Source organism: Triplophysa dalaica, chromosome 2, assembly GCF_015846415.1.
Source record: "Triplophysa dalaica isolate WHDGS20190420 chromosome 2, ASM1584641v1, whole genome shotgun sequence".
NCBI classification, from domain to species: Eukaryota; Metazoa; Chordata; class Actinopteri; order Cypriniformes; family Nemacheilidae; genus Triplophysa; species Triplophysa dalaica.
The window spans coordinates 24,725,349-24,869,527 of NC_079543.1; the positions used below are offsets into that span (position 1 = coordinate 24,725,349).

Below are 144,179 nucleotides of genomic sequence, written 5' to 3' on the forward strand. Positions count from 1 at the left end.
AGAGGCATAATAGGAGACCTATATTTTAAATTTGTCAGTTTTGTGTATAGATTTATAAACCGTAATGCATCCTGATCGTGTACAGAAGAACTCAATTCCATAAGTTAAACAAACGTTTGGATTAAATAATTATATTGTCTCTGCATTTTATATATCATGCAGTAGTCTTCTCCTGTAGACTTTAATTGAGTAAAAGCTCTCAGGAATTGCCAGATTGCTTCAGTGAATGTTTGAAACCTAATTCTGAATGTAGAGAAACACTTTCAGGTTGAGAGAGAGATACAACTTGTACCAGCGCCATAGTATTTATTGGAAAAACATATTTTTGCAGTTAAGTTTTGATATTTTGCTGCGTCGTTTGTTTTTAGTCATATCTTGCAATTGTGATTGTGCCACTTAATAATACATTTGATTTACAAAAACTTGGAACGAGCTTCGTTTCTCTGTATATTTTCCTGGGTTATGTTACCCATAAAACAAATTAAATGTTATTTTCATTGAATATAATACAGTCGTGCTCAAATTTGTTGGGATCCCTCCACAAAAAACGAAGAATGCACAATTTTCTCTGAAATAACTTGAAACTGACAAAAGCAATTGGCATCCACCATTGTTTATTCCATAGTTAATAAAATCAGACTTTGCTTTAGATTTTTTATTCAACATAATATTGTAATCAATAAAACAAATGAAAATGTCATGGACAAAAATGATGCGACCCCTAACCTAATATTTTGTTGCACAACCTTTAGAGGCAAATCACTGCAAGCACACGTTTTCTGTAGCTCTCAATGAGACTTCTGCACCTGTTGACAGGTAGTTTGACCCGGTCTTTCTGAGTAAACTGCACCAGCTGTCTCAGGTTTGATGGGTGCCTTCTCCAGACTGAAAGTTTCAGCTCTTCCAGAGATGTTCCATAGGATTCAGATCAGGACTCATACACTTCAGAATTTTGGGGTGATTTTGCTGTGTGTTTTGGGTCATTATCCCGTTAGAAGACCCATGACCTGCGACAGCTTTCTGACACTGGTAAGTATGTTTCGCTCCAGAGTGCCTTGATAGTCTTGAGATTTCATTGTGACCTGCAAAGATTCAAGGCACCTGGTGCCAGATGCAGCAAAGCAGCCCCATGTTTCACTTTAGATATGGTGTTCACTTCTTTGAAAGCTTGATTTTTCCGTCCATGAACATAGAGCTTATGTGACTTGCCAGTTTTGACACATCAGTCCAAAGGACATTATCCCAGAAGGATTGTGGCTCCTTGATATGAACTTTAGCAAATTCCAGTCTGGCTTTTTAGTTTTTCATTCAAAAGTGGAGTCCTCCTGGGTCTTCTTGCTCAAAAAGCGATGGATGGTGCGATCAGAAACTGACGTACCTTCACCTTGGAGTTCAGCTTGTATCTCTTTGACAGTTATCCTTTGTTCTTTTTCTACCATTCACACTATCATTCTGTTCAATCTGGGGTGGATTTTGCTCTTGCGGGCGCGCCGAGGGAGGTTGGCTACAATTCCATGAACCTTAATCTTCTAAATAATATTTGCAACTGTTGTCACAGGAACATCAAGGTGCTTGGAGATGGTCTTGTAGCCTTTACCATGCTTGTCTACTATTGTCTTTCTGAGCTTCTCAGACAACTCTATTCTTTGCTTTCTCTGGTCCATGTTCAGTGTGGTGCACACAATGATACCAAACAGCACTGTGACTACTTTTCTCCGTTTGAATGACTGAGGACAAGATTGGAGACATGTGTGATACTATTTAAAGAAACTAATTAGTTTGAAATAGCACTAAATTCCAATGATGTTTTATCTTTTCTAAGGGGTACCAAAAAAAGTGTCTAGGCCATTTCAGAATATCTTCGTAGAATAAACAATAATGAATCTCTTTGCACAGCTTCTTTGCTTTATTTTAGAACATACCAAAGGCATGCAAGTATACATGATACAATAGCTTTTAATTTCATCACTCTTAAGGAGGAATAAAGCATTATTTCATTGAGCTGTAAGGGTACCAACAAATTTGAGCATGTCTGTATATCATGCTTTTACTGTAATAAAATGAATTATTTATTCCTTCATTTGTTATTCGTTTATTTATTTAAATGACATTGTGTTTTCTAAGCAAATACAGTTTGTTATGTGTTCCACCCTGTTAATGTGTCAATTGAGGTATTTTTCTCCATTATACTTGTTCATTATTTATTCATTCATTCATTATGCATTTATTTATTTTGAATGTGTTATGTGTTTTCTAAGCAAATGCAGTTCGTAATCTGTTCAACCCTGTTACTGTGGCATTTTCCCATTATATTTGTTTAAACTTTCAGATTTTATATTTAAGGATACAACATGATTTTTGATTTTATGGTTCAAACAAACAAAAAACAGATGTGTGTTTAGTGTTTTTCTTCAACTCGTTTATGAGGGGAAAATAAAAGGTATACATTTTTTAAAGGGAATAAAACATTCCTCTTGGCACACAGCACAATGTACGTTATATTGCTTGGTGGTGCCACAATATTTGCCATCTTAAGATGTTTGAGTTATAAAGAATGGTGTAAATCAAATGTACTTATTCAGATTATAAGTAGTTATCTTAATAATATACAGGCAGCAGGTTGTTATCGCAAAAATAAGCCCCAGTGCGATCAGGACCCGATCAGGACCCTGGTTCTTTTCCTCTGCAGTAACCTTTTAGAACGAAATACTCAATTTGTCTTGTTTGATTTTTGGCACAAAAGGGTTCGTTTCTTGAGAACGACCCAGCAGTATGACAAAATATCTGTGCACACCACAAAAGTGAGTTCTAGCTTTTAAGCTTTTCTTCCTTTGCCTTTTTTCATTGCACACATGCACTCTGTGATTTGGAAAGAGGTTGTGACCCAGATTAACCTCCAGCAAATGAAAACTTGACTAATTAACCTGACTGTCCCTCTTTCTACCAAACTGTCTCTGTGTTTGTGTAAATGTGTCTAAGAGGGAAAGATTTACTGTTTTTGTATCTGTGTAATTCTGTCATGGTATTTCAGGCAGACAGGTTAGTTCCCCTCGTTCCTTATTGACAGAGTCCATCTGCAAGACTTGAACCGAGCTATTCTCATAATTGACTCATAACTCTCATTAGCTCAGAGACACTTAGACAGAGCAAGTGTAGTACAAATGTTAAATGGACTACATTTCACCAGATATATTATTGAGAATAAAGTAATTTATATTTTATAACTTTCTTTCAGAACAATAAGAAAGCATATATTAATTGGGGCCTAAACGCAGGGTTTTGATTTAAACCTGCAGCTCTAAGTTCAGTTTTGAGTTACCCTCCCTGACATTCTTTGCGCCCCCCTTAACTCTATACGTGGTCATGACCAGAAACTTCCTCACGGTTCACGCGGGTGATTAGATGATGTTACAAGACCTATTTTGGTGTATGTTCACTTTGTTCTCCCACAAAGCTGTTTTATGGCTTTAGTACTTTTATCCTGTTTGGCGTTGGACAGCACTGTTTTGGGAATAAAGTCATTCTGGTGCGGAACAACGTGATTGTGAGTTAAATATTTAACATTAAATTGCAATTCTATCAACTGTCTGTACTGTGGCCTTTAACAACGCTGCTCTGAACTGAGTACATGGGATACACAGCCGGTCCAGTCTGAGATATTGAAAAACATATTTATAAATGAATAAAGAAAAATTGTTAAGATTCTACACACTTTATAACACCCAATTAAGTGAATTTGTTACGTTGTTAACGACTTAAGTAGAAAATATTGGACTTCTTTATTGAATTACAAGATATCAACCAATGTCAAAGTGACATATTGTAGATGCAAGTAATCCCGTTTTTTTATTAAACTTCTCCCTTAAATTTTGTTAATGTTATAATTTCTAATGGAGAAAAATTAGCTCAATGGATAATAAACACATTTTAACTGCTGTTCTCATATTCTATCGCACAGTATTTGCGACACGACACACATCTCAACTTGAGACACATTATGTTTAATGATATTTTTCGCTCTCTATCATTTTGGAAATGGGCGAACATCATATGTTCTCTCCAGTGACCTGGAAAACTACTGGAAGTAAATATGAGGCGGGGAAAGTTGTTGCTAATGGTGAGCGAAGGCATCGAAAGACTATAAATAGAAGGTGATTACCGGTTTGAATCTCAGTCAACCCCATGATGTGAACTCCCACTGTAGCTAGTAATGAGTGACAAAAGGTCACTCTCTCTCATAGCATATTGTTGAAAAGTGGATGCTTTGTTTGTGTAGTTTTGTTTCTAAGATGTGTATATTTGTATATGCATTAAAATCTGTATAAATGGCTTTGTTCTGATGAACACAGAGAAACATATTTGGGAGAATGCTTGTTACCAAACAGTTCTTGGCCCCCAGTGACTGCCATGGTAGGAAAAATTATAATGGTTGTCTAAAAGTGTCCCAGAACTGTTTGCTTTCCTACATTCTTCAAAATATCTTCTTACAAAACATATACATTCACAAAACAAATTTCCTGGTCAGAAATTGTTGTTTATACTATTTAATTTGCTGTCAGCAGTGGAGTACAGTAAATTACAAATGGGACATTTGATGGATATGTGTAATCATATTTGCATGAAGATTGTATAGGCCATTGTAATTTGCTTGCAGTGCAACTTTTCTGACTAACTTTTCTTTTCAAATTCAAACATTTTGGTGAAAAGCGATGCCAGATTTGTCTCATGACATCATGTAAATCAGTGATTTAGAATGGCAATATCAATATTACACAAATGTATGTATTTTTTAATGCACGCTCTTCACAAGGATCTATATTTCACTTATATGCGCTTTTATAGTTTTGCATTGTCTTTCAACAGAATTTATCATTAAATGAATTTCGTTCTATAGGAAATTGCAGCTTTTTGGGGATTTAATTGGTTTTAATAATTGAAAATTATTTTAAAAACGTGTCCCTGAAATGCACATTTTAGCTCTAGTATTATGTCTTATGATTTTTTTGTGGTATTACATTTTTATATGCATCTTATCCCGGTACTGGCCCTTTCATCATCTGTTAGAAGACCAGAAAATTGGTCAGCTCGCTTCTGTACACAAATGTTGGGTTGTTTTAACCCATCATTGAGTAAAAAATGGACAACACAATTGTTGGGTTAAAATAACCCACAAAATGTTTATATTTGACCTAACAATAGGTTAAAACAACCCAACATTTTGAGTTAAAACAACACAGCATAAACAGTGCGTCTATAACCCAACGGATGGGTTTGTCCATTTTTTACCCAACCTGGGTTGAAATAACCCACATTTTTGTCACAGAGGCATAACAGGAGACCTACCTTAAGTTTTGTAGATGAACGTCTTTAAAAGCTTCACAGCCTGAGTCACAAAATGTCTTTAAGAGTATTTATTTTTAGGAAATAAAACCATTTTATTGTGCTCTTTGACATTTCCACCAGACATGAAAGCCCTTTTGAGATCCATTCTTTTCTTGTTACAAGCAGCCCCACACCGTACATGAAGCTGTTTTCTTGCCTCTCACATTCACAGAGTCATTTCGAACTTTCTTTCATTGTCCATGGAAATCAGGGGTGCTACAGTTTGCAATTTAAGAGATGACAATTCAACTGAACAAACCTGTTGATGAGATACAGTGCATGACAGTTTAACCTTGAAAAGTACAGCTGTACACAGGGGACATTTTTATAAAGATTTGATTATACTAATATTTTAAATTTGTCAGTTTTGTTTATAGATTTATAAACCGTAATGCATCCTGATCGTGTACAGAAGAATTTGATTCCATTACTTATACAAACGTTTGGATTAAATAATTATATTGTCTCTGCATTTTATATATCATGCAGTAGTCTTCTCCTGTAGACTTTAATTGAGTAAAAGCTCTCAGGAATTGCCAGATTGCTTCAGTGAATGTTTGAAACCTAATTCTGAATGTAAAGAAACACTTTCATGTTGGCAAAGAGTTACAAAAATAACCCCATGTTCAAGACTGGGTTGCAGTACAGACACTTTTCAGAACAAAGATTCAATATATTTTCATTGATAAGCATTAAAAACAAGTTGGATGAACTAAATATCTAGATACAAAATATCACTTTAGTATATTATGTATTAGATGCAAATCATGACTTGACAGCATTCTTAACATAGGTATGTTGTACATGAGTGCATGGTGTTTGAAAGCAAAACTGTGTACACTATATGTCTTAAAGGAACAGTACACCCAAAAATGAACTTTTTGTCATTGTCACATTATTCCAAATAGGCATTTTCACATGACGTCACGCATCTTCCATTCTGCTTCGAAGCAGTGTAGCGTTACTTCCGCTAGCGCCTCAGAATGGAGTTTACCAAATCCCTTGCACAGCTGCCACAAATACGGCTAGATGATGTACAACTTCATGCGGACAAATTTTCGCTTACAACAAGATCAATGTGACACACTGCTTTACGAATAGGCAGAAGTTAAGTAACGTCATTGTGAAAAGGGCGTATGGTCGATTTTTTCGCAAATATCAAGCAATATGGACATGAAAACACCAAAGACATTTCATTGTGTGTTTTATTCAAAGTCTTCTGGATCCACAGATCAACGTGAATACAATTTGTCATTACATTGGAAGTTATCTGGGTTAATAAATGACAACATAAATTTTCAATAAGAGTGAACTGTTCCTTTAATATTTGACTGACACCTTTTACCTGTCAAGCATTTTGATTCAGATAACATTTGTAAGAACTGGTTTCACAGTACTGGTCTTAAATGATACTGTTCCCTCAAAATTTTGAAGCCAATTCTATTGCTCGAATCAGTGGAAACCTAAATTGTCGATCAGCATTAATGGCGATTAGGAAAAATAGTGCTATTAGGAGAACATCTGTTGAATTTCTATCAGTTAAAAACAAGCTGCAGGATTGATTTAGCTTGAAGTTCACAGTGGTTTAGAATTGGCATGTAGTAGCAAAACATTTGATAGACTGACACCTAAACAAGTCAAGCAAACAAGAATAGAATTGGATTTAAACTGACTATAAACCGATGTCAGAGAAAAATAAATTAAACACAGATTACATTCTCTATTATGCATGACATGTGACAGAGTTTGTTGGGGTCTCAGTACCGCAATTTAAGATTGAAGATTGTTGATGAAATAAAACAATAGCCGGTTCTACAAAACCTGCACAAAAAGTGTGTCGGGTTTCAACCACATGTTGCAGGTTTGAGTTTTAAGGACTTGAAACATTCATTGTATCTTTGAAAATGTAAACTTTACAAAAAAGAGTGAAGAAAGCATTAACAGAAGCTTTTCCCCCTCCCCCCAAAAAGTCATTGTTTTAAAATCCAGTAGACTGTGCTTCAGCAGTTGTTCTTTGAACAGTCACTAAAGAAAAAGCTTTCAAAGTCTTTATAAAATCTAAGGTTGTGGAGAACAGTGTTCGGCAGACATTTTGAATTGTATGTTCTTTTCTCCAAGTACACAACAGTCAATATACTGTCACAGGACACGGCCATGCGATAACCAAAGATTCATTGTAATAAGAAGAAGAATCCATCAATCTTAACAGTAATACTACTGATCAATGATGATGATGAGAATGATTACATAATAGTAGTTTATTGTTATTTCCAGTATATAAAAATCAAATGTCGAGTTGAGGTTAATACTGTTAAACGTTTTCTATTCTTACCACTTGGCACATACACTCACTGCGAGATCTACTGTATCTTGTATTTTGTTGTCATTCTCAAACAGAATGATTCAAAAAAAGCTATTCAGCAATACTTCTAAGCTATTCCTCTAAAAGTGAGTGCTGACTTCTCTTTAATACTTTCTGGTTTGGTCCAGAGATATTTCAATTGGATTCGCTATAAAAACAGCAATCATGATTTCTGTTGAGCGGACACTCCCTTCCAGTAGTCCAGAATGTCATGTAGGTCCTCATCTTTGGCGAACTGTACTTTCCTCCTTAACGCGTGACCTGCTGCTATATACTCATCCTCATCCCTATGGCGCTTGCGGTGGAGTTTAAAACGTTCCCACAGGTTAAGCGATGGCCTGCAGCTGTACTCTGGGCTGGAATAGCCGCTCATGTTATGGTACTGCGGTGAGAGCTGAGAATAAGACAACTCGCGAGGCCTTGAGCGCGTTAGGGGCTCCAAAATAGAAGACTTCCGGCTCCCTGACTCCTCTATTGACTCCTCCATATGGTGGGGTCCCGGGTAAGAGTGCCTGTGCTCGCTGTACTGCCGAATTCGCTCCGCTTCTGCTCTAAGGATTGCCGCGGCTGGAGTGACCGTTATGATACCTGACTCGTCCAGTGGGGAGGACTTCTCAATATACTTGGACTCAGTCCTGTATGTCCCTTCGGAACGGAAAGAGCGGGGGCTGCGCTGTGAACCACTTGACGATGTGCTCGGACGCTTTTGTGGAGCTTCCATACTGTGATGACGCTGTATGGGATGATGGTACCCACCTTTGTACACTGGAGAAAGAAAATCAGACTTGCCAGGTGGGTGTTCTGATATGAGGACTAACTGCGGCTCTGCTGTCGACACGGCACCAGATTTTGCAGCCTGGAATGATGTTGAATCTGATTTGAGTGCGTCAATGCAGTTGTTGATGATTTGGTTTACTTTGTCCACTTCTTTCGCTATGGTGGATATCTCTGCGACAGATCCCTGGCTAGACTCCGAAGGAGCAACACTGCATTCTCTAGCGCTGCGGTCTGGTTGCTCTGATCTTACTTCCATGTAATTCCCTTTTGCTGTCTTGGGCGTGCCAGAGATCTCTTGCATCTTGTATTGATCTGCATCACTAGCGGTTGGCAAGTATGGGATCCTTTGCACTGTTTCACCAGTGGACATAATTTGCTTTTGTGACAGCTGTGATATGGTGCCTTGTTCCAGCTCAGTCCCATATTTCATCTCAATCAAATTTCTTTTCATCTTTTCAAGCTTTTTGCTTTTAGGTTCATCTTGCTGCTTGCGCTTTCTCACACAGTAAAAGGCCAGGCCCAAGACTATGAGCATTCCAAAGAGGCAACCAAGTATGGTCATAATGTAGTGAGTAGCAGTCGATTCACTTGCCCCTCGTTCTTGCAAAGTTCTTGGACCAGTGGAGATGGTCAGACAGGTGTGATTGAATCTCAGCGAGTTACGTATGGATGCAACACAGTATGTGTAGTTAGTGTGAGATTTTAAGTTTTGCAACTCAATCTCTTCTGTCTGACTCTTTAGGTTTTGGATGTCTGTGAAGAAGCTGTTATTGTACAGGACGAGTATGTACATTTTGCGAAACGGATGGGGAATCTGCACCTTGATGATTGCACTTGTGTGAGTCACTTCTTTTAGTTTCATTATAGGACGGGCATCTGGATCAAAAAATGTGGGGCTGATGCTTATAGTTTCCTCTGGAATGGTCCCTGAAGAGCAGTCGTCCAATCCACAAGGGCTTGAATCAGGGAACATCGTGGGGGTGCTCCCATCTGAAGAGCTGTAAGGATAAGGTGTCAAATTGTCATCGTTGCAAACGGACAAAAGTTTATGGAATGCATTCTGAAATCTAGGCATCCTGGGGTTCAAAAGATTGAAGCCTGAATATCCAGCCGGCGTGTCACATACCATCCTCTCGCTCGTCCGATTTGGAAACGCTGCAAGCCAGCGCAGAAATCCCAGTAGTTCACATGAGCAGCTAAATGGGTTTGCATAGAGCTCACATGTTGTCAACTTTGACAGACCACGAAATGTAGCACCATCAAGTTGCTGAATCCTGTTCATAGAGAGGTCAATGTTTTCAATAGCAGGACACTCCCAAAAGGCGTTGGCCGTTACAGTCTCTATCAGGTTAGCTTGTAAATAGAGGTACTGTAAGCGTCCCAGGCCTCTCAGCATTCCCTCGGTTAAGTTCCTCATCTTGTTAAAACCAATCTGTAACACTTGCAGATTAAATTGAGCAGAGAATGCCCCATCTTCTATGTAAGAGATGTCGTTCTTAGTCAAATTAAGGTAGGTGAGATTGCCAAAGCGACTCAGTGAAGAAAAGTGGATGCTTCGAATCTTGTTCTCGTTGAGTCTTAAGTCAACGATTGTGCTGTTGATGTGCAATGGAATATTTTCGAATGGGGGCTGGTTTTGGCTGCAGATCGCTAACCATACAAATCCCTTTTCGCCCTCGATCAGCCAGCAATCGCCCTGAACAACAGGCACGCTTGTCAGTGAGAGAAACACAAGGGCCATAGCCCAGCAAAATAAGGCACTGGTCACCATACCACCCCCATGTCCACTGGATCCAGACGTCATCTGTGCTTGAGTCATGGTTCCACGAGGTGCTTTTCTGTATCTGACCTATACTGTATTCCACATAAAAATTGGACAAAGCTAGAATTATAATTGGATGTAATGTGGAAATGACATGGACCTTTGTTTAGGTTCAGTGAACTTGGGAGAGCGGCTTATTGTTCTCTTTTTCCGAGTACGCTTGGTTTCTTATCACACTGGAAAGTGAGCTTCAGTTATGACCAGAGTCTTGCTTGTGTGCAATAGCTTTTCAGATTGCGTATCTGAGTAATCCCACACATAGTCTCCCACAGGGCAGGAAGTGCTTATGTCTTCCGAATACTGCATATCTCATTAGACACCGGCTCATGACCAGATTTTCATATTGCGTCCTGCAAAAATAAGAAGAGAGATCATGTTATTTATATTTGCAAAAGCAAGGTCAGGGGGATAAAGTACAAGGACCCATATACAGTGAAAATTACATATATGTGAATATTTGGGAGGGCTTATTATGAAATAAACAAGTGACTCCAAGTTAATGTCAAGGTGCTTTATAAATAAACTACAATTAACACCCAGCACTTCTGCTGTACCTTGTTTTCAGCAATAAGGAGTGATACCAAGAGCACAATACTGTCTAATGACATTTTAAAAGCTATTTTTAACAAGTCCAATTTTGTTCAGCTGACACCGTTTTTTAAATACATAATCATTATGGTTGCTCACCAGGTGAGAGCTAAAGTTAGCATAGATCAATCACTCACATTCTCTCAAAGGCCAATTACCTTCTAACAGCTTAGCTCATCCTGACAACCCACACGACACACAACGCATCTATTTTACCATATTAGCTTATAGATACACACGACTCAACTAATGAGGAACCCACCATAGAGTAAACATTGCACTGTTTGTACTTTTTGGACAGATGTTGTACTTATGAATTTTCACAGAGGAGGATATCTAGGAAATACATGTAGAATGGTAAAAACGTATTTGGTCGACATAAATGGATGTTAATCCGTAGATATTACTTTACATGTTGTCAGACATTCAAGCAAATGAAACTTTGAGATTCTTAAAGGGATAGCTCACCAACTTCTTTCATCGTTTACTAACCTTCTTGTCATTTCAAATTTGTATGACTTTCTTTATTCTGCGGAACATAAAAGAAAATATTTAGAAGAACATTGTTAACTGAACAACACCGGCACCTGTTCACTTCTATAGTATGGACACAAAACCATTACACGTCAATTGGTTACCAACATTCTTTTAAAAATACTAATACGCAACTAGTTAGTAGTGAGAATTGGTCCCTATACTAAAGTGTTACAAAAATTCTTCTGTTGAGTTCTGCGGAAGAAAGAAAGTCATACAGGTTTGAGGGAATTAATGACAAAATTTTCATTTTTGGGTGAACCGCCCCTTTAAGTCTCTTCCAGAAGACAATAATGTAACCTTTTGTCAATCGAGTCAATTTTCTGAAAGACTGTTTTTGTCTGCTGGGTCGTTGTTTTCCAGTCTAGATTTATGGATGTATTAAGCTTTATTAAAATGGTAATGAAATAAATAATAGAAAGAAACTAACACTGAAATTAATAACACTTATTAGAATGAAGTATATATTTGAACCTTTTTTAAAGGGCCTCCTGGGGCACTACACATGCAACTTGATATAGGAACACTACTGCATTAAAGGATTCTAATATTTCCTGGAGTCTGACATACAAATCCATCAAAATGTTTTAGAGAAGTTCTGTGCAAAGTGTCTGTGCGTGTGTTCAGACCTGTTTCATGCAGATGAGCTTTACAAAACGAATAATGTTAGTTTTTGACAGCTCTAAGTGCTTTTATCTTAGAGAGCTTTGTAGACGGTAGGAGTGGCAGGGAGAAGTTGAAACGGGGTGAAAAAAGGCTCTATTGTCTCAATCTTTCATGCATCTTTCATATTGTCTAACACACTTTCGATTCAGTGTCACAAAGTACATCATGCACAGAACAAATAGCTGCTCCCATAAGTACCCTTCTCATCACTGCAGGCATTTAAAATATTGATCCGTTTATTGTGTTCATAAACTCTCAGCGGTAAACCGTGTAATTCTCACACAATGTGCTTTGCGTTGCTGAATGGTATTGGGTGTGTACAAACATGCTCGCATCAACAAAGTCTATTCCAACCCTGCTTTACTTTTTAGAATGCTTATTTTTTTTTAATAAGATGAGAAATATCTTCTCTACAACAGCTCCAAAAATTGCTTAAGCCGGACTTAAATTGTATGTTGTTTTATTATACCGTGTAACATAAAAACATTTCTCAGAACTCATTTTCTTTGCCAGAGCCCTTTTTGCAGTTTTTAGCCAAATAGTCTCAAGCTATTAAACTCAAAGAAATATCGCTGCAGTCCATCTGAAACCTTGTGTCTGCAAATTTTATCATTTTGTATTTTTTGCCATAAATTATTATTCAAAAAGGGAGTGTTAATTATCAACACACTGTTTGTGTGATGCTTTTTAACACATTGTGTGCCATTTTAACATTTTATATTGTGTTAAATAAAACAAAAGGATCACACAAGTTGAGTTAAATGTAACATAAATTCTGTTGTCCCTGAAAAAACAGTGTTCAGTTACACTTTTAGTGTGTTGTCTTTAACTGAACACAATTGTTTTTAGTGTGTAGCAGAGCCATTGAAAGAGAGATTTCTGCCAATGGAAGTCCAAAATGCGGCGTCATGTAATTCATGGAGCCTTCCGATAATTCCAGGAAGTTATGTTTTCTCTTTAAAAGCTTTATTTCTTTCATTTTTTATTCTGTAAATGGCTTTCGTCTTTAATTGGGTTAAAAGTTTACCTCAGTAGGTCTTATTTAGTTTCAGCTCCATGCATAACTAGTAACTTCCGGGAACTATTGAGAGCCTCCATGAACCGCCATTGCTGTGAAAAAAACTGTTCCATTGGAGTCAACAGAGTTGACACGACTCTCTCTTTCAATGGCTCTGGTGTGTTGGCAGCCTTCACTGTATGTTCATTACTGGGTTTTGCAAATATCTAACCAATAAAAAATATAAGTATAAGTAAATAAGTATTAGGTATAAATTAGTATAAAAAATCAATTTGATAGCACAGTATTTAATCATTTAAAAAGTTGAGTGTTTTTTCCTCTTCCTAAAAAACTGTTTTGGAAGGACATCGACAATATGAAATTGCTTTCAAGTCGGGAAACCACAGTTACTACAGCTCATCCCTGTCAATATATGTCTTGTTTATAAATCTTTAATCATTTAAAAACTAACTTCTGTATGGAAAAACATTTTGGGGCTTTTTGGTCATAGTTACCTCGAAAACAATCCATCTTTGAATCTATGAATAGAAATAAGAATTTGGGTTAAAATGACTGTTCAACTGTCAGAAAGATCTGTCATTTTTAATGCACGCTGAAGTATTAAACTATGTGAAACATTTATTATAAATCTTTCAGACTTAAATGATATGGGTTCATTTCTATCTGTCAAACCATGTTTGTATCACAACGGACACATTTAACAGTGCAGCAGTCATGAGCATACGCTTTAGGCTGTACGCCTCCATCATTTGGTCCAACACACTTAACCTGCTTGTCAAACCATTCAGAAACTTCAAAGAAAATGGCTTATTGTGTTAGCGCTCATGAACCAGCTTCGATACACTGCTGCACGGCTAGTGCTGCTCCAGATGTCGTATCTCATACCCGTCTGTCTGCATGAATCAAAGACTAGATGTGTGTGTGTTGGGACACACATAACTTGCCTGGACCTGTAGCGTTGTTGCCCGTGGCTTAAAATAACACGGTGCCTTTTTTATGGTCAATAAACAGCTGTGTGACTTTGTGACATTAGATTAAGCCACTAGCTCTGGGCAACATAACAGATGCAGTTATCCCCATATACTCCCTTTATCTCTCTCTCATTCTCTTCCAGGCACATATCCCAACACCTCGGGTTTCTGGGAGCAATTTGCGATATTGGATACATTAGTCCTCCAAAGTAAACAGACTGTAAACATGTCAAGATGGATTTAAGTGATGTGACGTGATTAATGTAACATGACAATTCATTTACACGCTAATACAGTGCTGCATTAGTGGAAATATGAGTCGAGTAGAAAGAGGACAGTGCATCGATTTATAAATTGAAATATACTGTATTATATACTGTGGTCACTCAAAAAGCTTTAAATGTTGTTTGCTTCTTGATTTATCTGTGTTAGACATGAATGATATAGATGATAGATTTGCTTATTGAAAAGAGGTGTGCTATTATTTTTCTATGCAATTCGCTGAACAGTTTCCACCCGTACTGTTGGTTTGCTTTAAATGATGCAACCAAGCCATATCTGTAGACAATAATATCCTCTAAGGGCTAGAAAGCAGAGGTGAACGGTAGTGAAGTGTTTTTACTTTGAAAGGGTACAGATAAAAAACTTGAATAGAGTGTTTTTAGCTTGAAAAAAACATACATTTTAAAGCATAATATTGAGTTTTTACTTCAGTACGTTTCTATACTTTTTGACTTTTTTACCGTTTAATAATTAAGTGCATTAATAAATATTGTACTTTCTTTTACTTAAGTAAAATACAAAATACTAAGCAAAAGCAAGTACTATGTTTTTTTATGTAAAATGCATGTATTTATGAAACTGATTTGAGTAGTTGAGTAAAAAGTATAATGCAATGGAGTAAAAACACTCTGATAAAGTACATATTAAGTGGTGACAATATTCCAGTACCGCCAACGACCGCGATATTAAACACAATAGGTAACGATATTGTGTTAATTCTAGACACAGGGCCGGCCCGTGGCTGTGGCATAGGCCATCTAGGCGGTTAACTAGGGCGCAAAATGACCAGAGGGGCGAGAGCACAGAACGCAACATGGTAACAGCTCCTTGCATCATGACGTGATAATGATGAATTATTATTGAATTAATCTTAACACATTAATTATGCATGTGTAACGGAGACCAGCAAGTGTGGCCTGTGCAAGGAAACTTCACTCAACAATTTTGAGAAATGCCTCTTTTACTTATGTAAGACTGTGGCCTTGTGGTTAAAGTGCTAGCTTCTCATTCTGGACTCATTGCCTGTTTTAAGTTCTACTCGAAGCAGCTTGCTTATTTAGAACCGTTGTACTGGTAACACTGACACTGCGTGCTGTTTTTGACTGTTTTCATCTAGTGAACTGCAAAAAGTGTTTACTGGCACAGTGACTAGGTCATGCCATTTATTTAAGAAAATCCAAAACAATACAATAAGCTTTTATTTGTGTCCCTACTACAGAATCTGCGCAGAGCTTTACAAAATGTAAAAAAAACTTTCTTGTTGACCTTTATCTAAATAATAATATTAATCAAGTTTTTGTTTTTTATGAGCTCTATTTTTCAACTACAGTATTTTTGAGAAAGTTTTATTTTATTTTCAGTGTAATTTTCAAACAATGAGTAGATAATTGGAAACATTTTTATTACAAATATTTTTAGTTGTGATTTATTTTCTTCCTATGTATGTTGATCACAATTCATGCTATATTAAAATAAATATGAATTGATTTACTTATTTTGTATAGAAGGATGCAGTCTAAAATCTTGGCTAGCACACCAACAGAGGCTGGGCCTGCCCTGTCTAGACATATTGTCATATCGTAAACTATTCGTCACACTTTTAAAACTCTCTCTCTGTCTCCATACACTTGTGTTTTGAGTGCGATTCGATTCAGTGGTCAAATAATGACAAAACACAAAGATGAATTGTCCTGATGACATCATATATTTCTTTTATTTTAAATCTATAAATATTACATTAATATGGCCACGATAACCGTGTATTTTAAGATCTTATATCATGACAGCCCTATTACAGATCAGTAAAAATACTTCACTACTTTCAAGCTGTGCTGGTAAGCAATGACCCATTACACCCTTGCAACCGTTTAGCAATGCTGCCCTAGCAACCACCCCGAATTCCACAGAGACTGCTCAGCAACGCTCTCTCGATGTGGTGAAGACTCACACACTACTCACATTTTCTACAGAAAATAAAGTCTTGTAAAATATTCGGGGCAAGATTTTAACCACAACCTGTTTCTCCAGAGAACGAGATAAAGGATAGGAGCAAACAGCATTTATACAATTGCTTACACAAACACTTGGGAAATTATGATACCGTACAAATGAAGCTATTTCCTCTGTAGATCTAAAACCATTTGCAGAATGCGGAAAAATGGGCTGTTGATACTGTAGTTTGTGAATTTGTATAAGCGTATTGGATTGTGTTTGTTAAGAAACAAAAGTTGTGTGAAGGCTATTGTTCCATGACAAATAATTGAACAGGGTTCACTAGCACAACAAACACACACAGCGTACATCTGCTGAGCTCTTTAAACGCCCAGGGGGAAGTCTGTTCTTGTGTGTCAATCTATCGAAGTCTTTCCTTATCTGATTAAGAAAGAAGAGAGTGAGCCTTATACTGTTTCATTGAATCTGAGAAAAGCTTTAGGAAAGAAAAGAAATGGTATAGAGGCCTACTTGTCCATTGGGATTGTTGCCATGGTTACACTGCTTCTGGTGACAGGCAGTGCTACCCATAGGGCTGCGATTTACACAGTTATGATTAGAGTGAAACTACAGATGGCATGGAGAAACCTACCTAGAGTATGCCACAGCTGGCGTCTCTGACAGGATGTAAACTAGATATGGTGGAACATATACACACGATTGGGCATCATGTTGTAGGTAATTGAAGTTTGGGGAGAGCGAGGTGATGAGGAAATTATATATTGGACTGATGCGGCATGGCAAGACTTCATGCTCGGCTCTGACAATCTATGTGAATAATGTTGCCGATAAAATAACAGATTATTGCCGCAAGCAAAAAAACAGGACATGTTCACAAAAAATGTGGCAGTAGTGATGGCAAATTAAAACAGTGACTCATTTGGTCTTGGAACAAAAGAAAAGTGATGTTTTATCATCCTCGTCATCGTGTCATTTTATGAGAAATCGGATTGGGTGAGATTAATTTCAAAACTGGCAGCATGTTTATGCTAACACTTTACAATAAGGTTGTACCTGTTAACGTCTTAGCTAACATGAACTACCAATGAACAATACAGTACAACTATACAATACATCTTAGTTTATGTTAGTTTCAACTATTCTTAATACAATTTTTAAAATCAAATGTTGCATCTGTTAACATTAGTTAATGCACCATGAACTAACAAGAACAATCAGAAACTTGTATTGACGTCAATTTACATTAACAAGGATTAATACATTAACTTTACTGATCATTGCCAGTTCATGTTAGCTTATGTTATCTTTTGTTTCTTGCCTCTGGCATCTGATAGAGCATTTTGCGTTTTCTTTCATTTGCATGCATATCCAACAGAAAACAAACATTCAGTGAATCATTACAACAGCCGAGTAAGCCGTTAGCTCAGGATGGGCAAATCCACAGGATTTTACTGAAGCACTTGCGTTTCTTTTTCTTTTAGAAGCAGTATTTTGAAGTTTAAGAGACGGAAGTCTCAGGGTGGTTTCCCACGATTCTTTCTAAATACAGATATGCTGCATTATATAAGGAAGCATTCATTTTTTTAACGGAGACAATTGAACTGCATGCTGTAACACCAGGTTGTGTTGCAAAAAGCAGTTGTTTATAATAAAAAAATACCCCTGTAATGTAAAAAAGTGCATGTCAGCTGACTATGGGAATAGACAGTGTATTAAAATATGCCACAGTACTACGCAAATTAAACCAACAATTATCAAAATATTTTCCATAAAAAGTAAATATATTGATAAATATATAGATCATTGTGATATATAGACATTTTAGTTATAATACTTGCTACTGTACGGCCCATTCATTTCATTCATTTACATGCTTAAGATTAAGATCTCTGTCATCTTGTGCCATGTCAGAACATTTGCTTCGTTCCATAGTTCATTACATTAAAAAAGGACCATTAGATTTGACCAAACATGCTGAATATGTCTCTGTATAAATGTAATTCGTTATGTGCCAAAGCTTTCAAGCGTGCAATTACTTGTGAGAATCTCATTCATTACCTGGGCGTGAATGTGTTTCATCTGTATGATGTGTGTATGCGCTCATGCTAGAAGATTAGACTGCGTATTGGCTCCGAGAAAGTGTCACGCCTCTTCACTGCCAACTTCAAGAAAGCCGCATAAATTTGCACGTCTTTTCACAGTGTGGAGCTATTTTTGAACTTGGCAACCATTTATATGTAGTTTACCCTGGAACAAAACTAAAGAAAAGCAATGACACAAAAGGGCAGATTGTTCAAGAGGAGACAGATATTCCCTTATGTGACCATCAAAGACTTCCCCTGCTTCCCACTGTAGGGCCAAAACATCCTGGCCTAACATTGAAAGGAAGCTATCCTAACCATAACATTTCCTAAACTCAAGGAAACTCAATATTATTTAGTAAATCCCTCAATGATTTTTAAACAATAAAGTGTGTCCCTACATCTCCACAGTCTCACTAAAAGAACACAATTTCTTCAATATATACTATACTGTACAATAAACATATAATGGCCATCGGCATTTATGAGAAATCCTTAGCACTTTATCACAAAAGAGCTCATTATAAAAAAGTATGTAAGAACAAAAATAAGACGACCGCAATTACGGAGCGATCAAAAATATTGGCGATGTAATAAAGTGAAAGCAGGATAGATTTTATCATGTGGCAGACTTGATAATATGTGGGAATGCAGCCAGACGCTCGTCCCTGCACATCATTCAGAAGTATATCAAAATTTAGTTTTTGTAAACAATGGGAAGTTTAAAATTGGCAAAATACCACAGAATACAACACTTACTGGTGTAAAAAAAATCTAAAGGAACACAAATAAATTATAATAAAAATTGCATGATATGATATATGTGATATTTATTTGTTGCTCTGTTGCATCCAAACCTAAATTCAAAGAAACGTGTCTCTGTGCATCACATCAGTTTTGTATAAATTTGTATTGATCTGCACACAAGATTTATTACACTCACAAGCACATTTTTACAACACACATGATGTCAGGTTAAAATGTGGTCTGGTTTGTTTACATGTAAGCAGATTTATGCATGTCAGTCAGACTGTGTTTGCATGTACTGCGTGTGCTTCAGCTTGTGAAATCGGCCCCGGGAAACTGTGATGCCTAATAAAATTCCTTCACACTTCAGGAATCTGTTTAGTTGCTGCTGCATAAATAAAACCTGATTTACATATCCTGAATGTTGGCAAAAACTGATACCGCAAACGATTACATTTCACAAACATCCGAATACGATTTGTAAACTTACCACTGTAAATGGGAAACTAACTTGCTGGAGGTGTTAACTTGCACATATATACTTCTAATAGGGTTTGGTAGGATAGCCTGGTACGTATTTTGTTTGTGGTACATCATGGTACCTGTTTGAAGAAGATGCAAATAATTTTCCAAGTGATTTTGTCCAATGTGATTCTACAGTGATATGGGTGTTTGCCAGTGTGTTGCTATGCAGCTCCAATAGACTAAATGCACGTACTTAAGGTCAAATCTCAGCCAGCTAAGCCACTTTTGCTCTTATAGCGCTGACAAAAAAATTTCACCAAACGCTTAAAATTTGTTAAAAAAATGTTTGTTCCCTTTTTGGTTGTTGATGTATGACGTGGTGTTTAGATATTATTACTCACATCGTTGACCATAATCCTATCTTGAAGCGACCGAGTGAGAAACGCCATGCAGCGGATGTAAAAAAAGCCAGCTGACTGTTGAATTTGGACGAGAGTATGCATATAGTATATTAATATTGTTTTTTTGTAATGCATGGTTGTGTAAAACCTGTAATGTCAAGTTTCTTTGTAGGGCTGCACGGTAACAGGTAAAATGATTATCACGATTACTTTGCTCAGAATTTTTATTACTATTTTTTGCAATTTTTGTAATCATTATTAATAATCATGATTAATTTGTACAAATTTTTTGTCAGGTTTAATAATCATGAATGTTTGTCGGAGCCGATGGTCAAGTGGTTCGTGCTCCGACATGCCGGTGCGTCCCGGGCGACCCGAATTCAAATCCCGGCCCGTGGTCCTTTCCCCGACTCCACCCCCTCTCTCTCATCCACTTCGCTTCCTGTCCTCTCTAAAATCACTTTCTATCCAATAAAGGAAGAACGCCAAAAATAAAATCTTAAAATAATCATGATTGTTTTGTCAGTTTTTAACATTTAATTCACAATGAATAATGACAAATATTTTTCTCAGTTTTATCATTAAAAAAATAACATTTTAATCATTATTATTAATTACGATTATTATGTCAGGTTTTAACATTTTGCTTATTTCACTTTAGAATATTTACTTCACTTCACAAAACATGTTGGAATGGGCAAATCTTAAACTTGCAACATCGTATTTCTAAGTGTGCTATCGTCCGTAAACTCCACTTTAAAATGAACAATTTCATCAATTAACAAATTGTGGGAGACAAAAATCATCACAATTAATAAAGCAGTAAGCCCCACGAATCAGTGGGTAACAATGCATTTTATAACAGCTAAGGGCATTGTGGCACGACGTGAAGCGGGGTATTCTGTAACGGCTTAGAACCAGCCAATCAGAATCAAGGACCAGAACTAACTTATAAATACTTTTAATCGTTCAGCTCGATTTTTTTTTTGCCTGCTGTTGTTTTGAGATTCCCTTTTGACCACCGTTTAAGTGTTTGGCAGGATAGTTTGATACATATTTGGACGAACATGAAACATAATGCCATATTTGTGGCCATACAAAAGCTTTTGACACGATGCAACAGTGGTTGCCAGGGTGTTGCTATGCAGTCGCTTTGAGGTTCTACATGGGTTGTGGTGGCATTTCTGTTGTACACCGGCTTCAAATGTGTCTCATCAAAACTTTACATTTTATAATTCACAGTTGTGTAAAGCCACAAGCGTAAAGTTTCTTTGTATGCCGATGTTGTTTAGATTCCCTACTGACTACCTCTCAGCTGGACCTCACAATGATGATGGCAGCTCCCCTCACCAGCTTCTAATTAAAGCAGAATACATTACTCCTAATGAGTGCGCGGGCTAGCGTGTGTGCGCGGGTTCTGCCGGGAAACCCAAGGAGACTTTAGGTTGCGGGAGTATAGATTAAAAGTTTGTGTGGGTTTGACTTATAGACGTCTTTAAAGGATGCTGTCGTGGAGAACAGTCGTGACTGCGTATCAGTGTTTGAAAAGGATAACCCACAGGGAATACTTAAATAGAGGCACAGAGCAAAATTGTGTTAGCATGCAGGGAAGAGGACTAGCACAGCTTACTGCTGGATGTTTTGGCGGCGTGTGCATATTTACTGATGGATATGAGAGCTTGCTGTAATTTGGCTTTTGTGTAAACCTCAAACGTTGTTACGCGCTGACTGTTTTTGTCTGTTTTATTAGCTGTCGGTCTGGTATATGTTCGACAGGGCCAGATGCGTCGGGAGTTTTTTATCTCTACTCGTACTCAGATGGTAAAACGTGACAATAAAAGTAAACCAGAGCTACTGCGAGTGCACACGTTTTTGTTCTCTCCCTTGATAAATAAAGTTGAACAGCCTTTCAAAGTGTCTCTAACACCTTTAATGTCACTACTCTTTTAATGCCCTGCCGACCACGCTTGCATCGGCGTGTTTTGCACACGTAAGCGTCACTCAAATTTTCTTTAGAAGATGCGAAAGGTTCTCAATTTAGCAGCTATAGTGACAAATGTTCACTGACGGAAAAACATCCAGAGCATTAAAACGAAGAAAAAAGCCATCTACTAAGTTTGGCATCCTGAACTCAACCTCATTCATCAGTGTTTTGTGTGCTGCGAGATATCCGCTCTGTGAAGCCACTGTGAAATCGTGCCATTAGGATCAAACATGGATTAAATGGAAAATGTCAAGACTTCAAGGTTTAAGAACTACTCTAACAGCTTCTCTTCACATTAATGCTTGACTGTTTTACACAAACACCTTTTTCTAAAGCATATTAAAAAACTGTATCTATTCAGAGCTTTTCATAGGTGTAGCACAATAAAGGACCTGAACGCTTTTTCTCAACACACGGTCAGTGAATGGAAGTGCGTAACCTTCGAGAAAACTCTAGAGGTCCAACTAACTATTCTTTATTATTGCTGTTCATGTTTTCATGCTTTGGATGTTATATAGGGTTTGCGGTTTTGTGGCCAATTTTTTTGTGATAGCAACAAGTGTTCAACATCAAACAGTATATAATATAAAAATACATTTGAGTGGGATGTGAATTTATGCAAACTAAGCTATCGTGGTTTGGGACTTAATGTTAAGAAATCTTCATTTAATAATTCATAGCAAATATGAGAATGTTTTATGTAATGTGTGAATTCAGAAACAGACCTTTATCCTATTTTAATTGTATCGCTTGTTAACAAAAGTGATGGAAATACACAATGCCATAAAACCTGCAAACCCAGAAAGTTTGAGAAACTTTTTTGTTTGCTGAACAGCAGCTCAAAACACAGATGGTGCCTTCTCCCTTTTTTATCAAGGGCCTGCTGGACTCTCGACACCTGTGCATCATGGTCTCCATTAAGCTGTTCAGCATCACAAGCCAGATAAGGGATGAGAGTAACTCAAGATGAAAGGTTGTGCAAAGGGAAAAAGAATAGATGAGGGTTCTGTAAAACTCTCTCTCTCTCTCTATCTCTCTCTCCGTATGGTCCTTCACTCCTTCATTTTGTTTCATTGGTCTTAATAAACATTAAGGGACATTTAAGAAACTAAGTGTCAATTATGTCATGTGTTCATATTTGTCAATTCATTATAAATATCACACAGACTTTCTTATCATTTTATAATGATGTTGTTTTAAGGTTAAGTTATATTTGTGTGTTAGAATCTGAATTTAAAAGTTAAACAGGTTTGAAATGACAAGAGGGTAAGTAAACAATGACATCATTTTCATTTTGGGTTGAACTCTCACTGTTGAATTTGCAGTTTGTTGTGTTGTGTTTATTGATATTGAACATGGTTGTCCAATCATACTGTATCATAATACCAGTCTTTAAATGGTTTATACAGTAAAACAATTATAATTTATTATAATTTACAATTATATATTTTGTAAGAGTTGTTCTTGTCTTCTCTTTACTCGTATTTCTTTTTAAGCTCACCTTGATCTTCCCAAACCGACGTGATCCTTAACATTTATTGTTATAGTGCTCCAGTCAGGGCAGAGACCTCAAGTGTTTAACCTCAGTATTAGTCTCAGAGCGATACTTGCCATCCTAATGCTTCCGTATAAGCCACAGTCACAACCAAACTACTCTTGAGATGTGCTGGGAAGAGTAAAAGCCTTTTAACACCGTGAGGACATGATTACAACAAACAGAAGCGAAATGAGTTAAATGAATCAGGAAAGATACAGTCGGCTGGGCAGTGCTCAAGACAACCACATAGCACTACGTGACCGGAAAGCTACCAAGCAAGAAATAAGCTCGGTTTGCTATTTGTTTCTCCTCCCACACCCAGTCTCTTGTCTTTGACCCTGCCTTCAGGTTTCAGACTACGTCTCTCACAAACCATCATCTCTAAAGAAAGTCTGAATATCTGTCAAAGTAATTCATATGCTGTATATCTGGTGAATACTAAACGGGCGGCTGTACAGAAAAGTCAAGAGATAAGAATGCGAGCATGAGAAGTCTAAGAGTTGTGCACAAGGCACCGTTTCGTTATAGTGTGAAAGACAAGTCAAGTACAACCGTGGGTGTAATAGATAGAGTATTAAATTAAATTAATCTTAAAATGAAATGTTTGTCATTATTTATTTATCCTCATGTCATTCAAAACCTGAATATGACTCTTTCTGTTGTGGAACACAAAAGAACCGTAAAAACACTGTAAAAGCAGACTTAAGCACAATTGCACTCTTCTGCTGACAATTTTTTTCTCCAGAAAGAAGATATTTTGAGAAATGTCTCAGTGGTTTTGTCTCCATACAATGGAAGTCAATGGAGGTCAATGTAGTTTAGATACCGATATTCTTCAAAAGGTCATATAGGTTTGGAATGACATGAGGGTGAATAAATGCTCAAAGAGTTTTCCTTTTTGTTCAAACTATCCCTTTAAGGTTGTAGCCTTGCTTGACCAGATCTTTGACCACATGTGGAGGAGACAATCGGACCTCAAGTTAACTTTTCTTTTACATCCCATTTAGAGGAGTGTTGAACTAAAGTACCACAAATGTACATACGTAGAAAAAAGTGATACGTGCAGACTATTTTACAGACGTTATTGCAAAAGGAAGTTTAAATAAAACTTTGATATAATTTTGTTTGTTTGTCCTTGAACCTGGAAGAGTTTTTCAGAATGTGACTGGTCTGATTGTCCAGATTGGAGATATTTCCTGATCTGAAGTAAATTTACTTTGTGTGATGAGATAGAAAAGATGTAAGATATCAACTTGGATATATTGACGTATGAGAGTATTTATTGCTTTGTTACTTATTGGATTCTAAAACAGTGACTGTACAGTATCACGAACAGTCAGTAGGCTACTACCATAGTATTTTGGACATTAACCATAGTACATACCTACTGTATAGTCTTGGTTTTTTGTCAATGTCCTAAAAACAAAGGTATACTGTGGTACACGTCCAAAAAAACCAAGACACTCAAAAGCTATTTTGTAGAAACATCTCAGGGTACAAAAATACCATGGTATGCATATTTCATTGCATCGGGGGTACCAATTGATGTCGATTTTACTATTTGATGTCCTCACCGTAGTATAAAAACCTTGCAGTATACTTTTGTGTAAGTGTAGCCACAGATCTGACGGCTGATGGTGCTTTGAGGTGCCTGACAGCCATAGCTCACTGTATGCTTTCAGTATATGAAAAAGTCACAGAATATATCAAAAATATAACCAATTGCGGTCGAAAAGTATCTCCGTGAGCAAATAAAAAAAATCGAATAGGTTTTGAATGACATGGCGATGACTAAACGACGACAGAATTATCATTTCCTAAGGAAGTGTCCCCTTAAACTCTATCTGGCTGGCATTCATAAAAGCATTAGATGTGATGGATGTGTTTTCCCCTGGATCTGGTTTATGTTGAGACAAAGCCAAGGCAGACCTTCAACCATCTATCACCACCTGTTCTCCCTCACGGCGGATCTGTATCCATACAGACGGCCATCAATTTCACTGCACTGTTGCGTAACCACAACAAACTTGAAGAAACCTGCAGCCGTTGTTCAAGACCTTTTGTATCCAGCGCTGACGATTTTCCCCGTGTGACGTCAATGTAAAGGAAGAGCGTGTTTACTTTTTAATGGAGAAGACTGACAGGCATACTGTACGCTGCTAGGTATCTATTAGCTGTGCTACGGAGGGATTATGTTGTCTTGAGGGAGTCAAAGCTTTTGTAAATGAATGAATTCCAAACCTCTAAATCCTATTAGCCGCATGCGGAGGTGAGAGAACGCAGAGCCATGGCTTAACCTTAAGACTGACAGACGCACAATTCAGTTTTATTGCATCTCTTTTTTTCCACGCTACACAAACACTCCTGAATACCTGTAATCCCATTTTAATAATATAGATGGTCAGGAGATGGAGTCTCTATGAACTGCCTGTATTTTTGTTTTGGTGCCTAAGTAAATTTCCGTCTCTTAATGTTATGAATGTGCTTTGTTTGGTTTTTAGAGATTGGATTTATAAATAAAATCCTTTTGGGATCCAAAAGTAGAAGACCACTAGTGAAATTTCTTATTACATTTTACAGATTTTATTGTCTTGGCCTGGACTTCAGGTTTGCGCAAAACCTGATCTTTCATGTTGTCCAGGAATTATTGCATTTTTTTACAATGAGCATCTGTTGTCCTTAAAAGGATAGTTCACCCCAAAATGAAAACTCTGCCATCATCTACATTTTTATTTTCGGATGAACTGGCCCTTTAAATTATATGAAGAAAATCTGCATTTTCGTTTACATGGTTGATGTCACAAGTTATTTGAACAGTGAAGATTGTAGAATCGCACACATTTCTTATTCAGTTCACATGTTCCTTGTTTTCAAGCTTTACATTCTCGAAGCCTTTCAAAGATTTTCAGTCTCAGATTGTCACTGGGGTCTTTTCGGACCCGTCGCACATCTTGCATGCATATGCATGAGCTTTCCTTTGCGTTTATTCAAGAAAACAGAATAACGCTGAAAAGTAATGAGCTTTCCCGCTTCGTTCCTCTTTCTGTCCATTTGTCTTTCCCGACCACAAAATGAATCTGCTGCTCTGTCAGAAAAAATAAAACCAAATCAACTCAGAGCTTCGGAGAAAGAGAACGAGGTTGGTTGGAGGGGAACAGGAGAGAGAAATGGATGAAGATGTACATTAGTCAGAGGCCGGGAGTGTGGCAGAAGGCCCATGAATCTCAATCTAACTTTATTCAGCTGGGACCAGGAAGGTCGTGCGAAATCGAGTGACGCAGCAATTACACGCGCCTGCCAGGACGATTGCGATTGGCTGTCTTGCTTTTGATCCAATAACTCCAGTCTGGCAGGGCGGTTGCGATTGGTCATTTTGTTTTTAAAGGGGTCCTATTTTGCCTATTTTTATGTTTCTTAAAAAGTCTTTGTTATGTTTATGGTCAAGCTGAGCCAGTCTTTTGTGATTGGTCTATCACTAAGTGTGTGTTGAGATATCCGTGTCCCAGGGGCAGGGAAAATGTAAATTTGGGATTCATGATGTAACTAACCCAGGGAAATGTTTGTGGTCACAAAGTGTGTTCATTGCAGTCTTTAAAACGTGATTTCTGTTAAAGAAAATATCTTTCTTTACTGTGACCTTTATAGAATTTGAATTAAGATTAATTTCATCAGACTTTGCATTTAAAGAGATGTCTAGAAATGTATTTGACGTGTAATGATCTGTTTGTTTTTAACTACTCTTAATGGATATTTTAAATAATAGTTTTATGAATAGAGTTCATATGATTTTTTCTTGTGTACATGTCAACGTTCAGTGTGTGTCAGCTGAGCAATTTGTGAGATTTTTATGGCTTCATTTGATCTGAAAAATGTATAAATACTATTTTATTTTCTTCACAAGACCACTTTTTAAAAAACAAAGCTTCTCAATCCACTCGAAATGTATAAGATTTAAAGAAACCTCAAATTTGCACTACAATGGTAAAGGCAGCGAATTATTCACATTTACAGTTAACATTCTATGTTCGACTCAAAAATGTTCATTTTGTGAGAATTTGAGTCATTTATCTTTTCTCATTCTGTTGGCAAGAGAAATGTACCAGATTTTAAAACCTATCCCGTGTTTTTCGCTGTATCCCAAACCAAATGTTCCTTGCACTTGTTGGTTTTCTAAAGCTGAATAAACTGAGCTTCAGGTCACTTTTCAGATGCCTTTTCAAACTCTGGAGGTGAGCAATTTAGCTGTGGAAGACAATCCATCACTGTGGCGTGTTTGAACAAGCTTCTGCCTGGACTGTGTGGTAAACGTTGTTGTGTTTGAACATTCTGTACAGATTCAGAGCTTAAAGTTAAAGATCCAGTTCAGAGGCCTAGAGAGAAAATACTTATACTTGCATTTAATAGAAGTTGAGTAATGACAAAAGCATAATTATATGTTTATTTACTGTATAGTTAAGAAAGAACAGCATTTAAAATACTAAATTGTTTCACTCAAGCGTTTATTTCCTTTTACGATCATCTTTACGTGTGTTTGTTCATGAACAAGAATGGACGCCCTACCTTAGTGCCTGCAGCGATCTGAAAGGTGCTCCTTGGTTCTCAAGTGTCCGGGTATTCAAGGGTATTTTTGTAGAACCTGCAAACAGAAAGGTACAAGAACCAAGATAAGATTTTGAGATATTAAAACACTTTCATTGTATAACACCCCTTTTAAGACTACATGAAGCATCAATTTCTGAACAGCTACTGGAGTAAGAGACAGGACACGTGTGAGAGAGATAGAGAGAGAGAGCCTCTTGTCCAATCTGATTTGAGGATCAAAGTAGAATTGTATTATTAGTGGTATTATTTTATTACAAGCAAAGTTTGGCAAATAACACTATATTATAAACTACTGTACATAGCTTATGTTATAGAAATGAAGTTAACCCTGTTATTGTGTGACTTATCGAGGAAAGCAAAAAATTTAATTGGCATTGAAGGAGGATCCCGATATCATGTTATCGGTTGGCTAGTGGCTAATAATACAACTATTTATATTTATATTAATTTATTAATTTATTTATAATTTATTAATATTTTATTCTATAACAATTTGACAAGCAAATATACAACCGTTGTGTAATAATGACAAATACACAGCGTTAGCAGAAATGTCTTACACAAAATGAAACAGAATACAGTCATCTCTATAATCTTCAGGTTTACACACTGCTGAACTTTTTCCAGGAAGTTCATGTGGGTCAGGAAACATGGGACGCATTCCATGTTTAAGAACTACTATACTAGTCTAGTATCCTGTTACATACAGTTAGGAATGTAAGCAGGGTTCTTCTGCGTTGAAGCACTTTCTTTAAATGCCATATCGTCTGGTAAAGATTGACTGGTCTGTAGCACAGCACTTTCTGAAAATAAAAATTGTGATTGGCCCTATTTCATGAATTCATTACTGGATGAAAAGGAAAAAACGCGATTGCCACCATGCCCTCATCTATCTGGACCGCATACTGAACCTGCTGTTCCTGAAATCTGCTTTATTAAGTCACACTGACCCAGGATTGAGAGCCCTCCAAGGAAAATTTATTTTTCTGAACAGATCCTGACACCTTCATATCACACACAGTACATGCACACTCAATATAAGCAGTTTTATTAGACATCAGAAATGCGTCATGGCAACCATAAGATGAAATGCAATTGACTGCTTTCTTTCTTTTAAAAATTTGTTGTACATATGTACAATGACTATTCATTTCTAGAATAATATTATACCTTTATCCATCCATATATCCCTACTTCTCTTTCCTATACCTTTCTTTCTCCCTCCCTTCCTCTTTCTATCCCTCCTTCCTTTATCCCTCCCCATTTTCTTTATTTTTTCTTCATTCCTACCTTCCTTAATTCTTTATTTCTTTCTCCCCTCCTTTATCCAGCCATGTATCCCTACATCTCTTTTCCATACCTTTCTTTCTTTCTTTCTTTCTTACTAGCTTTCTTTCTTTCTTTCATTCTTTCTTACTAGCTTTCTAACTATTCTTTCTCTCTCTCTCTCTCTCTCTTTCTTTCTTTATTTCTTTCTTCGTTGTTATGCTTAACTGACAGGGTTGCATTATAGATGGTTCTTTACTGCCCCAAGTCAAAAAAGCCCATCTCCACAGTCCATATGATATTCTAGCCTCTATAGCATTGGACTCTCTTGCAATGTCAGTGTATAGATATTTAAAAAAGTACATGTACCATAATATCATGTACCAGATTGCTTTGAAAAAGTGACTTTCTTGAAAGCTTGTAAAGACCATAGAGCCCCCACAGTAGAAATAATAAGTGCAAATAAATGAATATAAAAATGAAATACAACACAGATGTGCTTACTCTGAATCTAAATCACTTCCTAGATAGTACACAAGCACAAGATGCTTTCACGAGACATCCTACAGTGGATCCTTCATCAATAGGACACACAATTTGAGGTATCAATCATGTGTATACTGGAGCACAAAAACGGGACACGTCCTAAAGTTTACTGTAATGTCTGCGGTAGTCATTAAACACACTCTACGTCAGTCCAGGCACTCATCCATCCATCTAAAACTAAAGAGGTTATTGATGTGTCAGATTTATATCACTATAAACAGTATAGCGCTATGATTGCAAGTCTCTCTCGCTCTCCCTCATGTCACGCTATTCAATAACTGTGTTCCTCTGTCCTTTTAACTGGTGTTAATTAAATGAACGCAGTAATCATGGAGAGGTGTCTTTCAATGCAATTAGCTTGACATACTGTGGGACATTAGTGCCATCTTTGCCGTGACCTCATATAAAGTAGATAAAGTTTTTTCAAATTAATTGGCAGGTTAATGAGTTCACAGTGGGTTGTGCCTCTCACCCAAAGGTTTTCCAGAGCGCAGAAGGCTAGCGTATGTGCGTTTCGCTACAAAGGTTTTACCCTCTTGTTCACATTCTTTACACATAAGGACAGATCACAAGCCAATTAAACTCAAGCTAATAAGCAGATTTAATATTCCTTGTGATGTTTGGAGGCAGGGAAAGGGGAGGAGAGAATATGAAATAAAATGTGTGAATGCACCGTATTCTTGCTATTACAGTTTCCGCACACAAACTCATATGTATTCGCCTCGCGGCCATTCTATTGCAGTGACCCAGAAAAGCAGAAAATTGCACCGGGCGAGTCAGAAATCATCAAACCCGGTTTCAATGACCTAGCAGCAACCACGAAAGCACACATTTGGTCGAACAGGTGCTGTAATTGTGCCAAAAGTGTGCAAATGTTTGTGTCCAAAGGCGTCCGTGTTTGTTTGCACGCAGCGTCGTACAATATCTTTCAAGCACCACTTGGTTGCATCACCTGTTTCAGAAATCAATGGGTGAGCAACCTGATGTTTATGTATTTATATTTGCATTTGTATTCCAGACACGGCCGTGTGAAGTACATATTCAGCACAGTGAGCTTCGGCCTGCAGGGAGAGGAAATACAACAGAAAGACGGGAAGTACACAATGCGGTGTGTATAAAGTAGACAAACCCTTAATGTAAGTATTCATGTTGCACAAGTGCTTTTATGCGACTTGTATAACATACTTATAGGCACAGTGAGATCCTGACTTCTAATTCTCATTTCCTAATTCTCTTTTATTCTAAGGTAAGCTGCAAGAAAACGCATCAATGCTAAAATTTCTGCTGGCACAAAAGAGCATTTTATGATGACACGGTGCTCTGGTAAATAGCACATGCAGATGCATTAGATCTGTGGCGTGCACAAATAAAGCATCAACCACCCGCCTCCTACCAATTTTACGCCATTTGGACCCTCCACACAGCAGCAGAATTTTAATCAACAGGGGTTACCTCAGATCATGCTGTTTAATTGATAGCTAGGGATGCCAGCTGAATTTCAGGCTTTGCAGGTGATAGTATCACATAACCAGAAATGGGTGATACTTCATTATTTCAAGATATTAGTTAGAGACAGAAGAATGGAAATGAGATCATTATGAAACGTAAAATTAATGACAGCTTGCAATGGGCTCTCCCAAAGTGAGTTATGAATAATACGAACACGGCAAAAACAATTTTACTGAATCATCTTTTTGATGCTTAAAATTAGAATCCAAATACCTTTACTTTTTTATTGTATGCTATTTCTCTTTCTTTCTCACATTTTTTATACTGTGCGTTTTTGCTCATCAAGTAAAGATACAAAAGTTTATTGTCATTTGACTCAAATGTCTTCCAAGATCTATGCATGTGTCAGAACTTCTGAAATGAGATGTGAAGAGAAATATAACATATTCATTTCTTACATTAAAAAACTTGAGAAAATGTGGATGAAATGATTTGGACCAAATAAAAAAGGCAGACATTAGGACAAATTAGAATAGAAGTGAACTATTTTTATATGATTTAAAAAGCATATAGAGTGACACTTCAAGAAGCTTGGTGATAAAATGCATTTTACAAATTCTAGTCAAAGGGTGGCTACTTTAAAGATGCTAAAACTGTATTATGAAAGAATTGTGAAGTTTGTTTTTTGTTATTCCCACATGTGTGTTATTCCATAGTTTTTCCCTATTATTCTTAAATGTGGAACAATATAAATAAAATAAATAAAGCATGAGTAAGTGCCCATAGACTTCATTTAAAAGCTGAACACTGCTAAAAAAAGACGATCATTTAACTTAGACTGCTGTCTTTACATTACAAGCATATCTCGTAAAGCTGTCATATTATTAAAGTCCAACAGGGGGTGTGCCGCGGGCAGTTTTCTAAGAGTTAAAACTCATGGACTTGAGGAACGTAACATAAGAACAATCACGCCGCTCGCGCATGCTGTGACGAAACTTTACACCTCGAATTCGGACATGCGTATGTTTTACCTCATATTATTTACATTACTTATGTGAAATTTGGCTCGACATACTCCCTGTTGGAAGCTTTCTTGAGGATATTTCTCCCCCGGTGAGTATAAGACATGTGGCAATGGCGATACACAGTAACTTAATTGTGCTTTAACAAATAACTTAGTAACTAAAGAAAAGTTTCGTACGGCTGCAGGGTGTAACGTTGCCCAGCTGACGTCATTGCAGCAGATGATATTCTGTATAGGCGTTGCAATAACCTTATAATATTTCAGCTTTTGTGCACTGTGTTGTTACAATAAAACACCCTTTTTAAGTGATTGTAATATAACAATATAGACTAACATTCTTTAGAGTGTTTTTCTCAGCATGAAGTTTAGTATGAAAACGTTTTGTACAGTATGTTCTTGCGTTAGTAAACGATGACGTCAGTAAGTTAGTTTCCCTATAGGCACAGGTTCTGCTACACTTTCGAAACTTTAACTTTTACTGATATATATTGTTTAAACGTAGCGTTTATTGTGGAAGCGGAAGGACAGTCCAAAAGAGGATGCAGTGCCTATCACATGGGTGTACGTGCAGTTAACATGTTTTGCAAAAACAAAAGGATACTGTTTTGTATTGAATAGACAAAACTGCTCACTGGCCCATGTCTCAAATATAACCATGAATCCTCCTTATTTACATCTCTGTTTTTCTCACTGAAGATTGTTGTTGACAACTTGTAGTTTTTTTCTCTAATGGCATAGAAGTCATTCAGAATATCGGAGCAACTAAAATTCAAGAAGGTAATGCTGTTTGCGCCTATTTACAACCCCCTCTTCAAATGACCCAGGAGTGCATTGCTTTTACCTCGAAATATTATTAAAAGGTCCTTTATGAACCCTTTTTACTATGATAACCTGCATAGGCTCATTTATTTGGGATCTTGTCCACCACACAGGTTACGTATACAGTAAGCACACTGTCACACTCTTAAATCCTTCTCCTTATTCACCCCGATAAAAGTAATAAATAAACAGCATAAAGAATGTAGATTAACTAGTCAACAAAGCTAATTTTTATTAGTTATAAAGTGGATAACTAGTTCACCATGCTGAGCAATCCTTAGTCCTGACCATAAATTCATTCCCGTCCGATCAAAATAGAAATGCAACTATCAGATGTTTATGCCGCAAAATGTATAAGAAAAATAAGTGGAATTTGTTTTAGACACGTTGTCTATGGCCTGGAATTACTATCGCATTTACCCTGTTTACATCTGTCAGACGATAATCTGTGAGAAATCCAAAATGCATCTCCTGTGACCACAACTGATCAGATTTTACTCAGCCGAGGGCCTCTGATTTCATTCATCAATTTACATTAAAGCAAAGTTTAAAACCGTTTTGCCGTAATAATTACGTTATGTGAGTAGGCGGTCCTTGTCAGGGTGCATTTGCATTTAGTCTACCAATGTAATCTGGTTATATGCCTTTCTGACCACCTTCAGACGTGGTTTAAGTAATCGGATCGCTGTGCATCATCAACTCAAATTGGAGCCTTTTTACAGAGTATTATAGCCGTCATCTGTGACTGGATCTGTAAATTGGCCCTCTCTGTGTTTCAGCAAATGTGAAAGGGATTCTATCAATTTTCCATTTTTTGCTATAGTCGTGTTGTCTGCCTGGCGGGAAATTGTGAATTTGAGAGTATATTTTGTATTTTATGTCGCCGATTTGTCAGTTAACTGAAATGAGATGGGCCATACCCACACCTATTTCCAGGTAATGGCCAGATCAGTCACTTTTACGTCAATTCATTTTGCAGACATTTTTATCCCCTCTTATTTTACTTACAAATGAGGAACGCTGTCATTTCAACTGTTTTTTAGAAACCAGAATGAGAACGCAAAGTTCCCTTTCTGTCGGTCTCTCGACGTTGTGTCGAGAACGACAGATGGGGTTCGCCCTTGAGAACCAATCAACTCTGACTACTATAGAAAAGGCCAATGAAATTTGGCGAATGCAATTTGCATGCCGGGCTCCACCCCCGGAAATCCGGTATAAAAGGAGGCCGGCGTGCAGCATTCACTTACCTTTTGTTCTTCAGAGCCATCGCTCATGAGTACAACTCAGGATTCAATCCTCTACAACTACACGCTGGTGCTACGACGTGTTACAGCGGATCGTCCCTTCCTGCAGCGACCTTCCCCTGGGCGTCTCGGCGGTTCCGGAGGTGTTAGAGATTTTTTCTAAAAGTCCTTTTCAGGACTGACTGAGCATTCTCCAGCGCGGCATGTCCCGCTGTTCTCTTGGGTGCGGCACCCTCATCGAGGAGGGGGATGGACACGATCGCTGCATTAGGTGTCTGGGCGTCCAGCACACTGAAGCAGCGTTCGTTGACACATCTGCCTGCACTGCGGGCAGATTGTCATTCAGAAGTTGCGGTCACGGGTGGCTGTCTTCCTACGGGAACCAGCCACCATTTCGTCTGCTACCCGGGCTGTGACATCTGTGGCTACGGCCCCGATGACCACCCACGTTAGCAGCGTTAGTGATACGGGGAACTCTGCGAACGTAAACCCGCCAGCCAAGTGCTCACGGGCCGATCGCACCCCGATTCGCTCTTCTGAACGTTCCCCAACCGGCGGTGGCATACCGTCCGGATCCTCACGCACACACTCGGAAACGATGTGTGACGTAGATGAGATGTCGCTCGCAGCATCGGAGGGAGACTGGCATCCGACTCTGCCGAATCCAAACTCCACCCCCAGCGGTCGAGTTCAGGAGGAAGCAGAAGTGATGTCATCCGTGCTAACCCGGGGATGCGTGGTTCCCGAGGTCGGTGCGCGGTGCAAACCGCGCCCACCCCGGGTGCCATGTTTTTCCCGGAGGTGCATGAGGAGCTGTGTAAAACTTGGAACGCTCCACTCACGGACCGTTCCAGTGAAACCAGCTCCGGCTCCCTTACTTCCCTCGATGGTGAGGCAGCCAAGGACTGCGTCGAGATCCCCCGGGTGGAACGTCCGCCTGCGGTGCACCTGTGCCGCGGACGGCTACCACCTGGGGGGGGATCGACCACTCCTACCGTCCAAAGCACGTAAGACTTCGGCATCACTGGTGTCGAAAGCTTGCGATGTTGCGGGCCAGGCTGCCTCCTCTCTCTATGCCTTGGCCATCCTGCAGGTCCGCCAGGCCAGGGCGTTGAGAGGGCTCCACGAGGGTAAGGCCGACCCGGGTATAATGCAGGATCTCCGTGCCACCGCTGACAGCGCTCTACGGGCGACTAAGGCGGCGGCACGGGCCCTGGGTCGGACGATGTCCACGGTAGTGGTCCAGGAGAGACACCCCCGGCTATACCTTGTGCAGAAGAGTGACAGCAAGGAAGTCCGCTTTCTTGATGCACTCATCTCGCAGGGTGGGTTGTTGGTAACACCGTCGAGGACTGCGCTCAGCAGTTTTTTGACGGCGAAGCAGACAGTGGCAATTAACCACATTTTTTTCACGCCGCGACTCGGCCGCCTACAGGCCTCCGAGATCTCACGTGACGTCTGCTTCCCTGCAACCCAGGACCCTTTCGACATCGGCTCCGGTTCCTGTGCCCCCACAGGCGGCACCCCGGAAGCAGAGGTCGAGGGGGAAACCTCCACCCCGTCAGCAACCTCCTCGCGAGAAGGGACACTGACGGGAAGACCCCAGGGAGAACAACATCGGGCCCGAACCTTCACAGCCACGGCTCTGATCGGTCGGTACGGGACGACTCCTGCCTCGTCACCAAAGCCGGGCCCTTGTTAGGGCTTGGCGCCCACTTACTCACTGAGTTTTCTGTTCTCCCCGGGTTTACTTGCAGCCGATCGCACACTCCACTGGACTGTGCTCGGCGAACCGACCTCACACCCTGGCGAGGCGTGAGGTCGTACACATACGACAGCCGTCACCACTCTCAAACCGACAGTGCGTGCCGTTGTCCCGCCAGGCAGGTAAGCAGGCGGAGCAAAAACCTTCCCTCCGGGGACTCCCCGCGACATGGTTAGCTCCGCCAGCCGACGAACCACCCCCCGTGGGAATGATGAAGCAGACCGTCCCCTTGGTCACCCTGTCACAGTCCCTGGGAGCTCGAGAGCTGCCCACACTGTCTCGCTGGCTAATGAGGGCGGTCCGTCTTGGTTACTCGATCCAGTTCGCCAGAGACTCACCCAAGTTTCGGGGCATCATCTCTCCCTCTGTCAGAGGCAGGGACGCCTCCGTACTTCGGGTAGAGGTCACCACCCTTCTGGCAAAACAGGCATCGAGTTCGTCCCTCAAAACCAAGATGTTCAGTGGGTCACCACCCGCACTTCATCGTTCCCAAGAAAGACGGCGGGTTGCCCCCAAAGGCTGCGTACCCTGAACAGAGCACCTTCACAAGCTGCCATTCAGGGTGCTCACACAGAGGCGCGTCCTGACATCTATGAGGTGTCAGGATTGGTTCGTGGCAATCGACCTGAAGGACGCTTACTTTCATGTCTCGATCCTCCTCGACACCGGCCGTTCCCACGGTTCGCGTGCGAGAGGCGGGCATATCAGTACAGAGTCCTCCCTTTCGGTCTGTCCCTGACCGCCCTTTCTCCCTGAGAGGAGGAAGGCGAGCGGGTACTAAACTATCTCAGCGACTGGCCTATCTTGGCACACTCGCGAGATCTGTTATGTACACAAAGGGACCTGGTGCTCCGGCACCTAGGTCGATTGGGACTCCAGGTCAACCAAGAGAGGGGCAAGCTCTCCCCAGTGCAGAGCATCCTCTTTCTCGGTATGGAACTCAGCTCTGTCACCATGTCGGCACACCTGTCCGCAGTTGTGCCCAACCAGTGTTGAACTGTCTGAAATGAACATTTTAGGCAGACAGCGGTCCCCCTGAAACAATTCAGAGGCTCCTGGGACACATGGCGTCCTCGCGGGTTAATACCCCTCGAGTTGATGCACATGACACCGCTCCAACACTGGTTTCAGAGTCGAGTTCCGAGGAGAGCGTGGCACACCGGCAGCAGGCGCATGGTGATGCCGCCCTGCTGCCGACGCACCATAACCCCTAGTCTTTATGACTTTTTCGACGGACTCAGGTCCCTTTGAGCAGGTTATGAGGCAGGTCGTGGTGACGACTGAAGTCTCCCTGCAGGGGTGCGGTGTAGTGTGCAACGGGCACGCAGGTGGGGTCTTGGACGAACCCCCGCCTGCGCTGGCATATCAATTGCCAAGAGTTGTGGGCTATGCTACTTGCACTGAGCAGGCTACGGCCTCTCGTGCGAGACATGCACGTGCTGTTCCGAGGACAGCACTATAGCTGTAGCGAATACAGATCGTCAGGGTGGCGTTCGCACACAGCAGCTAAACACAACTTGCTCGACGCCTCCTCCGGTGGAGTCAACAGGTGACTCGTTCCCTGCAGGCCACACACCCCGGGCAAACTGAACTAGACAGCCGACGTGCTTTCTCGCCAGTTTATGCCTCGTGGAGAGTGGCGACTCCACCCCCGTGCAGTCCAGCTCATTTGGAGGCTGTTCGGGTAGGCCCAGGTAAAACCTGTTCACCTCCCGTAACACCACCATTTGCCCGCTTGATAGTCCCTGCCCTCGGCACGGATATCCTTGCGCACAGCTGGCCGCGGGATGGGCGGAAGCACACCTTCCCCCCCCCAGGAGCCTTCTTGTACAGACTCTGTGCAAGGTCAGGGAGCAGGAGCACCAAGTGTTCTTGGTTACACCACACCGGTCTAACCGCACTTGGCCTCAGAGCCGATGCTCTGGACAGCGACTCCCCCTGAACCATTCCCCTGAGAGAGGACCTGCTCTCTCAGGGGAAGGACACGTTCTGGCATCCCAGATCAGACCTCTGGAACACCCATGTCTGGTCTCTAGACGGGACGAGAAGATCCTAAGATGGCTACTCCCCCTATACGGCTGAGACCATCACCCAGGCTAGGGCCCCATCTACTAGGCGGTTACACGCCTCTAGACGGTGCCTCTTCTCGTCCTGGTGTCTTTCTCAACGAGAAAGACCCACTGAGGTGCTTGATCAGGATTGTGTTCCCCTCCTCACGAGACTGGAGACTAACATCTCCCTTCCACACTGAAAGTGTATGTAGTCGCTATTGCCACTCATCACGACTCAGTCGGTGGAAAGTTTCTAGGGCAACACGACCTGGTCACCAGGTTCCTAAGCAGCGAGAGGGCGGAATCCGCCTCATCTCCGCTCCATACCCTCTTGGGACCCTAAGTGGTCCTGGGGAGCCTCAGGGCCCCCCAAAGAGCCCCTCGGAGGTTCCGATCTTCCTCATAGAGTAAGACGGCCCTCCTGACGGCGCTCACTTCCTTCAAGAGGGTAGGGGACCACCGAGCATCCTCCGTGTCCCTGGATTGCCTTAAACTCGGCCCTGGAAACTCTCACGTTATCTTGAGACCCAGGCCCGGATGCGTGCCCAAGAAGTTCCCACTACTCCCTCCGGGGCCAAGTGTTGAACTTGCAGGCGCTCCCCATAGGGGAGGAAGACCCAACCCGATTAGTGTTGTGTCCAGTACGTACTGGACCGCACGCAGAGCTCTGAAGCTCTGACCAGCTCCGTGTCTGTTGGAGGACAGCAGAAGGGGAGCAGCCTTCCCCCTTAGGCCGGGATACCATGTGAGCTATCACAGATAGCTCTAACCGGACTAGTGCTACCGGACGTCTGTAACACCCCCTCCGTGGGCTGTTCCGTCTGATGTATCCTCATGAGAATGGTTCCCACTCCTGGTAACCCATGAGCTTCCCCAGGTGGGCCTCCACCTCGCGGTTAACTACTCAGTCCGCACGTTCCATGCGTTCTCCTCCAAGGACGAGACCATACCTATATCCACCATATTCCTCCCCACGGGTAGGAGGTGGCCTCTGTAGCGCTTCTCTGATTAAGAGTCGCGCTTACCCGGTGTAAACTGATCTGGACGGCCTCTCGCCTATAGAGAGCTAAGGCCCCGTCCGTGAAAGTTACCGGTCAGGGCTGTACCCATCTTTCTCCAAGAAAGCTCTGGAACCCCCCGACCACCACACTGGAAGGTTACAGTCTCACGAAAGCTTCGAGATGACACGCCCAGGCTTGTTACCGTCGCTTCGCTAGAGATTGTGACGCGATACAGCGTTGTGGCGTTTTCCATAGGCAACCCCATCTGTCGTTCTCGACACAACGTCGAGAGACCGACAGAAAGGGAACGTCTTGGTTACGTATGTAACCTCAGTTCCCTGATGGAGGGAACGAGACGTTGTGTCCCTTATGCCACGAACACGTATCGTATTCTGCTGCAGTTTGAGAGGTCTCAGGCTCTTCAGAACAAAGGTAAGTGAATGCTGCACGCCGGCCTCCTTTTATACCGGATTTCCGGGGGCGGAGCCCGGCATGCAAATTGCATTCGCCAAATTTCATTGGCCTTTTCTATAGTAGTCAGAGTTGATTGGTTCTCAAGGGCGAACCCCATCTGTCGTTCTCGACACAACGTCTCGTTCCCTCCATCAGGGAACTGAGGTTACATACGTAACCAAGACGTTTTATAGCCTTTGGAATGTTTCCGATGTGATTTGTTTGTGGATATGACTGTTAAAACCGGTTTCGGTGTTTCAGTGTCATTTAATAGTGTTTCTTTGCACATTCCTTATTTATTGATTTTCCTACTGTAAAAATTAATTTGGTCAATTGGGTTGCACATGAAGCTTGTCTTTTAGTTTCTGTCAACTGTGTTTGCGTTTGGTTAGCAGAATTTATTGCATAATATAATGAACCTGTGCTTCTAGCTACTGCATTGTACTTGGCACTGTGTTTGATATCACAGTGAAGGAGTTTTGCAATTTTTCTTCATACATTACATTAAGTACAAATATTTCAATTCATTTCTTCATATGATATTGTATTGTTTAGCTTAAGTGTTGAAGCATAGCTTATTGGCATGCCTTCTCCTTTGTACCTTTAAGGATTGTTAAGTGAACTTTCCCTCATATAAAATAGTATATGTTTCGTCATGCATGTTGAGGGGAAAAAAAAGTAAACTGTGTCAACTGTGCTTGTACTTCGTCAACTGTGCTCACGTTCTACAAATACTTACCTGGGTAAGACTATGATTTTTTGGTATAAATGCCAGAGACAGAAAAAAACAAAAACGCTAGCTTACTGTTACACATTTGGCTGTCAGTTTTCTGACTGCAAAATCTTTCTTTCGTACGTTAACAATGAAAAAGAATGAACAAACTGTATTCTTGAAGAAAACACAGGAGAAATGATGTTTAAAGAATAATGCTACAGTTGCATAACATTTTAACATTTTGTTTCAGAAAAGAATGTAGATGTTTTGCAGGCTTGTTCGAAAAAAGGACAAAATATGGGTCTGATCACAAATCACTTTTAACAATGTCTTTTTATTATTATTAACAAGACTAGCCTTCCCTCAAAGTTTGAAAATTTCATGCAAATGTCAACCTTAAGATGAAAAAAATCAATTTACTAATGTCAAAATTTGGAAGAATCCATAACGCATGAATTTTCTCTCTTAAAATAGAAAACTCGAGCATAGATAGACTGATATTTTCCTTATATCTGGACTCTATCATCAGGGGTTTAGTAAAAAACAAGCAGATGATTCAAGATATTGGTAATAAATACATTATCTGAGAATTTAAATATTTCAAGTTTTGACTGAAAATGTCACATCCATAATGCTGGAATTGCCGAATTGTAACATTTATTCATTTATTCATAGTTTTGGAGCTAGATGTAAAGAAACAACATTGAGTGTTGTAAATTATTAACTTGTTTCACTTTTTTGAAAATGGGTGGATATGAAAAAGGCATGTGTTTAGTTCATTTTACTGTTTTATTTAAAAAAACATAAACCATTTGGATGTTCATATCTTGTCTGAACGACAGCTACAATTTTGCTGCTTGTAGGAAATGTACATTTATTTACATGTATGCTTTTATCCAAAGCGACTTACATTGCATTATACTATAGATTTGTTTCTAATTATGTGCAATCCCTGGGATCGAACCCATGAGATTCCCTTGTTAGTGCCATGCTCTAACCAGTGAGCTACAGGAAAGCTAATGATTAACTTATGATTCACATGCTCAATTGATTTTGAAAAGTCATTCAGTTTATCACTCTCACTACCTTGCTTTACCACAGGTGCCATGAAGGGACAGATCTTTCACGTGTGCTGCCAAGTCATCATAACCCTTTTGGTGTTGACTGCCCCGGTCGTTCAGAGTGGGAAAGTTCTTGTCTTTGCAGTGGATGGCAGTCACTGGGTCAACATGAACATCTTGGTGGAGGCCCTTCACGCCAAAGGTCATAACATCACAGTTATCCGAATGTCAGACAGCTGGTACATCAAAGAATTCTCACCTCACTACACATCCATCACTGTGAATTCTCCTGGAGGGTTTGATGAAGAGTCCTTCGAGATGTTTGCATCCAGACTTATGGCAATTCAAAGGGACGGCTCTACCTGGGCTCGACTGAGTGTGGAGATCGAGATGTGGCAAACTACTTTTGAGATCACCGAAACTGAAAGCAACATGATAAAACATATGATGGAAGACGAGGGTCTAATGCAGTCTTTCAAAGAGACCAAGTATGATTTAATGCTTACAGATCCATTAATGTTTGGAGGTATCCTGTTGGGGCACTACCTGAAATTACCCATCGTCTTCAATGTCCGTTGGACGATGTATAATGAAGGTCATTTTGCGATAGCCCCTTCACCGCTATCTTACGTCCCCTCGCCAATGCTGGAGTTATCAGATCGAATGACCTTCTTTGAAAGAGTGAAAAATGTTTTAATGTACTTTGTATATGAAACACAGGGCGCTGTCCTGTTTGGTCCATATTATAATGCACTTTGCGAACAGTTTATTGGACCCGGAGTATCCTTCCTCAGCTTAATTCAAAGCGCTGATCTGTGGCTCCATAGGGTTGATTTTATTTTTGAGTTTCCACGGCCCACTATGCCAAACGTTGTCTACATTGGTGGCTTTCAGTGCAAGCCATCGAAGCCTCTTCCACAGGATCTGGAGGACTTTGTGCAGAGCTCTGGAGATCATGGTGTCATCGTCATGTCTTTGGGAACTCTAGTTGGTCAGCTTCCTGATGATGTGGCCGAGGCCGTTGCTGAAGCTTTTGCAGAACTTCCACAGAAGGTCATCTGGAGATATAAAGGAAGGAGACCATCTGCACTGGGAAACAACACCTTAGTAATGGACTGGATACCTCAGAATGATCTTCTGGGTCATCCTAAAACCAGAGCTTTTGTAGCTCATGGTGGAACAAACGGTGTTCAAGAAGCCATCTATCATGGGGTACCAATCGTTGGATTTGGGCTGATCTTTGACCAGCCTGATAATCTTTCAAAGATGAGAGTCAAGGGTGTAGCCAAGACCGTAGACTTTGGCACAGTGGACAAGAACTCTTTCCTTGAAACTGTCAAAGAGGTTCTTTATGAACCCAGTTATCGGGAGAACATGCAGAGACTGTCAAGACTTCACAGAGATGTTCCAGTCAAACCTCTGGACAACGCCATCTTCTGGATTGAGTTTGTCATGAGGCACAAAGGTGCCGCTCATTTACGCACAGAGTCGTACAAAATGCCCTGGTACTCGTATCATTCTGTTGATGTCATACTGTTCTTGCTGTCTGCTGTGATGCTCATAACCCTGACCACATATGCATTTATCAGATATTTATGCTGCAGAATATGTTTGAGAAAAACAAAAAACAAACTAGAATGATTTTTTAACAGAAACGTTTTTTTTACTGATGTTGACTGCAATGCACAATTTCTCAATTTACACAATTTCTTTTAAAACTTTTCTGAACCTTTACTTACATCCTATGATATTATTACAACACACAAGCTTGTAGTTTTTTAAACTTTTGTTACACCTAACAAAGGCTGACCTCAGTATAAATATAATTTTATGTTATAGAAAAATGAAAAGATAAAAAGGCATTAATGTCAATGCAACTATGTTCAGAAGTCTTAACATTTGACTGTTAAAACATTTATGTTTGTACTCCTTGGTGTTGGAATCACTGATTCACTCAAGTCTTTCCAGAAATCACTATGTGGCATTTCATGTTTTATTTTGTTTTGCTGAAATATGTAATTTGCAGTACTGTTGTAGTTTTTCCCTACATTTTAATTTACAAGACATGAAGTTTAAATAACATAAACATGCTATCTGGTTTAATTATTATTTTAAATAATGTTGTATATGTTCATAACTTGACATGTTTATATTAAATATATGTAATATTAAACTGCACCGGTCAAGATGACTTAGTACCTGGATGACCCTGTGATATTAGTTTTAAGTGTTTGTTATAATGGGAATAACAGACCTTGGAATGTCAGGACTAGCCAATCAGAATCAAGTAATCCAGAATACAGAGTAAGAAGTTTGGGTAGCACTTTACTAATAGCCTTTATGTATAATGCATTATAAAGTGTTATTAAAGGTGATGATGCGTTATAATTGTTCATAATGTGTGTTGTAATACATTTAATGTTGTTGTAAAGAATTATAACCAAATAAAAAATGCAAAGTGTAACCATGAATTGATAAGTTTTATAGTGTATTAACTGCAGTTACAATTATTCAAAATATATAACATTAGATTATAAGGTGCATTACAAGGAATAATTAATACATTAAAACTACTTTTATAATGCATTTGACATATATGCTTAAAGTAAAGTTTTACCTGTAGACTATATCAAATAAATGTCACCTGTGGGTTTCTGTGAAGCTTTTTGAAGCCTAAAGTGGGCGGAGCCCGCCAGTACCATTTTAGTAGCAACACGATGCATCACTCCCGTATAACTGAAAATGGGCAGAAAGGTGGGACATGATTGGATTTGAGGTGCAAGGTCCTGAAACCACCTGTCACTCAAGTGGCCACGCCCTTAATTATGCAGACTTTTTTTAGGATTAATATAATTTAAACGGATGAGTTATAAAAAAATTGTTGGACAAAGCAGCCAGTCGATGAATTGCAGTTTAGTTCACTTCCGTGTTGGTTTCACAAGAGGGAATGGAAGGTTGCCGCTTGACGTTTATAAGTGTTATTAGCTGTGTTGGATGTTAATGTGGTTTACACAGCTACCTTAATGTAAAGCTTCATTGAATTTGTCCCATACATTTTTTTTACTGTAAATTCCGTTATACAGTATGTAGTTTAATAGTTTTCTTTATTTTTCAGTTTTTACTTAGTCACACACACTATATTGTATGGTAGCTTATCAACTATATCTGCAGGTAAATGCCCTTTGTCCCTTTAAAGAGTGTTGAATGAACTTTCACTTGGTTGATATCGTATAATTATATCAGTATGCACAGAATGCCAGTGGAGACAAAGTTGTGATTGTAGTTTTGTGGTGTAGACTTTACTCAAAAAAGGCTTACAGTACAATTATAATGATTTTGCATGCTTCCAATTTAGAGGTAAGAGTATACATTTTTAAATGCTCAATGTACAAAATATTGCAAGATGCAATAAATCATAATGTTACATATTTGTTGTGCTTTTTACTTGATAACGAGTGAACGTGTCAAAACGGAGTTGACTTTTTACATTCATGTACATAAAAAAAGCCAAAAATGAAGAGTCATGCACTTAGTTATTTTGTAAGATTTTTCCTGGCTAAAGCAGATGTCTGCATTGGGTCAGAACATTAGGGATTCAGGCTTTTAACATGTCAACTGTGTTCGTATGGTTGATTTTTCTCCGTTTTGCAGATTTAAGTGCTGTCGACTTTGGCAAACACGAGGCAGGTCGATACGAATAAAACTATGCTAAGTATTGTGTTGGGTCAAAATTTTGTGTATTTATTTATTTGGCATCCATTCTTAATAATCTGGGGTGTTTATTTATTTATTATGTGGCATTGGATCTTAAATCCACTTTGCCTCTATAACGCCATCTCTGTTTGAAGCATAAAATTGCAGGTTACGTAGTTAGTATCAAATTACTTCAAACTTGCATTTCGCCCAAAACCCAAAAAAGTCCAACAGTTAACGTATCATTTAAAAGTATTTTACAACATTTCTCAGTTCACTCACACTCTTGCTTTCCCAAAGGTACTATGAACAGACAAACTTTTCAGGCATTTGGCCAAATCCTCTTAACCCTCCTGGTGACACCAGTCCCGGTTGTTCTCACCGGGAAGGTTCTTGTCTTTCCTGTGGATGGCAGTCACTGGGTCAACATGAACATCTTGGTGGAGGCCCTACACGCCAAAGGTCACAACATCACAGTCATTCGAACGTCAGACAGCTGGTACATCAAAGAATTCTCACCTCACTACACATCCCTTACTCTGGATTCCCCTGGAGGGTTTGATGAAGAGTTTATCAAGGAATTTGCATCAAGATTGCTGAACATTTTAAGGGGGGGTTCCATGTGGGCTCGTATGAAACTAGAGATGGAGATGTGGGAAAATATTTCACAAATGTTTAAAGTGGAAAGTGAGATGGTTGTGAGCTTGTTTGAAGACCAGAAGCTTCTGCAGTCCCTAAAGGAATCCAACTACGATTTGATGCTCACAGATCCAGTCAAGTTTGGAGGTGTAATACTGGGGCATTATCTTAAACTGCCTATCGTCTACAATGTCCGTTGGACTTTGTACAATGAGGCTCATTTTTCAATAGCTCCTTCACCGCTGTCTTATGTACCTCTGCCAATGCTGGAGTTATCAGACCGCATGCATTTTTCTGAAAGAGTGAAGAATGTGTTAATGTACGTCGTAGCTCAAACACAGGTCGCTCTCATGATCGCTCCAACGTATAATGCACTGTGTCACCGATTCCTTGGCCCAGGGGAATCATTTGAAAATGTAATTCAAAACGCTGATCTGTGGCTCCATAGGGTTGATTTTATTTTTGAGTTTCCAAGGCCCACTATGCCAAACATTGTCTACATTGGTGGCTTTCAGTGCAAGCCATCAAAGCCTCTTCCACAGGATCTCAAGGACTTTGTGCAGAGCTCTGGAGATCATGGTGTCATCGTCATGTCTTTGGGAACTCTAGTTGGTCAGCTTCCTGATGATGTGGCCGAGGCCGTTGCTGAAGCTTTTGCAGAACTTCCACAGAAGGTCATCTGGAGATATAAAGGAAGGAGACCATCTGCACTGGGAAACAACACCTTAGTAATGGAGTGGATACCTCAGAATGATCTTCTGGGTCATCCTAAAACCAGAGCTTTTGTAGCTCATGGCGGAACAAATGGTGTTCAAGAAGCCATCTATCATGGTGTACCAATCATTGGATTTGGGCTGATCTTTGACCAGCCTGATAATCTTTCAAAGATGAGAGTCAAGGGTGTAGCCAAGACCGTAGACTTTGGCACAGTGGACAAGAACTCTTTCCTTGAAACTGTCAAAGAGGTTCTTTATGAACCCAGTTATCGGGAGAACATGCAGAGACTGTCAAGACTTCACAGAGATGTTCCAGTCAAACCTCTGGACAACGCCATCTTCTGGATTGAGTTTGTAATGAGGCACAAAGGTGCCGCTCATTTACGCACAGAGTCGTACAAAATGCCCTGGTACTCGTATCATTCTGTTGATGTCATACTGTTCTTGCTGTTTGCTGTGATGCTCATAACCCTGACCACATATGCATTTATCAGATATTTATGCTGCAGAATATTAAAAAAAAAAAAAAAACTAGAATGATTTTAATGACAAATTTACTGCTGACTTTTTTTTCTGTGATGTGCTAAAATTACCATAGACATGCTATAGCAATTACAAAATGTCTCTATACACTGTAGAGCACAGACTCTTTAAATTTTAAGTATAATTTACATGTCATACAAAGTTGTCCTTTGTCACTGATACAGAGTTCTTTTGAGGGTATCAGTGTTTTGCTGATATTTTTATGCATATGAAGTCAGATATATACAGTAATATATTTAAAGTTCCCTGTTTAATTGTCATTAGATGTGAAGGTTGTACAGTATATACAGCCATTACAAAGACCATTTTAAGTTTTTCTGAATTTATTTATATGAACGTGTTTAGGTAAAATGATCATGTTTGTTATATTCTGTGAACTGCTAACAATATTTCTCCCAAATTCAAATAAAAATATTGTTTCTATTTGCATTTATTTGCAGAAAATAAAAACTGGAGAAACAGGTAAAAACCTGTTAAAAAACAAGTTAATTTTTCTGCAGCTGTATATAAATAAATACTTGCCACTCGACTCGAGGGCTATAATTTAAAATCATCATGAAAGGTGTCTAATCTGCATCCTGTAATTTTTTTCCTTTACTGTCGTTACCTGTTTCTAGAAGCTGATGTACTTTATCAAAAAGAGACTTCTTATTTTATATCTCAGTGTTGAAATGGTTAACAGTACAGTCGTTTATTAACTATGTCCCAAGGGAAATACCCTTTGCCCCTTTACAGATAGTAGAATGAACTTTCACTCCTATATGAATGTAAATTCATGCATGGTAATGCTGAGAGACCTGAACCTGTGCTTGCACCTTAATTCTGTCACTTACTGTATACTGGTGTCAATACTGTATATGTTTCGCTGGTATTGATTTTGCATGCTGAATAATCATGGGTATGACATTTTTATACAATTTGAAACAGATGATAACCTTTAATGTTAAAATACAGGTTTTAAAAATCATGCAAAAGTAGATCATTTTATTTATCCTAGAAAATCTTATAGTAATGTGCACTGTGATACAAGCTGGGATTTAGAACTGTTTTATATTTTGGCAATTATAAGGTTCTATCTGCGTTCTGAGCCGTTTTGAAAAAATGAGCTTCAAAGTTGTTGCATTCCATTTGACTTTTTAGATAAATTGTCACAGAATAAAAATATGCAAATAACAGAATTGTGACAAAAATGTCAGATAGAACTTTATAATGCAAGGTGACGATTTGCCTTTCACAGGGTTTGTATAGAATCAGGATTAATTCAGTAGTTTGATCATGTTCACAGAAGAAAAGCAAGCCATTTTGTTCTAGATAATCAACAGGATGTTTTAGCACTGTCTGCAAATTTACAATTAATTTTATTATATTTATGATTAGATTTTGATGTGAACTACATTTTATTCTGCAAAAATGTTTCTGAAAGTTATAAAAAGCTCTAAATAGTTTACATAAATAAAGTGATTTTTAGATGCTGTCTTCATGTTTTCATAAAATAGTAATATACATCAGTTAAAATGGAGAAACTAAATACTTGATAGGCAGTAACATAATTTCCTTAAGGATAAGACAATTCTGAACAAGGACCATTCCTCATTTTTGTCCACATTTGGGGTGAAATTGAACAGACTGAAATTTAGACTGGAATTTTTTTCTTTAAATTCAGAGCAAAAACTTTAGAAATAAACTGTTCTTGACCTTCATCGGTTCTCTGATGTAAATCTATTGTAGACTTCATGATATACAGATTTTCATGAGTTCATAAGTAGATCATTTCTGTTCGTTTGCTTTGTAACAGGTGCTTTGAGCGGACCGGTTTATCTGATGCTTGGTCCAATCTTCTTAACCCTCCTGGTGACAAGAGTCCCGGTTGTTCAGAGTGGAAACATTCTTGTCTTTCCTGTAGACGGCAGTCACTGGCTGAACATGAACATCTTGGTGAAGGCCCTACACGCCAAAGGTCACAACATCACAGTCATCCGGATGTCAGACAGCTGGTACATCAAAGAATTCTCACCTCACTACACATCCATCACTCTTGAGTCTACAGGAGGGTTTGATGAAGAATTCTTCAAGGTGTTTGCGACCAAACTGCTGAACATTTTGAGGGATGGTTCCGTTTGGGCTCGACTGAATCTGGAGATCAAGATGTGGCAAAGTTTTATGGAGATGATCGAAGCAGAACATGATCTTATAACCAACATGTTTGAAAACCAGCAGCTTCTTCAGTCCCTAAAAGAAACCAAATATGATTTGATGCTCACAGATCCAGCCATGTATGGCGGTACTATATTGGCTCATTATCTTAAACTGCCTCTTGTTTACAATGTCCGTTGGACGATTTATAGTGAAGGTCACTTTGCCATAGCTCCTTCACCGCTATCTTACGTTCCTTCTCCAATGATGGAGTTATCAGACCGCATGAGCTTTTTAGAAAGAGTGAAGAATATTGTGATGTACATCATAACTGAAACACAGGTTGCGCTCATGATTGCTCCATATTATAATGCACTATGTGAACGCTATATCGGTCCAGGAACGTCCTACTTTACCTTAATTCAAAGCGCTGATTTGTGGCTCCATAGGGTTGATTTTATTTTTGAGTTTCCACGGCCCACTATGCCAAACATTGTCTACATGGGTGGCTTTCAGTGCAAGCCATCAAAGCCTCTTCCGCAGGATCTCGAGGACTTTGTGCAGAGCTCTGGAGATCATGGTGTCATCGTCATGTCTTTGGGAACTCTCATTGGTCAGCTTCCTGATGATGTGGCCGAGGCCGTTGCTGAAGCTTTTGCAGAACTTCCACAGAAGGTCATCTGGAGATATAAAGGAAGGAGACCATCTGCACTGGGGAACAACACCTTAATAATGGACTGGATACCTCAGAATGATCTTCTGGGTCATCCTAAAACCAGAGCTTTTGTAGCTCATGGTGGAACAAACGGTGTTCAAGAAGCCATCTATCATGGGGTACCAATCATTGGATTTGGGCTGATCTTTGACCAGCCTGATAATCTTTCAAAGATGAGAGTCAAGGGTGTAGCCAAGACCGTAGACTTTGGCACAGTGGACAAGAACTCTTTCCTTGAAACTGTCAAAGAGGTTCTTTATGAACCCAGTTATCGGGAGAACATGCAGAGACTGTCAAGACTTCACAGAGATGTTCCAGTCAAACCTCTGGACAACGCCATCTTCTGGATTGAGTTTGTCATGAGGCACAAAGGTGCCGCTCATTTACGCACAGAGTCGTACAAAATGCCCTGGTACTCGTATCATTCTGTTGATGTCATACTGTTCTTGCTGTCTGCTGTGATGCTCATAACCCTGACCACATATGCATTTATCAGATATTTATGCTGCAGAATATGTTTGAGAAAAACAAAAACAAGCTAGAATGATTTTAAAACAAATGTACACTTTGTGTTTTTTGCTTTGATATGATAAAATTAGCAAAGAGACGCTATAGCAATTACAAACTGTATGTATACACTGTAGAGCACAGAGACTGTTGACTGTATATCATTGCTGTCCTTCTGAAACCTTGTATTTACATATTTCGGGTTTGAATTTTATTACTATTAGACATCCTTTGAAGACTGTCACTGGGTTTTGCAAATATCTAGCCAATAGAAAGTATTAAATCATTAGTGTTAGTATTTAATCGTTTAAAAAGTACCATGATTTTTTTTCATTTACAAATAAAATAGCATCAACAGACATGCATGGTTCCAGAAGAATGATATACAAGGACATCTGAGGTTTCAGAAGAACAGCAATGATACAAGGACGGAGGCAAAAATGAGGGTTATATTTGCATTTTTGCATTCGTCCATTTTGGAATTTTAGCTACAAGATGAGCCTCACATTTTTCCCTTTCAACCTTATTTCACTATCACTTTTTCAAACACCAGCCAGCCAAGCGCATACTTTATAAGGACCTGCGCATGTGAAAAGTGAATTTGATATGACGGTGAATTATATTAGTCAGGAACATTTTCCAATATTTCTTGTTATTTTGTAATCAACCACCTATATGAATTGTCAACCAATGATGTAAGGCCAGCTCCCATTTCCTCCAGCCAATCAATGGCCACCTCTTTCCGCGGGCCCTGGGGCCTTACCTAGCTTTTATGTCAATCTGCCCTGGCCTCAGAAGTAAACTGAAACAGATTTAAAGCAAAAAAAATATGATAATAAATAAAAATAAATTAATCTCATATAGCAACATGAAAAATAATACAATGACAAAAGCACATTCCATTCCATTCCATTTTCTACCACTTATCCAAAGACCTCGGGTCACGGGGAGCCTGCGCCTATCTCAGGAGTCATTGGGCATCAAGGCAGGATACACCCTGGATGGAGTGCCAACCCATCGCAGGGCACACACACTCACTCATTCACTCACTCACTCACACCCTACGGACAATTTTTTCCAGAGATGCCAATCAACCTACCATGCATGTCTTTGGACCAGGGGAGGAAACCGGAGTACCCGGAGGAAACCCCCGAGGCACGGGGAGAACATGCAAACTCCACACACACAAGTCGGGAGCGGGAATTGAACCCCCAACCCTGGAGGTGTGAGGCGAACGTGCTAACCACTAAGCCACCGACAAAAGCACATAAAAGGGCTAAAAAATCAACTAAAATAAACTTAAATTAATTCAACTAAATAAGTTAAATTAAAACCTAAAAATAAAAGCTTATTTAAAATGTTAATAAAACAACAATAAAACTAAAAACAAAATGTATAATCCTGATATGAACACATCAAATTACCATTATTATTATTTTCAACTAGACTTGAAAAAATACACTGACCATGACGTCAGTAAGCATAGTCATGTATTAAAGTTTCCCATTCATAAAAGAAAACAAGGATATGAGGTCCCCTTAATGATTTTGCTCAAAACACTGTGATTTTTCTGGCAATTGTTTTAGTTTTAATACAGTGGTTCTAGTAAATGACGGCTGATGGGTCATTACCCAAAATTGCATCACAGGTCAGTTCAGACACCGTCGTAGACAGACGGGAATAACAATGGTGATTGCTAATATTAAAGTCCAACCAACCATATAATTGTGTCGACTTAGAAGAGCTAAATAAACAGCTTCTTATATTTGTTTTTGACATCATATCATTTTGGCTTACGTTTTTTTGTCAATTGGTAGAATTGCCGAATTGAGCAGATCATTCAATTATTATTATTATTCAAAATATTATAAATGTGAAGTAAAATAAAAGGTAAACTATTCCTGTTCGATGGATTGGTGCATATGTGACTCACAAACACACAGGTTGTTTACCAATGCTGTTTTATAGTCAACCTTACTCATCATACAAACAACTGGACTGCATCTATGCATTTCTGCTGCAAGATATTGGCACTCTCACTCTCTTTGTCTCACTCTCTCTTTCATACACACATGTTTTGTGCATACACACACTGGAACACACATAATCTTGCAGCTGTTTGAAAATTTCCTGACGACGTTATGCTTTACAAAACACAGCACAACTTTTTGCTGCTTTTGTACTTTCATACGCCGCCAAGTTGCTAAAAATACAGCCGTAATTGAAAGCTTTTATCCCTGCAGATATAAAAAGCATTTCTTCTGCGTATTTTTCTTTATTTTGACATCATTATATGGATAACTGGGGACTTGAGAATATTAATCTCTGTCTACATAACGTTGATGTATGTCTGAGCATTTTTTTGCTTTTATTTCTTGTTTTACGTTTTAGACTGTTTTGCGACATTCAGATTATCCTACACCTAGACAACATGTAGGCTATTTTTGGAGTTACATCACAGAGGAAAGATCATTGTCTGAAAATCAGCAGTCTCAGCAGGTGCAGTATATAGGTTTAGACATCATGATGCTGTTGTTCACACATTTGGCATCTCCTGACATTACCCACAGTCTGCTACAATATAAATAAATAAAACCATGTTAATATTGAATACAATTGAAATTATATGTTAAGATAATTTGTTATTTTTGCTCCCGGCCCTGTTATACTAATTATTGCCACTTTTGACAGAGCAATGTGATGAAAAGACTACTGTATAATTTTTTTTACCAAATAAGAAATGTAACATCATAATAGTGGTGTAAAATATATCATGATATATGCAAAAAACTAAACTATATAATGTATGTATATATTGTAAGGTTATGGAGTTTTTTGTGCATCAACATATATATTGTTATATATTTTTTTTATTAATTTATGCATGTACTGCTTTAAGAAACTTTTTTTAAGAATATTTCATGATCAATTTTATGATAAAATGCAATGTTTTTCAGAAATCTTGAATGTTACTAGTTCAAACCAAACCATTAAAAGCATTTTTAATGACAATTAATGTATTGAGATTAGCAGGCAAGTTCCATTCTTTTTTTCAAAATGTTGTGATACTATCATATTGTAAACTGGGTATTGGGTATTGTTAGACGTTTATATTCATTTATACCATGAATCTGAGACACTACTTTTGTCCAAAAAGCGGTCATCATTACATGCAAACAAGCATGCTAATTTAATGTTAATACGACCAAAACACACAAAACCACTCAAGAGCACACTGAAGATAACGGAAGCCTTTTCATCATTTATCCAGGTTACCATGACAGCCTGAGGGGAGAAGCTCCTTCAGTACATGCATGTGCGTATTGTGTGGAAATCTCAATGTCCTTTAAAGGGTGCTCTGTCCGACTTTAAAGGACGAACTTGCATTCTCCCTCTCTTTTTCTCCTTGAGGGCCATCGCTTTCAACTCATTACTCATTCTAAAAAATGAGGATGCTAGATCTGGGAAAACTAGGTTAAAAATCTGGACATATTAAATTTTCTCCTGCTCCAATGTGGGTATTTTTACGAGAGTGTGAAATACTGCCCCCCAAAGGATAGCAGGGATTTGTGCATATTCAGTCCCATAGCTATTATGTGTGTGCGTATGTTGAAGTTAAGTGTGCCTTTGAATTATAGTGTCTTTTTGAGTGTACAAACACAATACGGCAGGGTCTGCGATGAATGTTGTTAAAGTGTTGGACCAGGTAATGACAAATGATCCCCATCCCTCTTGGATTTTAACCGTGACACACACACACTTCTGCAGAATCCTGTGAATGTCCTTCAGGCGTTCGACATGCTTTTTAAAGTGAAACTGATAAGGGGGACAAGTGACCACCACATGAGTAAACATGCGAAATGAGATACAACGCCAAGTTTAAGGGCACACTGTAAAACGTTGCTGTAGTTTTGAGGAGGTTTTCCAGTAATTTACTGGAGATATAATTAATGAATTTTTCATTTAAGATCATAAATTACAAAACATTCACATAACAAGAAAAGTGACACATAACTAAATACGAAGATATTTAGTCTTATTTTATGAAAGAAAATATAAGAAATAGGTAAGTTTATGTTAAAAACAAAATTGTAAATGTATTCTACAGTAAATTACTGGCAAACCTGCTGCAAATTTCTACAGCAAAGTTTTACACCCAAAAATGAAAAATTCGTTCATCATTTATCCACCCTAATGTCATTCTAATTTTTGGTTTTGTTAAAGCAATTTCATTTTCTAATGAATTATTTTATAATTCTCAGCTCCCTGACTACACTACACATTTATGTTTATGTGGTGATTTTAAAAGCGTTTGGGGACAAATGTGTGTGAGTGACCACAAAGTTCCTTTAAAGTCCCCGTGAACCAGAGGTTGCGATCATTTTTACATCCATATTCTGACACATTGCCTAGTGAAAAGGCATTTCAAAGAGAAAGAATGGTGGGCGTGTCTTGCATTTCTCACTGCGAATTGATTGGATGTGTAAAAACAGCTGTTGCATTGATTTTGTAACGAAACTGCCAGCAGACTTTGAAGGGGAGGAGTTAACGGACGCTCCGGCCAATCCGTCTAATATACATAATTTCAGATGGATATTCAGGGCTGAAATGCATTTTCAGATTTTAACTGAAGATTACGAGGGTACATTGATTTTAAAAAGAAAATGACTAGAAGCTATTTACTATAAAGGCTGCAATATTTCATGAAAAAAATTTTCACTGAATTTCACTGGGACTTTAAAGACAGTCTTCCCACTTGGCAGCCATATATTACTTCACTCATAAAACAATCAAGTCCTATGAACTTGAATGAGGAAAGACGAATATCTCTAAAATTGTTGGCTAATTCACAACAGAACATATTTTTCACACCAGCTGTCAAACCTGACATCAACAACCATAAATTCTGTTTCCAGGTCGCCCGAGCTTCTGTCCATACACATGCGCGGAAGAGAATCATCAGTGTTTAACAACCAAGCGTTACACTTTTCTTCATTCATACGAAACACAACTGCACAGTCTTGTTAATATCTCTTGTCCTTGCTGACAGATAACACTTCAGATGTCTCTTGATCTCTTGATCTTTTTGTTTGTTCCTGAACTCGAGAGAATTGGATTACTTTGCATGGCTCGCTGGTTTACAACATCTGCACACATCTATATAATACTCATCTCACTGGCCCACAATCCACTTGAGTTACATTTGCATCTCATTAATTATGCAGAGAAGCTTCATAAGTATGCAAACACCGTTCTTACTCCAACTCATTTGCTTTATGCCATCTGGCCATTAAGCAACTTCTAAACAGTTAATTTGGAAAACTATCCATCCAGACAAAAGGCAGACAGGTAACTTCCTCCATTGAACAACACATTTAAATACAGGAACACAGCCACACACAGACCTGCTGATTAATCTGAGGAGATAACCAAGGTCAAGGTGTCTCTATCTTCCTCTTTATGCTATCTCTCTTTCTCTTACTCTGTTTCTCTGTCTTGTTATCTTTACTTTAATCTTCTCTCTTATATGCATGCAAAAAGTATGTCAGTCTCTTCCCCTCTGTTAACTTTCCTCTGGCTGTGTTGGAATACTGTATCATACTACCATGCTATTTGAGTATTTCTGCAGTGTGCAGTAGCCTATGTGTACTGTGTAGTTTGCAAATCTTTAGTATAGAGAACGTGAAGCTGACGTCACGCCCTATGTTGCATGTCCCAGTGACGCCGCCATCTTGGGAGGATAATACTCCACTGCTATTATTGTTTTGCTGTGTACCGTTACTTGGTTTCTTTGATGTATGGAAAAATCGAAAGTGAAAGAACCATGGGCTTTTCCTGAACGACTCTGCGTAATGCTATTGCAGTTGAGCTACCATAGTTACATTTCCTTATCAAACAAGAAAAACAAAACACTGCATTGAACGCACTAGCAGCCATCCTCCCAAGATGGCGCAACATTCAATCGATTAACAAGCTGGAACATTTTGATTAAGCTTATAGAAGCACACACTGTACAATAAGCTGTATATAAATTAGTATTAGTGTATATTGTAGCAGACCACAGCATACTGTATCCCACAATGCAACTCACACTTTCGTTCCTTTAAAATTGTCTAATTTCATATTCAATTAAATTCCAAAGCATTTAAGCATTATTACTTTATTATTAATGCCAAAGCAAACACTCAAAACAAAGAATACTTCATTTTTTAGTGACTGGTTACTGTTCTATAAATAGTAAGTAATAGAAGAGACTGTTCATAACTGGTATAAAATGTCATCATTTGCAATTGAATCAATTGAAGTTAAAAAAAAGTGCCGCTAACAATGTAAAAATTTTCAGTAAATTATGTTTTTTCCTCAACATAATTAAGAGATCCGTTGCGTATTATTAAAAGTGAATTGTAAAATGTTTTGATACATTTTATTGGTCACCGGCTGTTTATTTGTTGATACATCAATTCCTAACTATTTTGTGAGGTGGTTAATTTGTTTGAAGTCTTACAATGTGAATCATAAAAAATTTATGATTAATAGAAAACGAAATGTTGAGGCTCCTCCCATAAATATAACGTCACTGGTGCGAAAGCAAACTGTACTGAAACGTATGAATACGATTTCAGTCATATGATTTCATGCGAATTAGCCATCTCTACAATAAAAACTACAATTTTAGCATCTATTCAACATAAACAGGTAATATGGCAACAAAAAGCTACTAACTACTAACCACTGTATAATGCATTCTGTTTCACATACTGTTTTAAAAAATATATAATCGGTTTCTTTCTTGCAGTCTCTGCTCTGTTGGTCTAAGTGTAGACAGCCAATCACAGTTTCGTGAGTCATTCATTTTGCAGTTTCTCAGTTACGTCCCCTCATATTCACACCACACTTCAGAAGTACACTATGAGCTCAAGGGTGACAACAGAGACGCTGTCTCCCTGTAAATTTCATCTGCTGGTGTTCTTGGTTGCTGTCACATGACAAACACGAGTGCTTCACCCATCTGATTTCATATTTTACAATATTCGTTTTTTCCGTCCACATCTGTGATTACAGTCAAACAAATATTTCAAATGTACATTCTGAAGATGGATCAAAGCAAATTGAAATTTTGATTATGGATGGTAAATACTGGAGCAATACACAATCACGCATATTTATAGGAAACAATTGTAGTCAATATACAATAAGAGGGTACAAAAGGTCACGTGTGTATGCTTGTGTGAATGTGTCTTTGAACGATAGACAAACTATTTTAGTTATTTTAAAGACAATTTTAACAACACTTTTTAGAAGGTGCGGATAATGTTGGTGAGTTTTGCGTTCTTGGGGTGTACACATGTGCATTTGCTAGGGTGTTCTAAATGGTTGCTTAGCGGGTGTCTAGATACGACTCGGGTGGTCTCGCACACACCCACATAGCGGCCACAACCACTTTACATGTTGGACATCAATCTAAAACTCAATTTCTCAGTCTGGTAAACTCTAATCTGATTGGCTGATATACGCAGCTATCTATAAATGATTGAGTTATTTGTTAATATTGTGGTATATTCTATTCTATTTTAGGTAAACTAGCTCCTAAACTGTGCCAGTTCTACTTACCATGTGAAGGGAATATCACACACAGCTTCTGCAAAGCCTGGGGTTTGTACACAGTGTCCAACATGCCCTCTCTCTACCTGAACACCTGTCCATTTACCACTTGTCAACTTCTCCCTCTCTCTCTCTCTCTCTCTCTCTCTCTCAGCTAAACACACATTTTTGAGGCCTCCACAGGTGAAGCACACACACATGCACCTGTTCTCCATCTGCTGTGTCCGTGCTGAAGGCACTGGTCTTATTGGCAGGCGTAGAGCTGGCTAAGGGTCGCATGATGCTGCAGTTTAATTACATATCTCATCCCATAATGATCCAATTAAAATCTGAATGGGAAGCGTTTGTGCGTGTGAAGTGAACAGACTGTACATAACACATTCTGAACGTGATGTTCCCAACACACCAGGTTGCCTTAAGAGACATGACAATGTTTCAAAAATGTTTTGTTAGGTTTAATAAAATTGAAATGTTTTTTTTTACGGTTTTTGATGTTGTGGGCGGTTGACATGGGTGGCTGTGTGGTTGCTAAGGTGTCTCTGTGTTTACCTGGGAGGTTGCTAGGGGCTTTGGTCGAAACCTAGGTCCAAACTCTTGACGATATTCTGACACCTAGATGCCTTCCTATTAAAATTAAAGGTCCAGTGTGTGATTTTGGGTAGATCTATTTTTCATAAATGCAATATAATATGTCTTCAGGGGTGTATAAAGACCTTAAATAATAAAGCGATATGTTTTATTACCTTAGACTGAGCCATCTACAAGTACATATATTGTGGGTCCCATTGCATGGAATTCGCCACATTGTTTCTACAGTAGCCCTTGATGGCCAAACTGCTCTACAGATCTCCTTCGGCAGAAAAGTCAAATCGTGTCGAAACCATGATTTTCTATCAGCCACCGTAGTGCTAAGAAAGGGGTGAGTGGAATGAGCCATGGGTTGTATTTCACAACCTCACCGCTAGAGGTTGCTAAATTTCATATACTGGGACTTTTAAAAAGTCAAAAATAAGATCCCAATAATATCTAAGTTGTTTCTCATTGTTTCTCATTTTTCATAGTTTCTAAATGTTTCTCCTTTTGTATATATAGAGAAAAGACCTCCAATCAGAAGCAAGTTCTCCTTTGTTTCAGGTGTCAACATACATCGTAAAACGTACATCGACTTGTACGAGGCCAAAATTGTCCAAAATCAGCAGGTGAAGTCCAATCACTCAGAAAAGTAATAGCAAACCTCTCCTTCACATGCCACACAAGCGGTACAGGACGATACCCACTAAAATGTTATAGTTTATGTTTACACCCTTCAGGGAAATCGGGGTACAGATGGTGTACTTGTAGTTGTCTGCACATCAAGCTGGGATACAAGAAAATAACACGGCACCGACACATTTACACGAAGCAGCTTTACAATCAATCCTCATTGGAAAGCAGCACTTTTGCAAGCGTCATGTTGTGAAATGGAAAAACTTTAAACGTTACCAATGCAATGCAGGTAAATCTTTCATTAGCTTTGTTTTGCCCAGATGATTAGCCTTAGCACACAGCGCTAGTCTACTATTTAACCCTTCCATTCTCGTTCCACTTTACGACAAGTTGTTTTCCCTCTCACCTGCTGGCATAGATCAAACCATTTGTGTGGGTTTCATATTTAAGTTTTTTTGCTGCTACCCATTTGATGTTGAAATGTGTAAAAATGTGTCAGACTGTGTCCTTGTGTGGTTTCAAAAGAGTGTTGTGTCAACAGTCTCTGATAGCGTGCTGCTTCAGTAAAACATAAAAAACGGCAAATGAAGGACTCGCAGCAAAGTGTCACAGTAAGGAAGATGATCTACGTGTCCTCAAACTGAGATGAGAAATGCTTGAATATTTTGGCATTTGTATCAGCTCTCTCCCATGGTTTTTCATCAAAGTATAGCTTACGGTGTCGCGCTTTTCACCGCGGGTTCCTTAGATACACGTGTGTGTAAAAGAGACTGCTGACTGTTTATGGGTCTTGTGCCTGCGGATGGCTGGCAAGAGGTCAAACAGAAGGCTGTCAATATTGTTTGCTGTTAAAGCTCCAAAACTTTCACAAATTGGTTTGCTTCATTTATTTATTTGTAATTATAAAAACTGTGCGTGCATGTGAACATTTTATATCCTCTCAATCGCTCTAATTTTCTTTTCACCGCATTTTTTTGACTGGTTTACATTTAAAGTACAATCAATTGTTATTTCAACTTGATATCATAATTTTGAATTTTTATTTTACTTCAGCTCATTTAAATAAGTTAAGCAATTTCACCTTTTTTTTATAACTTACAACAACTCACCACTGGACAACACTTAAAACAGTCAGTTGAAATGAATTGTAAAGCAGCTATGGAAAGCAAAAGAAGCAAAAAAAAGTTTGGACAGTAAAAACTATGACGAACAGTTTACCTGTAATATCTACATTGCATAGTAGTCTATACTATTTTGCATCCATGTCTGTTTAGTGGAGCAAAATTCCACGATTCACTTGGGCGACCTTGGACAGATGTTTTATATTTTTAAACCCAAGTCATATTTTCTAAGCCACGTATAAAATTTGCAGAGCGTTTGGGGGCTATTACACGGATAAAAGATGGAAATCCTTTACATTCTGACCCTGAACTCCATTTCCCCTTGAAATTCACTTCCCTGGCGTCAGCCCCCACCATTTTTAGTGTTTTAATCTCTGAACGATGAAGGCAACACTTGTGATTTGATATCCGTATAAGAAGCATCTAGAGAATATAACTCGACTACATTTCTAATCCCCCTTTCGCCAACTGAAGAGAATATTAAAAAAGAGCAGCAAAGGTGCTGAAAAATGTTTCCTGAGGAAGGCAACCAGCATCTTACTATATTTACACCCTTGAGTTTGATTGACAGATTACATTAATATAAACTCCCAACTGTTTGTCTGTAGAACCCCATATCGCACCCCGTTTAATGTAGCTTAAAAAAACTGTCACTCTATATGAAAGATTCAGCTAAATGAATAAATGTGTATCCAAAGTTTATGGTTCGCATTTACGAACAAATGTTTGAATGTTAATATTAGCAAAATAGACGCAGTTGTTAATGTTCAAGTTGACCCCTTGAAAACGCCCTTGTTACTGAGATTACATATGTTATTGACACCAGGCCCAGCGAACGCCAGGATCTGGAATGCACCTTTCTATGACGACATTGATAGGTTAAACAACACATCCACAGAAAAATATCTTTCTCTCTAGTCCCGCCCACTAGTTTGCGCATGACGATTCTGAAGTAACAGGTGGTGCGGAACCAGATAGAGCGAGCGCGCAATAAACAAATATGCCCTTAAAGATAGCTAAAAATTGTGCCACCCCTGGTTGTGGAAGAATACAGTCGCTACATAACCTTCCTCTTTTTCCGATATTAGTAATGTGTGGTTAAAGTTTATTTTCAAAGACGTTCCAGCTCCTGTGGGAAAAACATGGTGCGTTTGCTCGTTTCATTTCTAAGAGGATTCCTTCGTGAACAAGGCAGAGATCGACACTGGATTTGTGGAATGACTAAAATTAAAAAGCAGTGTCGTCAATATTGGATCCGATAGGAATGGTGCAGGAATGTAAAAAATTGTTGTACTATGCTTCACTATTGCTTTGTTAGAGATCCCTTGATGTGCCCTGAGCACTATTCGCACGAGATTAGTATTACCTGGGGACCTCTAGTCATTGATAATACTTGCAGAGGTTGTCTGTGATCTTAAGCACGTGCGAATCGGAATCTCATTGATCTGTCAATGGTGCTAATGTGTAACCTAACGTTACGTCTTTAACCAAATTCACAGAAGGCTCCAACTACGCAAACTGCTATCTAATCAAAGCAATGGGCATTTACTTATAAAGTCTTCAATGCGGCACGCCCATTAAAACCGATATGCAAATGTCATAACTAGACCTCATCCAACAGTATAAAACAATAAACAAGGCCAGTTCATGAGACCTTTAACCTCTCCAACCGAACCATTATCTCAACAACAACAAAATAACTCGACCTACAGATGGTAGCTGATCTGTTAGTATTGAAATTCAGAGTAGTTTTCACTCTCGCCTTGGGAGACCTACAGTAACACCAAGAATCACAGCACTGTACACCGGTATAAATATCAGTAGTTAAATAAGATCTGGATAGTGTTGAATTCTCACTCCTTACGCAAGTGTTAAAGAAATAATTCATTGTGGTGTGGACCTGTGCTTTTTTTATCACAGTGTTAATATAACTCTCTAGTGCTAAATAAGTAACACTTTCAAATGTGCTACTTTTACTATAAATATTGAGACATTACATCATTTGGATTTCTTTAACTTTATAGGAGCCGAAATGCAGTTCATTTTGGTATGTACTGAGGTTTTATGCTGACATCCGAGTTAATCCGAGTTAATTTTCAAGAGCCCAAAACAGCTTAATAGAATCTATGCCTATGGTCTTCTTTATGCAAATGTATTTTCCACATTCGTCGATCCCTGGCCAATAATTTTCTACTGAAAGCCATAAAATGAAACACTTAGTATCACGAGTAGGTACGATGATCAAACACGAGTCATGTTTATCTTTATTCAATGCCGTTTTCCATTATTATGACGTGAAATCAATATCGTGATGAGGGCTCTGCATTAAATGTAGCTGAGAATGTAATGAAAGCATTCGCCGGCGTACTTCATATATCATTTTCAGCCACGCTAGATGATGACTGGTTATCAACCCATTATCAGTGCATCTGCGAAATGGGAATCGTTTATCTATTTAACTCAGGCTTGCCCAGAGGACTCTCTCATGGCTCCACCAATTGTTACTGGATGTACGCTAAATTTAGACCCTACCGTTGAGAATCCCTGAATTCCCACAACTTTGCAAGATGTACAGTAAACACTGGGCCAGAAGCATTTACCGTGTAATTTTGTATGATTATTATTGTTTTTTAAATAGTACAGTAGTTAAGTCGTAAAAATATTTGTTTAACATTTTGATTGGGTTATACTGTGAATGTTTGCTTGGTTGTATTTTGTTTAAACAGGAATTTCTTCTTGACCTGCGTTGGACCAGTTTTTTCACGTCTTCCGAAGTGGTCTATATAATCTGGCAAGTGTGTAGTGTAGAACATAATTTGCTGTTTTAAAATCTAGACGTTGGTTGTGGTATTATATAATATACCATATTGGACAGTTGTATTACAAAACAGCCCCAGTAAAGCTGACTGTTACGAAAAAAATGCATGGAAATACAAATACAAATTCAATATAATTTAATTTAATTTAAACTTTAGAAATTTGTCAAATATCAGAAATAATACAAAATTACACTTTGTATAAAGGACCATAAGGATAAACTTTTTTGCATTATGACATAAAAATACCAAAAATACTAACATTCAAAAATGCATTATACATTGTGTTTGTAGTAGTTCCATTACCGTATTTTTTTATTTGTATCTATTTAATATGCACGCCCAATTAAAGTGCACTGGAAATGATCTTTGCAAATGAATATTATTGTAAACGTTACCTATTCAAACTATTTACTTCAATAATTTAATATAGATTCCTGCTCGTGCTGTGAACGATTCGTCAGTGCACATTATGTTAAAATAATTTGCATAACCTTTAACCTTCCCTTTCCATCAAGTTTCAACCAAATGGTGGTGAAGTGCTAAGGGTTTTCCACATTTCAGTCGCATATTGCATAAAAAATATGAGCGTGGCCCTCAGTAAATTTTCAAAAATTGGAAAAACAAACACTGTGTTTCAAAGCATCTCACATCCAAGATCCTTCCAGAGGCTATGTGTGACAGAATATAGTGTCTGATGTTCAGATCCGCCACCTTTCAATATGCCCTCCGCGACACTATCATTAAATAAGCCATTTTCTATTCTTCTCTTCCTCTATTTCACCCTCTCCTCTCTTTCCTTTTTACTCTATCTCCTTTTGAAATCGCAGGAAAAAGAAGCTCCCCGCCCAGTTCTGTGACATGAGAGGAATGATTGACTAGGTTTTTTCCCCTGTATCTCCTCCACTTTCCAGCTCTAACCTCTCCTCTCATCCTCTCTGAAACAGGACACCTTGTAGGAATGTGGGTGATTACGGAGAGTTCTCCATCTCCAGAGGATTTCGACCTTAGGCGTGCGGAAAAAAGAGGAAGAGCTTATATCAATAGAATTCACATGCTTCTCATGACATGAGAAATGGCAAAAATCCAACTGGCGTCACCATAATGCTTTGATTTAAGATTAAAAGACTGTAAGAATATGTAAATGCGGTACTAACGACAGTAACAAATCCCTCGAGCTTGAATTAACACATGCCTGCACATGCGCAAACTGCGTAGGGTGTACATTTTGATATGCTTTTCTAAATGTGTGTTAGATTATTGAAATTTTATTAGATACAATGATGTTTGATGCATTTGACTGCATTAACTGTATTTTTTTACATTAGGTCCATAATGTCCTCAAATGTAACGCAACAGTACAAAAATACTCTTAAAGGGACAGCTCACCCAAAAATGAAATTTCTTTCATCGTTTACTTTTTCTTTCTGAAAATATTTTGAAGAATGTTCTAACCAAACAACTGCGGTACCCAGTACCCTGCGGTGGCTTCTATTGTATGGACACAAAACAAATGCATGTCAATGCGTACCACCATTATTCGGATATTAACATTCTTCAAAATATCTTCTTTCTGTGTTTTTCATACAGGTTTGAAATGACAAGAGTGTAAGTAAATGATGAAAGAATTTTCATTTTTGAACTATCCCTTTATGAGTCGTATAAACAGGCCTTATACTGTTTTTATTATATAAAATGTAATCTATTTTCGAATGACATGTTTTTTGCAACATTCAACGCAACATGCTGTATCGACCTCTCAAGATGAAACAAAGGATTTTGGGTGTTGCAGAAGAGGGAAAAGAGGATTAGAGAAACAGAGACGGCTAGAGAAATGTGAGATCTCCCATTAAGCAAAGGCCTTTGCGCTCTGGTTATCTTTAATGCTTTGATTGTTCGGGTTTAATAGACGAAGAACAACATTTCATTTCCAACAGAATGAAATATGGCTCGACGTTATCCCAAACACAAATATGCGAACAGTTCCTATTCATCAGATTTATGACCTTTTTATAGCCTTTCACGCATGTGTTTCCTAAAGCTGGCGGTCGACCTTGCAGCTCAAACGCTGTTGGAACTCCTATTTCAAATTCACATCACAGGCCTTAAGAGAGGCAGAAAAGTATAAACGGAATCGGTGAGTGTGTGTCTGTCTGTAATACAAAGAGATCTTTGGCTCAGCCTGTGTCATTTTAACGGTTTCATAAGACGCCGATGGCCTCGGCACACATCATTCAAAAGAAACTTACATAAAAATGAAATTTGCATCACGTCAGACATGCACTTTACAATATTTTTGCGGTGTATATTGCCGCATTCAATTCATGGTAATGAAGCTCTGCAGTATAATCAGTTATGAGACTAATCAAAGCTTTATTGAATAATGCTTTACATGTTTAACATTTGTTTTCATTTATGTGAAGAGGTGCATACTGTAGCATGGTTCTTAGACACAGTAAGCTTCAATAAACACACACAATTCTCAATTCTCTCTGTCTCACTTTTTCATCTTTTTAAATGTTAATCTCTTTTTCAGTTAAAAAGGACCCGCTCCCCTTGAAATGAGATCAAAGCGTTTAAGACACAATTATCTTCCTAAAAATCAGATTAAGACTGTGGAAGAAAGCCATGGCCTTAAAGAAACACATCACACTTCTTGATCACAAACTTCAAAGCAAGCTGTTGAGTTGGAAACAGAGACACTACAGTCTGTGAGTATGTTAGCTTTATGTAACATCATGCAGAGCTCAAGTATTTCAATAATAAGCTAACATTTATAGGATAATCAATATATAGTACAATATAGGCACTTAATGAATTAGTAAACTAAAAAACTATGCAGTAACACGACTGGAATTTGTGCCAATTCTCGATGTTTTATGTTTTTAGCTCTTATTGGCTGTTTTTTCTTCATAAATTGCTCAACGTCCTTCAACTCGGATTCTAACAACGGTGAAACAATTAACTATTGCCCAGCCTTCCCCAACTTCTTTCATTATATCGTTCAAATAGACACAGTTTGTGAACCAGGCTTCGCTTACCACCTGACACACCGCACACAAAACTGCCAACCTGACCAAGAATTACAGTAAATACTGTATTTGCATAATTCTCTCCCAACGAGAACCTTAGAAATCCATTTTAATGACATTGAAATCAAATGACGTTGAAGCAATTGGAAGACTGGAGAGACACAGCATTCAGAACCACAAGACTGTGACATTTCAAACAAAGAGATCAAACTGTGTGTGTGGAACACATGTCAGGCAATGAAAGGAGTTCAACTATGTTTGGACACACATCCATCCAGTGATGGGAGTAAATGCAAATCCTGACAAAACGTTGTGACAGCACGGGTCCACATTGACATTCTCTCCAGCAGAAATATGTAAATCACATTTCATAACGGGAAGTTGTTTATGAAAACGCCCTGTAAGCAAAATATTAATGCACACAAACAAACATGCACAGGTCCCTGCTGCTTGAGTATAACGCTAATACTCGCAAATACACAAAACGTATTTACATTAAAGTAAACAACCGGATTTTTAACGGCTTATATATAGGAATTGATAGTGCGTACAAGTAGTGCATACTTGTACAAAGTAGCCTTGCGATGCTAGGGTACTTGTGTAGTTGCCAAAGTGTTGTGGGTCACTGCTAGGCGATTACTTTCCACCCCAACGCCTCTCCTCACCAAGCCATAGATATAACACATACATGTTTCACAAGCTATGCATCGAAGTTTTGGGTTAGGGTTAAGAATTTGAACTCGACCCCTAAACCTAAGTGCAAAAGTAGTAATGCTTGCCTCAGCAAACACTAATAACAGCTTAACCTCTTTCATTGCAGCCCTGAGCTCATTCACATTCAAAGCTCATTAGAGATGACTGAACTTTAATATTCAATCGCCATTGACAACTCAATCATATAAAAAATACAATCACGCATATTGTTAAAATTGTCAAAAGTTTCACTCAGATCTGACCGACTCTGTGTAAAAATGACTTTGAGGTTGTACAGTAAGACATCATTAGTATTTCACACACACTCGCACCCAGTGTTGCTGACACTATCTGCTTCTAACACACTGATCTGATTGGAGAGAACAACACCCACACTCTGTAAAACGTCCACACCTACTGGCTGGGGGGGCATGTCAATTAAATCTAGTGAATGGCAGTGCGATAAAACTGTCTGCGTGACTCGTGCAATGTCAAATGATGGACTTTCGTCATCTGAAACTGTGTCTTAAATAGAGTTAGCGTAGCAACAGCTCTAAAATTGATGCAGCTACTGTTCCACACTGTAAAGCTGCAAAGACGTATCGTAACCTTTCTGTGCACCAGCCCTTGTTGAAGTGCTACAGTAACTGTTATGCATGTCTCATCAAAATTTTACATCGCATTTGGACTCCATGTTCCAGTTGAGTCACATGTGTCACGTGATCAGCCGGTTGACGGAATTGGATCTCTCTCCTTGATATCTCCATGCTTACGTTATATCTATTATATACTTTCTATCAAAAGAAAACCTCTGGGGAATTCCGTGAAAATGTCAAACTTACCACAAATTTTGTTTGTTTTTACCAGCATGTTTTTTTTATGGTAACAGCACAGATTTTAACATTTGGTGGATCAAATACCCTTGTGAGATATCTCTTCTAATTTGTAAAGCATTTGTTTTATTTTTAGTGCATGATTTTTCATAGTCAGGTATGTGCCATTTTCAGGATTGTCACATTCATAACGCTACATATTCCTCATAAATGGACACATGAAAATTATATAAAATAACTATTTTATGTTTTATAAAGAGGATCCCTTCTCCATTCATTGGGTATTATTGCTTCAGGATTGTGCATTTTATTTTACAGAAATCCTACAAAGTTTATCGTCTCCCAAAAACCGCATCCTTCTTTGTCACGCATGTTTATTTCCTTTAGACTCTATCAACAAGGGTTCAGTTAAATATAAACAGATGGTTCAATAGAAATGTAACAGATTCATTCTCTGAGCATTTTTATGTCACGTCCATAACGCAAAATGTCACATCCATAACGCTGGAATTGACCCTCTATAATAGTTACTGGTATATGGTTCTTAAAGTGACAGTTCAACCAAAAAGGAAAATTCTGTTATCTTTTACACCCTTTTGTCATTTCAAACACGCATGACTTTCTTTCTTCTGCAGAACACAAAAGAAGATATTTTGAAGCATGTTGGTATCCGAACAATAAAGGTAGCCATTGGTATTGTGTTCATACAATTGAAAGTGAACGTTTGTTCGGTTACCAACATTCTTCTAAATATCTCCTTTTTGTTCTGCCATACAAGTTTGACTCTGTCTAAGAGAACCTGCAAGATTTTTGCTTCCTAATGGTAGATGACACGCTTAGTTCAGAGATAAGGAGAATTTAAGCATAAGGCCCAAAAATTCCCTTCAACCAACATTTTACAGAACTTTAAAGTGTTTCACAAACCCGCACATATATCTTGACATCCATTGGAGGCGGCATCTCGATCAGCACGCTCTCACATGGGTTTAGCTCTCTCTCACTTTCTTGCCCCATCTTTTTCTCTCTCACCATCATGCTCGTCCAAATGCTCGCATACTCTGAAGTTTTCCGATGTAGTTTGTTTCTATGGCAACAGGAGCCCTTGTTTCCCTGCAGTTGACTACTTGGAGTTTTCTGCCTTTAATTATGAATGGAGGGTCTGATAATCAGAGACAGATAGCGACAGATGCAGGATGAATGATTCAAATCTTACATTCACATCTCTTTTGCTCCCATTTAGGAAACAACGGAATGAACAGAAACAGGAGGCCTGACAAAACACAAACAGCGCTCCTTGTGTAAAGCACGTTCATTTAAAACATTATGTAAGGAACTGACGAGAAAACCTACATTTTTCGCACCAAGTATCAGCGAATATGACCCAGTTACTGCCTTGATTTCAGGTTTGCCTTTAGGTCTCATTTTATAAGTTATGAAAGTAAACCTGTTTTTTCACAAAGAAATCAAAATCGAATAACATTGTACACGTTTCAGATCTTGTTATGCACGAAATATATTTTTGTCTGTGCAATCTTTATTTGAAATAGCGTTTTTTCCTACATTATCAAGTTGTTTTGCAATAAGAAATTCATATGTTATATAACACATCCTTTTTATGATCCAGTCAAGAACGGTAAAAGCAGTTTCACATGGAAATACGTCACATTATGGAATAAGAATTGTGAATGCCGTTTCATGTTGACTCCAAGGAGAATATTAAATAAGATCGGAATCATGTTTTCCTTTTGTCAGACAAAATGGACCTATTTGGATTTGGGTCTGTAGAATTTATAAAATTTCTCTTACAATTATTGATGAAGCAAGATACATATAAGAGTTCTTACAATTTAATATAAAGGGTAGGAGACGTCATGACAGTTTCTTTCACTTATTTTTTGTGTTCAGTACTGTACAAAACATAGAAAAAATGTCCTGATGTTACTTTAAAAAGATCAAAGATTTCCATTGTATAGACTCACATCCACCGAGGCATGTGTCCAAACAATGGAAGTCAATTGGGTCCAATGTTGTTTGGTTATCAACGTTCTTCAAAATATCTTTTTTCTTTGTTCTGCAGAAGAAAGAAAGTCATATAGGTTTGGAATGACATGAGGGTGAATAAATTACAATAGTTTTCATTTTTGCCGATCAATTTTATTTAGCCTATATCCGACCAGACCCCTATAACAAGATGTTGGTAAGACATATTAAATAGTATTTAAGAAAAACAGTCAATATTCACGATACCCCATTGAGCACGTTTCCAAACTACTTTATTTACTTAAGACTGGTAGGCATATTGTATGGACAAGCTGATGATTGAATTCTGTGTCTTTAAAATCGTTGTGTTCTGCCCTGCATTTCCATGAAGGTGACATTTCCTGTCACCAGTGAAATGAGTCGCTCTTTCTTTTGATTTGGTTTTATTATAGCTCTTATTATTTCATGCACTCTGAAAGTCAATTCAGTCACCCAATTGTCTTTTTCCTCCGTGATTGTGCTTCAAGACTTTCATTTTCCTGAACACAGCTGTATAAGAAAGTAGTGCATGTAATAATATGCACACAGCTCCAAATCGCATCCGTGATTGTGCTTTCAAGATTTTCATTTTCCTGTACACAGCGTTATAAAAAATAGTGTATATGTATGCACACAGCTCAAACTCACTGATGTATCTTTTCTCAAATAAATGATGGATTTTTGGGGGTATTATTTGACATTATTTCGCAGAATAGCTCATTCTCTTTTGGGCTTTTAGACGTTTGGGCACTTTTGAATAAGAAAATTCAAATCTTATTTGAATTTTAGGATTCAAGTTTAAATCAAAGACTAAAGTTTAAAAAGCATATATACAATATTGTAAGAAAAAAGGTTTAAAACCTTTTCTGTCTCTGGTGGTACCCTTAAAGTTTCCTTTTTGTACATTTACGGGTATACAAAACATAAAATGTTGTACCATTTTTGGGTGCTTTATTTTACCCCAAGGATCTTTTGTGTACCAGTTAAATATTAGGGATACAAAACATTTAACTCTACCTTTGAACCCCTTACATTATATTATGTTTGTATATCTGTAAAAGTACCTTAGTGTACCACCCCAGCGACAGACAAGCTACAATTTTAAACCTTTTTTTCTGAAAGTACGTGAAGAATCTGCGTTATTTAAAGGCGCTGATAAAATGCACAGTAAGCACATTTGTTACATTATCCATGTATACCTTTTCTTTACTTTCATTAAGCACACAAGATGCATTTCCACACCATGCTGGGATGACATCAAACATTATGAAGTTCTTATTTGTGTACTTCTTAGGATCACGCTGTCACTAAAGCAAAAAGGAGATTTGTAAAATACTAAGACATTCTCAAATGTTACACAACGTGAAAGAAATTATACTTAACCAGTTATTACCTTGTGGAAACACAGACAGTCAAACACAAAAAAAAAACACTTACATCTGAAACAGAAAACAACGGCTAAGGTAAACAAATGTTGTCAGTTACAGTAATGACCAGTTATACGCCAGTCACAAAAGATTACATCCAAACTCAATGCTCTCCCGATGTCCGCATGGGTAGACTAACACGACAGTAATGCTTTCATTATAACCTAATGAGTCTTACCGTGCAAATCGTATAGAGTAATGCATCATAACTTGGCGTCCTTGTCTAATCATTGCTTTTGTTTTCCCATACACCTCTTTGAAAAGCAAACTCTCACTCAGTCACGAACTCGCTCCCTTTCTCCATCGCCACGGGGGAAATATCTACCGCTACACAAAGCTTAAATTTACCTTAATTACATTTACCTGCTCTACCGCTCTAAGAGATGGTTGTCTTCGCTGTCTGAAGTTCTATATTTATACATAATCTGACTAGTTTACTATAAATGGTTTTTAAAAGTAATTGATTTTTTTATGGCCAGACGTGGTTTAGTAATGACTCTAAAGTTGCACTACATAAGAAATAAGAGTGTCAAATTGAATGTCTTATGTAACTGGAGCGAATGATGCAATAAATATAATTTACAGCATCGAAAATTGCATGCGGGGGAGCTAAACTTTTTTCATGTCTTTGAAAAGTTTTGGGAAATGTTAAAAGTTTAATAGAGTGTTTTACCGAAAGTGTAAGTCCATTAACTCGCATTTTATTGAATTAAAAATTCTGCAGTAAGATGATGTTGTATTTTAATAATAATAAATCCATAAAAATTCAAAGTTGTTTATTTTAATGTGACATTGATTTATAACATTCTAAGCAAAAACTATAAAGTGAAATTTCACAGTGGCCCTGAAAAGCGTATGGACTTTTAAGCCACACATACAAAAAGGGAATTAAATTAAACAGAATGATATTTTAAATAAATGTGTTTATAATATGTACCGTGGGCAGGAAAAAATACACATATTACGGTAAATAGGGATTTTTTCCAATGATATTCATTACTTTCAGTTTTCAAGACCATATAAAAACTGCACAATTAACTTTTCCTTTACCATTTTGCCTACAGTTTATTGTTATTCAGGATAAGTTGGACTGTCATTACCCTTATTAAGACATAGAAGGGAAATGAGACTTTTGAGTCTCTGTGCATGATGAGTCATTACCTCACATATCTTTAATTAGTCAGCGCCCGGGGCTAAGGCACACCTCTCTGACCTCGTGCTATAAAATTTATATAGAAAAGAAAGATTAAAGTAAATGAACGAAATTACTGAAGGTTCATTTTCATGAGGCGAACGAGATATTCCCATCATGAAATGATGTTCATTAAGCAATCTGGAGCACAAGTGTTCGTGTACAGCGGTAGTTTCTAACTTCGGTCTGTGGACCCAGATAGCTTTACATTTTTTATGTCTCCTGTTCTGATGCACCCTAGGACCTCACTGCTAAGCCAATGCTTTGAGTCGTGTGTTAAATAAAGGTAGAGTTGTGATACATATGTATGGATACCTTGAGTACAGTTTTGTATTCTGTACTGCAGGATTTTTATGAGGTCATCAGAAATCAGAAAATAATCATTTATCCTCTTTAATCTTTTTGTCTTGGTTTTCAGGAAATAACAACAAATGGGGGAAATAGCCTCTGAGGTAGAAAACTTTTGTCCTATAAGAACAAAGATTTAGAAGAATCGTATAAAGAAAGACAGTGCACTATTTATCACCGTAACAAACCACACTGTTGTTTGTTTTCATTCAAGATAAGATAAATTGACTTGCATTTACTGTAAGATGAGATTTTTTCACAGAAAACTGTTCTGTTCTTATAAAACTCTCTACTTGCTTCTCAAGCGCATTTATCATGTTTGGAGAAAACTTAAATATGTATCTTAAATATAAGAATAATATATTTTTGCAGTGTTAGATGCTAATTTTATATTTTACAATATTTTCTCTTCAAGTCGTTATTCAGAGCACTGAAACAAATACAAAAAGAAATGTTTGCTTCTCCAAATCTTTTGTCCTGTCAGAGCACAAGGTTGACGCCAGTGTCCCATAAATGCCAATGTGATCGTTTCTATTAGTCACAGTTTGCTTTCCGTGTGTGATACGATCTCAGAATTAACCTCATCTTTACTTTACGAAATTGAAGTGTTCATGGGAAACAAGGCGTTGAGATGGCAGAGGTTTCCTATGTGATTCGGTCTTATCTGCTCTAAACAACTCAGGCCACAGTGTTAATGTATGGGAGCTTGTGGTGAAGATTGTAGCTTTTTAAAGATCTGTGTTCGGGTTTATCATATTTCATCATCAAGTGTACAGGTTCATCAACAAGTTTTCCTGTTTACCTCAGCAAACTTTCAGTATACCTCCTTTATTCTTGGCAACAACCTAAATCATAACTGAATGTTTAAAAGTTCTCACGTCTAATGCTTTGTTAAACTTGCAATACAACGCCTCAATGTTTATTTAAAAGTGCTTCTCATTGCGGTCTGAGTTAGAGGAGCTAAAGCCTTGGAAGTCAGAGAAGATGGCAGGACTTCTCCTGAGACGTCAAAGCATTCAGGTGTATCCAATTTTCCAAGCCGGTCCACACAACTGGTTTTTACCTTTCACATCACCATCTCTTTAAAGTGCCAGTTAAACTGTTGTGTAATGACTGACGTTCTATGTTTATTTGTTTGAATTATTTGTTCAAGCTATATGTCTCCCAACATAAAAAAATGATAAATCACTTATTTGCTAGTTTACTTTAGTATACTCCCACAGTATTTACTTTAGTGCGATTTAAAAACTTTATAGTGTCTAGGAATTTTAATGCAGTTTAACTGCATATTGTCTACCAATGTTTCGCAATAGGGGTTTTTTGAAATGGGAATTGCAGGGGTTTTTTGAAGTTAAACATGCAAATGTCCTATTCAATCATTTAAATATTTATTTCATTGGACATTTGAGTAAATAATTTAAGTCAAAGGGTTCAGCTGGCTTTAGGCTTGAAAACGTCTTGTGTATAGTATTCTTCCACGTTGGTCAGGCTCTAGTATTTGTTTATTTTAATATTTTGAGTATTATTTTAGCCCTGGATCTCTAGTGGTGGTTGTCGGTTGATTGCTGGTGTGTTCACTGTAAAAATTTACTTCAACTCAAAAAATGAAAATATTTTCAAATGTTCAAATTTACTGTGTTTTATAATAAATGAAACCTAGTTTTAGTTTAGTAAGTCATGTACTCATATCTTTCTGTAATCCTTCATCCAGTGCTTGGATGTACAGTACAATATAAACAGTGATGCTTACCCTGTTAACCTGAACTATTTATATGTAACTTTTTTTCGCGAATCACATTCATTCGCTTGTAAGGTCCTTATACACAAGGCACTAAAATCTAAGCATTATGCTCTGAGAAAAAAGAAAATGCAAAAACACTGAAAGTCTAATCATGCAAGACCGACCACAAATGGGCCGTAGGCCATCAACATTGTCCGAAATTGAATTGATCAAGGGAATTTCCGTATGTTAAAAACGAGTCAGGCCGCAGCATTGTGGATGCGCTCTGGGGGATACGCGGTAGATGCTAGAGGGGCAGTGAAAAGGTTCAACGCCTTAGGTTATTAAAAATCCAGAAGCGAAGAATAGATCTCCACTAATAACTGGATTAAGAGTAAAAGCCATTCATTTTACGCAGATTTGCCCCAATGCGTTTCGGCACCAGCAGAAAGTGCACTGGCTTTAATTGGAGAAAGCTGGAGCGGCAAAGAGCGTCAATTAAACAGCTCAGTGTTGGATCTCCTGGGTTAAAGAACTGATGCGGAACAAAAAAACAGGCTTAGCAAGTGCGGAAGTAAGAACAAAGGGAAAAACAGCTAAAGAACCTGAAAGCCTCGGCCTTAACACGTGCACACGCTTTCATCATTAAAGGAGAAGTCAGAAAAAGGCTCTTGTCGACAATGGAGCAGAACGCCTCTGGATTTTCACCAGCCCCCACAAAACCTCGGGGGTCCGACTGACAGATTTCTCTGTTTAATGGATGACTTTTCGACTCTCAATCTTCTTTCTATGTTACCTGCCTTTCATAGGACCCTCACAAAGAGCAAAAGAGACACGTGTGAATTAGGAAGTCAAGGTGAAGGAATTGAACGGGTCATGTCAAACGCAGTGACAGCTCTAATGAGATCATACTTCATCACTCAGTGGGCTGTTTCGCATCTGACACCAAACACAAAGACCAGAGACATATGTAAACCACACAGTAAGCTCTACTCAATCATATATGCTGAAAAAATATTACATTCATGTTTTTATCTATTTTGTTCCACCCCTGGTTGCTGTTACATCTTAGGTAAAGTAAGTATATAATCATCTGATACGGCTCTTTCACATCTCTTTAATTCCTTCTATATTTGCATCCGTTCATGCTCCTGTTTGACCAAGATCTTAAATAAGCCTTTTAATTAAAAAGCCTCAAACGCATAATTTCTCTTCATTTATTCATTTCTGCTTCTTTTTGATGAGAAGAAAGTACTTCCCGAGTCAATTATACTAGGTCCTATTTCACCAACAGTCCATTTGCATGCATAAAAACGTGTAAAATATTCATAAGTATGTAATTAGGTCAAAAGGTGGACACAGTATTAATCCGCTTCCCTGTCGCTGCTTCTTCTGCACGCGCGTGCATGTGCGAGGACGGCTAAACTCCGCCATGCTGATTTGTTGTGCATTAATCCAAGGAAATGTCGAGAGATATTGACCCCTTACAAAGTGAGACATACAGGGTCAGAATGTCACGGATGTACGATGAATAGGCCGCTGCTTTTTATATACTTCCAGTGCAATAGGTCAGTTGCCTGGATTCTGAGTTGAGAGGTTTGATTTCTGTTATGGGTTTGTATGGTAAGCGAGGGACGCACTGACGCTGTGCAATAACTCCTTGATTACACAGCGCGTCTGTCACGGCAATCTGAAAGTGACTCTAACAAGCTCGGCTGAGAGCAGGGGAATACACTCTTTTATGAGCTCGGAGCCCTGCGAGACGCCAAGAGCCGTTTGATGCGCGGAGGACGTAATGAGTTAGCGTCTTGTGTCACACACCTCAACGTCGATCAAAGTCGAGGCAACCATGGCAACGGTGCGTCTCGGAAGGCGTGCCGCCTTGCCTTTTACGCAGCTCTAAACACATTTCGAGATGAAGGGAGTTTTACGATCATGCAGGTGGCACTTTAGAGACTAAAAACCAGGATGCTGGATAAGGTTCAAGGGATGGTTGGGCCCTGGAGGGCCGCTGAACGGCACAATTCAATTCCAGTCCTAATCCCACACAACTGCGTGTCATTTTCAAGTAATCCGAGTTTTTTAGGTGTGTTTGATAATGGCTGGAGATCAACTTTACAGGACAGGTTACATCTAGGAGCTGAAATGACTGGCAGTGATGACATGTATATATATATATATATATCTGTTTGTAGCTTCGTTATATACTGATTGGAAACAATAATATATATGTTTTCAATATTGCAATGTCACAGGAATACTCAAATTCCAAACATAAGATTTTAAAACTTGAAAACACATCCCCGTTTGGCAACTTGGCAATCGGTTTAAGCTCTTCCCCTGAAATGAATCTCTCTCTTTCCCAATGCAGGTAGACATGCTTCTGAATCTGGTGATCTTGGGCGAGATGGAGTGCGTGAGAAAGAGTGTGTCCATTTAGAGATAGGACCTTTGATCTTTCAAAGTACTGCATAAATGTGTTTGTTCATTACAGTACATCTATAGGTTGTTTTTCACGCCACATCCATTATGCTGAATCCTTAAAATGCATGGGCTTGAAGGAACACATTGGAGATTACATAAAGCTTTGAGCGATGGCATCATTTACATATTTAATATCTCTGTCTGGTGTATTTGAATACATACATGAATGTGTAGCTATAAGATTATTGCCTATTAGATAGACTAGTCTGTTTTATAATTTAGCACTGTGATTTTATGAATTGACAGTGACAGCCTGTGAGATGATATGAATCAACTGTACTGTGTGCTCAATGTGTTAATGATGGAATACTTCTAAAGTGAATATCTTACACAACAGTTAGCTCTTAACTGTTTGCTAAGAAGTAAAAGCGTTTTGCTTTGACTCCCGATCTATAGGAAGTACTAAGACATTCAAAATGTATTTGTAAAGTGTCAATTGGACGATTCATACATTCAGTACATACACGAACAATAACGAATGGATTAAGCATTGCAGGGTGTCTTATTTATTGAAAGATAGATGACCTACCTTTGTCCAGGAAGACAAAAAACTCCAGTTCAGCTGATAACCGGGTAATACATCTTCTGCGTTGGCAAGATTTTGGCAAGTATTTTAAAGAATCGGGTTGACATTACAAGTTTTTGGGTTAACAGTTTACAACTGAGCTCGAATTCAAATGTCGGTATTTGTAAAATGATTCCCAGCCGAGTCCGGCACTGTCCAGGGTTCTGAAACGCACCGCCGCGGGGATTGCGCACGCAGAACGCGTTCTCTTCCATTAATTGTTGTGTCTATGGACACGCGCGTCATACAGATGCCTTTGGCTATGCGTTCCGTCCTCTCTCACGCCGTGAGCGTTTCTGTGCGTTCAACTTTTAGAAGCAAACACATTTTAAGAATATTGCGTTTTGATCCGTTTCGGATTGCGCTACGCTTTGACCGAGTCCTGTATGATCTACCTCTTAACTGAATTGTGGTTCAATCATTCTAAGATTTTTCTTGGTCAGCACAGCAGCATGTAAACACAGCCTTCATAGAAGTTTGAAAAATATTAAACGTTCCCTGGAACGGGGCATTATGGGGATGGAATAACAAACCATGCATAAGTCAGGGGAGGAAATGTCAAAAATAGCCCGAAATTTACCTATAGTTTCAATCATGCGAGTATCATTCTTTGTGCAATTTTCTCATTCGCATCCATGAGGCATCATAGGATCTATCTCACTTGGATCAGATGCAGTCGCAAAGGAGTACGTAACTCAGAATACTAATTTCCCTGTGCCCTTCCTCATAAGGCGGCCTTGGTACAGGTATGAACCCAAATGTTTCTCCATAGTCCACCAAGAAATCAGTATCTTACTATCTCACAATCTCCCCGGGACCGGTGCGCACTACCCAAATGCCTAATCGATAAGCGACTATCAATGAAGAAGATCCATACTGCGCTATATTGACACCTCCAGTTGACCACAGACTGCTGGAGATCGACTCACATTTCGCGCAACTTGAAGACTCAAATAAGAATGTGGTCTCATCCTTACCTTCTAAAACAACATGCCAGGGTCTCAAGGTTTTATTTGAACAGAGTGTTGGTCTGACCTCGTTCACTTCAACTGCACAATCCAGCACTGCGTACGCGTCCGGGTGGAAAGCAGCAAATGCCCGCTGGAACAAACCACTGCGGCAGCTACAAATCTCCCGGTCCCGGAGAGCGCACGGTGATTCATTCGAGACTAATGGGTGATGGAGAGTTGGTATTTTTTCCGCCGTCCTTGCCTGTTTATCCCGCTCTTAGCCAGAGCGCATACACTTCTCTCCACCAAGCGGCTGGACTGAGCAACCAGTTTCACATGCATACTGAGCGTGTGTGATGAGAGGTGGGAGGGGGTGTGGAGATGATTGACAGGTTGTTTTTACTTCGAACGTTTTTTTTAAGATGAATAGAGTACTGATATGAAGAAAAACTGCTGAATGAAAAACAATATGTTTATGGTTTCCACTGCCAGTATGAACCATGAGTTGTATACCATTAAACCCATCACAAAATTCATATGTGTTTTTTGGGTCTTACTCCAGTTAAATTTAATGGTGTTTCCAGATAACAATCCACCAGTAGAACACATTTCCTATAAACCAGTTTAGACCCTTCGAACCCAATAAAAATCCCTTTGTTGCCATTAAATCCATCAGATTTTCTGTGATGCCTTCTATTGTATTTTTCAGCAGGGTGATGCAATGTTGCATATCCCCTCATCCAGATATGATTGTCATCTTTTTTTCTTCTTCAAGTGTTTCCAAACCTACAGAAGAACCAATGCAAGCCATAAGAGATTGAAACAAGATGATGTTGAGCAAAACTTGCACCATTCCCTTAAATGTCTGCAAATGGTGAAATCTCATCATCAGGAAATCTTTTGCTGCATTATCAACTTCTCCACAGTACTTCACCTCAAGGCTTGTGAAACTTTTAACGAAACAATAAAAATTGGCTTTCCAGATTTTATAGAGCCTTGGTATTGTAATCTACAAAATGTTTTAGTCTCCATTTTTATATACTTGGTGTCCCGAAGGGCATCGGTTTTTCAAATTTATTTGCGATGTTAGATCGAGTGCAGTGCAGATGTGGCCCGCGGACATCACTATCAAATAATTACTTTGAAATGTCATAAAGGTCCTTTTTGGAGGGCTTTTCAAATTTAACTCCTGGTTACGGCTCAGGAACAAAAGTTCCCAAAAATTGTACTTTTGGCACATTTTCAAACATCATTTGAGTAATACAGTCACACTTTTTTTTTTTAACGAATGCGATCACACATCAAAGTGAGTTATGGCTCCCTGTAGAGTCACATTCAATTACACAGAGCCTTTAAAATGTATTCAGTTCAAAATTGTTGAGCTGATAGTTGATCAATCACAAATGTCTATTTCTGAGAAACAGCTTAACGCAAACTGCATAAATCTATAACTGAGAGCAGTCTTGCTTTTCCCAATTCCCTTACCGGAACAAACTCTCCACACAAGACCTGATGTACACAGGGCTCCAAAAATATCACAGGATTTCCCAACACAATCACCTCTACAGAAAAAGAAACAGACATGTTCCGGAACGTTTTCTTTTTCTAGCTTCATAAGAGACATACTGTACTAAAACCCACTACAGCTTTTACTCCAGAATTGTTCTTTGGAGGTACCCAACCAAGGCTAAAATAAAAAAAGTAAAATAAACAAACTAAAATTTACAAAATTATTTGTACATGCAATTTAATTTTTATATGGTTTTCTGTGCCTGTCTAATAAACATAAATATGAAAAGTATTTGTCTACACCAAAGTCACATAATCAATGCTGCACAAGTGGTTTCTATGGTGTAGCGTGAGATTGCTAAGGTGTTCAGGGTGGTTGTTATGAATAAAATAAATAGCTTTCCTGTGGCTCAGTGGAGTATGGCACTAACAATGCCAAGGTCATGGGTTTGTTCCCAGGGGATTGCACATATACAGAAATAAAATGTATGAGACAATGCAACGTAATTCACTTGGATAAAAGCGTCTGCCAACTGCGTAAATGTAAATAATAAAATAGAATAAATTGCATGTATGTAGCATAGTTGTAGGAGTATAAACTATGCCAATCTTTGGGGGGAAAATAAAACGAAAGCAAATACAAAGCTCAAGGAGAATGTCTATAAAATAGTACTACATGAGAGGATCAATTAATATTTACATACGAAATTGGTGTCAAGGTAGTCTGTATTTAGCTTTTAGTTTTTCTATCCATTTTATTAACATTAACTTATATACTGTAGCTCTCTTTTTTGTTCCAAATAACTTTGTCCAAAAAAACATTTGTATTAAAAGTTCAGTGTTTTGTCCATTTTGTAAGTAGCATGCATTTTGAACATTCTCCTCCAAAACTGACATATCTGTCAGTCAATGCAGGCAAGCAGATGGCTTTTGAAAGTACATCACAGCATCACTCATGGCATATGGTTTGGTCTAAGAGGGCTGTGATGTGTTTATTATATACAGTTACACTGACAGGTATTGAGACCATAAAAGTGATTTATGTGTTGGACAAACAGATAGACAAGCACGAAGTAAAAAGTGGAAAGAAAAGGAACCAGAGATCAACGCTCCATGTTTTTCTTCTTGAGTTTGGCATTTAGCCCAGACATCCTGGGACACCCTCACATCTTACCTGAACACTCATTTAAATGATCTCCTTACTCACTCACGCATTTGGCACCATTCTGAGAGAAAAAGAAGTGGGAGGTTATGTTGTGGAAGGAGGAGGGAAAAGCATTCGATCTCCTTTTCCTTACGGCTTCCTTGATCAGTAAAAGGACTTATTGAATGTGGCGGCAATTTAGGTGCGCGTACTATAATTAGAGATAAAACAAAAACAGAGTGCCTTAGGGCTGGATATGAAGGTGAGAACCAAGTGTCTGCCTAATTTTTTCCACACTATGACTTGGAATACAATATAAAGCACAAGTTATATGGAGTTTTTAATAGTGTTTAATAGTGTCTTTGGAGCTTTTGGTATGGTGTCTTTGTACACAAAGAAGATAATACAATAGTGTTGTGGAAGCTTTTAACGGACTGTAAAATGACATTTGGAGGTGGTTGTTAGACGGTGTCTTTTGTCAAGCCTCTCTACCATTGTGGATTTTATATGTAATGGTAAAATGTAACATTTATTATGTATTGATTTACAATCAGCTCTATTTTGCTTGAGGCTCCAATTCTGGGCTATTCATGCTGAAGTGCGGATCTGCTCGAATTCTCTGCACATGAATACTTGGTTCTGTGAAGGCATGGTACATCTAAAGACATAGACATATTTTATAAACTTTAATGTGTATTTTTATATGAGGCTAATTTGAACAGACCAACACATTTTTATTTTAAACAAACAAATTTCTTTAATTATTATTTTGTTTAGAGATTTTTGACGTATACTGTAAAAAAAAGAATTTTACTGGCTTGTTTTAGAGATGTTCATGTATTTTTGAAATTACAAGAAAAGACTGTAAATTTACAAGAAAAACAGGGAAACCATGTAATTTTACAAGGAAAACAATTGTTAACAAATAAAAAATTAATAACAAATGTTATTTTACAGTTTATTTCTGGTGCCCCAGCTGCCAGAAATATTCATATTTTAACAGGATTTTATTACAGTTTATTTTTGAAAATGATGATATAATTATTATATAAATCGTATTATCCTGTAATTTTACAGGAAAAAATATTTTAGATAGCAGCATATTTTACAGGCTTACCATTTAAAGGGGTAGTACACCCAAAAATAAAATTCTGTCATGAATTACTCACCATCACATTGTTCCAAACCTGTATAAATGACCTTGTACTGTCGAACACAAAGCAAGATATTTGAAAGAAACTTAGCAACTGACATTTCTGAGGCATTTTTAATTTCCATTTGTTTTTCTGTTTAACACATACAAAGATATTTTGAGGTATTTAGGAAAGCAAAAAGTAAAGGGGCCCCTCAGAGTATCATTTCAATTTGTCCCTGAAATGTCAACATTGCTAACTATTCTTTCAAATATCTTGTTTTATGCAGAACAAATACATTTATACAGGTTTTGAGCAATGAGGGAGTGTGTAATTCATGACAGAATGTTCGTGTTTAGATGCACTATCCATCAAAATAAACTTTTTTTTATTAAAGTAGTATTAAGTAGACGCCACACTGATGTTGTAATAGTAAAGACCAATGGGCCAAAGGAAAACAGATTCTCGGACAGGTTTGCCTAAGATATAAGCTTATTTAACTTTTCCCCCAGTGCAATACTGTAGAAAAACATCTCTTACTATCTCAACAGCGTTTAGGTTAAATGCAGAGCAAATGGAGAATGTTTCCACAGACCAAAGTTTTCCATCAAAAGCCAAATCCTTTCATTAAAAACTCTACTATTTCTTATCCAACTCTTCACAATGATAACACATTTTCAAGGCTATGCTATATTCATATTAATTGTGTAGCTTTATTTCAGAGATGTCAAACCCTGCAACTGAAGGTCCAATTTCCTGCAAAGTTCAGTTCCAACCCTGCTCCTAAACACCTGTTTTTTATTTTGTATTATATGTGAGTGTTTAAAATTTACAGTATGCTGTTTATTGGCATAAAGGTTGGTAACTTACATAAATGTCTCCTGCTGTGCAAGCGATCCACTTTTCTTCTGTGATAAAGAAGTGCTGCAACTTAACATTTTGCTATACAGCCATTACTTAGCACTTTTCAGTTATTGAGGCCCAGCTTTCCATAAACATACAGTACTCACACAGTCTCTGGAAAATGTGAATGAACAAAGATTTCTATGGCGTCTGGTCTGTTCTTTGATCTTGGGCCATATGGCTGTGCTACAAAGCTTTCACTGCATTTCAAAGGGCATTTATGCAGGACATCGCCTGGCCAGTCCATAAACAGCACGCGCTCATGCATATTCACAGTTTTATTTTTAATTCTTTCATATGCTCCCTTTCATGTTCATTGGTGGGTTACTATAGTGTCTTCATATCCTGATAGTGACTCTACATTTATATCTGTATCTGACTTCTCACAACACAGGGTAATAATAGTACATGAGCAGGTCAATGGGGACCAACGGTTTTCTTTTTCTAAATATCTTCTTTTGTGTTCTGAGGGGAAAAGAAAGTCAAACAAGTTTGAAGTGACAAGAGGGTGGGTAAATTATGTCAGAATTTTCATTTTGAAGCCGAACTATTCCTTTAAAGTAGAAATTAATGATGACCCTAATGTCATTTCAGAACTTTTTGGAAATATTTTGAAGAATGTTGGGATCCGAACAACAGTGGTACCCATTGACTTGCATTGATATTGTATCCATACAATAGAAGTGGATGGTTACTGCCATTGTTCGGTCAGCAACTTTCTTCAAAATATCTTCTTTTGTCTTCTATAGAAGAAAGAAAAACACACAGGTGTAATATGATAAGAGGTGAGTAAATGATGACAGAATTTTCAATTTAGGTTGAACTGTGCCTTTAAATAAAGGAATTCACACACTTTTTAAGTCCTCTTTTAAAAGTAATTTGGAAAAGGACAATTATATATCTGTCTTCTAAGTTAATATAAAGTGATAAATACTGCACACGCAATAATAGAAAATGCTTCTTAGGTGTCACAACAGAACATATTACACACCAGACCTCCAGATGAGAGACGTGACTCAATACCCAGACACAGACCGATTGTAAAACTGATGTAGACAGATGAAAAGTGCTTGAATGTGTACCAGTGACTCAATGTGAATTAAGCAAAGAAATGAGAAATGTTCATTGCTGGGGTCCTGGTGTGACACATGAACTTTACAATGTTAGAAAATCAGAAAGGAAAGAATATGGAAACCTTATTTCTATTGGTGAAGCTGGTGAGTGGATAGTAGCCTACTTCAACAGGTGCTATGGGGCAATACCTGCAAGGAGGAAATAAATTAAAACTGCACAAATGTATCTCGGACGTGAAAGTGAGAAGAGCCAATGAAAAGAACTATAGATTACACTAAAGTTAATTTATTTCCCCTCACTTCCAGTTTGTGTCAATATTGTGTGCGTGTGTGTGTGTGTGTGTGTGTGCATGTGTGTGTGTTTAATGCCCCAGAAAGTTATTTTTCTGGAAGACTGACAGTGACTTTAATGAATAAATGTTTTATTTCATTCCTGGGTAGAGAATGAATAAATGTGACTTGGGGTTATTTCAGTTTCTCATTGCATAGCTCTTACACCCAGACGCAGGCAATTTGTGTCTGACTTTCATCTATTGGCATTTTGGATCGTCACTGACACATTCCTAATTTGAACAGGAAAAAACCTTAAGTCTGAGACTTTCCGTTTCATTATAGTTTTAAGAATGAAAGACAACTTAGACTAGTCTTTCATCCCCCTCTTACACACACACACACATAAATACAGTGTTTGGGTCTCTTGTAGAGTGGATCCTGCTGTGCGTGCACATTTTTTTTGTCTTAGATTTTTCCAGCTCGGTGCCTAACGCTGTGAATGGCCGTGTCTCAGCACTGTACTACTGCAAGCATTGCGTTCCCAAGGTCAAACTGATTATTCCCGCTGGGAAGCAGCTGTCCCGTCAGAGACCAGCTGCGTGCGTGTGTGTACAACATTAAAAGGAGAGGGAAACGATGAGGGAAGCAAAAAGGAGGGATGCTGGGTGGCTCTTAAATAATGACGTTATTGTTAAGGCGAGTTGCTGTTGCATATATTTAACAAACCTTTAACCCTACGAGTTAAATGTGGGACGTTTGTGGGGGGCAAGTGGGGGAGAAGTACAGTATTATAATGTTTTGATTTGTTTTCTTCCTGCTCAACTGGTAGGTCATTAGATTAGCAGTGCAAAGGGTTGATTCCCATTAAACGCACTGATTGATAGTTTAAATACACTATAAGTTGCTTTGGATAAAAGTGATATGCCAAAATGCATTAATTATTTTTTTCTGGTTGACAAAAAATGAATAAAACTTTCTGTACTCATTGGGGGATGCTATGGAATATTAATTGACACTCCGGCATCCATGATGTAACATATATTAATGTATTAAAAAACCTTAGCAACCCATATAGCAACCCCTGGTATAGAAAAAAAGAATGGCCCTTCTTATGTACTTCTCGTTCTATTGAGATCCCCTTATGCATGGCTAAAAAATTTTCCATCTACTAAAATTATTTATAATCGGGGACAAATGTCTATATAAGTGTATCTCATCACGTAATAGCACCAGAAATCTATTTCTGCAGCTCTCTTCTTGACCTCAGGCTATAAGCCTACATTTACTGGGATCGGGAGCCTGTAACAGAAGCTCTGAGATCAGAGTTATACAGAGAGAATTTGTGAATTTGTCTATCTAGAAAATAATATTCTGCTTTTTTAATATATCTGCTTGTTTTTGGAAAGCTTATTACACCTGCATAGGAGAATGGTTAACAGATTCGGCTAGGCCTACTACTTAATGCAATAACTATCTTATAGTTTCTAATGATGGATAGATAAATCCACCAATGTGTTTAGACACAAAGCATTGTGGGTAAAAATTATAATAAAAATGGTAAATGTTAAAAAGCGTGATACATTTTATCATAAGTTTAATGTAATATTGACTGGAGGGTTTGAGAAAGATTCATGCAAAGTATGGGTGAAGTCTGTGAATAATTTGTCACGCCATTATTACAGCAGCAATAAATGGAGCTTCAGAGATTATCATCTAGCATTACAGGTAATGCGTGGGCACACAAGGTGATGTTCCGACCATTAAGGCTTGCAGTGTAAGTCCTACTTTGATTTTTTCATTTCTCTTGGGGAATCTTTTGTAGCGTGGGTGAAAATTAGAGGGAACGATTGTTGTGTCAAATTGTTTAATAACAGCACAGCTCAGAACAAATCTCCTAACATTGATAATTAAAGCAACGAAAGCCATTTATCATCTTTATAAGATGTGTAGTTCATAAAATGTGTGCAATACTTAACATTGACATACCCTTCTTTGTTTTCCCGTAGCCTGATAGAATGCATACAAATATTCAAAGTTATCTATGCCAAGTTTCAAGAGTAAAATAAAACATGTTGATGTTCTTGTAATATATTATAACGTGTGAGTATTCAAAAAATCAATTTGTTTAAATAAATATATATAGAATATACAATAGTTTCACAAAAAGTGAAAACACAAATAACCCAATTTATAACAGATCAAAAATGTTTATTACAGAAAAGTGTCATACAGCAGACTACTGAATGAAATGTTTTGTGTGGCCTGTCCTTTCCTCCCACATATTAGACTGAACTGCCATCTGCTGGACTGATGTTAATGTAGCCTACAAAAGAATAAAAATAACCATGCTAATAATTTGATAGATCCAATTATTTCTAATGGTTTTCTTAAACATGATATAACTTTCTATCTCGGGTTCCAATGGGATAACTGAAATAAAGATTTTCGAAATTGAAGTTATTTTTCCTGCTGTGTTGTTTCCGGGGCAGTAGGTGGCAGTAGTGCGTAAACAGAGGCCTGAATGTTACGGGTGAAGACATGCTGATGTCCGATTCTTGAATGAATCATTTCAGCCGGTTCTTTTCGAAGAGTTGTTCGAACCCATGTGATTCAATCGGTATTATGACGTTGATTATTCTTGCAGAACGTATGCCATTGTAATATTAGTAAATGATTAATAATAAGTAAATCTAGTAATAAACGTAATAATACAAATTGCGAGAGGTAAATCTTTTAACAAACATTGTAAAAACATGACATGATTAGGCCTATATAAAAAAGCAATAATTTTCAAATTGTTTAAATATTACCTTTAAAATGGGCACTTTTCATTCGATTTGGATTCTGAATATAAAAAGACGAAAACTGAACCGTTTTAATGATTCGATTCGTTCAAACGAACCAGTTCACCAAACGAATCTGATTCTAATCGCCAGGACACGCACAACAACATTAACTTCATAAAACAAATGAATCACACATGACATAAACATCAGAGCGCGTACACGAGAGGATCTTTACTCACCTAATGTCTCTCAGACATTAAATCCTGCAAGACTCTTGACATATTTACTGCATAACAAGGTAAGCAAGTGTTTATTTTACTGAATTTATAGTGAGGTTTCCGTTTGTGTTTGTGTAGAAGGTTGATGTCTAATCAATGTATAGAATCGTTACAGTGTTACGATGTGTATTGTCATTGCAACGACGAAGAAGAGGCTGGAAAACACGAACACTCTGCATGTGCATTTTTGTAGATAATAGATAGATGATCATCTTATATTTTGAACATGTACCAGGCCATGTATTTGTTTAGGAACATTTAATTTACTATACAGTGATGATGTTAGAAGATAATGCTATATATAACGTTAACTCAGTGCACGCCATTCAAATATTATATTACCATGGGATTTGCATGACATTGTTAATGGTGTTTATTTCCTATCTGTCCAATATTTAAAAAGTTTGTTTAGTGAAAGTTCTTGGTTTATAGCGATGGTAAAGGTTTTTTGGACTCTGACCTCCACCCCGACTGGCCTGTCAATCTAATGGAGAGCTGCTTGCTGTAGAGAGCACTTGGGCTCGTCCCAAACCCCAATGAGATGACCTCTTAGACAGCAGTTTCAGGCCCTTCTTTTGGTACAATCTGGCCATTTTGAATATTTTATTTACACCTTGAAGCCAGATGAATGTGCTTGAGTTGATTCATTTATATTGATTTAAAAATCTTACAGTTTCTTATATCTATGCAGTTGCTTTATGGACATTACAATTTTCTTACCAAGCCTATTTTTATTTAGCTTTTAAGGTCAGATTTTAGTACTTATGCGTGCTTATTGAAGAAGGATTACAACAAATGTATGAAAAACATTTGGTCCAAAAACATGTTGTTTTTGCATTATTGCATGCAGTCTGTGAGGACAGTACAAGGTTATCACCAATATATTATTTCTCAGTGCCAAATCTATCTCTTTGTTTACGAACGGTGCAGGTGGCAGTGGCATGAGTTGTTAAACAAGTAAGACTTCATACTTTTTTATTAGACTGCACAAACTGAAAAGGAAAGTCTGGTTGAGCTGGTTAACATATTATCTCTACAGACCCTGTCTTCTTATTTGATGCACACCTTTTATTTGGGAATAATACACATTTTCTGCTGGAATGCAGCATTTCATGTCATTATAATAGTCCATTTGTGTCTGCATTTGTGAACCGTACAGAAAGATTCACTCCTGTGAATGTCACATTCACAGTAGAACTAGTTTACCCAAAAATAAAAATGATATCATCGTTTACTCATCCTCATGTTATTCCAAACCTGCATGATTTTCTATTTTATGCAGAACACAGAAGAAGATATTTTAAAGAATGTTGTTAAACCAAACAACATTGACCTCGACTGTATGGACACAAAACCACTGCAACATTTCTCAAAATATCTTCTTTTGTGTTCCACGGAGGAAAAAGTCATACAGGATTTGATCAACATGTTTCAATATGATACGATATTCCTGTTTTAAGATATGGCTCGACTCTCTCCTTCAACACGTTTTCTATAATGCCTTCTAGGCGTAAACATTCATGTCGGTATCACGAACAGTGTGGGACGTGTTGCGCATCAAAATTTAATTCTGTGGCTTAGGGCTTGTTTTAGCCTTGGCAAACACCACTAATTAACATCTCTGTTTATCCTCAGACTTTTGAAATGGTTTCATACAAGAGACTCACCCCTGAGGAGGTTCATTTCTCAGGAGCCGCATTGTTGGATCCGTCGCCTGATGAGTCGACGGACCCCGAGGTGAAGGAATTAGACCCTGAACTGCCCCTGCTGCCCCAGAGACCTCGCTGCTCCATCACCGCTGGCCTTCTGACCCTCGGAGGACTTATTTTGGTTCTTTCCTGCGTCTGGCTGTTGGGAACTTTATTCTGGTTGCACAGTCCCCCCTCCACAGACCCTCATAGACTGCCACCACCCGCCATGGACCCTGGCAGGGTGCGGGGAAATGGGACGTGGCTTCAGCCGGAGTCCTGCTCCAAAGTTACTGACGCTTGGAGGTTTGACTGTTATCCGGAGAGAGGTGTGGTGGTTACAGAGGAGATGTGCCATGCTCGAAACTGCTGCTTTATACCTCGATCACAGGGTGAGACATCGGGACGGAACGGTGTGCCGTGGTGTTTCTACACACCTGATTTTCCATCCTACGAGTTAGTATCTGTGAGTGACAATGAAATGGGAATGGTCGGAAAACTGCTGCGGAAGAAAAAGACGTACTACCCAAAAGACATTGATACCCTACAGCTTGACGTGATTTATGAGGATGACAACAGGTTGCGTGTAAGGGTAAGAGAACTTTGCTATGAGTCTTTTTTTTTATTATTGGTCGTTTAGTCAATAATCTCTTAAAAAATTAAATATTAAATTAATAATTGTTTATATTTTAAAAAATATTTATTATTCATTTAAAATAATAATTTAAATGATTTAAAATAAAGTCTGCTGGTTTATTTGACAAGCATTATTTTTGTTTTTGCTTTTCTTACCAATTAAACAAATGATTTTTAAATGCTGCAGACGCAATATACCAAAACCACACAAAATCTGAATGATTCGACCTGTATTGACACCGCACTTGTTATTAACATAAACACTGACTTTCTGAGTTTTATGCAGATACACCATCACGAAAACAAGAAAACACATTTTATCTGTACGCTTTCATATACTTACTATGAAATGTTAATTGCGTGTGTAATGATATGTTGTGGTACAATATATCGCAATTCGAAAACTTTCTGGTAAAGCTAGGGCAATATTCTTACAATATTATGTTTGTTTTATCCTATTGGTTGGGCTACCGACATGTGACCTGCGTGAATCTATGTAATGCTTTCATTTTGGGGTTTTTTGTGCTTTGTTTGCAAGCTCTCTCTTGGGTTTACTTTCCTCATTCTTTTCTTGTTTATTTTTGAGTTACAGACCTGTTGATTGTTTATTTCTTTTTTATAATATTTCTAATTTGACATACAGAAGGTTCTGTTAGTCCTTGAATGTTATATCTACAACAGAAATGTTTAGAATTGTTAGTGTTCTGGAAATAAACTGACCATGTTTTTTTAATTGCAATCGGTTTTGCTTATAGTACCATGAAATCACAGCATAGTAAACACAGTATCGTCCATAGTATCAAATCTTAAGCCAACCACAGCAGCAAATATCGTGATACTACCCAATTGTTAACCCAGTATCATGTATTGCCACGAATCCCAATGTGACTGTGCCACAAAATACCGTGATAATATGAAACCGTAAAGTATCGTACATTGTATAGAATCCCTAGCCATACCACTAAATAACGTAATACCACGAAATCATTATCCCTGTATTGTATGAAATCGTGTTATTTTGTCTCACTACAGATTACAGATCCCACTCAGAAGAGGTATGAGGTGCCCATAGATGTTCCTGTAGTCGAGAAACCAGCATTAAATCGGTCTTACAACGTAGAATTCATCAATGAACCTTTTGGGCTGGTTGTCAAGCGAGCCCTCACTGGGACTGTATTGTAAGCTCTGTTTTAATCTGTCCAGTTATCAGTTCTCTAATATATGTATGTGTGCATTGAGTTATTAACATGAACGTCATATATGTCCTAAGGCTGAATACATCCATAGCTCCTCTCTTCTACGCCGATCAGTTCCTGCAGATGTCCACGTTATTACCATCACGTTTCATATACGGGCTGGGGGAACACCGCTCCAACTTTCTCCATGACGTCCAGTGGAACACACTCACCATGTGGGCTCGAGACGTCCCACCAACGGTATCTGAGATCTAGTTTGGCGTATTGGTCATGTCATTAAAAGTTTGATGTAACTTTCAGAACTCAATACTCAACAAGCAGCAGCAGACTGTTGGTGTTTGATTTGCATGTAAAGAGTTTAGACCATTTTATAAGAGGGTGTAAATGAGAAAGAAAGTTCATGTAATAACAAAACAACATAATTATTAGTACGTTGTGTATATTTTCTGGTAACCATACATGTCTGTTTTTTTCCCAGGAGCTGACCAACCTCTACGGAGTGCATCCATTTTACCTCTCAATGGAATCTGATGGAAAGGCACACGGGTTCTTCATGCTCAACAGCAACGCCATGGGTGAGTTTATTATACACAGAGAAGGGTGATGATGTTTATGTTCAGCTTTGGATTTGAATAAATTCAGGAACAGCAATCGGCACATTTTCCCATTGAACATGCATTATGATAAAGAGCGATTTGTACTTTGAGCTGTTTTCGCCTGAGTGGAAATGAAGTGGATTGTGTTCATTTGTAAGCATTTATAATGGGCACTCAACCAGTGGGTTGTTTGTTTAAATGTAATTTAGACATTTCTAATTCTACATGCAAATTAGATGCCATCAAAACAACAAAAACATGTTTGCATTTCAATCGTTAATGCAGATGTGGCCCTGCAGCCCGCCCCCGCCCTCACCTGGCGCATGATTGGTGGAATCTTGGACTTTTACATGTTCCTTGGCCCAGATCCGAGCTCTGTGATTGTTCAATACCTGGATGTTATCGGTTAGCATACACGTTTGTAAATTTCAATGTATTGGTTATCTTGTTAAGAAGCCAATAGAAGAACATGTAATCCGAGTCTCATTTCAACTCACTTTAGGTAAGCCTGCAATGCCCATCTATTGGGCTCTGGGCTATCATCTGTGCAGATGGGGCTACAAGTCAAGCAACAAAACCTGGGATGTTGTGAAAGAAATGAGGAATTATGGGATACCACAGGTACCGTGACCATTGGTTGCATTTAGTGCTCAAGTGTTCATTTGGTACCCTGGTTGATGTTCTACCTACTATCAGGGCAGTGTTGGCTTGCTCACCGGGAGACTGAATCTATTTATTTATTTACTAGATATTATTTATTGGAATGATGTTGCTTGTTTTATAAACACCATCCACTGGTTTTACCTTTCTGTGTTTTTCTGATTTGCTCCTGTAAAGCTGCTATGGAACAATGTACATTGTATAAAGCGCTATATAAATAAATTAAATTAAATATTTGTAGATGATAAAACAAAATAAACTTTAACGTGAAAATAAAGTTTGCACAAATCGAATTAGTAATTCGGATCATTATTTTATTTTGTCAGGACGTGCAGTGGAATGACATCGACTACATGGATCGTGCATTAGACTTCACTTATGAGCCTGTGAACTTCTCCAGCTTACCCGACCTCGTGAAAGATCTTCACAAACATGACCAGCACTACGTCATGATCCTGGTACTTTTTTATTTGCTTTGAATAAAAGAATGACGCTCTTTGATTTTGAGCTTGAGCCGTATTGATGCTGTTAAAACACTGCGGTGTTAGAAAGACTGAAGAAGGGTTGCTGCAGTCTTGTTGGTACATGAGAGATGATTATTAAAATGCCCGTATTGGCATGTGAAATAGATGTGGTTAACTCAAGGCACGTCCTGATTTGCTGAGTAACGTCTTTCGTTAGTCCTGAAACAATATTACTGTTAAAGAAAGTTTGAACTCAACACTAACTCATAACCGTCAAATACAGGAAAAGAATACTTTGATAAAAAAGAGATGGAACAAAAGAAGGAATAGAAAGTCACAGAAAGTCACAGAAAGTTCATCTACAGTTGTTAATATGCAACATTAACAGTGAGATTAACTTCTGTGTTTGGTGTCATTGGTTTTGTAAAACCTACTTCTGCAAAACATGACAGAAATCCATCTGACGCACTTCATTGTTTTGTTTGCGTCTCTTTAAAATCACAAGCGAGTCATAGGACTGAATGTCCACAGAATGTTTGATTTGTATAACAGTCATAATTGTGTGTATTATTTGCTTCTCTTTTTTAGGATCCTGGTATAAGTAGCACTCAGAAGTCTGGCTCCTATTGGCCGTTTGATGAGGGGGCTAAAAGGGGTCTTTTCATCAATGACTCGAATGGAAACATGCTAATTGGGAAGGTAAAGAGACACCAAATGGAAACAAGCTTTCCTGTCGCTCAGTGGTTAGAGCATGGCGCTAGCAACGCCAAGGTCATGGGTTTGATCCTGGGGATTGCAAAAACTCTGAATAATTCAATGTTGCTTTGTATAAAAGCATCTACCAAATGCATTAAAAAGTTAAATGTTAATGTAAATATTATGGAATAAAACCCCTTAAAGGAGTAGTTCACCTTCAAAATGAAAATTCTGAAGACAACAAGAAGATATTTTGAAGAATGTTGTTAACAGCCCCCCGTCACTTGCATTGCAATAGAAGTGAATGGGAGGCTGTTCTGCTCTGTGACCAACATTTTTCAAAATATCTTATTTTGTGTTCTGCAGAATAAAGAAAGTCATACAGGTTTAAAATGACAAGAAGGTGTGTAAATGATGAAAGAATGATGATGCACATTTTAAGACCAATTACACTTTAATTGTATTATCATTATAAAGTTTTGTAAGTGCTTGTTTCACCAAAGATGTTGTTTTGAAGGTCTGGCCTGGACTCACAGCATTTCCAGATTTTTCCAATCCAGACACGCATGACTGGTGGTATGAGAATCTGAAGAGGTTCCATGAAAAGGTGCCGTTTGACGGCGTGTGGATCGTAAGTTTGCGCCAGTCTACAACTATTCGGGTTGTTTATGTGTAAACCTATTTGTTAACTTTTCTAAATATTTTTTGATTCACTTTTATCAAGGACATGAACGAGCCGTCGAATTTCTTTGATGGATCACAAAATGGTTGTCCAGAGAATGAACTGGACAACCCTCCGTACACGCCAGGTATCAGTGTGTTTGCTGTTATGTGTATAGGCCAGGTCCATTGTTTATTCAATATTTGGGATTATCAGTATTATAAAATGATAATTTCTGAATTTTGTGCAATCATCAAGTTTAATGTAAAAGTAAATTCACAAATTTCATGTGGTCTGCAAACATCATAATACAAAATAAATATAAGATATGCTTTATATTGTCTATAAATCGGTGAAGAGGAAGCCTTGGTTTAGATTAACTGGTTTACACTGATGCATTTATTGTTTCAAATTTTATTAGGTTTGAGGTTTCTAAAATCAGAACTGCATTTATAATCAACATAAATTTAGATTTATGCAAGTATATGAGACATGTGTATTGTAAAAACGAATAGCTTGCATCATCTGTTGCAGGTATTCTAGGCGGCACGTTAAAGGCTAAGACTCTGTGTGCATCAGCAAGACAGAAGATCTCCTCTCACTACAACATACACAGTCTGTATGGACTCATGGAGGCCAAAGCCACTGAAAGGTACATGCTCATAATCACACATGCATTTAATACTCATACAGATAACTATTTAAACATCTCATGGAGCTTAAAGTCCAGTATGAAGTTTAGCGGCATCTAGTGGCGAGGTTGTGAATTGCAACCAACGGCTCACTTCACCCCTCCATTCAGTGGCTGACACAGGACTGAGATGTCGTCACGTTTTCGATCCTTTGACAAAGGAGAAAAAGTATTTACAAAACGCACTCTGTAGAGCAGTTTGTCCCTTTAGGGTTACTGTAGCAACAACATTGCGAATTCCATGTCAGCGGTGTATGTAGATAGAAATAGCTTATTCTAAGATAATAAAAACATGTCGCATACTATGTATGTCTTATTATGTCTATGAAGACATAGTTATTTAAAGTAGATTGCATTTCTGTCAATAGATCCTCAAAAAAATTACACACTGGACCTTTAACACACACTCATTGTTAATATCAAAGCAGGCTGCTATGAACTGAAATTTGAAATGGTTATAAAACTTATTTTATATTCCTCGGTCTTAGTGCCTTAAGGAAGATCACAGGGAAACGTCCATTCGTCATTTCCCGCTCCACGTTCCCCAGTCAGGGCAGGTACTCGGGTCACTGGCTCGGAGACAACAAGAGCCAATGGAAAGATCTGGCCACATCTATACCAGGTACACAAAGGCAAATCTCCTCTGCTACATTGCATTTTTTTGTTTAATTTTTCCTGTTTGAAATAGATTAATTAAAAAAAAACTCATAGTTTGCTTTAATTTAACGTGTCATCCTGTAACGCATGTAATACAAATTCTCAATACAGTAACTTCAACTACATGCAGAAATGATATATATTTTATATAAGAGTTATGTACATTTTGTTTATGTAACTTTTTATCGTTTCCAGGTATGCTGACGTTTAACATTCTGGGCATCCCTCTTATCGGAGCAGACATTTGCGGTTTTGGGGGCAGCACCACAGAGGAACTTTGCGTTCGGTGGACCCAGTTAGGGGCTTTCTACCCGTTCACAAGAAATCACAACTCTATAGATGAACAGGTGTGTCTTCCATGTTTCCAAACACTTTTTAGTGGCATTTTATTAGTTTTTTCATTCAACTTAACTCTGCACCAAAGTCTGGCATACAGATGGTTGGTAACATTTTTCAACAAATACTCAATAGCAACATATCAACAGATGTGTGCTGCCGCAGGGGCTCTACTTTGTTTTTATCTCGTTTGTCCTTAAAAGTCGTTTATGATAACTTAAAACATTTCATCTGTTCATCTGAATAGTAACCCATCTGTCTTTGCCAGTGCAAGATTTTTTATTTTTTTAATAGACTTTGATGGATGTACTGATTTATCTCAACAGGATCAGGAACCAAGTGTGTTCAGTCCGGCAGCTCGTACAGCAATGAAAGAAGTCATACTACTGCGATATTCCCTTTTCCCACATCTTTACACGCTTTTCCATCACGCACACGTCAGTGGACGCACGGTCGCCACGCCACTGCTCTTCCAGTAAGACAGTCACATGTATACACACTACTTTGTATTCTTAAAGGCACAGTTCACCCAAAAAAAATCGGTCATACTTTAGTTTACACAATACCCTCATGTCATTGTAAACCCATTTGACTTTTCTCTAAATATAAATATTAGACTACAGTATACGTTCTAAATACGTGGTGTGTTCTATCTTAGGTTCCCAACAGATATAAAAACATATGGAATAGACAAGCAGTTCCTATGGGGAAATAGTTTGCTGGTTACACCCGTGTTGGAGCCAGGTGTGGAATATGTTGTGGGGTATTTCCCAAAAGGCCTCTGGTTTGATTTCTACACGGTAAGTCAACAGACCTGTAAACAAACTTTGACATTGCTGTCATACAAGGGCGATTTCACAACACTGAGTTTCTGGTTTGATTTTGACACACGCAGGGTGACTCATTGGTTAGCAGTGGGGAGGAGATCAAACTTCACGCTCCGCTGGATAAAATCAACCTGCACCTCAGAGAGGGTTCCATCATTCCTACACAGGTTGCAGAGCATCATTTATACATTATAAACAGACCGGCCAAACATAATGTTTGTTTATAAGTGAATGACTCAGACGGGCTTGTTTATTAACTGATTTATTTCTAAATCAAATCTAGATTGGTACTTTAACAAAATGTTTATTCGCATTAATTTAGCAATTATGTTGGCTTGACATAGAAGAGATACACTTTTCAAAGTCTTTACTCTTTTTATTCATTTCCGAATTCTTAATTTTAATCATCTATTGAATTTTCGTTCTGTTTTAGCGACCTAATACAACGCTGTGGGTGAGCAGTGGTCAACCTCTTCACATGGTTGTCTCTATAAGTAATGAGGGTCTTGCACAGGGGGATCTGTACTGGGATGATGGGGAGACGATCGATTCATATGAGACCGATCAATACGCTTACATTTATTTCACAGTCAAACAGGTATACATAACAGCACCATTCGGATTTGTTTTTTATTGAATAGGAATTCGTTAGATTTTCATAATACAGTGTAACAGAGTTATTAATTTACTATTTTACACACAGCTTCTCACAAATCATATCACACATCTGTAATATTCAATTGATGCTTGATTGGAATTAAGCCTATGATATTTTATTGATATTAACATTTATTTGCATTAATTTAACACATCACACTCTAATCCACTATAGTAAACGAATGTTTTTCAAGGGTTGTGCATTTAGAATTAAGTGCTCAATATTGTGAATGATTTGAGTTTGTTTACTAATGTTTCTCAGAACACAATGAAGTCAGAAGTGCTGCATACTCATGAAGAGGCCACTTTCATCACAGTGGAAACCGTTTCCTTTTACGGAGTGAAGCTGGAGCCTGAAAACGTGACCGTGAATTCACACGAGGCGGCGTTTATGTACCACGACAATCAGGTGAAAGGTCTTTAGGGTGGTCTCAAAACGTTTTTGGACACAAGCCTGACTTAAAGGTCCAGATTTTTTTGCTCACCCGGACCTGCCTGAAACGCCTCATGTAACCACACCCTCACAAATCTATGTCAGTTCGTGGTATGATTTGGCAAAGACCACCTTAATGTATATGCAAATAAGGGGACCGTACCTGTCAGTACAATTTCTTTGGAACCTGATGTTCCAAATATGGTAAGAGGTGTTACATTCCGTCACACGCTTGCAGTATTCAACCAATCACTACACACTGGTTAACTGGCCAATCATAGCACACCTCGCTTTTCAGAGCGATGAGTTTTGTAAAAAACTTGCTTGTTTCAGAGAGACGGAGCAAAGAGGAGATACAAACATGTACGTTATGTGTAAAATACAGCATTTGTGAACCTTAAATCGTGTTTACACATTGCATTGCATCTAAAAAAAAATATCTTCCTTTTTGCTGTGTCATATGATCCCTTTAATTTATTATTAGGCATATAGCCTATTATTCTCCTATGCATTTATGCAATATAATGTAGACAAACCTGATAATGGAGTCCAGAGGATTATACAGATACTGTAATTGTAATTCATAGGCAGGGATTATGCTAATTTGGAATGAGCGTGCAAGCGCCCTGTTTACGAGCGATTTGACTTCATTAACATACAGACATTCTACTTTCAAATCTGAAGTTTATGGAGTATTTGTGAATCCGGAGGAAAGTTTACGGGAAGGTCCGTTCTACACGCAAATTACTCTGAATTACTCATATATTTGTTTCATGAATGAGACCCATTGAATCTAGAAGTAATTGTGTGTTTCTTTGTCTGAATAGGTGCTGGTCGTAACAGATTTGGGTCTTAACCTCAGTCAGAACTTCACAATCAGCTGGGTGTAAATTTGATTTTGAAGTCGCAAGCTGCAGTCATGGACTTCTTTTACTCATGAACCACCAGCTGCGTAAGATCTCAGTTGGAACTTGGAGTATGAAAGTACCTGTTTTTTAATTATCATGTTGTATTTCTCAGATGTTCCTGTGCTACATTATCTGACAAATTCAGTGTTACACTCAATGCAATACATTTGATGCGTTTTTATCTCTGATTTATTGATGATATTGATTTGGTAAACTGTTTAAAGTTTTGGAGGTGAAATCTAGATAAGAGATAATAGAGATAATCCTCATTAAATTAAGTTTGCTGATATTATACATTTTATTATTATTAACATGTTTTCTGTTTGATTGAGTTTGATCTGCATACATTTTCCTCGGAGGGTTCAAATAATGTTTTAGATTTTCTTCTAAATTACATATATGTATATATTGTTTACGAGCATAATTGCACTGTTCATGACATTCTGATGGTACAGTATATTGCAGAAATGCATGTCTGATCTATAGTTGCCAGCCATTTACTTATTTCCATGTGCTGACAGGCTTTCAGTTAATGTGAATATTTTGTTATTATTAAGTCATTTTAATGCAAAAATGGAGATACTACTAAAGTTTGATTTTGCTGACACAACCACGGAAAATTATAGAAGAATTATGTATGAACTGTGTAGTATTCACTAAGGCTTAAAGAGAAAATCTGCTGTATTTTGTAATTGCTACTACAGTAATTGCTGTCGATATTAGAATTCAAAGCATAACATTGTGCCTTATATTTCATCCAAGCTGTGATTCAACATACAGTGTCTTTACTGTGAATGTATTAAAACCTTCTGTCCAAAACACTGGACTGCTTTACAACTTTTATTTAAGTGTTATGATGAACTGGAATTTTAAGGCAGTGACTTGGATGTAGAAACACCTCTAAGCTTTATAAGTGTCTGTCTTGAAGTGACCCTGAACTCGAGGAGGTTTAGAGGACATAGCGGGTTGTGTGCAATAAAGATTTTAAGCATTAATTGATTTGTTTCTTGTGTTTTCTGTACTGTATATCGCAACTTGACCCTCATGAGCAGTCCGATTTGTTTATTCACATATGAGCAAAATCACATTACTAATGTGGAAATAGTTCAAATGTGGATTAATTTTAAGTTCATATACTTTCTGATATTCACTCTGATATTGATTTTAAAACCTAACCTGTTTCTAATGTGACTTTTTTATATGAAACAGATAAATAAATGATCAGATAGATTCTGTTTAAATCTTTGCCATGTCTGATAATCTTGTTCTGAGCTAAAGGGCTGCTGTGTCTCGGTCTTAAAACCCTTTTTGTTGTTGTTTTGAGACACATTGCTGCAAACCAGGCATTGGGATTCAAATCTGAGGTCCTCCGGTGGAAGGTATACCTGCATCTGCTGCCTGATCCTGCAGCTTTCATCTCAGACTGACAGAAAGCTTGTTTGAAGATCAAAGCCAGACTTTAGCTTCCACATCCAATGTGATATGACTGCGAGTAATCCATTATTTTGTTCAGGGGAAATAGAGAAATAAAAACAGAGAGAATCAAGTACAAAGATGGAAAAGGAGAAATTTAGGTTCTACTTTACAATTTGATTTCTTGATTGTTCGTTGGTTGCGCATTTTAGATCACATTTAGGACGTATGAGGCATATAAAAACTCAATCCTTAAGCGTCACACAGCGTTAATACCTTAAACACACTTTATACATGTGTATTTGTGTTTATTTTGGAAAAGCTCAGACAAGTTCAAGCTTTCCCCTAAATGTCCATGTAACATTATGTATTTGTCTGCACATTACTGACCTACTATTACAAGTAAATAAGAACGGCCTTGTGTTTTCCAAAATACACAAACATTTGTGCTTGTTTGCAAGCATTTTATGGGGAAAAATACAGAAGGTAGAAAAACTGCACCAGGTTGATAAAACTTATCTTGTTTAAAAAAGGGATTTAATATTGATATTACGATAATGTTATCTACAGTTTTCACCAAAACGTTCAACAGTAGTTAAAGTATTAGTTCACCCAAAAATAAAAAAAATTGTCATGGTTTACTCACCTTCATGTCACTACTTTGTACTGATAAACACAAATAACAATATTTGGAAGAATTTCAGTAGCTTTCAGCTCCGGGACATCATTGACTAATGACTACCGTAGCAGGAAAAATGTCATGGTAGTCTAAGGTACCCCAGAATTGTTTGTTTTCCTAAAATCCTAAAATTATCTAATTTTCTGTAAAAAAAACTACAATGGTAGTTAGTGTAAGATGTCCAAGAACTGAAAATTGCTCAAATTCTTCCAAAAATATTTCTGTTTTCAACAGAACAAATAAATTCATACATTGAAACTGAGGGTGAGTAATTGACAGAATTTTTATTTTGGGTTGAACTATCCCTTTAAATGTAAAGTCACGATACTGTTTATCACACAACTAATGTTTATTCTGGCAGTAAACACATGAAATCTTTTCATTTAGCCAAGCCATATGCTGGACAACTACACGGTATCGCACTCCCCTCATTCCATGTGTATTTATAGAGGACAAGAACGGAAGTTCAGAGATAACAGCTTCCAGATGTTCCACATTCTCACTTTACATGACCATCCTTAACTTGAAGATGCCAAAGAAGTGACAATATAAAATGAACTGCCTTCTCATTTGCTTCTATCTTAGAATAGAGCAGGCAATCCAGAACCCCAGATCTCTGACGGGACCCCCCAAAAATACATTACTGGTGACTGCTTTGTCACTGTTTATTTAACTCACTGGGCCTGGGAAAGCATTTGCACAGTGGAGCGTATGGAGGCAAAAATCAGTGCACGTACCTAAATTAATGTCAACAAAGAGTTAAAGTGGGGTGCTAAGAAAAGATTTGTTAAACATAAACACACTTTCACTTGACATACCTTACATAAAGTACCTTCATGTCTATTGTAGATTCAATAAAAGTGGCATGAAATACATTTGAATGCACATCTTACTGGCTCTTGCTGACATCTAGTGGTCAAATGAAGAACGACAACTTAACCCACAAACGAATCTCATCATCTCTCTTTGCATGGTTATGCGTTTCTTGTTTTATACATGCATGGACATAGTTGTGTTTATTTCTTTTCAACTAAAACTTTAATATGAATCGTATAATAAGCAAGACCAGTGTGAAAATTGCTTTTAAAAACACAATGGCTAATTTTTCCCAGTAATTGTTGAAGGTGAATCACATCTAAAGTTCGTTCGTTGCGTTGCTCTTTCCACTTAAATCAGATGACTCAACGAGATAAGACTAGTCCAACAATACCCACAGACACACCCATCAACATAACAAACATGACCTGCGTGTGAGCACACCTGCAATCTGAGAAAAGCTCATACAGCTGCGGGTACATGGTGAAGTGTGCATGCTCCATTTCCCTTTAGGACGCACAACACTGAAAAACTACCACAGAGCCATGCATTTGCTTTAATATGCATTTAATTTGTCATATAGTACTGAAATATGACAGATCAGGACCACGTAAACACCACTCGACATAAATCCCTACGTGTCATGTGGTGTGTGACAAAGCATCACCCTATACGGCGGTGACTATACCATAGTATATTTCAAGGGAAGTCCTGTATTACGCTTACCTTTGACTCCACCCATGGAGTCGTCATAAAATTGCTCAGGAGTTTCAGGGGTTTCTCAACTTCTCATGACGGTGAAAGTCGCTCGGCGTCGGGGAGCGAAAACCAGGAGCGCATTCCGCGAGCGAACTGACCGCGTCGAAACGAGTTTACCGGACACACCGCGACTCGAAACGCGATGGCTGCTGTGAAAGCTCTTCAACAGTGGTGCAAGATCCAGTGCGACGGATATCGTGATGTTTCGATCACCAACATGACCACGTCTTTTCGGGACGGTTTGGCTTTCTGCGCTCTGATTCACAAACACAGACCGGACTTGATGTGAGTAGCCTGACGAACGCGCGCGTTGACCCAAATGCGCTTGTAAAAACTTCTGTGTGTAGATGTGTGGACGTTTTAACTGTTAAAAAAGTGGACGCGGGTTTGTAGACTTGAAGGAAACTTTGAGGGCTAAATAAACTGAAGGAACGCGAACGTGGGATTTTGAACTTGGATTGGTATTTGGGATGCGGATACCCTATTGAGAGACGACAGAATACAAGTTAAACTTTGTGTTATTCACACTTTGTGTATGGTCATTCAGAGGCAATATGTTGTAAACTGACGTGGCGTTTGGCAACGCTTAAGATTGGGTTTTCTTGTTTCGGATTTTAAATTGCACTGATAATATTTGTACCGTCAATGTTTGTAATGGAAAAATCCCCTTTGGTTGGACTTTGGTAAGTGTTTTGATCACTAATGCACGCTTGTCAAAATGTTTTCTCTTTTGCAGAGACTTCGACTCGCTGAGCAAAGAAAACATTTATGAGAACAATCAGCTGGTAAGACTATTGGTCATTTTGTGTATATTATGTTTGGCATTACTCACAAACGTACTCTTAATGTATATGAATGATCCAAAGCTTCAAAACAGCTTTTACAATCCTCTTTTTTTGATGAGATGCATTCATTCGTTGGCTGAGATTAAATAATTCCGTCATCGTTCATTCACCCTCTTGTCATTTCAAACCTGCAAGACTTTCTCGTGCAGAATGCAAAAGGAGATATTTGGAAGAATGTTGGTAACCAAACCACGGCGGTACCCATTCAATTCTACTGTATGGGCGCAAAACTAATGCAAGTGAATGGCTGTTGTTCGTATACTGACGTTTTTATATAAGGGGTTACATAACATTACATTATAGGTTCAGAACCGATTGTTTACATTTATTCATTGAGCAGACTCTCTTATCAAAAGCACATTCAGCGTAACCCTAAGAGGCGAAAATGAAGAAAGTTTACAAAGTCGGAATAGTACTTTTTTTTTTACGTTTACGCATTGAAAGACGCTCTTATTCAAAGTGACTTACTTGGAATTAGGTTTATACATATGATTTATCGATATGCATTTTCCCTGGGATCGAACCCACAACCTTTGTGTTGCCATCCCAATCCTCTACAACCTGAGATACAGGAAAAACCATAAGAACCCTTAAATGTAAATAATAAATGATCCAGATGATGTAGATCTAATGTAGAATTATTTTAACACTTATTCAACATTAAATAAATTATCTTTGCCATCTTAATGAACTTTAAAAGCTCCAATGGCGTCGACACGTCAAGTAACAAAACCCCCTCGGTTGAATCTTGATCATCTCAATTTCTGCTTGTTTGCAGTTATGTTTTTATGGAATGCATTATTTCCAAGCAGATCGCAACCATTTCATTTTAACAGCAAATGAGTTTCATTGACCTCTCATAATGCTGTGTGACCTCTGTGTGGTTAACCTAAGCTGAGGTCTGACAGATTGGCTGAAGATTGCATTCTTGAGGCCCAATTTTGTGACGTTCGTCTGTCTCATACAGCAGTCGATTCACATGCTTTGGTGTCATAGATCGTGATAAATCATCAGCAATGCACAGTTTCCACGGAAAAGGAATGCTTACCCGGGCAAGAATACAATAGAACAAGGGAAAAAACCAGCAGAGAAATGCTAATAGGAGGCGTTTGAAGGACAATGCCACTTACATGCACACAAAGAAAGAGAGAGCGTTTGAAAGACAGAGAAAGTGAAAGTGTTAGGATGGTAACGGATGATTTACAAGGTGTGAAAGGGAAATTTGGCAGGTTTCAACGTTAACAATTATTAATAATTTATGATCCCATGTACAGGAACTGTTTATCGATTCCCGGATTTTATGTTTGTGTTCTTAAAATGATTGCATTGCAGAGAAATACCTCCTGTGTTTTTGATCTAGATTTGATCTTTCTCGCTCTAGTCGTGTCTGCTCATGTTTATTTTTTATCAAAGTTTTTTTCCCTCTTAAAGAAACATACGCCAGCTTCACATTTTTGCGTCTGACATCGAGGAATTATTGCCTTACCACTAAATAGATGGAAATATAGTCCAAATGACTGTTTTAACTAACATTTCTTTCACATTTTTTTAAAAATACCTTAAAAAACATTCAAAGACACATTCATAGATTATTATAAATAAAGTGATTAATATAATTATATTTGGCTTGTATTAGAGACATATATTGAACTTGTATTAGACCAAATGCTATAGATGTTTGAGATGTTTGGTCAGATCAATTTATAACAATTTATTAATTCATGTCAAATTGGGAAAAAAAACTGGAACAAAGTGATTCGCTCCAGTAAGTTAGAATACAGGACATCATATTTTTACTTCCTTATGTATTCCAAGTTAATGTTTATCCGCATCCTTTATTACGCAAGCAATTTCCTTGGCCGGTTGTGGGTTCCTTTGGGAAATTCTTATTATCTGACACTAAAACCTCATAAAAACTCCCAATGCCTCTATTGGATGCTAGGCTTTCCAGGTGGCGGAGAATGAGTTGGGAATACCAGCCCTGCTGGACGCCGAAGACATGGTGGCTATGAGAGTACCCGACCGGCTCAGTATTCTCACCTACGTCTCGCAATACTACAATTATTTCCATGGACGCTCTCCAAGTAAGACACATGCACGTTTCTTAAGCACAAAAAATTACTAGCTTCACCTCTATACGTTATTTACATTTTTATTAATGTCACTCAAACACATTTGCTATGTGTGCATGTGCAGTTGGGGGTATGGCAGCGATTAAAAGACCGGCTGAAGAATCGAACGAAGAACCATCTGGAAAGAAAAACCAGCCTGTCGCAGCTAAAGTTTTCGTCTCCCCTAAACCGGCCACAGAGGCTCAGAAGCCTAAATCATCAATTGACAATAAGGTACTTCCTGCAACTCATTGGCAATTTTCTAGTCCCGTAGGACCTTTTAACTGTTTGACAGTTTTGTATTGTGGGTGGAGTGTTTGCAATGAACAAGCATGGGCGATTTAACACCGCCTGTGGGCCTACAGGATAAACCTTGTCTTGGGTTACGTAACCGTTAAAAAGACTTAAATTGGGTTGCTTGCTAAGGCAAGGCATTGCTATTGATTGGTTTCAGATGATTAACTCTAAATATTCAATTTAAGAATATAGAGTAGAATTTAAATATAGAATATAAAAAAAGTAAACTTTCTGTGTTTAATTCATAGCTACAAATATCAATGTTCAGATTTGCAGAAAGTGTGTGACAATTAACGTGCTATATATTTGGTACGTTATGATATGTGAAAGTTATTTAAAAGTTATTAAATTTATAAGTTATTTAAAGCCGACAGCAATTTATTTATAGACCGTTTCAGTGACAACAATATAAACGTTATGTGGCCCAAACTTAACTTCCGGTAGACCTCTGCAAAGAATTGAGTAGTTTTAATTCAATTAAAAGAGTAAATATTTTGTGATTTTTAACTACTTAAAAGTGTCAAAATGGAGTGTCCAACAACAAGTTTATGTAAATACATGATGTAAAAACACTTTTGTTTTTTAATAATAGCTAGTTATTATTACCTTACTTCTTGACTGACTCTCAAATGATTCGTTCGGCGAGTCATCTGTCTAGTCCCCTTCTGATTGGTCAGATGGTCTAGTCCTCTGTGATTGGTCTACCGCATTCAGCGTTGCAGTGTCGCAAATCGATTGTTGGCAGACATTACACTGAGCAACGCAAATCTGACACAGAATTGAAATTAGAACGACAGACGACTCGTGTGATTCAGAGTCTACTCCATTTTTCCCAAGCCAATAACTTTATTCGTACACTTGCGGGAAATTGTAATAGTTACTCTTTAATACAATGAATTTACAATAAAATATGAATATAAATTAAACATAAAATAAATTGTTATATTATAATCAAACACAGACCAGAAGTCAACAAAGGGCCAGGCGTGTGCATCAAATGAAACTGTCTATAGTTCAAACTCAGTTCTGCAGAGATAGTCACAACACTCGCAAAATCAAAATTCTGTCATCATTTACTCAACAATTAACAAAATACATACACTTTTAATGACTTATAAGTAATTATTGTGATGTTTGATATGATACGTTTACTGTAAAATCCTGCATAGTCCACCTATACTCCAGTTTATTTTAATGTTTAGTAACAAAATATGTTTGTGTGCTAGCATACTGCAGATTTCTGGTATTGTTTACAGTAAATAAGCATGATTAGATTTGTTAGGATAGTGTTTTATGAATCATGACTCATCGATCGAGAACTTTTAATGTTGCCCTTCTCTAACGTTTTTTTTTGAATATCTGTTCCAGAGAGAAGTTCTGGCAGAACGTGCCAACAAACAAGGGACCCTCAGCAGCTCCTGCAACGTGTGCAGCCAGCATGTTCACCTCGTGCAGCGCCATCTAGTGGATGGGAAGCTGTATCACAGGAACTGCTTCAAGTAAGACGCATTATTTCCGAGTCAAAAACGTATTTATTTTTAGGTACAAATGCATCAATGGATCATTCACATGAGCAGTGAATCACAGTTGTCACAAAAGGCGTGTTGTCAAGACAATGATGTAATCGGAATTTTTTTGACTGGGATTAAATTGTTATGAGTTTTTCCTTTTTATTTTAAAAACTCTTCTTTTAGTACGGTGGATGTTTAAAAGTTTTATGACTTTCAATAGTCTTAGGATCTGTTTAGGATTCATTACTGTAGCTTTTCCACTATAAATGCATGAATTTTTAATTTCACTGAATGTGTTTTGGGTGGTCAGATGCAAAGTACTCTGGGTCCCATTCATCAAAACGTTCCAAAAATGGGTATTTTTTATAACACCACCACAGTCAAAACCCTAACTTTCCTCTTCGGTTTTTAACGCCCCGGTGCAACAGATGCAAGGAATGTACCACCATTCTCCTCTCTGGTACCTACAAGGCTGGAAAAGAACCGGGAACTTTCATCTGCAAGACCCACAGCAACGTGGAGAAGCATCTGTCCACTCCGACTACAAACATCTCAATACCTCCAACAAAAACGCAGCCCACCACAGTCAGTAGAAGCACTACCTCCAACCTGACAGACCGGAACAGCCCAGGTGGAGGTACCGGAAAAGCTGGTTCGACACCTATTGCATCTAAACTTGGTTGGCTGGCTAATAAAAGTGACCGTACGTCCAACCTTTGGTCTCCTGCCACACCTGCTCCAACACCCACCCCAGTACCAGCACCAAGAACAACACCAGCCTCAAAAACAACTCTAGCACCGGAGACTACAACCACAAAATCTATCTTTAACTTGAAGACGCCAACAGAGTCTCCTACAAACATAAACCACAGTGTACAGAAGAACCAAGAGGCTAGAAAAAGGTTGTTTTTTGTCAGTTTTTACTCCACCTTTGTATGTAGCGCAAAAAAAATTAAAAATACACCACTCATAAAAATGTTTCTAACTAAAGTGGATTTTGTCTTTTCTTTACTAGATTCTTTGAGTCAAGCTCCAACACCAGCACCAGCACCATCACATCCACCAGTAAGAACAGCCCATCAGCCACATCAACAACCTCAGGTAGTACAGCAGGTGTTAAAACGTCAACATTAGGGAGCCTAGCGGGTGTTAAAACATCAACATCTGTGAGTCCAGCAAGTGGTAAAATATCAGCATTTTTGAGTCCAGTGAGTGTTAAAACATCAGCATTTTTGAGTCCAGCGAGTGTTAAAACATCAGCATTTGCGAGTCCAGCGAGTGTTAAAACATCAACATCAGTGAGTCCAGCGAGTGTTAAAACATCAACATCAGTGAGTCCAGCGAGTGTTAAAACATCAACATCTCTGACTCCAGCGAGTGTTAAAACATCAACATCTCTGACTCCAGCGAGTGTTAAAACATCAACATTTGTGAGTCCAGCGAGTGTTAAAACATCAACATTTGTGAGTCCAGCGAGTGTTAAAACATCAACATCTGTGAATCCAGTGAGTGTTAAAACATCAACATCTGTGACTCCAGCGAGTGTTAAAACATCAACATCAACATCTGTGACCCCAGCGAGTGTTAAAACATCAACATCTGTGACTCCAGTGAGTGTTAAAGCATCAACATCTTTGACCCCAGCGAGTGTTAAAACATCAACATCTTTGACCCCAGCGAGTGTTAAAACATCAACATCTTTGACTCCAGCGAGTGTTAAAACATCAATGTCGGGTAGTCCAGCGCCTGGCCCAAGTGTTGGGACAGGTAAAGGCAGACTCCTCCTGCGGGTGGGAGACTGGGCTAAAGTGCAGGACGAAGATATAGAGAAAGATAACGAAAAGGAAAAAGCCAAAACTGTGATCGGCAAGATGATGACGGGGAACAAAAATCAAAGCGGTTTATCGCAGAGTCCAGCTGGGCTGAAAGCCAATGGCAGGTGAGCTTTGGTTCTCCTTACGGACTAATATAACATCTCACTCCTTTTGACAGGATTTCATTGATTCTGTATGAATTGTAGCATATATGTACTCAGTCCTGTCAAGACGTGTTTGCACCAATACTTTGATGTTGTGTTTGTTGACACTTCTTAGTATACCCTGGCATTGTCGCTTATACCAAGTGCAGGTCCTCACGGACGCCTGTTATTAACGCCCATCCTCATCACTCTGGTTTCCATAGTAACGTTTCTTCTGTGGAATCGGGTGTGAAAGGCCCCTCTGGTAGGGTGCACCTAAAACCGCTGGATGACGGGTTGGACCCAACTGCCCCCGCAGCTGGAACGCCATCCTGGATCAAAGACAAAAACTCACCCAGGCCAGCAAGCTCACTGTCGTCCAACAGCAAGGGTGAGGACACTAGGGATTTTTCTGTCTAATGTACATTTCAAGAATGCATTTCTACTGGCTTCTGAACATTTTAAAACACTGTTTATATATTTTGGTTCCATTACAGAAAACGATAAAACACCATCTGACTGGAGATCAATGCTGAAACCTGTTTCAAAGTAATTCCTTCTCTTTCTTTTTATCTCTTCCATAAAATCTGTGTTCTGAATTATCAGATGAAAATATGACATCTGACCTACATACATTTTTTGTGTGTTGCACTTTCCCTGTGAAATAATTTCACAATTTCTTATTACCAATCATCCTGCTGTTACCTCATTAACCGGTTCATTCTCCAGACGCTCGTTCCCACCCACACCGTCACGCTCTGTTGTGATTGGTTGTCTCGATTGGCGCGTAACGCTCCGCCCAATGAGACTGGCGGTGGGTCGTATCTAAAGGCCCCAGAGCAATAGATCTCAGTGCACATGCACGTTCCCCCCTATGAAGATCTTTCACCTGTAACTACCCCTTTTACTTCCTGCCCACCCTCCCAAACTTTCACCCGGCAGAGGTGAGAGAAGCGATGCTTACCATTTCGAGGCCCCGAAATACAACGCAAAGTTGTAATATTTCTTTTGTTTATTTTTTGTGTTTATTAGAACCGTCGCTTCCACTGAAGGCATTAGTTCTCCAAACAAGAAAACAGAGGCGGCGTCATCGCCAGGTGTGGGAATCTCGCAGACGTCTGGGTCAGCTCCTTCTACTACTAATGCCTCCCCGGGCATCAGCCGCCCCATGGCACCCTCAGCTAGCCCGCCGAAAAACGGGCCTAGTGGTAAGACTGTAGGAAACATATACAAATGAATGTCCGAAAATAAAGGTCAAGCATAAATTTACTGTTTGAAATCTAGACAGAAATTAGACATATTTTCATAGTTTAATGCTTAGAACATGGGACAACATTTATTGATGCTGTAATTAAACTTCAAGCGATAGTTCACCCCAAAATAACACTCACCTTCTTGTCATTTCAAACCTGAATTGAAGAACGCAAAAGAAGATTTTTGAAGAAAATCTTTGGTAGTACCCATTGACTTGCATTGGTATTATGTCTATACAATAGAAGTGATTGAGTGCCGCCATTGTTCAGTTGGCATTTTTCTTCAAAATATCTTCTTTTGAGTTCTGCAGAAGACAGTCATACAGGTTTGAAATGACAAGAGGGCGAGTAATTGATCATTGAATGTTAATTCATTTTGAATGAACTATAACTTTAAAGCTTTTATTGTGAAATGTTGCATAAAAGAGGTCTGTGACGCAATGGAAAAAGCATTTTTGGTTCCCTGAAGAACCTTACAGTCAAAGGTTCTTAAAAGTACCATTTTTATAATCTGTAGAACCACTACAAAGGACCTTTTGCGTAATGAGAAGGTTCTGTGGATATTCTTCATGAATCCATATAGCCCTACAAAGAACCTTTATTATTAAGAGTGTCTCTTATCCACGTTTGCTTCTCAGGCGCAAATGTATCTTGTTTTGGGGTGTTTAGACCTTGTCCCTACTGGAAAACAACACAATTTGTCTTAATTTTTCTCTACTTTTCTGTTTTTCGTCTCTTCCTTTCCTTTACACAGACTCCAAGAGCGCCAGCAGTGTATCTCCAGTTAGCTCCTCAGGGACCGAAACTCACAAATTGCACAAGGTGTGTGTCAAAACAGTAATTACAAGTGTTATCTGGTCTTGTGCGTTTCTGTCTGCGCCGATGTGTGCGGGTGTTGGGGGATTACTTTGTCAAGGGGCCCATTTAGAGTGTTTTGGAGGATCAAAAGGGCCCTTGGGAAACCGTTATCTCTGAATAGACTGTAGAATCAAAATTGAGCGTTTTCGAAGTAAATCAACACTTTCAAATTCTATTCAGGCTTCCTGATGGATTAGACTGGAATAAATGAACCATTTAGGGTCTTCGCCGAGACGTTTGCAGAAAAGTTGACTTTTAATGTACTCACGTGTGCGTCTTTGTTTGTTTAAAAAGCCGGATCACATTCCTAAAGAAGAGATTCTGAAGGAGCTGAAGGAAATTGAGATGAATCTGAACCAGCTTGAGAAAAGAGGAGTGGAACTAGAGAAAGAGCTCAGACAATCCGATGAGGGTTTGTATATATGCGCAAACACAAACGCTCATTTTCCACAACACATCAAAGTTCAATAAAGACTTGCAGACATGAATTCACATGGCAGCAAATATAATCCCTCTATTGTCACACGAGGGTCTGGACATCTGCATGTGTTTTCTAAGAGAAGCTCTATTTATGTTCTTTTTATATTTGAAGTGTTGTGTGCTTAGTAATGTGTTTTGGTTGGGAAGTGATTTGTGAAAAATGCATTTACAGTAGTGTTAAAAGAAAGTTTGAGATGAAATGTGAATACATTTATTCACCCTCATGTTGTAAAAAACTGGTATATTATTCTTTTTTCTGTGGAACACAAAAGAAGATATTTTGAGAAATGTCTGGTTTTGTGTCCATAAAACTGGTGTCAATGGGGTCCAGTGTTGTTTGGGTACCATTATTCTTCAAATTATCTTCTTTTATGTTCTGCCGAAGAAAAAAGTCAAACAGGTCTGGTATAACATGAGGAAAGATAATCCATAAATGAGGAGAGATTTTTCATATTTCATATTTTAACTGTTCCTCCAAAAAAATCTGTATCTGTACTCTCCAGCAGGTGGAGACATACATTACAGATTTTTCAGAATCAAAGACCTGCAGATGAAATTATTGAAAGCTATTCAAATTTATTGTGTAAATAAGTGTTTTTGTTTTCAGATGGAGAAGAGGACACATTAATGAATGATTTAATGGTGGACTGGTTCAGTCTCATCAGAAACAAGCAGGTCTACATGAGACGAGAGTCTGAGCTGGTGTACATGTAAGGAAGCATAAACTCTTGAATCCGTGTAAATGCTGATGGGAAACGTCCTGTTATCCTAAATAATTTGTGTGTTTGTGTTGGGATCAGTGCCAAGACTCAAGATCTAGAGGAGGAGCAGCCCAGCGTTGAAGCAGAACTCAGAAGACTGATGGAGAAACCAGGTTAGCTCTTGCTCATCAAGCACTTTGTCACTAATGCCTATGTATATTCATTATTTAAGTTTAGTATAACAATCTATATAAAATATTTGTATGTTGAAGTGAATCCCTAATTGTGCTTTTTTGTCAAGAAAATAACATTGTGATTGTTGTACTTTTTGGCCTGTTTTCCTTTACTCTGAATATTTGATTTTTTTCAGTTTAAAGAGGATAATACAACCCTGAATCTAAACAAGCTTTATGATATTTATTTTACTATTATATTTATATAGTTATTAATAATTATATATCACATTCTATATAATATATTATTATTCATGTGAAAATTGAGAAGCTTTTCTCATCAGTGGAAATAGTCTTTTTAAATGTAGGTCTGGTGTGTATAAAGATCCTGTATTGATTTGTCCTTTAGATCATTTGAAAACTTCGAGAGATCGTAAACGAGAGGAGGAGCTGATGGCCAAACTGGTGGAGATAGTGAACGACAGAAACGCCATCATAGAAGGACTGGATGAAGACAGACTAAGGTCTCAATACTAAAAAAAACCACACAAACTGCTCTTTGATCTAACCTACTAAAGGAGTCATACGACACAGCTAAAACAAATATTATCTTTCGTTGGCTGGAATGATGAATCAAAAAAGGGCATATGCATACAAATAGATGCATACAGCTATATATAACAGCACTCATTTTGATTAATTTTGGAGCGAATCCGAATATTTTGTGGTAATTATTTTAAACCAAGATTAGGTTTTATTCAACTGGATTGGATTGTGAATATTCTTGTATATCGTAGGTTGTTATATTTTGATAAGAGATCAATTTTTTTTAGCTTTAGACAGTGTGATCAGGTAAAAATCCCTTTTTATTTATCAGCCTGGTGGTCTATTTGATGCCTATAGCTGTATTAGTTTCCAAACTTAGTCTCATTCTATAGACGTCAACAATACAATTTTCAGATTTTCCATTTACTGTTTTTACACAGGGAGGGTGAGGAAGATGAGCAGCTGAATAAGATGATGCAGGACCTTGGTGAGTATGACGCTCATCTCACTTACTGTCGCTTCAAAAATTTGCATTATCTTGTATTGATGAACATTTAAAAAAACTGAACATTTCAAATAAAAGAAATGGGTGTGGTAACACTTTAAATTTATTAACATAAGTGCAACATGAATCAACTAACAAGATACCAGCTTTCCGACAGTATTTTCCCAGCATTTGTTAGTCTTTGTACATTTAGTTGGTTCGTGTTACTTCATTGTGCATTAAATAATGTTAAAGGTATAGTTCACTCAAAAATGAAAATTCTGTCATCATTTAATTCAAACCTATATCAACTAAAAAATCACAAACAGAGGCAACATGTATTGGTAACTTCTGAAATTAGCAAATATGTCAAAATGCTGTAATGCATTGTTGATTTTTTTTGTTCCTCGTTAGTTGACAAATTGAGCTTTATTGTAAATATATATTTTTACAGATTATTTATTAAGGAAACCAATGCCTATACACTTTTTGAGAAATGTATGAATTTTTAGATACATCACATCATATAAAAGTTAATCTTTGTGACACATTTCCTCTGTAATTCTTTCCAAAAGATGAAGATTGCTTATGTTAGAACAGATCACATTATTCTCACTAGACAGTGATTTCTATGCACCAGCTGGTCCTGGTTTAAGAGGCAGGAATTTGAAGCCAAGTCTGTTTATTGTAGTCCATCTATTGAGTGACTGAAAATGAACATTCCTTCTGGTTTGCAAATAATAGAAGGTTGGCAATAGTGACACAATTGTTTATTGTCAACATCCGTGCAGTGATAGCGGTGCATCTGCAAAGATGATTGTTTGCGTGGGTATCTTGTTTGTTTCCAGTCATAAAAGATGGTTTGAGGATAATGTGTTTTTAAAGGCACAGTTTTCAAATGAAAAGATGCACTACTTGAATGATAATGTTTGAACTTTTAACCATACGGTGCAATGGACAGTCTTTGTTGTACTCTCAATGCTAAAACCAAAGTTTCCTTTTTGGAATAACTGACATTTGACCTTCCGCCCAGCACTGAACCAGCAATGAATCTTTGGAGTAATTGGTCTGTGCATGTATATATTCCACATTTTGAACAGCCCCAGTGTTACTCTAGCTATAGAAAACGTTATGTGGTCCATTTCGATTTAATGACAGCTAATGGAAACTATCAGTGTCTAGCCATGGCTAATAATCTGCATGTGTTTTCAATGCTTAAATGAATAATGTATAATTTACCAACCAAATTAAACCAATGGAAAAATGTGGGCAAAAGTCATAAACATTTGCAATTCATGACAAAATCTGAAAGCATTTGAGCCATTATGGAAATTCAGAGCTGAAAGTCAGTGACCTCCATCTTGAAAGGATTTACGTTTGTGTGCCTTTTTGTAACGAATGGGTTATGTTCTTGTTTTTTGACAGATGTGAAGAAAGAGAAAGTCAAGAGGAAATCATCCATGTCTCGGTGGTTTAGCAGGAAAAGTAAAAGGCCGTCTGAGGAAGACTGATCCTCATGAGGGGTGTGCATGTGTGTTTCTGTGTATTTGTCTCGGACTTTGAAACATTCTGCTGATAGTCATTAGCAGTTCAGTTCTAAGGTCAGATCCAAATCTAAATTGCAGTCGCACAATCTGTAACAAACGGTGTTTTGGAGACTGCACGTGTTGCGGCGTCGCATGTCATTATGTATTTTCACACTCGTTTCTCACATGCTTTTGCACGTTCTCCGTTGCTTTGTTTGTGGGTGTGATTCGTGCATTTGTTATTAAAAGTTTTGCACTTCGAATTATGTTGATCATAGCTCAGTCGGTGTTTAATCAGGGGATTTGTGTCGAGAGAAAATAAGTCTCAGCTCGTATTGATTCATATTGAATCCGAATTAAAAATGGACAAGTTTTTGGTCCAAACTACTCAGAGTTTGTCACTTGACTTTTTTTTAAATGAACATACTTTAATTGAGGAGTTTTGTGCTTTCTTCCCCAGTTTTAATCGCTTTAATCATGTTAGCAAATGACACTTGCAGTACGATCATTGACCAGCAGGGAGCAGACAACCACTGAGTTTATATATCAGGACCGTTTTAAACCGACAGGGGAATCTCAGATCATTAAGTGTCTGCCACAAAAGATCATGGTTTTAAACCACTGTGCAGGTGATTTTATTTACTTTTCATTTAGTGTTTTTTGCCTTGAATATGGGGTTGAAGTTGTTACAAAATTGCTGAAGTATTGCGCTTTTTGCCTTTTCAAATGCTCTTGCTTTGTTATTCTTAATATTTTTCTTTAAATCAAGATTTTCAATACTTTGCTCATATAAAATGTGTTGGCTACTATAAATAGTTCCTAAACCATGCTTTTAATTTAAGACTGTTCGCCGTTTTTGTACCCATTCCTCAAAATTAAATGCATAATCTTACACTACTGGATGTACAATAAAAATTTTTAATCCACATCAATGCTTTTGTCTTTGTCCATCTGCATGTATAAAACATGGCCACACTTTGTCCAGCTTGCGTGAGATTATTACTTTGCATCATCAGTCACATGCTGTCCGTTCACATACTTTTGGGTTTTCTGAAGTTTCCCTCAAGTTTGATATTCAAATATTCTCACACATCATATTATTGAACACTGTGGAGATGCATCACTGCCTCTGTTTTTGCTAAATAATTAAATACTGTAATGGTGAAAGACAAAATGTCAGGCCTACTTTTTCAATAGCATTATTTACAAACTGTATAATCTATATTGGAATCCTTATAATACCATGATATTATTTACTGTAGCCTATTCAATGTCACTATGTGTGTAAGGTATATTATGAGAAATTGCTTTAACTGATACTTGGTAAAATAATGTACTCTTGATAAATCACTAAATGCCAAGATACTTGAGAAAACACTTCCGGTAAAATCCTAGCAGAACGTAATGTATTATTAAACTCAACGTTCAACTATTTTGGGCATTCCCTGTGAACTTGACCAGTCATGCAGACCACTTTGTATACAAACCTGGCAAAGATCCATCTTAAAAATTTAGGATTTGAGAAGCGACTGCATTTATGTATCGTGCTTGTGTTTTGGGGCCTCTAATGCACCCAAATTTATTCTGCTCCTATCCGTTTGGCTTTGTCGCTCTATGGAAAAATCTGCAGTGACAGATTACGGAGCGTGTGAGACCACGAGAATAGGAAAGCTAACATATGCTAATGTGCGAGCTGATGCTCTGTCAGTACTGATATGGCGAGTGGATTACCTGTGTTTCTCTTCATCTGATCCACAGCAAGGGCCTACAACACAAACAAATCGAGCTTTACACGTTACACTGCGTTTGATATGTATTTAGGCTATGCTAAGAGTGTTTGTGTGTTGAATTGTAGGCTGAATGGGTTTGCTCAAGTGATCCTGTATATTTAGCCTCATTTATTTCACTTTTCCTTGCCCAGTTTTAGAGATTTAAATGTTTCACATTTGTGTGTGTATTAAGATCTTAAGTTTCATTTACAATTAAACCAAACCCATCTATTTTTGCTTGTCATTTAGTTCCTTTCTCATATTTAAGTTTATGGATGTCAAAGTAAAGAATTGAAAAGAGCTGAAAGAATCAAATCAAAGAACGTGCGTAATTATTTCTTTTCAGTCTGCTCACTGCTGGGAAGAGTAATTTATTGTCAGAAAAGGGCCCAGGTTAAATGAATTTAAAGCACACACACATACATGCATAAGGCCGAATATAAGGCCTTCATTGTGTGTGTGGAGATTTCTGGGAAATACATTAGAGATGGAAAAGCTATCTACACTGACCTGGAGAGATAGTCCGTGTCAGACACGGTCACCGTGCACAGAGAGTATTTGAACCAGGTTTGAACTCAGAACTACCAATTACATACACACAGTGTGATGGGAACATAAAACAGTAAACACCCATGAGGGAGGACGAACAAAATTGAGATTTCTCTTCTATGTTTCAATACGTCCAAACCAAATTTGAAAGAAAGTTGACCAGTTTTTAATTTACAAGGCCTTTATTAATAAAAAAACCAAGGACCAACATCTTGTAAAGTAGCTAATTTATTTCGGTCTATCTATTAAGTGATCTGCTAAATAGATAATGTAGTCTATGTACATATATTGTACTAAACAGTTGCTATCCATTCTAATAGGATATTTAAATGGACAGTCTTAATAAACAAATATTAGACAGATTCAGGACAGGAATAATATTACAGTGCTCAAATTGAAGGGGGGCTTGGGGGATCCGGGACCCCCCATAAGGCATTAGGGATCCCCATAAGTAGTAAAAAATAAATAAATATTTGTATTTGAGTAAAATTATAATGACAAATGTGATTAAATTCATGCAATGGATATGTTACATTTTGTGAATTAATTATTTACAATAATTTATGTTAAGTTTGTCTATGGGCTAGTTATCATGTCTCTTTCAATTTGAAATTCATCCGCAAGCTGTACCCTGATCCATATTAATTAGTATAGTAGTAATATACAATAATTATAAAACTATTACTAATTATTATAAAATATTGTTTTAAACCACAATAAAATATTACTTTAAAATGTTGGGTATTTTTTCATAAAGCAATAAATTCTAGAATCTGATTGGACGAGAGGTGCCGCGCATTCTGTCAGAATAGCGCTTCTGTGATGCTATGGTGTATCCTTCCGCTACAGTTAAACGGCGAAATTGTAATACGAAATCGACAAGTTATCGACTTCTACAGCGGATATAGGACCACAGATGCAGGTAATCATGCACTCCTGCCCCCCCTTCTCAAAAAAGCTGTACCTGCTAGTTGAAACGTGAAGTTTTTGGATGAGGATCTGACGTCTACCTGGAACTAACGTGAGTGACGACACAATCTTGAATCCGCGGCGTCAGAAAGTAGTCCAACAATCAAGAGTGTTTTTGAAGGGATTTTTCCTTACTGATTTAAATACATTCAGGTATTTGTTAAACTATTGTATAAAAGTTGCATGACAATCAAGTTGTTATGCCCGTATATGTATTGAGCAGCAAGAATCACACGAGGGATTGAATGTCGTCTGTCCAGGTGTGTTCACACCTATCTATCTGTATTCGAGTATACAAGTTTTTACTAAAGCGACAAAGAAACAGTTTACAAAACTTGGCGAATACTTCAGCATTAATTTAAAAAGGGTCACTTTTGTTAACTGGATAGAAATGTTTAAAATATTTATACAAAAGTTTAACGGCTCGATTCACCCGTGTTTTTGTCCTACCAGTCATGCGCACATCAATATTGAGTAATGTGAACTCATTTTAACAAGCCAGATCATTTAAAAGTATTACTGACTGACTTAAATCTCAAGGTAAGGGATCGTGTTCAAATTCCTGAACCTAGCTATAAACAATAACAAGAGTAAAGCTTGCCAGCGCACACCACCAAAAATAAAAAATATTTCTCTTTTAATTAACATGACGTCTACACCATACATTTGTAATGTACTGTTTTTGTAGATGGATTTTGTAACTTGGACAATAAATGCAATTTTTTCAGAGTGCGGACAGCATATTGTTTAGAAATCCATTGTGGGCCATGTGACATGGGATACTATGGGATGTCCATCCATCCATCCATTTTCTACCGCTTATCCGAACAACCTCGGGTCACGGGGAGCCTGCGCCTATCTCAGGAGTCATCGGGCATCAAGGCAGGATACACCCTGGATGGAGTGACTATGGGATGTGAGACAGGTAAATTCTCTCACCTTTACTTTCTCTTGACTTCTTTGTCCACACTTACAATTATTAGATGTGTGTGTGTGTAGCAGTGTTGGGTGTAACTAGTTTCTAAGTAATTAGTTACTGTAATTTAATTACTTTTCCCTTGTAAAAGTAAAGTAAGGGATTACTGGTATGTTTTCTGTAATTTAATCACAGTTACTTTTGATGTAATTAAACTAAATACTTTGTAAAATATATGCGTGTGCAAAAGTGTAATTGACATCAATATTCAAAGTCTAACTTAAAATCTGAGCTTTAATGTATAATTCTCACATTTGTAATACTTTGGTCAGTTTTATTTGAATGAATTCAATAAGCCGTTTCATGTCTATCCTTGAATCACTTAACTAATCAAGGTGTAGGATATAGAAAGTAATTAGTAATGAGTAACTAAATACTTTTTGGACAGAGTAATTTTTACAGTAATCTAATTACACTATTGAATATGTAATAAGTAACTAGTAATTAATTACTTTTTCAGAGTAACTTACCCAACACTGGTGTGTAGGAGCAGTTCTGCTTTTTGAATCTATAAAGCTTGTGAATCAGCTCCATTGACTCGAGTGTCAGGATGCATGAACAATTTGTCATTTGTCTCTCTTTCGGTCTAACATATATAGACTCTCAAAAGCGATAACTCAAAATCATGTTGAGCAAGGATCGGTTGCCAAGGCTAACATGGCTCTGGCATAATTATCACCCATAAGACGCGTGTGTTTGTGCCCAAACTGACGTCAGTAGCAAGTAAATTTTCGCTTTTGGTATTTTTGTTTTGTGTGTGATTAAATGTTGTGGCTCGTGTGTGGTTTCGTCCACTACACTGCAGTCTTTTTGTCGAAAGCAGACTGTGACCCGAATGAAGGCCACATGACAGGCCAGGTCTGATTTTGGCCTCGTCCGTCAACGCCATCGTCACTCTTTGCTGACGTTTATTGCTCTGACTAATCATCTCTCAAGAAAACAGACTGGCGTCACCACGCCAACGACGCCAGACCAAAATGTGACAACTTACTTAAGAGTTATTCCATCCCTTATTATTCCAGTTTATGATGTACTGTTCCATTAGTCGGTTCTATATCGAAAAGAAATAAGAATACGTCAGATTTTCCAGTAGGCGTTAGCAAAACGGGGACGTTGGGATCGGTTTTGGAGATCAAATCACAAGTGTAAAGTGTTAAAGGGGTCATATGACACGGCTATAACAAATATTACCGCCGTTTTAGATGCATACACAAGATTTAAGGATAACAAAACGCTATATTTTCCACATACTGTGCATGTTTGTATCTCCTATTGCCCCGTCTCTCTAAAAAAGCCCAGATTTTTTACGAAGCTCATCGCTCTAAAAAGCGAGGTGTGCCATGATAGGCCAGTTAACCAGATGCGTAGTGATTGGTCGAAAACTGCAAGAAAAATTGTTTTGTTCCGACACTTTAATTTACGTGTTAATTTTATGTGTCTAATTCAATTTATAACACACCAAAGACACAGAAAATCCATTTATGACCCCTTTTAACATTTGTGTAAAAATGTGTGGTCATTCTCGACAAATGTAGTAGAATACTAATAATTAATTAAATTATGTATCATGCATGCAAGATTATATTCTATAGAAACTTAAAATAAATCAATATGATAATCAATAAAATACGAAATTGATGAAATAAAGTACACAAATAAATAAATATACTCTCATTTCTTCTCGATGTCTCACTTTATTTTCAAGTCTCATTAGACCCCCTCTCCTCTTCCTCCTCACTCGCTCCATCTCCTCACTTCTAAGCTAACCTGATTTCAGCCCATGTAGTCTGTGCAGATAAAGACAGATTCCTGCTACGTTTAGTGGATTAGATAGTTAATCACAGTATATTACAACCTCTCTGTTGGCTTCCCATTGAAAATGAGACACCTCTCTCAGCTAAAGCGCATTAGAAGACCTAATCAGATCTCCGCTCCCTCTATTACAAATTGAAAGATATAATGTTCCTCAGTTTTCAATATTAAAAAAGCCCCCGACCTTTTAGTTTTGACTTTCCAACGGGTGTGTAGAACTTCATCATGCTCCTCTGATAGAATTACCTGATATCTGAGCTTCCTCTTCCAGCGTGTCTCCATGCATCGTACGCTTCCTCTAAGGCTGGCTGATTGAATTTGAGGCAGGCTACACCAACCACTTAAGCATTTCTGCACGTTACTGATTGATTATGCCCTTATCGTATCATCTTGCTCGCTGTGGTGTGATAGTCCTCTTTCCCTCTCTGGGCGAGTAATTCTGCATCTTCTTTTTGTAATGCCTTTGAGGCACTTTTCAGACCTATTTCTTATGCTGTGTGCATGAGAGTCGGATAGCGACGGACAGCTTCAGACATGGAATACACGGAATGCTTCCCCTACGAATTAGATAAACCGTGCGTTGAAGTTAACCCGTAACTGAAAGATAAATAAAATGGATTTTTAGATAATCTGAAGATACTATCTGAGATGTTTGGAATCCTGATAGTCTTGTCGAATAGATAGCCGTTTCACACATCGGTGAAGAAAGTTGTAATAGTTATTTATTAAATAATTTCTGACAACTTTTCCCACTTGATATGGCTGTATGGTTTGACTGTTTTCGCTTGAAAAGAGTAAAGTCTTTTCTTATTATTTTCAGGTTATTTAATTACAGTTACTTAGATTGTTCTTGTTCTTACATACAGTACAACATATACTTTCAATAATTATGTCGAAAAATATATTGAATCTAAATTTAGGTCATTTTGCATTATAATGAATTAGAAATTGTATATCTGTATATCATATCATCTGTATATATGTGTAGTTTTGAAGTGGAATGTTAATAGCTCGTTGCATAAAAAGTTTCAACTTATGTTGATAAATTAAATGATTTAAAGATTTGTTTTAAGTTATTAGAAACGAGTAAAACCATAACGTTTCTGACAATGTAATAGTGGGTAAAAAAATTATACAGCATTGCTGTTGCAACTGTGTGGACATCAGTGATACCTTATACCATATAAGATACTGTGGAAGATAGTTCTTCTGTCATCATTTACCCTCCCTCAGATGTAGTCTTCACTAATGTGTCTTCATTTGAAAACTGAGTTTTTGTTTTCAAAACGCTCCTCGTCCACATCTTACGTTTTCAAGTGTTTCCCAAACGCTGCCCATCCACACTAAAACGTCTGAAAACACTTACATCCATGAACTGCACATGAGTAAAACCTAAGATAGTCCTTTCTTTCAGGCGTTTATTAACTTTTTGACTTATTATGTAACGGCAATGTGGTGCATTGACACAGTTTTTTTTAAATAGATAGACAATGAGGTTACTTAGAGATGTTGCTGCGAGTAGCACAAGACTATAAAGCTGCGAAAGTGAAACTTGACTCGTGCTCCGATGCCAAACAATAACTGCAAATAATTAAATATTCCGTCTCCTAAAATGCAATCTAAAGTATGCACGAACTGACATTATAGTTTTCAGTGACAAAAATGCAATCTCGGTGTGGACGAAAGGCCAAAATGGAGAGAAAAAGATGCATTTTCAAATGAAAACGCATTAATGTTGAACGGGTCTTAAGTTGTTTCAAACCTGTGTGAATTTTGTTGTTCTGCACAAAGAAAGATATTTGGAAGAATGTTTGCAAGCAAACAGTTCTGGGGCACTATTGACTTCCATAGTAGAGAATAAAACAACTATGGATGTCAATGGTGCCCTAAAATGTTTAAGTTTATCACATTCTACAAAATATCTTTTGTTTTAATCAGAACTGAGAAGTTAAAATTGTTGGAGAGGCAGGATTATATGCAAAATTGCAGTATTGTAAAATCTAGTTTGTTTTTTCCATTTAGCCCTATGAGCGTGTATGTGTGCACTTGTTGTTTATATTTGGTTATGAACTCATCAGTGACCAGTGTGCGTGAAATTTGGTGTGCATTTTGCATGTACCTGCAAGCTCATGCATGTGTGTATTTCATGGGGTTGAGACAGACCCTCTCTCCTCGCCTCGGCCCGGGTGTTAATTAGTACACAGATAATCCAAAACCCCCTCAGCGTGCGAGCAGACAGGTTTGGAGCCTGCCATCACAAGCACTTTTATTCACGTAGGTACACTTGAAGGAATGGTTCGCCTCAAAATGAACATTTTCTCATCGTTTTTCATCACTCAAATTTGTCGTTCTCAACCCATATACATACATTTTCGCAAAATTCGATAGCAGGAAACCAGAAAAATGGGTGAGGGTATTCACACTGATATTTATTGAAGTAAACTAAAAAAAGTTTAAATATTTAATTATACACCGTCAACCAATTTTCAAAGATCCCATCATGTTGTATGTGTTTGAAGTCGTTATGAAACGGAATTTGCGATTGACTTCTTTTCCGAATCGTGATGTATATCCGAGTGCAACGGCTTCTGAAAAAAATAAAAGTCGGATGGTGCTTTATTTTGCCCTTCCCGTTTTGATTGGTTTGTTTTAAATTGGGCGTTGCTTACAAAATGGAGGCAGGTTCGAAAGCCAGTTAAATGCCTGGCCATTGGACAGTCAGTATAATCCTACCCCTTTTTTGCTGCTTACGTCATGTTATGAAGAGTTGTTGTTGAGAGGGGGAAGAGAGCTTAATGTTATTGATTAAAGATTGGGAGTTTAAATGAATAAGAAAAAAGAATGGTCTGCATGGATAAATTGTTTATAATAATCCCTACAACACTGTGTAAAACACTTAGAATTGCATTAAAATCTAAGAAGCGTTCGTTACACAGCAACACATTGTGAAGAAGGGAGAAACAGCACATAGCCGCTATTGAATGTAGAATCAGAAAGAGCTTTATTGCTAAGTATGTTTACACATACAAGGAATTTGTTTTGGAGACAGGAGCATCCAGTAAACAGCAACAACAGTACACAGAGACCAAAACACAATAGAATACAATAAATAGATGATTTAAATAAGGGCCTATGGCTATAAAAAAAGTAAGAAATGCAAAACAATAAACATAAGATAAAGATATAAAGAGTAAAGCTATGTGTGTATTTAAATATGTTCAAGGTAAACATAAGAATAGACTAGTACAAGCTAGTACAAGGTATGTGCTATATACAGCAGCAGAATGAAATATAAATTTAATTCTAATTTCATATTAATTGCACGGTGTGTAAAAAACAGTTCAACTGTTCAACATTTAACTGTTCAAGAGGTCGATGGCCTGAGGGAAGAAGCTGTTTTTGTGTCTGGTTGTTTTGGTGCAGCACCACAGTGCAGCACTGAAGAGATGATGGCTTGTATGTACTGTATTTTATCTGATGATGTTGCGTTTATAAATCAGAATTTTAGCAGCGTTTAAAGTGACTGTTGGACAGTGGTGTAAAGTAACAAATTAGTTTTTTTTCAGGAAATTTACTTTTTTAAAGCGGGCATAACACACAGGGTTTCTGCCAGTCTCATATTAATCTTGAGTACTTATAGAGTAGTTTTACGTATACTTTGTATCTTTGACGAGTATTTAGTTTGATCACATTTATAAAAGATAAATACAGCTTTACGATTGTTTCCGAAAACAGACGGCGGGTTCGGGTGGGAGGGGTAGGCTGAACCAAATCACGTGCGTACCCGTTGTCAACAAAACATAGACATCAGTTTCACTCACCACATGTCCGGTTTGACATTTAAGCGTAATCGTCGCCCCCTATTTCGGTGTGCATGCCACGCGTCTACATTTAAAATAATGAACATGCTCGTGGAAAAGACTCGAAATGTGAATCGGGCTTTAAACGCCAGCGTCTCTGCAGCTCATAGGGTCTTTTGAGGTAGAAAAATTTTAACTTTTCTGAAAAAACGCCCTACGTCAAGATCCTTTTTCACAGCTTACCAAAGACAGAGACCTGTCGATGCCATAACAATATGCGAGAAACGTGATTGGTCGAGAAGGGTCAAGCTCGGAAAAATTGAATTGTGGCCTAAACTCCTGTTAGAGGTTAGTTTTGTATAAATGTAAGTTTAATTTTGACTTTCAACAACTTCTACTTGCATTTCTATTAAGAAATTAGTATTGTAGTTTTTAAATATGTAATTAGTTATTGCAAAGACGTAATGAATGTCACAAATATGCAAATTAGTGATCAAACAATGTCAGATGTTTAAATATGAGCTCCATATTTTTGCTACATATTTTTGTAGGAGTTCTGGGTACAGTTGACTGGACCTCTGTTAGAATTGGTAATTGTCTGCTGTCAGTTACTAGCAAAATAAGACGTGGCAAAAAGTGGTGAAGAACGAGAGGTCAGCGTAGAATAAGAAAACAGAGTGATGAATTATAGGAGCTTTCAGACGCAGTAGCCAAGTAACACAGAGTGATTCGCATGCACGACGTATAAATGAGACATAATTCATCCCACCGTTTGGACGGTGATTATTAAAACAGACCTACTTAACTGCTTCAGTTTGTTGAGACAAAAACAGGGTCCTCTTTTAAATGGGTCTTTATGTCCACTCTTACTGCTTGAGATTTCAATAAACAGACTATGGATCTCTTCCAAAATCTAGTGAGATGACGGATTTAAACGTGGAGAAGGTCTATGATGCTTAAAAATACCATCCAAGTTTTGGCCATATTCTAAGGCAACTTGAACATTCAAAACTAATTTTTTTTTAATAATAGATAGAAAGACATTAGAATCCTACTGTATCACTAAACTGAAGATTTGGAATGTTATGAAACCCATTTGTACTGGGATTATAAAAAATTCCTCTTCAGTGTTTATATAGTCAGATCATGGGGTCACTATGTTATTCAAATTTGCCCTTTTTAAAGCCATCAATACAAACCCTTCACCTTACAAATATCTGCACTCAGTATCAACACACTCAAAGTGAGACCCTCATCTCTGGTTTATCTTTCTATCCACCACAGATCTAATGACAAAAACAATTACCCACCCAGCCGCTTTTCACAACCAAATTATGTCACGCACACTCACACCCAGTCTCTGACACACATTTGCTGACACTCGTGATGTATGTACGCACTACGCACACACAAAGAATTGCGGTGCCATCCCGGTCTTAATGAAGTCCTTGGAGTTTAATTAAGTAGCTAAATTATCAGCAGTAATGTTAGCATTAATTATGCCAAATTACAGCAGCGGAGGGCGAGAGAAAGCGCGAGAGGAAAATGTCAATTCAGCTCAGATCACCTGCAGGGTGAACAGGAGATGGATGGATGGAGGGGCAAGTGTTGGCGTACTACTGTAGATTTTACTACAGCAGCCGAGGATGTCTTTTTTTTCATTAAAAATTAATATTTGTCTCCTACTTAGTTATATGTATATGAATTTTTCTTCTGAGGCTCCAAAAATCTGCATTGAGACATCATATTGTAAATGCAATCCAATCCAATGGTTAATCCAGTGGTTAATACATATATTCTGAAGTGAAACAATATGTTTTAATATGACCGTAAAAAACTATATTTTGATGATTGTTAAACATACTGTATTGTCAACTGTTAGCATCTTGTAGGTAATGTAAACACAGCAAACATGAAGCCATCTTTTTTAGTTTTTTGGACAATAATGGTATAGTGTGGAATCCTCTAAAAGACTGAGCAAAATGAACACGAATTAATTACTGAGATATTAATACATCACATTTTCCTACTGCTACAGGATTTTGCATAGGTAGGGTTGGGTATCGTTTAACGTTTATCGAGTTTGAGTCTTATTGAATCCCATTTTCAATTCCAAAGTTGAAAAAGAATATATGTAACCCTGAATATTCTACCTGATCCCATGGAAAAACATAACTGTTTTACAAGGTGTGTATTAAGCAAGCATGAATGCCCTCCCAATCCCACGCCTTAAGTTACTGGGTCGAAAGCTTAATGTATGATTGTACAAATTTATACGAAAAAATGCATCATGGTTACGATTTGCTTTGAGATTGTGTTGTAGGATGGTTGCGTTATAGGCTGACCAATACTTTTTTACCGTGATACTGACAAAGTAAATCATAATATATTATTTTTGTAAGGTTACACATTTATCAATCAACTATGCCATTATTAATGTGAAAGACGTTTATCAGAACAGCCTTTGTGTGTGTGCACCCCTTCTGCGAATGTCACTGTTCTTATCTCGTCGACTCTTCCTCTGCGGACAGCCTCAAACGTTGCTTTATTAAATTATGAATATTAATAAAATCAGACATGAAAAAGGTAATAATTCTGCTGGCGCACAGAAATAATGAACCTAATTTTGATAAATGGGGTGATAGCACAGCAGCTGAATATGGAGGCAAATTTATCTTAATTAATATCGCAGACCTGAACACGGTACTAGGTAAATGGGACCTCTGGGGCTGGGAGCAGTCGATGTAGCGCGCGCGCACACACTGGTCTGTCAACATACATTTTTCATCCTTACCCTGCATACTACATAGAAATGAGTGCGCTCTCAAGTGCACTATTTTGTGTTTGTATTTTTGTAATTGTGTATGTTAGTCACCTTAAATATTGTTTAGAACTGGGTATTTGTATTTGTACTTGTTCTCTCCCTTTCTCTCCTGCATTTCCCGCAAGCCGCTTCAATTTATCGCAACTTACAAGTGAGTGCAGCAACAAAAATGGAAACGACACGGTTTTGCCCCGTGGTCACATTTTACGAAGAACAACAAAGAGATAGAAAAAAGATAAATGGGGTAATGTGAAATGGCTACAAAGTATCCATTTATTAGAATGTGGGACAAATGTAGTCCGAATAAATTAATTAATCAGACGCTTTTAATTGATTCGTTTGGAGTCCTGGCGCGTTGTGTGATTATGCTCAAGTGTTTAATTACGAATATAGATGAGATGATGCTGTTTAATTAGTCTGGCCGGCGAATGAGCTTTCACACTCTTCGGCGTAATTAGCATTTTAACTATGCGTGCGCACATGCGTGTACCAGTTTGCACTGCTGCACATGAATCTGTGGCACGCATCCATATCAGTCGGTTTATTCAGTGTTTTTTTTTGCGTCGGATTTATCTCTGTTTAATGCGTTTAAAAATAATTGTTGGTGGAACATAGTATCGGAGGTTACGTAATCTGTTTTTGGATGGAACAAGCATGAATGATACTTTATGATTTTATTCCACAATACCAAAATTGTCGTACAAATATACGTGCATAACATTCTAGTCATTGACTGATATTTGCAAAAAAATATATATCATAATAGTGTGTGATGGCCCCTTAAAACCATAATATTATCTAGAGATGCACCGATATATCGGAAAAAAATCGGTATGGGTCAAATTTTTTAAAACAGCCAAATGATCAGGGCTGATATACTGTATTCTGTCAATCAACAGAGGACAGAAAAATGCAATTAATGTATGCTCTCTAAATCGAAAATGTTAAGAAACAAGTTCAAACAACCCCAGTTTGATATTCAATATTAATAGTCATATGAATTAATAACATTCAGAATAAGAAATTATTATAAGAAATACTAATTTAATCTTCAGAACCTGAATCTGCATCGGCACTTATCACTATTAATTATCAGTATCGGTGGAGATATTCAGTAGCGGTGCATGCATATCTATTATTATCGTAGTACCATGTACTACCATCGTACGTTATTTTGTTCAAATCAATTTAAAAACTATTTTTTGAATTTTTTATCAGTCAGGTCTTCAAATTGTCTTCAACAGCTTGCATCGGAAGTTGAACCAGGTCCTTTGAGATATTTGTAACCATGTCTGTCTGAAAGAATTCAGCCCTTTTTTGCTGTCTGTCACAGTCTTTAATGGGATCTGGCCCACGTTAAGAGGCTTGTAAACCAATCACCCTCTATTCCATGCCTTTCAACCAAGTGAAAACGTGTGAAACATACTGTTCAAAGATCCTTTGATTGATGTCTGCTAAAAACATTCTCAACGCATGTTCTGACACAGACGAGTCAAGTGTTTGCGTTACATTTTCTCTCAAATCTGGTGTGTCCGGCTGTCTTGTGATCCTAAAATTCGAGTGTGTCAAGGAACTTGTTACGCATGTATTGCGGATCGATTTTATTTACAGTTAAACTGTGTGTATGTGTGTGTTCAGAAACACTTCGATTTCCATTCATCTCAAAGTAAAGGAATAATGACTTTTGCTCATTCGCCGTTTGACACGCACACAAAGGATTTCATGGTTTCCGTGGAACACGTTTCCTGTCTGTTTACAAGCGGATTAGACTCGGACATCCTCGTTTTGATAAGGATACATTGCGGTGTTTTCTTTTGCGGAATATTTCGTGCAGCAATGTTAAATGTATCAAAATATATCCTTAGAAGAGATTTTCAGGCCTATTTCACGCATCTGAAAGTTTTCCCTGAGTTTCGAAAAGCCGTGTTTGTAGTTTCCCGCAATGGATTAGCACTTGGGCCGGGGGAATTACAGGATGACAAAAGAGTGCTTGAAGAAGAGAAGAATGAGATAAAAGCTGCAACCAGACTGATTTAATTTAAGTCCTCTTTAAAAGAGATTGAGAAACAATGCTCCCAGTATAGCAATTGTATGCTAATGATGAGTCGCTTGACTGTGCGTGTGTTTGTGCGAGACACTCTTGTTGAACATGAAACATCTTGTTGAATAACCTCAGTGTTGTGATAACCTCATTATAACAGTTTGAACATCCTTTGAAAGCTTTCTAGTTACAAAAGCATCAGAATTGGGGTGACTAATATTGCTGTTGTTGCACAGAAACAAAGCGAAATTGTTGGGAAATCCTCGCTTCGGCTAGGAAAGCGAGGGGTGCGTCACTTGCTATTCTGTCTTTCCCACCTTAAGAGGTTCTTAGAATACACAAGGGAATGCTTCTTGAGAAGATTACCTCGATTTATTTCTATCCCTGCCAAAAAAAGATGAAGTAATTAACATGCAATAAGAGACAGAGTCCTAGTCAGGAAAATGCCTAAGCCTGCTATTGTACGTAGTGCATTTATGGGGATTTTCTGAATGAATATTGCAAGTTGATTGTTTGTTTTCTTCAATTTTCTTCATATTGTTCCTTTAAGCATTCCTAGTTTTGAAGCATCCTTTATAAAAGCTTTTTGTATTTTTATGCACTTCATCGGAGCATTACCAACGTCATTTCTGTTTTTTGTATTTATAGACAGTTGAGTTGACGCCCCTTCTTGGTGACCTCACGCTTAACATGAATTGACAGGTGGAGTTTACTGGAGTTTTGTATTGCAACACGCCCCCTTTAGGTGCAAAATAAACAGTTTTTTTTTCTTTAGGTGTTATGTATTATGAATGTGTGTATATGTGCTTTTTAAATATCGTCGCTGTCGAACTGAAACCTTGTATTTCCATAAAACTGCCACTTTTTTTTCAAGAATTTAACACTGTGCTGTCAAAGTCAACAACATAAAGGGTGACCACTGACCAATATTAAACATGTTAGAAAGAAATCATGTTTCATTACCACAATATAACAAATTACAATAATATAAATAGATTTAATAGTCCCTCGTCCTCTCAAATTAAGCATTTTGTTACGTTTATAAATAGTTATCAAAAATTGCAATACTGTATAAAGTGATTTGGAACCTCAATGACAGCCTGTCTGTGTGTGTGTGTGTGCGCTGGTTAAATGTTTGCTAGCAGGTGATCCTGTAGTTAGCAGATGGTGTTTGCAACTAATGCTAGTTCTCAGCAGAAACAGACCCCAGGAACACACACACACACACACACAATTATCCCTCTACGCATTTAGAAGCCAAATAGAGATGTACAAAAAAGTGACTGACATCTAGACTAGGTTGACTGTATGTTTTAAAAGGACGAAGAATCTCCTTGAACCAATGTTAATGAGCACTTTGGAATGAAGTTTAAAGTAAAAAGAGGGTTTTTAATCAGCATGTTGTGTCGCCAATCCTTCGCTATAGTCACTATGTTATAAATTGTGAGTTTTGAATGTACACTGCATGTACTGTCAACTTTTGAACGAACGTCACTGAAGAAAATGCTCTTCGCCAGAATTGTGATGGCATTTGGCAAAATGGGAGGGTTATCCAAACCATGACCATTCCTTAACCCTGCACAAAAGTATGCCTCTAAAGTATGTTTTTCCACATTGCATTGCAAGTACAAAGGAAACCTATGCAAATTAGGAGACAGTGATTAAGACTTCTATTCCCAGAATCATTGAGATCATCTCACTCTCTCTCTCACTCTCTCACTCACTCAATCTCTATCTTTCTCTCTCTCTGTAATTAAGCTTTTAATTGCAAAGTGTCTCTTGATTAGCTTTGGGGGATGGAGACAGGCTGGGTTTTGTGTACATTTTAGATCCATTTACAGCAGATGACACACACACACACACTCAAGAATCGTTTTGAGAAGTTGAAGCTAATTCTCTCTGTCTGAACCCATTACAGCATTAATTTAATTTAGAGCGAGCTGCCATTAGCTCATTAACACGTCTAATTAATTCATTGACAGCACCATTAAGATGTCTCTTTCGAAATTTGCATTTGGTGTGTGTGTCAATCTACTTTGTGTGTGTGTGTGTCTGTGTGTATGTGTATGTGTTTGTGTGTGTGCGTGCCTGCGCCTGTGGATCTAAATTTGTGCCTGATGGTTGGCAGTGGAGGTTAAGATAACAGATCAGGTGACAAAATATGGAGAGAAAAAGAACATAATGGCGTAGCTTATTCTTATTTTCTATCATTAATATGATTTTTAACAAAGATAAAGATTTTCATTTATTTTATAATACAGCTTTCTGCTATTTAATTTATCCGGGTTGGTCAAGCGGCACTCCATGGGTTCTCATATTTAATATAACAGAACTTGGTCTGTCATTTATATATTTTATATATTATATCAGATGTATTTTTCTTAATAAAATATCAAATTAATATTTTACATCCACCTATTCACTTGTTAAGTTTATATTTCATAAAGACTGTATATTCTTCGGTTTGTCATATATAGATATATGCTTCACTTAGCACACACGCATAAGGAGAGGGGACCTGTTTAACTGGATTAACTTCCTGTACTGGCAGGAAGCTCAGACTCGGGGAACAGGTGTCACTCACAGAGAAGCATCTGTAGGGAGCGAGTTTATGTGTGTACCCGTGTGTTTGTATCTGCCTCCCTCCGGCTGTGTGTTGTGCTCCATCGCCATGGGTCCCCACCCAAGTGTTAGCAGGAGCGTTATCACCATGGCGATATCACTATAGCTACTCATCGTCGGTGTGCACCGTGTGACTGTGCTACCATTCTGCCCTGTGTATGTCAGTGCCAGAACCTCATTTAATGCGGCAGGTACGGAAGGATGCTATATGGTGAATATAGTCTCGTTTGAAGGGCATCGGGTTAATGCCAGATGTTGTGTATAATATTATTTATATTTCTAGTTATTTTATTAAGTACATTCATTTAGTACCTTCCTTATCTGGAAGTTATAGTCTTTAAGGAGATAATTATGTAATAATTGACTCTAATTGGCTGCTGTGCGTAATAAGTTTTGCGATTGAAGGAACACCTTATAGGCTGCAATCCATAACTTTTGCCTCTTTATTACCATCTCTGTTTAAACTTAAAAATGCTGCTTCACTCGGCTGACGGAAGTTAAGCTGTGTTTGTTTGCTCACTGCATTTTGTTGATGAATGTTATATAAACGGTAGCCTGGTAATACCAAACTCTTCCAGAGTCAGACAGAGTCTGGAAGGGCATAATTGACATTGATCGTGGGGGGCACTTGTCTGAAGTTTAAAATTTGTGTACCTGTAAGCCAATCACATGACGTTTGGTTATGACGTATCTTATGCACCGGCTCAGCCTCCTCGAACTCCGCTTTAAACACAGCGCAGGTATGCGGCGAAAACCATCGAGCGAAATTCCGAGTGAAGATGGCTGTGAACGACTGTTGCAGACTATGTGAAGTAAATCTAGGCATCCATGGTACAATTGGTGCATCTAAACTAACATTTGACAGTAGAGACAAACAACTAAATTATATGCAGCCAACAGTCAAATTTAGGATTATTTCTGCTAAACACAGGTCTCTGTTCATTTTTGAGTCTGTCAGAAATGCTGCTATTTAATTGCAAGATTACAGCGTGACATGGCAATATTCAAGGACTGGAAAAGAAAGGAGACTGTTCGATCTGAAGATCGGTAAAAGTTGATAAATTAAACTTTTCCCAAAACTTGTCGGGAATAGGGCCACAACATCAGCTCCATTCAAATTGTGAACCAAACACTCTTCTTGTTCGGGCTTCAGTTGGCAAATGCCGGGAAGATTCTTTACAACAGAGAAAATAGTATCTAGGGTCTCCATGTACGCTGTCATTTTAGATTTCTCTAACTACAATCTTAAATTCAGCGTTTTTGCGTCAATGTCATGGCTCTCAGCCCACCCTCTGTTCGTTGGTTGGATGGCTGGTATGGAGTCGGAGATAATCTAGGAGATGGTTTGCTATATCAGACTTGAGTACAGAAACGAACTGAAATTGAGTGAAAGTACGAAGTCTGATGTAGTCAGGCTATAAAATCGATGGATATAACGCAGGATTTGAAGATCATTTGAAACTGATAGATGGCGCAGTCCCGCCGTAAAAGATGCTGAACATGAACCGCACGTGTCATACGTCTGTGTTTTGTTGGCAATCGCGTGTATGTGCATGATGTAAACAACTAAAACCTATCAACAGTTATGCAGGGATAAAAATGTTGATAACCAAACATTGGCCCTTATTGACTTCCATTGTATGGACTCAAAGCACTGAGACATTTCTCGAAATGTCTTCTTTTGTGTTCCAGGTCATACAGGTGTTGATTAAGATGAATGTAAATAAATGAAGCAATAATATTCATTTTTGGCTGGACAATCCCTGTAAGTCTTACATTTATTTAAAACTGTGGAGATAGACAGTATATCACCTTTGTAATTTTTTGTCCTTGTTTTACTGTACTTATGATTAATTTTGGTAACTACCACAAAAATATTAACTTTAAGTGATAACAGCATATTTAAATCATCAAACAGATAATATTTACAGGTGGACTGGTAATCATAATAATAATGGAGGATTTAATTAATGTTTATTAGTCATCAGTGAACCTTATCTCTCTCCTTCGTTCCTGTTTCTTCAGCTGTTTGCAGGATCAGATTTTCAGCACTTTGGATTTTCTCTCTCTCTCAACATCTGTCTGAATCGTGAAAAACAAAGCTGTGACTAATAGGTGCCAATTGTTTTAAAACATGCAATAAAACACTGCTAATCAACTTTCCAACTGTTTTATCAAACAAATTTGGGCTGAGACGTGCAAATTATGTAAATTGGGTGTGTTGAACACAGAGACAAATGTGCAAATTGACAAAATGCCACCCAGGCTTAATGCGTGTTGTTGGTGTGCGTTTGTGTTTATTATAGAACTCCACACAATTAAGTTTCCATCACTGTTTTTGGAAATGTTGGTTCGACGGTGAAAGCAAAATTTCTGCTTGAAAAGAAAAGTGTTTCCGCACGGTAAAAAGTGATAAAGGGATAACTTTTTTTTACCATTACTGCTCTTAGAGTGATAGTTCATCCAAAATGAAAATTCTGTCATCCTTCAAAGGTCCAGTTTATGAAATTTAGCTGTATCTAGTGGTGAGGTTTCGAACAGCTTTTTGCAGACAGAAATAATGTATTTATGAAACACACTATGAAGAGCAGTTTGACCGTTAAGGGCTACCGTAGAAACAACATGGCGAAATCCATGTAGGTGGACCCGCAGTGTATGTAGATAGAAATAGCTCATTCTAAGGTGATAAAAACATAACACTTCATTATGTTAAGTCTTTATACACATCAGAAGACATAGTTACGTATATAATATTGCATTTCTTCCATAGATCCTCCAAAAAGTACACACCGGACCTTTAAGGCTAAATGATAACAAAATGCAATACGACCATCTACTATGTTAAAATATCTATCAGAATTATTAGTATTATTATATGTGTAGTTTTTACACAATATCACAAATAAGTATTATAAGTTAAAGTTCAATTTTAACATTATCATCATATTATCATATGTGTAGTTTTAGAACGATATCTGTCATAAGTATTATAAGTTAAAGTTCAGTTTTAACATTATCATCATATTATCGTTATCACTCATTTTCAATGATTGTCATATTGTAATACAATGCATCCTTCACAATAACAGAATCTTTCACCAGCGTTCATCAGTAAAATCAAATGTGTCGTCAGCTTTTGCAAACATATCGTTATGAAACAAACATCTGATACATGGTTTAATGAAAGATACCAGACCAAAGAAGAACAAATAATGAACAAAGTGTGTGTGTGTTCGGACTGTTCTGCCTGTTTAGCACTTCATTAAACATCTCCTTCAGAGAGACATGACGACTCAAGGGAGTCTCTCTCTCTCTCTCTCTCTCTCTCTCGCTCTCTCTCTCTCGCTCTCTCTCACTCTCTCTCTGCAGCTGTAGTAATTAACCCTTCTCCCTCTTGGGTCTCATTAGTGGAGAGATGCTCCTGTTAAAGCTGCATATGGCAGCAATTAAATCAGACATACACTGAATCAACATCTCTGTCTGTCTCCTTCATCCAGCAAATGTTGTGATGGCTCTGGAAATTCCCACTTTGATGCCCATTGATCTGATTTGTGTTCCTGTATTTTTTCCTCTGTTTCATTAGAGACTGCTCACGACTATATCCATATAACCGCAATAATGAGAAGATGAATATTTAACAGCATGTGTCAAAAGCCAGGACCGTGTATCTGGCCAGCGAATCTTTCACATTTAACTCCATTTATCTAATTCCATATTTCTGATGGGTTATGCCAAATCTTAAAGAAGTTTGTGCCCTTTATTCAAGTGTAATTTGATAAAAGGGGATTCGGTTTCATCGTAAAAGGGCTGAAATTATTTCATAAGCTTCACGCTAAAAGGGTTTTGGACCTCAGAAATGAAACGAATGAAATTATGAGGCCCCAAATGTATTTGGACACGTGCACTTGAAGTATGAATTTCCTTGCATGAAATAACAAAATATCAAATCAAGTCATCTGCAAACAAACGCTGGCTGACGTTTATTCTGAATGAACCATTTAGCTTCGACAGGGATCGTTTTCAAACAGTTTCACTCAGTTAAAAATAAACCAGTTTTGGGACATCTCATGAAAGTAATAGTTGACCCAAAATGAAAATTCTCTCATGATTTACACATCCCAAATGTATATGACTTCCTTTCTTCAGCTATAGACGGTCTCATCGGATGCATGTGCCTGTCCTAAAGTTATCTTTGGGTCTGTGTTTTGTTTTTGGTCTGACTAGTGGGTAATAATAATAATAATAACAAAATATTTATTTTATATTCAATTTATATTAATTATATTAATATTTTATTGTATATTAATTGTATTAAAGTCCCAGTGCAACGCCTTGGAACGCTCAGCATGTGATGCGTTTTTTAAACTGAAAAATGCAAAAAAGTGCGAGACGTATCTAGTGGCCCCGCCGCCTTTAAAATAACCAGTAGCATAAAGCGTAATAACCAAAAGTGTTCAGCGTGATAGCCACAGTGGTCTATTGAAAAGAATAGGAAGATCAATGAAATCAGTGATGTGTCATTTGAATCATGTTATTTACGTATCTCAGTGGTTAGAGCATCGCCGAGGTCATGAGAACCTCCATCTTGGTCTGATAGTTTGCTGTCTATTGCTTTGATTTTTTAAAGTTGTGTCCAATAACTTTTTGGGCGACTTTATCCATTTAATCAAACTTTTTGAATACAATATTTTACTTTAGCATTACCATAATACAACAGCTTTTAAATGTTTAAATTTAAAGAAAATGTGTGACTATTTGTTGTAAAAAAAGTCAGTTCAGATTCACTATGTACATGGGGTACGTGTCGTACTGTGTTTTTAAGATGTTCAGCAAATTTAAGAGTGTAATCAGCTTTGCAAATAAACTATTACAAAGCACAATCTATCACGAAAAGTTCACTCGCAGTGGTGACAAATACTCCAAGGGCCGTAAGTGATGCTCAAAGAAAAAACATTGGCAATTTGAATAATTTCCTTGCTCAGGTATTAAGCAATTAAGTGTGGTTTAAAATACAGCACCGATCCACAGAGAGAATTTTAGGTCCAAAGCGGCGCTCTGAGACTAATAAAACCCTTTAGACTAATGACAGTGTTTTCACCTGTGTATTCGGGTGCTTGGATACAAACAGCAACAAATCTTACAGAGTCTTATAACAGCGGAGGGATGTATCTGTAAATGTTTTTATGATTAGAATTTCTCCAAGGAAATTCACTCGATCCATCTCGCCACTCATTTATGGCACTTCTTGATGATTTTTATGGAACTGTTTTAATGGCATATACACCTGCGCAGCCATTAAAAGTAACGGCAGAGAAATTGTTTGACAAATAAATGAAACCTGGTCTAATTGTTTCGAAAGTAATGTCTATGATTACTTTTTCCTATTTATAAACCTTTGTTCTTTGGTTTTTAACATAAGTTTAAGTTAACTCATAAAGACATTAACAAACACATTTCTCGTTTTTTCACACTATTTGTTTTTAAAGACTGTTTACAGAAGATTTAGAATATAATGCACAAGTCAGCAGGGGGGCACGGTGGCTTAGTGGTTAGCACGTTTGCCTCACACCTCCAGGGTTGGAGGTTCGATTCCCGCTTCCGACTTGTGTGTGTGGAGTTTGCATGTTCTCCCCGTGCCTCAGGGGTTTCCTCCGGGTACTCCGGTTTCCTCCCCTGGTCCAAAGACATGCATGGTAGGTTGATTGGCATCTCTGGAAAAAATTGTCCGTAGGGTGTGAGTGAGTGCGTGAGTGAATGAGTGAGTGTGTGTGCCCTGCGATGGGTTGGCACTCCATCCAGGGTGTATCCTGCCTTGATGCCCAAAGACTCCTGAGATAGGCGCAGGCTCCCCGTGACCCGAGGTAGTTCGGTTAAGCGGTAGAAAATGGATGGATGGATGGATGCACAAGTCATATGGACAACGTTTAACATAATTTTATGTTGCTTTAATGTCATTTGGCTCCTATTTTTAATCATTAGATTTGCATGGAAAACTGTGACCAGTACACTTTAAATACATCCAGTTAATCCAAGTAAAAAAAAAATTAGGAGCTTTTGACAGAAATGCAATTTAATATACATAACTATGTCTTCAGTGGTGTAAAAAGACCATAATGAACCGTTATGTTTTTATTACATTATATTGAGCTATTTCTATTTACATACACAGCGGGTCCCCTTACATGGAATTTGCCATGCATGTTGTTTATAAGGGCTGGGTTTTGAGACCATTTTGGTGATTCGATTCGATTCTTATTTAAATGGTTTCGATTCGATACAATATCGAATATTTATCAGTATTTCATTTAAAATATCAGTTTTGCAGACATGTAATCCATATTTAAATATAAAGGCTGGTAACTTCAACCCCCTACTCGGCTACATTAATGAAGTACACATTCATGTTGATAGCAGAATAACTTGATTACTTTTACTTTTGAGTAACCCCAAACATTAGTGTAAAAAATAAAAACATTTTAAACAGTGAAATCATGAACAACTTGAAATTCATGGATAACTTGAAACATGTTTAAGAAATAAACAGATTTCAAAATTCAACTTGTATAATGACACCATCCTCTGAGGAGAGGAGAAATACAAGAGGCGTGCATTAAGAATCGGGATTTCACGAATCAAAATGTTTTCTTTAAAATCGAAGAATCAATATTTTTACCAAGTCCTTTTGATTCTAAAGCAGCCCTTAATGGTCGAATCGCTCTACAGAGCGCGTTTCATAAATACGTTATCACCTTCAGGCAAAGAAGCGGAAACCTGACGACATCTTTGTACTGTGTCAGCCTCCGTAGTGCTTCGAGAGGCAGGGGTGGAGTGAGCCATTGGTTGGAATTCGCAACCTCACCTCTAGATGTCGCAAAATATTATACACTGGACTTTTAAGAAAGTAAAAACATTAAATGGGTTTTCTAATAAAATACCTGTGGATTGGGAGACAAAATAGCTGAATAACCCACGCTAATAATGCTCAAAGTTAACGTTTCCTAAAGAACACAAATACTGTACAGATAAATATGCCTTTAATGGACTCAAAGTTTAAAAAATGTTAACGTTCACTCATGTTTAGTTTCGGTCACATACAGTATGTGTATGCGAGACTCGCTTTTGTTTTGCCTTCATGTGTGAGTTGTTTACCGCGATTGTTCACACTAAATCCCATTGGCCAAACCTGTGACCCAAAGGCCCATGGGTAATGATTTTACCACACACGGCTTCCATGGTAGCAGCACGGAGGTCCTAGCGCTGTGTAATGTCTTGATGTGTGTGTGGGGGGAATCATGATCATTAGGCAAGACAAAAGCATCATTATGTCTGCTCTGTCTTATTAAACAGAACATCTTATCAGATACAGCTTCGTAATAATATAAAAAAGAAGAATTACAAAAAATTATAAGCTCCTACTGTTTGGACTTGAGTTCTGTAAATCACGTGACAGTAGTGAGATTTAGCTTTACATGTGTTTGTTTCTACATATGTGACACTGGCTCTGTGTTTCATATTAGCGCAGGTTAGGATCTTTCACTGACAAATACGTTCTTAAGTGTGGTTTCCATCAAATCTTCTAAAAGTAACATGGACAGTGCTGTTAAAAGTCCCAACACCCACGCTCTTTTAAAAACACATACATCACAAATTGTGGGTTTCCAGCGCTGCTAGTTCTGTCTGATTTCCATATTGCATAGTGGAAAGCCAAATAAAAATAAACAGTGTCCTGAAAGAGAGAGGCCGAGAAATAGAGATGGATGTGCAGGGAAACCTCAGACTGAAATATCCCTGTCCGCTACCTGCCAAACCAAACGAACCACTGACGGCCGATGCCAAATGCTGACCAAAATCCTCTACTGTGTCTGTTCTGTTACTCTGTGTGCTTTTACCCTCCGTTTGAATTCGGTAGGTCATCTGTTCTCACAGCGAGCTTACCGTGTCAAGCTGAGCTAGTCTGGCAGCGCAGATATCGTCTGTAAATTTGTTTAAAGATGAGTTAATTCACAGTCACACAGACTGTCAGGGCTACAAACACTGCCGTCTTATAACTTAAGGTTCATGTGCATGCATGTTTAATGAAATGTAGCCTTTAAAGAGATAGTTCATCATGAAAAAAATGTAATTGTGCATCATTAAGTCACCCTTTCTTGTGTGGAACACAAATTAAGATATTTTGAGAAATGTCTTGGTGGTTTTGTGTCAATGTTTGTCAGTTGTTTGGTTCTCTCTTCAAAAGTCAGTCAAACAGACATTTCTTCTTCTGATTTTACAATATATTTTTGTTTCAAATATTACATTAATTGGTTTTGCAAAATATTGTTTCTTTTTTTTGACAAAATGTATCTCCCCAACACTTTTTATAAATAGACAACACATCTCTTCTTCATAAACTGCCTCAGACAAGAAAGAAGGAAGAAAGAAAGAAAGAAAGAAAGAAATTACTTAATACAAGTTTAAAATGACAAGAGGGTGAGTAAAAGATTTACATTACATTTACATTTATGCATTTGGCAGATTATTGTATCCAAAGCGACTTACAGTGATTGCATTGCTATATATTTGTTTCTGAGTATATGATGATCACTTTAATATGCAGAATACAAAAAACATTTCTTTGAAGTTTAATGGAATTTGACAAAACATTTAATGAGTCTGTATCGTAACTAACAAATATGTATTTGTCTGTACATATTGGGAATCTTTCTGGGGGTTTCATTCTCTTTTTGTCTGGTCTCTCTCTCTGTTTCTGCTCATCTGTCAGTAGCATTTCCTGCTGAGTTATTGGCTCAGCACTGCTCTGTGTGGCATATGTGCTATAGTGCGGTCCGCACACCTCCAATTAGCCTTGCGTCCATAGACAAACACATTGATTTTACAATATTCTCTCCCTCAGACACACACGTACAAATATAGGCTCTTTCAGTCGTAGCTGGAGAGTCGAACGCTCTTGCGTAACAATTCTTCTGTTTTTCTTCTATTGCCCTTTGGCATACGCCAAAGATGCTGTGGTTAATTAAAAGAATTACACGGCAAAACAATTAACACATCACTGCGTTTGTGAGCAATGATTTCCATGGAAATACGACGGCAACATTAGGACAAAAAATTAAAACATGACCAGCACAACTACTGTATATTCCATATCTATTCTGGCCTGCTGCATTTTTTTTATTATATGATGTTTTAATAGCATATTATGTACAGTACACAACTATAGAATTGCTTTTTAACTATTAAATCTATACAAAATGAAAACTATATTCATGCATTAAATTGAAATGATATAATGTCAGGTGAAAAGCAGTCATTTCAGAGACAAATTCTAGCATTTCAATGAAATATTACACAGACAAATATTTTAATGTGCACCAATGAATCAATCACAATAGATCCAGGCATTTGTATTATAGGAAATGTCGTAGGTTATGATTATTTAACTATTCAATCAAAATAATGATGTACATTACAAGAAAGAGAAATAATTTTTAGCAGTCCTTATTAATTATAACGATTGCACTTGCTGACTAATATCCTGTGTTAGTGGCGGTAATAATTTGTATGATGTCACACGCTTGGAACACATCAGGATTGGTCGCCTGCGCCGGTCTCCTTCATTTCTCATCATGACATCACATAGCCCGGAGCTTCAGGCTAGGTTAAGCCAGGCAATTACCTACCGTTTGATTTTAAAGGCTCAGCCTCTCATTTCTCACACGCACGCTTGTCTCATTGACTTTAATGACCCCGGGGCTTTGCCAGTTCTCGTTTCAAATCAGTTCCTCCTTCCTCACTCTCACCCCCCCTTCTTCTCTTTTGTGTATTTCTCTTCCATTCCCTTTCTCATTTTTATCATTAATTATTAGTCAGTCTCATTTCTCTGTGGTGTTGAGCTGATGACAGCTAATTAAGTGTTGGCTGGTGCCTCCCTCCCTCTCTCTTTCTCTCTCTCTCTCTCCCTCCTTCCCTCCCTCTTGCTCTCTCTCTCTCTCTCTCTCCGTCTCTCTTGTTTTCTCTTATTTGTTTCGTTTCATTTCATCCATCTAATTTTTTCTCACATCTTATTGTCTTTACATCTACTCACTGTCTTCCGTCCAAATGAAATCTCCGCCTATCTGTCCTTTGCTTCTAAAGATCACTGGTTTCGCACCGCACCATCCCATGCTTAATTACATCCCCTAATATGCTCATTCAGTGCTGCAGGCGTTGTCAGACCATCTCACTTTCACTCTTACTGACAGCAGCGTGTGTTATACCATCGCGGTCATTTGTCACGCTAACATTACAATGCCATTTGTCACCATATTATTGCTGATGGTGCCGACGTACTCGTAGCTCCTCGGATGGGTTGTAGCTATGATCATGTCAGATGTGTTACACAAATGTCATCGCAGCGCTGTTAAAACTTGACCTATAGTTGGAAATTTCAGACAATTTCAAGTGGTTTCTGAAGTGCACTGTGATGTGACATGTCTTGGCGCTACTAAACAATATTTATTATAATTGCAGCATTTTTGGCCTTGTGTTCGGAGAATACATACATCTTGTTTTAAAAATTAATTTGCTCATATAAGCAATAAATGTCAATTGTATAAACAAAATTATTTAAAAAGATATAAAAAATGTAGGGATGCACAATAAATTATCGGCCATATCGGTATCGGCCAATAAATGGTTATTTTTATGTTATTGGTATAGGCCGAAAATAAAATTTAGGCCGATATATTGCAGCCGATGAATCATAAATATTTTTCCACTGATTAAACCTCTTCATCTGCACGCTGCTCACAGTTAAAATACAGCACAGTACTATCTTTCTGTCATGATCATAAACGTACTGCTATCACAAAAACATTGTGGATGTAGGTTGTGCTGTATAAATTATTTTCCAAGGATTGTTTGAATCGGACTGCTGTCTGAATGCTTTCTGTCTTGAGACCTGTGGCTATTAAGACATTTTTTTCTGGGCTGCTCTGGAAGAACATCTATAATTTGTTTATTAATTAGAAATATATCAGAAAAGATTGAAGGATAATTGTTAACTAGTGTAAAGTAGGCTTGGTTCATGATTTTTAGGGGAAAAGATAACTAATGTTCCTTGTGTTCTTCAGTCAATGTTTTCTAATAAAAGCAGTTGTCCACTTTATGTCTTTTGTTTATATTAATATTTAGATACTGTATATCAGTTAAAGATTTATCGGTTATCGACCAAAATGTACATATCGATGCATCCCTAAAAACTTTTATATTTCAGCTGCTTTGACTGAATCCCTTTTCCTGTAAGATTGAAAAGTGTCTGGCAAGTGCGTCAATAAAAAAAATATTCAACATTTTCTTTGATTATTGATTTTTTTTATTACTCAAATTCGTGGAAGTGTTTTGTTGAGATAAATTGGAAATGACACTGGAAAACCGCTCAAACAAATTAAAATAACAGTGTGTCACATTAAGAGCCAACCGAGCATGTGCACGTCAAATCCAGCTGGACAAACAGAACTGGAGCACGAAACTGGTTTTGGTTAGTTTGGTTTCTGATGGGAGGTAAAAATTCCAAAGATGGAAAAAAAATAAAGTAAGCTCTAGGCCGTTGGTGGCGGGAAGAAATTATGACTTGTCGTTTCCGCAAGATGATCGCAAAGGTCAACGTGGAGATAAAACACGATGAGGGAACGAATGAAGTCAATAC

At 37.9% G+C, this 144,179-nt stretch overlaps 6 protein-coding genes across 6 annotated transcripts; 5 read left to right on the forward strand and 1 right to left on the reverse strand.

The window, feature by feature from the left end:
* Window positions 1-5,455: 5,455 nt before the first annotated feature.
* Window positions 5,456-78,804, reverse strand: elfn1b (extracellular leucine-rich repeat and fibronectin type III domain containing 1b). Its single transcript, XM_056765943.1, has 3 exons — window positions 78,548-78,804; window positions 28,131-28,206; window positions 5,456-10,693 (listed from the first exon to the last, which is right to left on the reverse strand). The coding sequence occupies exon 3, from the start codon at window positions 10,338-10,340 to the stop codon at window positions 7,908-7,910; it is 2,433 nt and encodes an 810-aa protein (XP_056621921.1). The 5' UTR covers window positions 10,341-10,693; window positions 28,131-28,206; window positions 78,548-78,804; the 3' UTR covers window positions 5,456-7,907.
* LOC130435368 (UDP-glucuronosyltransferase 2C1-like) lies at window positions 32,370-43,744 on the forward strand. The gene is made up of 2 exons (XM_056765952.1): window positions 32,370-32,546; window positions 41,607-43,744. Exon 2 carries the CDS (start codon window positions 41,612-41,614, stop codon window positions 43,205-43,207), a length of 1,596 nt encoding a protein of 531 aa, XP_056621930.1. The 5' UTR covers window positions 32,370-32,546; window positions 41,607-41,611; the 3' UTR covers window positions 43,208-43,744.
* LOC130435369 (UDP-glucuronosyltransferase 2A3-like) lies at window positions 45,565-47,154 on the forward strand. The gene has a single exon (XM_056765953.1). The coding sequence runs from the start codon at window positions 45,565-45,567 to the stop codon at window positions 47,152-47,154; it is 1,590 nt and encodes a 529-aa protein (XP_056621931.1).
* Window positions 47,980-50,605, forward strand: LOC130435367 (UDP-glucuronosyltransferase 2A3-like). Its single transcript, XM_056765950.1, has 2 exons — window positions 47,980-48,055; window positions 48,953-50,605. The coding sequence occupies exons 1-2, from the start codon at window positions 48,052-48,054 to the stop codon at window positions 50,545-50,547; spliced, it is 1,599 nt and encodes a 532-aa protein (XP_056621928.1). The 5' UTR covers window positions 47,980-48,051; the 3' UTR covers window positions 50,548-50,605.
* An 8,687-nt stretch (window positions 78,805-87,491) lies between the features above and the next one.
* gaa2 (alpha glucosidase 2) lies at window positions 87,492-99,720 on the forward strand. The gene is made up of 20 exons (XM_056737576.1): window positions 87,492-87,639; window positions 89,255-89,899; window positions 90,976-91,121; window positions 91,214-91,379; window positions 91,618-91,714; window positions 92,021-92,140; window positions 92,238-92,356; window positions 92,722-92,853; window positions 93,448-93,558; window positions 94,073-94,186; window positions 94,280-94,364; window positions 94,751-94,868; window positions 95,396-95,529; window positions 95,760-95,911; window positions 96,227-96,375; window positions 96,559-96,700; window positions 96,796-96,894; window positions 97,161-97,325; window positions 97,647-97,793; window positions 98,645-99,720. The coding sequence occupies exons 2-20, from the start codon at window positions 89,264-89,266 to the stop codon at window positions 98,705-98,707; spliced, it is 2,895 nt and encodes a 964-aa protein (XP_056593554.1). The 5' UTR covers window positions 87,492-87,639; window positions 89,255-89,263; the 3' UTR covers window positions 98,708-99,720.
* A 2,426-nt stretch (window positions 99,721-102,146) lies between these two features.
* Window positions 102,147-116,060, forward strand: micall2b (mical-like 2b). The gene is made up of 17 exons (XM_056736025.1): window positions 102,147-102,677; window positions 103,129-103,177; window positions 105,180-105,321; window positions 105,434-105,582; window positions 107,014-107,144; window positions 107,585-108,058; window positions 108,172-109,095; window positions 109,338-109,504; window positions 109,611-109,662; window positions 110,146-110,321; window positions 111,121-111,188; window positions 111,519-111,636; window positions 112,312-112,414; window positions 112,505-112,578; window positions 112,988-113,102; window positions 113,565-113,611; window positions 115,034-116,060. Exons 1-17 carry the CDS (start codon window positions 102,535-102,537, stop codon window positions 115,117-115,119), a joined length of 3,018 nt encoding a protein of 1,005 aa, XP_056592003.1. The 5' UTR covers window positions 102,147-102,534; the 3' UTR covers window positions 115,120-116,060.
* The last annotated feature ends 28,119 nt before the right edge of the window (window positions 116,061-144,179 follow it).

Excerpts from the sequence above, each read along its gene's own strand:
- elfn1b (XM_056765943.1), bottom strand. The coding sequence starts at position 10,340 with ATGACTCAAGCACAGATGACGTCTGGATCCAGTGGACATGGGGGTGGT.
- LOC130435368 (XM_056765952.1), top strand. The coding sequence starts at position 41,612 with ATGAAGGGACAGATCTTTCACGTGTGCTGCCAAGTCATCATAACCCTT.
- LOC130435369 (XM_056765953.1), top strand. The coding sequence starts at position 45,565 with ATGAACAGACAAACTTTTCAGGCATTTGGCCAAATCCTCTTAACCCTC.
- gaa2 (XM_056737576.1), top strand. The coding sequence starts at position 89,264 with ATGGTTTCATACAAGAGACTCACCCCTGAGGAGGTTCATTTCTCAGGA. Across the intron at positions 92,141-92,237 it reads TCAATACCTGGATGTTATCG|GTAAGCCTGCAATGCCCATC; the intron begins GTTAGCATACAC and ends AACTCACTTTAG. Across the intron at positions 92,854-93,447 it reads AGCACTACGTCATGATCCTG|GATCCTGGTATAAGTAGCAC; the intron begins GTACTTTTTTAT and ends TCTCTTTTTTAG.
- micall2b (XM_056736025.1), top strand. The coding sequence starts at position 102,535 with ATGGCTGCTGTGAAAGCTCTTCAACAGTGGTGCAAGATCCAGTGCGAC. Across the intron at positions 113,103-113,564 it reads CTGGATGAAGACAGACTAAG|GGAGGGTGAGGAAGATGAGC; the intron begins GTCTCAATACTA and ends GTTTTTACACAG. Across the intron at positions 113,612-115,033 it reads TAAGATGATGCAGGACCTTG|ATGTGAAGAAAGAGAAAGTC; the intron begins GTGAGTATGACG and ends GTTTTTTGACAG.